Source organism: Helianthus annuus, chromosome 15 (genome assembly GCF_002127325.2).
Source record: "Helianthus annuus cultivar XRQ/B chromosome 15, HanXRQr2.0-SUNRISE, whole genome shotgun sequence".
Taxonomy (NCBI): domain Eukaryota; kingdom Viridiplantae; phylum Streptophyta; class Magnoliopsida; order Asterales; family Asteraceae; genus Helianthus; species Helianthus annuus.
The window spans coordinates 136,464,618-136,608,796 of record NC_035447.2 but is presented as its reverse complement, the minus strand read 5'-3'; the positions used below and the strand labels follow the sequence as shown (position 1 = coordinate 136,608,796).

General features: G+C 39.4%; 3 protein-coding genes and 2 long non-coding RNA genes across 5 annotated transcripts; 2 read left to right on the top strand and 3 right to left on the bottom strand.

The window, feature by feature from the left end:
- Window positions 1-16,914: 16,914 nt before the first annotated feature.
- Window positions 16,915-17,841, bottom strand: LOC110914308. Its single transcript, XM_022159110.1, has one exon. It carries the CDS (start codon window positions 17,839-17,841, stop codon window positions 16,915-16,917), a length of 927 nt encoding a protein of 308 aa, XP_022014802.1.
- Window positions 17,842-24,295: 6,454 nt separating this feature from the next.
- On the bottom strand, window positions 24,296-25,374 carry LOC110910542. The gene is made up of 2 exons (XR_002576246.2): window positions 24,960-25,374; window positions 24,296-24,849 (listed from the first exon to the last, which is right to left on the bottom strand). It is a non-coding gene; the product is annotated as an uncharacterized LOC110910542 (long non-coding RNA).
- A 29,545-nt stretch (window positions 25,375-54,919) lies between these two features.
- On the top strand, window positions 54,920-56,170 carry LOC110912617 (transcription factor MYB44). Its single transcript, XM_022157385.2, has one exon. It carries the CDS (start codon window positions 54,963-54,965, stop codon window positions 55,794-55,796), a length of 834 nt encoding a protein of 277 aa, XP_022013077.1. The 5' UTR covers window positions 54,920-54,962; the 3' UTR covers window positions 55,797-56,170.
- A 3,034-nt stretch (window positions 56,171-59,204) lies between these two features.
- On the bottom strand, window positions 59,205-92,337 carry LOC118487535 (photosystem I P700 chlorophyll a apoprotein A1-like). The gene is made up of 3 exons (XM_035984471.1): window positions 92,214-92,337; window positions 61,944-62,739; window positions 59,205-59,262 (listed from the first exon to the last, which is right to left on the bottom strand). Exons 1-3 carry the CDS (start codon window positions 92,335-92,337, stop codon window positions 59,205-59,207), a joined length of 978 nt encoding a protein of 325 aa, XP_035840364.1.
- Window positions 92,338-113,072: 20,735 nt separating this feature from the next.
- On the top strand, window positions 113,073-114,559 carry LOC110910541. Its single transcript, XR_002576245.2, has 2 exons — window positions 113,073-114,029; window positions 114,117-114,559. It is a non-coding gene; the product is annotated as an uncharacterized LOC110910541 (long non-coding RNA).
- Window positions 114,560-144,179: the final 29,620 nt, after the last annotated feature.

Genomic DNA, 144,179 nt, shown 5'->3' with positions numbered 1-144,179 from the left:
ATAGTTTTTACTTTTCTGAGCTAGTTAGGGTACCTGAACACCCTAACACCCTTTATATTAAATAACACACTTAAGCTACTAACTAGAACCTTTAGATTTCAACCAAATCACTAACCATAACATTACACCCCAACCCTTACCCCCCCCCCTCTAGTTGACGGTCACCCCAAGGGGTGACCCACACCCATTTTTCTTGATTGATTTATTGCTAATGTTGGGAATCTAGTAAGCACATTACTTGTTGGATAAAGCTTGAATTGGTTTATAAAAATGCACCTAAGATAATCATTCTCTTTCATTCAACATCAACCAACAACTCATTTTCTCTCCATAACCACCACCTCATGGCCGCCCCCTCTCCACCACACCACCACCACTTCCAAACCTTGTTCACTCATTTCTTACATACTCAAAGGTGCAAGGAGCTTCACAAGCAAGCCCGGTGATCTCGAAAGTGCAAGAACCGCTCTAGATTCCTTTTATCCACCACATTTACATCTTGATTCTTCCCTAGCCTTGAGCTAGTAGTAAGTGTCTCTAATCATCATCTTGATCTTGTTTATGATGGTTAATAGGTGATTTAATGGTTAAAAATTAAGAACACTCAAGAACATAACATAAAGTCTTGAACATAAGATGAACAAGATGGATAAAGAGAAGTTATGTGTGTAAATCTTGTAGATCTTGTATGATTGTAATTATTTGATGTTGTTTGTTAGTAAAAGTGGGATGGATCATCATCTAGAACTAATAGATCATGTTCAAGAACATGAACTAGTAGTATGTTAGTGCTAAAAATGTAAAAGATGATGAAATCATCCACCATGAACTTGAAGCTTGAATAAACATAATTTTTCTTGTAAAATGAAGTTGTAAACTTGTGGATCTAAAGATCTACAAGTGGTTTTCGGAAGAACCAAGCGGAAAATACTAGTTTTGTTAAAACCCGGATATTTTATGAACTAGAAGCAAACTTGGTAAATAAACAAGCGTATGAACACTTGTGTAATAAGAAATTTAACAAAGAAGCGTTTTTGTAAACCTTGACTAGAAGTTGTTAAACTTCAAATTCTTTAAAAATGAAGTTTACAAGAAACTAAACTTGTTTTTAGAAATAACCAAACCTACTAAATGTATTGGTAATTTACTACATATTTATACAACACCTTCAAGTTCATGAGTTTATGATTTATTCATATTTTGTCTAGTTTGATGAATAAATATTGTATATTGTTGATTGGTAAATTGGTTGATTGATTTTACAAAAAGAAAATGATATGCTAAAAGCATGGACACCTCCATTTACAGAGGAAACTCTGTCGACATTTTTTTAGAAATATAACACTCAGAAAATATTTTTCTAGTAAGTGTTTACATATATATTTTTAACTTGTTTTTCAAATAAAAACTTCGCCATGATTTTTATTACAAAAACAACCCAGTACTTGTTAAATATATATTTAGAATATATATTTTATAATAAGTCGCTTGTGTGATTTTGTGATTATTTTGTGAACTAGATATATTATTTTTATGGTTAAAAATAATATTACATGAAATATCATGAAGATACGACTTCCAAAATAATACCAACGCTCTCACAAAATAAATATTTAAGTTACACAAGTATCGTTGCTTTACGACACGCTAAAACGTAACTCATGTATGTTTCGGAAGATACTCTCATACGTATATTTTGATAAAGTATTATTTTGGGAAAATGTACGAGGTAAAATATAATATCTTTGGGAAAAATATATATTTTGGAATTAAAATGTTTTAGACAAGTGATTAAAATATATTTACTAAGTGGGACTTAAATATATATATATTTCGAAATATACCATTACGCGATATTTTTGGAAAATATTATCTTGGAAATAAGAGAAGTGAAAATATGATTTCGTAAATATTACTAAGTGTAACATATTTTTGACAACGAGAAAATGTATTATTTTTTAGAGATAAAAATATATTTTCCTAGTATATGTAGAAAATATATAGTCTTTGAGAAAATATATATTTTCTGGGACAATACATGATTAAACAAAATAAGGTTTGTTTATATATATTTAAGTGAGACTTGAAATATATGGTTTTAGGAATATATTAACATATTTTATTTGAAACAATACACCGAAATACGACGCCATTACTTGGCAAGATATACAAATACACATACGAAAATACATATAAGGAATACCCCATCCTTGGGAAGGAAATACGAATACTTGAGGAGTATTAATACAGAGACACTTCAAAAACAATTATTCCAAAACTAAAAATAATTATTATAACTTGGAATAATGCCAGGTATGTAACCCAAAAACACAAATACTAAACAAAGGCACGGCCCGTTCGTCTAATAGACGTTAGTACACTGTAGGTAGTCGTGTTGACTGAGGAGACTTGGGTTACGCATACTGAAGACGCAATACTGTGAGTTCATGTCCCCCTTTTTCTCTTTACTGTTTTCAGTTTTATAACTTCGGGGGTGAAATACATGTTACAATTATTACAGACACTTTTATACATGGTATGATTAGCTAAGGAATTTACTGCTAGATCACGTGAATGGATAGGCTATTATCGTAAGACCATTAATCCTTGTATAAGGACCGAGAGGCATGAGTGATAGATCTATCGGGTGTTGCGAGCCCCACACATGGGCCAGCGTGTGGCTGCATGGGGTGACTATGTCGTTCCGCCGGAAGGACCGGTATGAAATCCGCGTTACAGGTTTGAGTGCTTCCTAGGCCATGTCACTTATTAATGTATTAGCTACACATTAATCGATCTCTTTTTCCTTATTTGCTACATACCAATAACATACATTTATACAGGCACGTTTTAACGATTTATACAGACTCACATACACATGAACTCGCTCAACTTTTGTTGATGTTTTTTAAACTACATGTATTTCAGGAAATTAAGTATGGATCTGGCGGACGTTGGAGTTTCAAGTCATGATGCCATCCATGGTCTTTGGGTTTGGTCAGCGTGTCTTAATCCTGGACGAGACATGTCTTCCAAACTTTGGTTACAACTAATATCTTTTGACGAGTCCTTAGCGAACTTTTACACAATTCATATGATTTGTAAAACTTAAATTTGAAGTCTACGTTTTAGTCAACATTGTTATGTTTTAAACTCATTTTATAGATGACAAATCTTTATTTATTCATATAGTTGTTTGATATGGTTGAATGCAATGATAACAAGTGAGTCACACCATAATCACGCTTCCGCAAAAGTCAGGGTCTGACAGCTAAACCTCAAAACGTGGACCAGAGTTCACATAGGAACGTAAGCATTTGTTAAATCTTTAATATCCTAATTTGTTCAAGTGGTTGAACCAACTTTTGTTATCATTGGCGAATTTCGGGACGAAATTCCTTTTCAAGTTGGGATGATGTGGCATCTGGGAAAAATCCACAGTCATCCTGGCCTAACATTGTGTCACTTTTGGTTTACTGTGTCACTTTAGCAGTACTTATCAAATTTCGGGACGAAATTTCTTTCAAGTTGGGGATGATGTGACAACCTGAACTTTCAAGGTCTTTCCTTGACACGTTACTTGTTTCACACCAGTGTCTTCATAATTGCATTGTAAAAATTGTGCACGTTTGATATATGATTCATATACGGTGTTACTATGTTATTTGGTACTGTGTTACTGTGTTATTTGGTACTGTGTTATTTGGTACTGTGTTACTGTGTTATTTGGTACTGTGTTATTGTGTTATGGTGTTAATGATTGATATATGTTTGGTGTCTTGTATGATTGCTTGGATAATTGGATCGTTAATTGTATGGTTGTTTGGATAATTGGATAATTAATAAAAGCTTATGAACATTAGACTTTCGCTATCATCCCTCTTCGACGAAACAAGTGACTTTCGTCACTCCCTTCAGTCGACGAAACACTAGAGTTGCGTCCAGTGGGGTGTTTCGTCGGGAACGGGCTTCGGCCCAATCTGATTCACGGCCCAACATTTGTTTAACCCTATATAACCGTTAGAACGATTAGAAGGAAAACCCTAAAGTCCTCTCCCCACTTTGTGTGCGACGGCAGTTAGAGAATTCCAAAGCATCGTCATTCCGATTCATCTAAACACTTTAGAATCACGGTTAGTGTTCTCTCTTTAATGGTGTGTTATGATTCTGAAGTTGTTTTGCTAGGAGATTATGTGATTATGGTCTGTTATTGATATCGCTATGCTAGGGATGCATGATGATAGAAATAATATTATGATGTTCTATGTTTATGTGTGGTTGGATTGACTTGATGCTAGGAATTCACAGGAAGTAAGGTTTAATGGATGGATTGTGTTGAGGGTTGCGAACAGGTTATGAACTACATAAATCATATGGAATTAGAACTAGGGTCGTATGTGTGTTAATGGTCATTGAGTGATGATAGCTTCATGGATGTGAATTGAAAACTGTTATGATTGTATAGTCAATGGTTAATCATATTAGGGTGGATTAAATTGAGCACAATAATCGCCGTAGATCCATCGCTTAGAATTGTAAATGTGTTAACTGATGTTTGACCAACATGGTGATGTTTCGTCAACTCCTGCACCGGCGAAACATGGGAGTTTCGCCTAATCTCATAACGACGAAACATATGTATGTTTCGTCACATGCTAGTCCGACGAAAGGTAGTCTTTCGCCGCTAGGGAGTTTCGCCGAAGGGATTGACAGGTGAAACAGTAGACAGATTGATAGTATGTAATGATTGGCATCCTGTTCATGAAATGCAGTAGTTACATGATAACCTTACTGTTCAACATTAAGTGATATGTGCATGGAATGTGGACTAATTCAATATTCCGGTATGTGATCTTATTGCTAGATGCAACTGTGTAACCATACGTGACTTACTGTGTGCAAAGCATGTGATTTGAATGACTATTGAATGTTATGAGTTATTGTTATCACATGCATGTTCATTTGAATGGGGGTTGAGCTATTAATGTGTCTTATTGTGATATATGAACTTGTAATGTGAAGATACATATGGCCCGAATACTTGTTACAACTTGTGTGATAATATGTGCCATACTTGCTTACCACTTGTGGATTATATATATAAAGAATATGTGATTTCTATGTAAACGAAACTGACTGTCATTGGAACCATATTAGGGTTTGGGGTATCCAACGATAAACAAGTAATTAATCTTATCGAGCAAACCAAGGTGAGTTCACTTCTCTCAAAACAAGCATGCGTCCGGTGGGGACAATCAAACTGGTAAAACTTGTAAACAGATTTTCGTAAACCCATATCCTTGTAGGGGATATGAGGTGGTTTTCAAATACCCACATCCTTGTAGGGGATGTGAGGCGGATTTCACAACGCTATCCTTGCAGGGGATATGCATCGGTTTTCAGTAAACGTTATGGTTGGATAATACACTCACTTTCTATCACTTAAGTCCCATCCTACCATTGATAAGTTGCTTGTAGGGCAACGGGTTATTAGTTGATAGCGCTATTAGGTTTGGCACTCTCACGACGTACCTGGATAGGACGGGCGTGAACTAATAACTTAAAACTAACCAATGTTGATAGAGCATTGGAGAAGAGCAAAACGGGCCGTCTGCGGTATCGAGTTATTATCAACATAACACAGCATAAAATAACATGAATCAGTAATCGGTAATGAACGGTTTAACAAATCAGTAATCGGTAATGCGGTAATGAACTGATACACGTTTCTGTGCATGCTTGCAGGCCTTTAGGTACATGTTGCTGGAACTTGCTGTCTGGGATGCTGGAGTGGTCATGGGTCAAGTTGGAAGGAAACACAAGACAAGTCTGATGGTTTTTATACACCTGCTTTATGAAACTCATAACGAAATGTAATATGCTTCCGCTGGGTAATAGATCTTGTATTGTAATACTTATTTTAATAAATAAAAGTTTTATTTGAAATATCTTTATAAGTTCAATGTGATTGGTGGCTAGATCCTGTTACGTCACACGTCTCGCGGGGGTTTCCGCATGTGGTATTTTGGGGGTGTGACAGACCTAATTAGAACACTTTTAAAACTTGGTTACTATTCTGTGAAATTTTCCATAATAAAAATTATAAATATAAATAGAAACCCGGTTACATAAACTAATTCTAATATATAGGAACCGTAATTCTATTATGTGGAAATAATAATAATAATAATAATAATAATAATAATAATAATAATAATAATAATAATAATAATAATAATAATAATAATAATAATAATTTATCACCACGCTTCACGAAGTTGTAGTAAATCACGGTTAATATTATACAACTAGAGGTATAAAATAAGAGGTATAAAATAAAGAGTAAATTACAAGTTTTGTCCTTTATTTATGTACCAAATTGTACGCGGTGTCTTTACCTTTAAAATTGACGAATTTTGTAGTTAATGTTTCAAAATCTTGTACGTTACGTCCTTTGACCCAAACTAGGTTAATTTTTCTTGTTAAATCTGGTCACTCAAGGGTATTTTAGTCTTTTTACATATTTATTATTTCATATATAAGTTTGCATCTTTTTTGTGCATTATAACTTGTAAATTTTGCTTTGGTTGCTTTTCAAAAAAAAGTTGATTTTTCCTTTTTAACCCAAAGAATTTTACTTTTTACAATTTTAACCCTACATAATTTGTTTTTTTAACTTTAAACTAAAACTTTTCATTATTTGCAATTTAACTTACAACTTTTGTCATTTATACTTTTCATCTTTCACAAATTTTCGTTTTACGTATAGTTCTAAATTTTTCAAGTTAATACGACGCAACGTATATGTGTGGTTCAATGTTTTTACCTCTATTTTTCCATGTTTGACAATTTCGTCGCAACACGCATATCCTAGGTCGAGTCAGTGTTGGTGGTCGATGACGGTTGTGTGACATTAGTATTATTTGACACCGTTTTACGCCCTGCAACGCGTGGCGTGCTTTGCGGGTTTTCAAAGAAAAATGGTTATGCATATGGTTGTCGTAACGTCGGCTTTGGGGGTTTTCCAAAAAAAATTGATTTTTTTTACTTTTCACCCAAAAGTATTTCATAAATTACTTTTAACTCAAAACTCTTTGTTTTTTTACTTTTAACCCAAAACTTTTTATCTGTTGCAATCTATCCTCATAACTTTTTTTACTTTCAACTTTGGTCCTTTATAATTTTCATTTTCCGCAAATTTTTCGCTTTATGCTTGGTTCTAAATTTTGTGACTTAACACATCGCAACGTGCGTCTTTGGTTTAACGTTTTCACGTTTCGTTCTAAATTTTGCGAGTTAACACGACGCAACGTGCGTGTGTGGGTGAACGTTTTTACATCGTTTATTTTTTCCCCGTTTGACAGGTTTAACATAACGTGCAGCTTCTAGATTGACTTAGTTATAACTAAAGAATCCCCGCCGCATTGCGGCGGGTCGCAATCCTAGTTTAATATTATTTAATAAAAAACAATATATATAGGTTAGTTCTCCCCCTCTCTACCCAGCCACCACCTGTGCCACCGGTCACCACCGTCTCCACCCCACCTGCCACCACCATCTACACCCACCACATCCACCAACGTAACATCCCCACCATTGAAACCCAAAAGCACCACCATCCTCAAGCACCACCACCCACAAGCCCCACCGTCCACCACTTGCCACCACCACCTACTACCACCACCCACAAGCAGAGCAGTGCCACAACCCGCCAACAATCACTACCGCCACAAATCTGCTGGTTGAAATCGAGTCAGATCTGTCGTTGAAATCCAGTCGGATCGAGTCTCCGCCACCAGCGCACATCACCACCATCTACCGGAAATTGAAGTTTTTGAAGAAATTGCTAGCAGACCCGTTGAAGTTTTCTGTTAAAGTTGAAACCCACACCACAACTACCTTCCAAGTCTTCAACAAATACTACCAATTTCTTCAAAGATGGTCAGATTCGTTCTTCAAAGATGCTCAGAATCGTTGCAATTTAATAAGAAAAAGAATGAAAAGTAAATATTTTGATTTTTTACTTTCTAATGTTTGCTGTGTAGGAGTATTAATATTTGTGTGTTCATGAGGATTGAGGAATGGCTGGCAGGTAAAGAATTGGGTGAGGGTTGTGAGACATTTGTTTTATATGTGTGTGAAATGACTAACTTGCCCTCATGTGATTTGCATGTGACATATCTTAACAATAAAAATTAATTGAGTTAGACTCAAAGGACATAACATGTAAGATTTTGAAACATTAAGTACAAAACTCATCAATTTTAAAGATAAAGGACATCGCCTGTAATTTGATATATAGATAAAGGACAAAACTTGTAATTTACTCTAAAATAAACATCAGAAAGAAAACATAAACCTAAAAATATGCTGAAAAGAAAAAAATAACAAAAAGAAAATGAAAGAAAGAAAGAGAGTTGAAGGAAAAGAACTATATAATTAATTAATTATTAAATTAAATTAATATTAGATATTAGATAATGGGAAAAGATCAAATAGGAAGTTAATTTTCGCTAGGAAGGATAGGAAGCCATAGGATTATAACATGTGGCAAATTTTAAAATAAAGAGAAATGGTATTTTAGTCAATCCAACTCCTTCTTCTTCCTTTTTCAAAACCCAGTAACTTCAAAACCCACCATTTTCAAAACCCACCATTTTCAAAACCCACCATCTTCAACTATTTCTTCACTTTCTATCTCAATAATCACTACATTATAGTGCGATTTTCATCACCAATCAATGATTCAAAACCCGATCAACGTGTTCTTCAGCTTTTTTTTTAAGAAAACCCAGTTTAATTTCATAAAAAAATCTCGTTTTTCCGGTGATTTTGGAGATAATCACTCGATTCGTTCGATTCGAGCGTTGATAAGTGTTTCTATCATTCAATTTTCGTCAATTGATGAAGAAATCGGCTTCGATCCATGTAAGAAATTCTTTAATTTCATTTTCACGATCTGGGTTTTTGATTTAGTCATTGCGTTTTACGATCTTTGCGGGGGTCCGGGGGCGGCAGCCCCTGGTAGCGGGGTCCCAGGGGCGGCGTCCAAGGGGCAGAGCCCCTAGCTGGGGTTGAGTTGCACTAAAAATGCTGTACTAAAAAATGCATCAGAAAAATTAATTTACCAGAAATTGGCTCATTTCGAAGACAGTAATTCGTAGACAATTCAGACAGTTCACAGTGACAGACAGTTTTATGTGTCCATTGCGTTTTAGAAATAAGAGAGTTTTATGTGGTTTCTGGCTATTGTGTTTTAGAAAAAAAAACACATTTTTAAGTGTTTTTAGTCATTGCGTTTTAGGTAAAACACATTTTTTAGGTATTTTCAGTCCATTGCGTTTTAGAATGAGTCATTTTTAAGTGTTTTCTGGCCATTGCGTTTTACAAATAAGACATTTCTTTGTGTTTTTGGTGCATTGCGTTTTACGTAAAACATCTTTTTATGTGTTTTTGGTGCATTGCGTTTTAGGTAAAACACATTTTTATGTGTTTTCTGGCCATTGCGTTTTACAAATAAGGCATTTCTTTGTGTTTTTTGTGCATTGCGTTTTAGGTAAAACATCTTTTTATGTGTTTTTGGTGCATTGCGTTTTAGGTAAAACACATTTTTATGTGTTTTCTGGCCATTGTGTTTTACAAATAAGTCATTTCTTTGTGTTTTTGGTGCATTGCGTTTTAGAAAAATGTACTTTTTTAGGTTTTTTTTTTCATTGCGTTTTACGTAACTGGTGGTTTTTCTATTGCGTTTTACGCAACTGGGTTTAAATTTTTTTTTTTTAAATATAGCAATAGTATACTTGTTTTAAAGATAAAAAAACACTCGTTTTTTTAGTGCAATTTTTATAAAAAAAAAATGTCGTATGAAAGAGTTATTAACGTTTAAAAAATAGGGGAAATTGGAGGAGAGAGAAACTATTGGCTTGGATTGACTAGAATGCCCTTAAACAAACTCACGCGCCTCATTTCTTTCTTTCAATTTCCCTGATTTAATCTTAGCCTTTGATTAACTTAATGGATAGTCAAGATCACTTACTAGCCTTTCTAGCCAAATAAACTTCCTATTGTATCTCCACCATTAGATAATAATGAAAACAATGAAAATATGGTCCACTAGAGAATTAAGACTGTTCATAATTCTCTTTGTTATTATAGAATAAATAAATAAATAAATAAATAAATAATAATAATAATAAGAAAACGAAGAGTGCCCACTTATTTGATATGGCCATATGGAACTGAGCCTATTACCTTATCAAGCATGAAGTAAAGCAAGGTTATGGTTAAGAGCGTTTGGTTTGCTTGAATTGAATTCAGTGGAATTGGAATTTGAATTTCAAGCTTTTAGGCTAGAGGGTGTGGCTAGGGGCTTTATCACGCTATCTCAGCGTCACCTTACCGTCACGTCACACAAGGGCTTTAAAGCCCCCTCCTTTAACTTATAGGGTGTGGTATAAAGCTCTCTTACCACTATAGCGCCCCCCTTTAAAGCCAATCAACTTCGATAATCTCCAACTTTGCTCGTTAACATGCTGGCGGAAGGATGACATATTTTTTGTTAGACTAGAATCTCAATTCTAATCTTCTCGCGTTTGGTTGGCAAAGGAATTGGACATGAATTCCTTCAAATTCCTTTAACTAAATGAATTCAAATTCTTTCCTACATATGAAGGAATTCAAGTAAATTCATTGGAAATTTCGACCAGTTGACGTCATCGCATCCATCATACCCAGCCACCCGGTCACCGTCTTGACCCGACCCGCCGAGGACTTGCACCATTTCGACCGGACCTATTTGACCGGAACCGTTTCGACCCGAAGCGTTTCGACAAGCACCAATTTGACCCGCATTGTTTTGGCCCGCACTGATTCAAGCCGAACCATTTGACCCGCACCGTTTCGACCCATACAATATCAACCTGAACCTTTGTGACCCATACCGCTTTAACCCGCACCGTTTCGACCCGTACAATATCAACCTGAACCTTTGTGACCCATACCGCTTTAACCCGCACCGTTTCGACCCAAACCGTTTTGAACCACATCGTTTCGAACCAAACAGTTGCGACCTGTACCGTGTCGCAAACCATTTCGACCCGAACCATTTCGAACCGCATCGTTGCAACCCGAATCGTATTGACCCATGCCGTTTCGACCTGCAACGTTTCGACCGGTACCGGTTGGACCCACACCATTTTAAGTCGGTCCGTTTCGACTGGAACTGGGGTGGTGGGGGCAGGTGATAAATTTAAATTCATTTGACCACTAAACACATCAAACATGGAATTGAGATTCCAATTCCTATTGAAATGTTTAAATTCTAAATACAATTCATTCAAATTTTAATTCTTATATAAATTTCGATCCCAATTCCAATTATGTGGACCCAATACACCTTGGTGTCGCTCACTCTCTCCGGAATTTAGTCTGAATATTCTTTTGGGTTACATCAGCTAATTTAATCGGGTTATATTAACTCAGAGTAAACTTTGGTGACATGAAATGATATATTAAAATTTATAACCGAATAAAAGTAAATCCTATATCTAAGTCGATGACTATCTTTGGCTTAAACAGCGTTCTAGTCTTAAAAATATTGAGTGGTAAGAGTGGGTAAAGTTCTCTTTGTATATATTGTAAGATTGTTTTAACGGTCCTTTATTTGAGGGCTTGATCGTTTAATGAAGTTTTCTGTTAAAAAAAAAGTAAAACAACATATTATAAAAGCATAAAACATGATAAAGTTTCACTGATAAACGATCGTAGCTGCCGGCTAGTCATTGTTGACCACCATCTGCATTCTAAAATATAAAATTATTTCTTTTGGGCAATTATTTGTTTTTAGTGGTTACTTTAGTCAAATGAAAATGAAAATGAAAAATAATTACTAATAATTAGTGATTGTGTATGCCGTTCAAAAAAATAATTAGTGATTATGTATGTATCGTGGACCACACCATCGGTCCATCAACCTCCTAGATCTTTATTGTTTAGACATGTAAACATATACATAAGTAGTTAAGTTTGTTTTTCCCCAGATGTATATGTAATTTCATTTTTTAATACAAAATAGAAATGTAATTGAAGTTTGTTAAATATAGGTTTTATGCCTTAGTCGAATGTTCTTAGATCATTCATTGTGATTTAACTAAAAAGTTCCTAACTTCCCGTCATGACACTGTCACATAGAGAATGGGCTTTAAGTAACTCACTCTTTAACTATTATATTGTTGTGGTTAAATATATATATAAAAAAACGTAATTGGTTGAAATGGGGTCGACCGCACCTCAAAATCCTTTCAAGGAAGTTAAGGGGGTAATGCCCCCGCAGATGGCGTTCCTTTCACTGGTGCGTTTCGGTGTTTAACGTCACATTTGATGATGTGGCGTTGACGCCCCCTTTCCTTACTCCACAAAGATATGTCTTATATATTACAAAGGAAGTGGACTTATGCTCATTGAATTGGTTCGATTCACTTGCAATAATCTAAATTTAATGAGTTTCGATATTGTAAAGAAATTATATGGTTAAATAACTATCAAAGGGTTCACCGTTCACTTGAGGTAATTCTTGGATAATGAGTCCGTGGAATTTATTAATACTATAAATACCAGGAATAGTGCAAGATACCAGTCACTCCTCTATTGGTCCAGAAAATATACGATTTTACCCCTAATTAAAAACTACGATTTTGTCCCAGTTCAAAATTTCAGTCTTATAATCGTTTTAACTTTTGACAAATAACGATTTTGTCCCCACATCAAAATTACAATTTCGCCCCCGCATGGCACTTCGCCATTGGTTAAGAAAAAAAAACGATTTTACCCCCAGTTAAAAAATACGATTTTGCCCCTATTCAAAATTACGATTTTGTTCCATGTTCAAAATTACAGATTTGCCCCTGTTGCCTGGCACTTCTCCATTCGCCCAACCAAATTACGATTTTGCCCCTTTAAAATTTATAGTTTTCACATTAGTTTTGTTTTTTTTCCTCCAAGCCAAATTACGATTTTGCCCTCAGTTCAAATTTACGGTTTTTTATTTTTTTTTCCTGTCAAATTATAATTTCCCCCCTGGTGTAAGATTATAGTCATCCCATGTTTTTTTTTTTTTTTTGACAAAACTATGTTAGTGTTTTGTTTTAATTGTTTGATTCGGTGCAACTTTTATTTGTGACAGACGGCTGTCTGGCACACGCTCATTTATCCTAAAAAAATATAATTATGCTCCCATTTTAAAATTACAGTCTTTCTATCGTTTTAGTTTTTTTAGCAAAAGTATGGTAGTGTTTTGTTTTAATTGTTTGACTCGATTTGATTTTTTTAGATAGTGTTTTGAGTAGTATGTATAAGTAACTGAAACACAGATATACATGTTATGAGAGAGAAATATTCGGTTTAGTGTCCCACACCGCGGGCGGAGTAAAAACTATTACTAAATACATCTCATAGATGCTGATGACGGGTGTTCGAATCTTAATGCTTGAATCTAGGCCCATATGAGGTCCGGCCCATTGTTTCCTCAATCTATATAAACAAGGCCCAAATGAGGTTGTTAAAAGGTTTTTAAACATCCATTTTAAAAAGACGTTAGTAGTGTGATTTGATACTTTACCAACATCCAGACCTATAAAAGGTTTTTTAACATCCATTTTGAAAAGACGTTTAATAATTTGATTAGACACTTTACCAACATCTAGACTAGTAAAGGAATGAACCGATTTGTGTTCATTTATTTAACTCTAAACAAATACAAACACGAACATATAATCCAATAAATTTTTTTGTTCGTGTTCGTTCATTAAGAAAATTAGTATGTTCGTGTTCATTTAAAACCTAAATGAGCAGTTTACGAACGTAAGCGAAAATAAACGAACAAACTTAAATAAACATAACCACATAAACATAAACAAACATTAATGAACATGACCACAATTCAAAAAAACATAATTTAACATTCGAACAAATCTAATACATTATAATTTATCAAAAAACATATCTAAATTAGGGTTCATACATACTTACAATAAATAGTTTTTATATAAATAATAAATAAGTGATCAATTACGTTAAGCTCAATTGGAAACCCATTTTAATACTTCTAATCCAGTTACTTTTTTTTTTGAAGGATAACTTTCATTGAAAACACAAAGGCACCCTATTCCAAGAAGGAATAGGAACCCGAAAACGAGTACATTTACATTACATTACAATTACACCATTTCTCCCAATCTAGATTTCCCTGACGCGCCCTGTATTTATACCAAAGAAAACCCAAAGCTTTGACGTCGGATATAATATCCGTCACTTTGACATCTTTATTTGAAAAAATCTTCTCGTTTCGTGCTTTCCATAGTCTCCAGCTCGTGATAATGATAATGCCTTGTAAAACGATCTTCTTTTCACCACTAATACCATAAAGCTCAAATGCCCGAACAATGTCTTTAACAGAAAACGCAAACATCGTAGGAACACGGCACCACAAAGAAATACCATGCCACACCCCCGCCTCGATAGCACATCCCGTTAGAATATGATCCATAGACTCTATACCATCATCACACAAGACGCACATATCATCATGAACCATAATGTTCCTCTTTTGCAACGCAATCTTAGTAGGAAGACGATCTAGAAAAGCTCGCCACATAAAAATATTGCATTTAGCCGGGACCCATTTACACCACTTAAAACCGAATCTCTCTTCATTACCTTTACCGCAAAGCCACCTTTTTGCCGAAGCAACCGAAAATTGATCAGATTTACTATCGTTCCAGCACCATTCATCCTTCCGCTCTGAAAAAGAAGTCTCGGCCAATCGGTTTTCCAGGTCCTGTCGAAGATCCACCTCCTCCAAAGAGTCAAGAGCCCTTTTCCAGCGCCACTTAATCACAATGCCTTGATCTGTACGTTCACACCGGTTGAAAATGAAGCACTTCTTGTCTGTCTCCAATGCAAACAAACTCGGATAACAATCTTTTAAATGAGCTTGGCAAAGCCAAGGATCAAGCCAGAACCGAAGATCATTACCATCTCCCAGCCGGCCCTTTAACATGCTTAAAGCTCCCACCCCATCAACTTTGATCTTGCTACAATACGATACGATGTTCTTCCATACCCCGGATACACTATTTTTAACCGGAAGAAAACCCCACTTTCGATCCGATCTGTGAATAGATTCCACCACCTTGCGCCATAAAGCTTTAGTCTCAGTAACATACCTCCAACACCACTTCAACAAAAGCGCCTTGTTACATTCATCAAGTCTAGCTAAACCTAAGCCGCCTTCTTCTCTATGAAGCGTAACTTTATCCCAAGCAACCCAAGCCATTTTTCTCACCTCTTCAGACCCACCCCACAGAAAACTTCTCATGAATTGTTCAAGTTTATTAATGATACTAACCGGGGCCTTAAACAAGGATAAGTAATACGAAGGAAGACTATCCAGAACCGACTTTATCAAGGTGACCCGTCCACCAATAGAAATGCTATTCACCTTCCATTTGGATAAACGCTTTCTAAACGAATTCACCACTGGATCCCAATGACCAATTCTGTTCATGTTAGCGCCCACCATAATACCCAAGTACGAGAACGGTAGTGCACCGAAATTACACCCCAGTCTAGTTGCCATGTTCTCAACATCCCCCTGTCGTCTCCCCACTCCGAATAAAACTGACTTATGGATATTTATTTTAAGGCCAGAACATAAATAAAATAACCGCAAAATCCTTTTCATATTAGAAAAATTGAACACCGACCACTCACCCATTAGCATACAGTCGTCTGCATAAAGGAGATGAGAAATAATCGCCCCCCCCCCCCTGGAAGGCGAATACCGTCAAAAAAACCGCTCGAACAGGCTTTTCTAACCATCTCCGAAAAAGCTTCCATAACAAGAACAAATAAAAACGGGGATAAAGGATCACCTTGGCGTATGCCCTTCTGACAAGAAAACTGAAATGTAGGCGAACCATTAATCAAGATAGACGCTTTAGCAGCGGAGACAATCCCTTTTATCCATTTGCACCAACTAGGAGAAAACCCCATCTGATCGAGTAATGACAGCAAAAAACCCCAGTTTACGTTATCGTAAGCCTTTTCGAAGTCAACTTTGAACATAAATAATTCTCGGTCTGTTTTCTTTGCCCAAGAAATAATTTCATTCGTGATCAACGGGCCATCCAATATATATCTACCAGAAAGAAACGCAGACTGGGACTCTGATACAACCAAGTCCATAACCCATTTAATGCGATTAGCTAACACTTTGGAAACCACCTTAGTAATGCAACCAATTAAACTAATCGGCCGAAAATCTCCAAACTCGGTCGGTTCCACCTTCTTCGGTATCAAAGTAATAAATGATGAACCCGTTCCCGGGCTGAACTGACCAGAATCATAAAACTGCCTCAAAATGTCAACAAAGTCGGCCTCTAAAAGACTCCAAAACTTTTTAATGAATCGGAAATTAAACCCGTATAGCCCTGGAGCTTTATCGTCTCCACAATTCCACACCGCCTCTTTAATCTCCTCAACCGTAAATGGAACAGAAATCTTCTCGGCAACATCACTAGGCAAACGTTTAAAACTGTCACAGGAAAACCGAGGACGCGTGTTCAGATTTTCAATGAACTTCTTTCTGAAAAAGCGCAAGGCCTCTCTTTTAACTATGTTCGGAGAAGTCACCCACTCGCCATATACCATCAAACCCGGAATACTATTCGCAACCCTCCTCTTATTAATTGCCCCGTGAAAGAACCTAGTGTTATCATCCCCGTCCGTCGCCCACTTACATCTCGCTTTTTGGCGAATATCCTTGTTTCTCAATCTTTCTAACTCGAACAGACGTCTCTTAATCTCTTGAAGTGACCATAACTCCTCTTCACTTAATTCTTTAACCTCCATAGTTGCCTATAGCCGATTTAACTCTTGATCCAGCGTTCTCTTTTCCTCCAACTCACGGCTCAAACAGGCATCCTTCCAAGTATTAATACCTTGGCGTAAGAGTCTAAATTTTTTCATCAACCGCTCATCCGGAGCTCCATCTACCCTTGCTTCATTTAAAATACCCGCAACCACCTCATAAAAATCATTTCTATCTAGCCAAGAATTAAAAAAGCGGAACGGTTTCGGACCAAAGTTTCTTGATACAATCTTCAAAATAAGCGGCGAATGATCTGATTTATCTCTACACAAAGCTCTGTATTCTGCGAATGGCCACTCCATAAAAAATTCCCAATTAACTAGAATACGATCAATCCGACTTAACTTGTTCCCTGCGGCAAAAGTGAACTTCCTTCCACGTAACCCGTATTCATGGAGATTCGCCCTATCAATGAAGTCATTAAACTCTTGAGTAGAAGACACATGAAACTTAGAATTTTTCCTTTCCGAACTATCCCTCACAGAATTAAAAGCTCCCGCAACCACCCAATACCCCTCTGCAGTACTCATGCTTTGCTCAATATCATTCCAAACTACCCGCTTAGCTACCGATTGTTGAGGCGCATACACATTCATCAAACATGTCAACACCCCACTCCCCCTAATCGTACCAATAATAAGAAGAGTATTCTGCGACTTCTTAACATCCATGACTGTAAAGAAACCCGGATCGCACATGGTAATCAGACCACCCGAACGACCATTAGCCTCTACACAATCAGATTGAAAATTACCTCTACCCCAAAAGTCCTCAAGATCAAAACCAGAAACATCGCTACATTGCGTTTCTTGTAAAAAGACACAATTCGCCTCGTTTTGAATCCGTAAATTCCTAACCCATGAAGCTTTACCTTGAACTCCCAAACCCCGAATGTTAAGGGACAACACATTCATGGTTCACCAATTTGAAATCCATCATTATCGATTTGTTCCCTAACATGCGGACCAAAATCACACAAGTTATCCACCCCCAAAGCTCTACCTAGCTCACCCGTAGCTGCCTCCTCGTTATCAACTTGAATCTGCTTTTGAATCTGGGCCAAAACCTGATCGGAAACACTCTCTTCTACCTCCTCCTCGCGATCTAAATTCTGGCTCTTAGACGAAACCGAAATTTCGCAACTCTTATTCAGGTCAGGAGTACAATAAGCGCCCGAAACCGCATCCACATCACCTTGCACGTCAACATTAGTGTTACTATTTAGAATACCAATCAACCTATCAAGTCTAAAATAATCTGAATCCTCCCGCGCACGCTTCTTCGGACGGTCGTTATCACTCGGAGAAACCACTCTACTCCTAAGAGAATTTTTCTTTCTAAACTTCTTTCTCAGAGAATTAGACTTGTCTTTGGCAATCATACTTGGAGTTACACTAGCCGAATTATCAACCGAATTAACAGCCTCACAGTTAACATCATTTTCTTGGCCATCGTTTTCCTGATCATCTCTACCAACCTCTCCCATTTCAACCTCAAACCCGTCTCCACTAACACAATCATTCCCATCCGATTTGGATTCAGAAGGATCCTCCATCTCACAATCTTCGATCACCTCAATGCAATCCGGAGACCATTCCCCGACGTCCTCATCCACCCAAACCTTGAAAATTTTACCCCTCCAAGATAAAGAAAACCTATCATCAACTCTCGAATCTCGACCACATAGAACCCCAATATAAGCATAAGAAAAATCCTTTTCATCACTCGAATAACATGCCGGTTGAACCACCATACCATAACGTTTACCGACAGCCTCAAAAACCTGATCCACAACAAGACTAATAGGGACCCCATGAACTCTCAACCAAGCTATTCTTTCGTACTTTAGAACTTGCCCTGGCCATCTCTCCGCAGATTCGAACCATTCAGCCCACACATCCTTATTGTCCAGAAACGACGTACATTCCTGATCATCGTTAAAGATCAACATCACATTGAACCCACCCCCATACTTTATTTCAGCCGAACACCCTCCACTAGTCTTCAATAGTTCATCAAGAGAACTGAGTACCTTATAGTTCTTAACTCTAGCACAAACAGAGAGTTTATGCCAGTCACGATAACCTTCCGCACTATCATCAATCTTCAACACCGAATCTAGATTAACTACCACATTCTTGTTGAGAAACGTATCACGATAAGACCTACTACTCTCACCCACACGTGAAGCCACTCCACCCTGATTAGGGTTTCAATGGCCTTCATGTGATGCCTCTTTTTCAGCCATAAACTCGTTCGTCCGATCCAAATTCTTATCTTTATTCCCATCCGAACCCCCTACCACCCGTTCACCATCCACAAACCTAGCCCTAGCAACGAACAACTTATACGAACCCATCCAAACATCAACCAAATCCGCTTCCATACGCTTAACATCTTTAACATTACGAAACGATAAAAACCCAAACTTCTTACCCAACCTGTCAGACTTCCGAGCAATATACGACCCCACATAATCACCAAAACCCTTGAACACATTCAGCAAATCCACCGAAGAACACTTTGGAGGCAGATTCTAAACGAAAAACTTAGTAATTATATTTACATAAGTAGTTGGAAAGCTCCTTTTATGTTTATATTTATATGAAAATAACTACTTATCTATTTATTGAAATTTAAACGAACAAACGTAAATCAACAAACATAAAAATGAATTAACATAAATGAAAGAACACAACGTGTGTTCGTGTTCATTCATTTAATTAAATATTTAATTACATGAACAAAAGTTTTTGTTCATGTTCATTTGTTTTTAAATAAACGAACTTCTCGACAAACAAGTTCACCAACAGTTCATGAACGTTCGGTTCATTTACAGGACTATCAACATCCACTACAAGAAATCGGACCTTTAGCGACGACCTAAAAAAGACTTTTCGTGACGAAAAAACTCGTACCATAAAAACTCGTACCATCATAGCGATTAAACGATTAAGCGGCCATAAAAACTCGTACCATAAAAACTCGTACCATCATAGCGAACTCACTAATTTACGCAAATTACAACAGAAACTTCTTAATGACATTTTAAAGGAGAAAATCGTTCATGTTCAAAGTGTTAAACATGGGCAAAATTTGTTGGGGACAAAGCTATGTGGTTTAAAGGTTATAATCATTTTGGATTATGTAAATCATGTTGACCACTTGACCTATTTAGCTAGTGGAAGTGAATGGTTTGGATCTGGCACCAAAATCCTAGTAACAAGTGCCTTTAATGTTCAAACTAAAACACTTTTATGATCTTGAAATAGGTTCTAGCCAACTTAAATCATTTTGGACTAACCACTTGGTAATAATTGTCTGTATACCACATTAATAGTTTTTTAGTCATGATTTGCAAGGACCTCAACTACAACACAAGCTTGGTTTAAAAAAGCGTGAAGCGCACAAAAGCGACAAGTTCTAAAATTAAAGCGTGAAGCGTAAATCGCAAAAGCGGTCAGCTTTTCGTAGGTGAGGCACAAGGTGCTTATATATTTTTTTATATATATCCTATAGTCTTTTAGCATCCCTTGCCCAAAATATAGTGACAAATAAGGTTTATATATGATTTAATGTATAAATCATATAATGTACAACCATTTTAGCTGCATGTATAACACTTTAAAGCACAAAAACACCTTTTGTACAAAAAGCGCGTGCCTCAGTGGGATTTTTTTTCCAAAAAAGCTCGCTTTTTGTGCGCTTTTTGTACATAGCTCGCTTTATGTCACACAAGGCGCAACTCTTTGCGCCTAGAGTCGCTTTGCGTTTAAGCACGCTTAAGGCGCACTTTTTTAAACCAAGAACACAAGCTGCCTAATTAGAGGTCTATTAACCTCAGTTTCTTAAAATGAAGTTAAACTTTCAAACAAACAAAAAAAACTCAGTTTCTCAAAGGACTTGACTAGCATTCTGTCACACCCCGATTTCCACACGTTTCACCGGTGGGCCCGGTGGGGGATTACCGTGACGTAGTTGGCAACAATATAGTCAAACCACACAATATTTAAATGCACAGCGGAAGCATAAAGATAGATATATTTCAACCATTCAATGTAATATCCAAGTATCACAAATAGTCGAAATAATCCACAGGGGATCAAAATAAAAATAGAAATATTGTTCAACAGATAATGGCATCCCAAGCTTGCGAGACTCTAACGATGCTAAGGAGTGGCCAGCCTATTTCAAGCAGAACCTGCATTTAATGTTTTTGGGGAAAATACGTCAGTTTACACTAGTAAATATATTCAACCGACACTTTGGTAAAAGGTTTATTAAAATTGATTTGAATGCACAAGGCACAAACTCTTTATAACTTGGGATAATTTATAAATTAAATCTTGTAAAAGAATTACATGTTCACTATGCGTTCGGCCGCCCGGGTCGTGCCGGGTTTAAGGTTAATAGACACACCACAAAGCATAAAGCCGTGGCGGGAAAACCAACGGTTATACCTTTATAATTATAGACACATTGTCGGGTGTACGCCTACACCCGCGTGTCGAGGTCGTGGCCATTTCGTAAAATGATGCCAAGGATATCCGGGACATGGTCATTAAGCTCCCAAAGGCGTAAAGCCAACAAAACCAATTTTTAAACGGGTCACATTGATAATACCCAACTTCTAATGAGTTAGGGTCAATTGCCCGACCAAGCGGTATTTTATATACCGTAACCCAAGCCCGTATAACGGAAAATAAGTTAAAAGTATTTACCTGAGCAAGTAGTAACCTCAATAAACAATGCAAGTATCTTTTACAGGTCTCCTATTCTGGAACGAAGGTTTATAACAACCTATTAGAATCCTAATGGGTCTTTAATTTAGCCTTAGCTTAGACCGGTCAGTTTCAAAGGATAATTACGGTTTAATCGCGTGAAAGGCGAAAACCGGGAATGGAATGTGGTTTGGACCCAACAAGTTTGAAGACTTGTTTTATATGGGTAATATAACCACACTTTGGATTTTGAAGTAAAAACAATAAGGTTTGACCCGTTTCGGCTAGTTCATGTAAACTAGTTACATAAACCGAACCGTACGCGTAAAAGGCGTAACGGGTAACCGTAAGAGTCCTACACAGGTTTCCTAAGTTAATATGCTCTAAAGAGGTTGTGGTATCAGTAGGACACCTTCCATTACGCCCATAACAAGTTTAATCCCAATATACGCCCCGTAGGGGTATTTCGGTCATTTTAAAGATTATAAAAGAGTTTTCCGAGTTCTACAGGAAATCTGAGTTTTCCGAACAGTTTATAAAGTCCAAAATAATCTATTTATTATTTAAAATTAGTAGCAACTGGATTCGGGTCAAAATACCTTGTAGAACTCATTTTATGTTCGAAAAGGGTATATTCGGTATTTACCGAATCAATGCCATAACCGTAGGTTATGAGCAGGTTAAAAATAATTAAAAATCTTTAAAAATCCCAAAATATTATTTTACATCAGTGTGTAAAAGGTTTGGTGTCGAAATTTGGGTTTAGATAGGCTTTATGCTAATTGCGCCGATTAATTACTAAAGTTTCCGTAATTGCGCTATTTAGCATAACTCCTATTCTAGACCTCGGATTGACGTGAAATTTTAGGGACATGCTTAGAAATCAGTAACTAAGGTTATTGTCCTTTCACATGTCCAAAATTCTCGTTTTAAAGTGAAAAGGGCGTTATGGTCAACTTTTAAGCATTTAACAGAAATGTGCAAAAGACTCGGACAGACAACGAACCGGTCACAGAGGGTTATACCATCATGTAACCTGGTCCTAAGAGAGTCCTAAGGCATATCTAAATCATACCATAATAGGTCAGAACTGAAGTCAAAGCAAAAGTCAAAGTTTTGCGACTTTCGGTTCCGAACCGGGTCAAAACAGTAAATGGTCGGATCATACAAGCTTAGACCACTTGTAATACTTATTATCAAGTTGTAAGAGTGTTAAAACATGTTACACGCCATCTACATTACTGATTATGCATTAAATCGAAAATTAGCAATCTGTTGACTTTTTCTAAGCAAGTTTGACTCGACCTTTGGACTAGTTAGAGTGGGAATCAGAGGGTGCCCTTTTAGGGGTTTAAAGCCCACATGATTACCAACATATAACTACCTTTGATTCGGCTAATCACTGGACCATTTGTGATTAACCGCTAAGTCAATCGTTAATTACGACGGATTGACTTTTAAGCTATAACTAAGCAAAACTTAACCAAGAAAGGGTGGAGCACACTTACAAGAGTCCTATGCACGACCAGGGATGAGTAGTGAGAGTTCTTGAGCTCCAGAAGTGATCAAGAAGCAGATTGAAGGTGTGAAGAACTTGTTGTTACAAAGTGGCCTTTTATAGTGTTCATTAGCCCTTAGATCTTTGACAACAAGTGCTACAAGTGTTCTTAGATCATCAACATGTGTCCCTGAGTGCTAGGGGACGTTTAGGGGGCGCCCATGCTCTCATTATTTCTCAATAAGTCGGTTAAAACAGCAAACAGTGCTTCTGTTTGACTTTTCTGCATCTGGGAGGCTGACGCGGCCCGCGTCCAAGACCATGCTACCTTTACGCGGCCCGTTTCAATCTCACTGTCAGAGCCCATATCTTCTACTGTCAAAGCGGCCCGCGTAAAGCCCTTTGATACTTTCACGCGGCCCGCCTGAGACCAAAAAGTAAGATTTTTCAAATCTTTTCAATTATTACTGCTGGCCTTTGGCGATTCGAAGGGGTAACTTTGCGTTTTGGGCCTCGATAATTTACGTATAAGGGCCTCGCGACTTTTACCCTCGCCGTTAAATCCTCGGTTAACTTATTATTACCCGAAAAGTCCTAACTTTCAAAGCTGACGTTTTTAACCCCTCACATACGAATTCGATCATAACTTTCTCGTTTTAAAACGGAACCTTGCGAAATTTATATCGCATATTCTAGTGAGCGTAATTTACTGTTACAAAGTCTCGGGTTCGTTAAAGGGTCACTCAGAGGTATAACTTAAACATGTTGACACATTTAACCCCTGTAGTTTGTAATCTCTCACTTTCTTCCGCATTTCTTCCCGTACGATCCATGATTCATTCGTTTGAAGGTACGAGCATCATTTAGGGTTACTGTACAGTATATTTATCCCTTGTTGACACTTTGAACCCTCGGATTCACATACTTTCAATGCTTGTCAACTTTAGTCCTTCTTTTAGCATTTATTACCACGTGTAAACTTATGACACGTGTCACTACATTATTGGACGCAAAAATTTTGAGGTGTTACACATTCCAAACTTGACATCAACATTAAATCTTGTGAAACTAATTTTCATTAAGTAGTTTTGATATATTAATAATCCAATTCAATAGTTGGACTCTTGTTCCTAATGCACCGAAACTGGGTTTATTTAACAAACACTTTTATTTACAAATCAAAATTTAATGTTAGAACACTTTTATTCACAAATCACAATGGAGTTGAACTATTAACAAAAAAAAAAAAAAAGACATGAACCAGACTTGAACTCATGATCTTATAATTCTACTACTAAACTCAACGGCTAAACCCACTGGAACACGGACTTACAATGTTACATATGTTCGCTTCAAATTTATTTATGGGTTTACTCAAGGCTAAACCCGCTGGACCCGTTTGACCCATGACCCGACCAACCGTTTGCCAGGTCTATTCATTAGTCAATCGCCTACAGTATCTGATTGATAGTGTTCATCACATAATGACCCCAAAAACTCACCTAGGGCATAGATGAAAAAACCCTATCTAAAATTCTACTAATAAACAAAATAGGACTATAAATCACATATACATCTAGAAGGAAGCTTCGTGTCTACTTTACAATCAAATCCAAGCATGGTGCAAATGAAGAAAAGATTAAATTGGTGAAACAGAGCAAATCTGAACTCAGCTTGAAGAAGTGAAACAATGAACCTTCGAACTGTACATTCCAGACGATCGAAAACCACAGGTAATCGCCAGAAACATGTAAATAAAGATAAAATTAAACCCTAAATGAACAAAAAAGAAGATAAAGAGGATGGAACTTACCAGCGGCCAGTGACGGCGGTGGTTTCTTGCCCAAAATCGCCGGAAAAAACTTGATTCTCTGGAGGGAAGTGGGTTCTGCTGGAGGGTTTTAGGGAAAATTGAGGGATGTGGTTTTAGGGGAAAAAGAGGATGTCTTTTATATGAAACAATGTTCAGGGCTATTGCATACGAGGTTTAGTCGCTGTAGGTTAATAAAAATGATTTTTTGTTTTTTGTTTTTTCGTTTTTATTTACACTTAGGTTAAAAAAAATAAAATTAAAACTTTATTTTTCTATTGGGACGAAATTTGGTTGGTATAAATATTTTCACAAAGCGGGATAATTTCCCTCCACCCCGCCAAGTTTATAGAGGCCAATTTTCGTCCCTATAGGGTTTAAAAAATGAAATTTCTTGGAAAAGCTATAGCAACTAAACTTCGTTGTTATACCTGATCTATGGCGACGAAAAATTTCGTCGCTAAAGGGTTAGTGGCTAAATGCCTTATTTATTGTAGTGATCAGAGGCGGAGTGAAAGGGTACAGGTTAATTGACTCCGTAAAATTTCGTTTATATAGCACCTGTGTAACGGAAACTCGAGTGATCTAGTAGGTTTTTTTACAGCGACCCTATAAACAATTTGCTTAATAAAATGAGAGAATGGAATTAGGTAGCAAGCATGACTATTAACTGTGTTTGTTAAAAAAATAGAAAGATATATTAGATGATATGGTAAAACGTAGAAAGAGAGATAGAATCATCATACAAAACAAATCAAACAAGACATGTAAATCATATGACCCAAAAAAAACATTTGTTTTGTTCTTGTTTGCAGATTAGTTGCTATCCAACTTCGCCTCTCTTGCTTTTTTACTGCCAGAAAACATTTCAGTGAGACTCAACATCGTTGTGCCAATATGATTAAGATTCAACGCAACGACTTCTTTGACATCTCATTTGTAGGTTGTTGCTAAATGACCGTATTATAGAGTAAAGTTCTATTTTGCTTCTTGTGGTTTGGTATAAGGGGGGTGGGGGTGGTCACTAGTGATAGAATTCCATCACTCACAAGCACTCAATCAAGTTCCGCCATGTCATCAACCATTTTTTCATCACTCACAACCTTTTTTAGTGGCATTGCCTGTCACTCACAACACCCAAAAATAACCCCCATGTTCCCTCACAACACCCATTTTCCACGGCGTGATAAAATCCACGCGTGGAATATTGCACGCGTTATAACTATGGTGGCGGTGGTGTATCACTCGTGGAAAAAGGCCATCACGGAAGTTCAACGCTCCACCCTCAGTGGCCTAAATATCCATTTTTCTCCAATAGTTTTAATGTAACTTTTTTTGCTTTTTATGGTTACTCAATTGATTCAATCTCTTTCATAGCTTACACGCACACCCTTAAAATTGATTTTTTATAAGGGCAAACAAGTCTTTTTGCTTAGGGGCGGTTTTGTCTTTTGTCTTTCAAGTTCATAAACCCCCAAAACCATTCAAATTCCATATCAATCAAACCATCAGGTGACTTTCACGCTATGGAGATTTTTTGGGTTCCTCAGAATTGAAGTATAGATTTTCAGCGTTCGTGATATTCGAGCAAATTGAAGTATTGATATAATTGAAGCATGGTCGAACAATTATTTTTGATTTTCTACAACAGGTTCGGATTCTTTCTATTTTCTTCTCGTTCAATTTTTTCTATGTTCTTTCTCGATCCATATCATAGTTAGTTTGATCGTGTTTTGACTTATATACGTTCAGAGTTGTCAAAATCACATGTATGCTTTGATTTTGTATAGGGTATGGAGATTTGAAACTTCATGTCAAAATCTGATTGCTTTAACCATAACTTTGTATATGAATAAATAAAATCATATACACAAAAAACATATTAGTCATCATTGTATGTTAATATCTAATATTAACTGTATTTGTTATTAAATTTTATAATGTGAAAAAACAATTTTCTTGAGTACATATCATCTTTCAATTAGTACCAACCACACATTGTCATAGTTTTGTGTGCAATGTAAAAATATTTAAATTTTCATATGTTAAAAGTAAATTAGATAAAGGAAAATGGGTAATCATTTACCATAAAAATTTAATTAATAGGATACTTTGCACTAAATGTGCATATTTTAAAAGGAAATTAGATTAACGAAAATGGGTATATCCCCTTTTTATGTATACAAATTGTATATGTAATTACAGTTTATGAAAAAATAACTAATATAATTAAGTAATTTAAACCTACAACATACACCCTACACCCTACACAAAAAGACTTGTTTGTCCTTATAAAAAATCAGTTTATGAAAAAATAACTAATATAATTAAGTAATTTAAACCTACAACATACACCCTACACCCTACACAAAAAGACTTGTTTGTCCTTATAAAAAATCAATTTTAAAGGTGTGAGTGTAAGCTAGGAAAGAGATTGAACCAATTGAGTAACCATAAGGAATAGGAAAAATTACACGTTTTGTCCTTTATCTTAACACCATTTTGCAGGCGGTGTCCTTTTCAACGAATTTTGACAGGTTTTGTCCTTTACAAAGAATTTTGTTGCACGTCTTGTCCTTTAGCCCTAACCTAGTTAGGTTTTTTTGTTAAGTCTGATCAAACAGGGGTAGTTTAGTCTTTCTACCCATTTATTTATAAATCTTTTTAATAAAATAAAACAAAAAGAATTTAAAAAACTAATATCTTTTTTAAAAATTAAAACCTATCTATCTCTCCCTCTCTCTACAGTCTCCTACTCACCTTCACCACACATCTACCGCCGCCCACACATCAACCACCATCATCATCTCCCACCTCCAAACACCACCACAACCACACCATCCGTCGTCGCCGCCCCACCCCAGCCCTAACCAAACACCTAGCTACTGTCAATGGACCTCGACGGAACAAAAGTGAATATGGCCAGAACAAATCGACAACTGTGGTGATCTTACAAATTCAGAACATGAAGATTCAATCACCATCGTTATCTAGATCCAGCGAAGTTACGAGTACCGGTGTACTTACCGGTTTGCACTGTCATTCCTCCGCCGGTTTGATCTTTTCGTACTTATCGGAGTTTACCCTCATCAAAATTAACATCATCAACCGGTGCAAGATTCAAATTAGAGTGTGTAGAGATTACCTTGTTTGGATCTATATGCGGTTTCGATTGTGCAGGGGAATGAACGGGTTGACTTGAAGGTATGGTGTGTGATTTTGAATATTTTTGATGATGGTGGTGAACGTGAGTAGGAGATTGTATATTATCTTCATCGTCGATACAACTACATCATCATCATAACCGCCTCCTTCCGATTCCACCGGAGATTCGACCTCACAGCAGATCGTCGGCCACCCAGCTGCCCAACATCATCTTCATCGTCGATACAACTACATCGCCAATACAACTACATTGTCGGAGATTCGATTTCTTTCTGTATATAGAGAGAGAGAGAGGATTTGATTTTTTTCTGCAGATCGTAGAGAGAGAGAAGAAAGAGAGAGGGAATAGACTTTTTAGAGATTTATTTTTTTATTTATATATTTTATTTACAAAATAGTCCCTCAATATAAGTTATTTACACAATAGTCCTTGGGATGGTGAAATGACAAAAATGCCCTCATGTGCAAGGCACATGACCATATTTAACAAAAAAACCTAACTGGGTTAGGGCTAAAGGACAAGACGTGCAACAAAATTCCTTGTAAAGGATAAAACCTGTCAAAATTCATTGAAAAGGACATCGCCTGCAAAATGGTGTTAAGATGTCACACCCCCAAAATTCACACGCGGAGTACCACCGCTTCGAAGCGTGACATGACCAGGATCAAGCCACCAATCATATTGAACATAGCATTTAAATATTAAAAGTAATCAAAACAACCCAACACAATATAATTGGTGCTTAACACAACGTAATTTGAGTAGCGGAAGCATAAGTATGTAAATCCAACGTGAATCATAAGTTCAATGTTTAAATGTTAACATGGCATCCACGATCCATGTCCCACAACGACCTGCTCCTCCCTGTGCAAGCTCCATATGTACCTAAGGTCCTGCAAGGCGTGCAGCAGAGAGTCAACAACTAGTTGAGCGAGTTCACAGAAAGTAAGTACGTAATGATAATTCGTAAGTTCATTAATGGGGGCTTCCCATGTATGTATGTACTATTAGTGGGGGGTTTCCCATGGTTATATTTGTTACTAATGGGGGCTTCCCATGTTTATCCTTACTAATGGGGGCTTCCCATGTTGTTACTTACTAGACTATTTGCAACCATAAGTGTTCTTCTTAACCGAGAACAGGGATACGTACAAGGTCACGTAGGTTTTACGTGAGTGCCCATCCCCGAGGACAGTGGTACGCGTGGGGTTTACGTAGGTTTTACGTAAGTGTCCTTCCGACGTGGAAGACAGTAGTAGGTATGAATTTACGTAGGTTTTACGTAAGTGTCCTCCCGACCCGGGAGACAGTGGTAAATACTAATTTACGTAGGTTTTACGTAAGTGTCCTGACTAACCTGAGGACGATGGTCTATAGTCTAGCAATAGCGTAAGTACGAGTAATTAACCAATTCAAATCTTCCAACCCAATTCCCAACCCGGGAATCCCATGCCTTGGCTTTGTGAACTCACCTTGGTTTGCTCGGCAGGTACACAAAAGGTTTCTTGAACTAAGAGTGGTCAACCACGTCCTAACAGGGTTACCATACAAGTCAGGTTTTGACTCAAGCATAGCACATAGGTTTACACATAACTAACAGGTTTCAAGCACGTATGGATCATGGCAAACACATAACAAACAAGTGCATAACATATCCGACTTGTGCGATATAAATAAGCCCAATAGAAACCGGCCCAACATGTTGTGTGATCCACAACATGTTGTGCGATCCAACATAACCCGACCCAATTAGTTAAGTAGTCCAACAGCCTGTTCAGCCCAAATAAAAACATCTAAGTGACTTGTGCGATCCGGGTAATCTTGTACGATCCGGATGGGTTGTGCGATGATGGTTTGGGCTTGTGCGGCCCAACAGTTTAACAACACTCAACATACGTGTGGCCCAACATCTTGTGCGGCTGGACCATTCTTGTGCGACTGAGGACCGCTTGTGCGATCAGGTCCTCTTGTGCGAATGGACTCCTTGTGCGAGTGGACCTCTTGTGCGATCAAGGGGTCTTGTGCGACCAGTTTAAACATTCCGGATAACATGCAATCGGTTACAAACATCTAACAATTTCCAATTTTACAACAATCAATCAACAGTTTCCAAACCCATCCATATTCGATCAAAACAAGAAAACAGTTGTTAATTCATATGAACCCTAATACAATCATAACATGAACAATAATCATAATACTTGAACATATTAACATAGCAATCACAACACTCATCCGACTGATAGTACATCCCAGCCGATTATCATGCATTCGGCTTCTTAACATCATATAGTTATCAATCCTATCTAAATACATATGAATCGAGACTTTCATGAATATCACACCACATAACTTATTTCAACATAATCCACGCATACAAACCCTAACTCAGCATGAAACACGTATGAATCATATCACCAATCAATCAAGAAATCACAATAGATCACTAACCGATTAGTAGGTGAAACAAGGGAGGCAATCCGAATCAAAAGGTCTTCGAGGAGCTAAGTGTTGTTGCCGTCGAGTTCTAGAGAGAAGGGAGAGCAAGTAGGGTTTTGTGTGTGAGGGTGTTTAGCAAAGTATGAGAAGGTTCCTAACACTCTAAGTGTTAATCGTTCTAAAAGGGGTTGGGCCGAACCCACACTTGGGCTGCCCTATAGGTCCGAGTGCAAGTGTAAAGCCCGAATGGGCTTGTGCGATCGGGTCTATGTTGTGCGATCCGGTTCATGTAACACATATACATTCACATAACATATCATGTATTCATTCATTAAAACACATATCATATAATATCATTCAATAAATCAAGATTCACATAATCACAACACGTTCACATACGTTACATACATCACAAAGATAGGTTCGAAATACGAGTTGTCACATAAGATAAAGGACAAAACGTGTAATTTTTCCTAAGGAATAAAAAACTTAAATTGAAACTATTGGAGTAAAGTAGATATTTGGACCAAAACAAGGGGCAAAATAGAACATTACTCATTATTAATTATTATATATGACTAAAAACCCATTTAAGGGACATATGTAAAAGAAATTACATAGACTGACTGAAGAGGTATGGTCCCAATTCTTTGCCTACATGGCAAGGACCACACCATTTTTCCATCCAACATGGTGCTTACATCAGCAAGAGCATCCAGAAGCTTCCAGAAGCTTTTGGAAGACGTCAAGGTGGCACCAAAAGATGCTCCTCCCGACAGGAAGGACAACACGTGTTACCAGTCACCAAGCGCCATGTGGACCTGCAGCAAATCTAAGGAGCAGACCGACAACAACAGTACGACGTCTCCAGCATGGGCGAATATAGGCGGGCCACGTGTACCACCACCCTGACCACAGCAGAGGAGACCAAGAGGATATTCCCCTTGGTCGGACAGCTGGCGCCCTATAGCAGCTGGCAAGGTTGCTCCTCCCTCTTTCACCCTCCGGCTATAAATAGGACCCTTCATCACCAGGTTAATTCCATTCTATTCTCCACACTCTCACACTCACCACACACTGTTTTATTCCTCAGAACAGTACTTATTCTCACGCCGGAGCCTGGTTAAGAGGGAAACCCTCATATTCCCCTCTTAATGAGCTAACGGTGTTGCTGTTTTGCAGGACCATAGCCATTTGACGAGCAGAGAAGGATATTGAACCCTCAGAAGAGACAATCCAGCGAGTTAACCTTGGTGTTAACTTGTGTTTCATCATTAGCGCCATCCGCATTTTTTGCAAACCATCTTCATCTCCTTTTTCTTCGAAAAACTCTTTGAAATGGCTGAACCAAGCCCTTCTCCTCAAATGGACGGAGAAATCTCTTCCTTTGGACTCATTTCGGACAACGTCCACGTCCAGAGAGTCCAAGGGAACGAGACCATCCAAGAAGGGCAAACGAACAACGAGTTCCCTGACATCTTTGAGAGCGCATCCAGAGTGGTTAGCCAAACCACAAACGGAGCCACTTTCCAACCACCTCCCAGAATCATCAACCAAACCACAAATGGAGCCACCTTCCAACCCCCACCCAGGGTAGTTAATCAAACACCTCCGGAAGTTCCCACACCAAACCATGAGGCCAGCCCATCAGCCCCATCAGTCCAAACACAATTGAACTTCTCAACACTTTTAGGGCTACCCGAAGGAAAAACTCTGGCTTCCTGGTATGCTGAACAAATGGCGTCCCTAAATCTCGTCTACACACAACTCAGCGCGCAACAAGCATTGCTCCAAACACAAGCTAACCAATGTGTCTTTGTTACTCCACCGCAAAGGTCTCTGAGCACCCACACAACTCAGCAGGCCAATGCGTGGAACTTGCGTCCAGCAAAAGGACCTATGCCAAACATCAAAAAACCAAGCGCGCATGACACGCGCGATACTTATGGAGAAACAGAAAGCAATTATGTGCAGAACTCCCATCCACAGAGAAAGCCAATACAAAGCCGTTTAGGCGCGCGCAACATGAACGCCGAATGGGATAGCTATAATGAGGAAGAAGATCCGATGTATAAAGGAGAAAGCACGGTATTCAGCAGATTACCACCAGAACATGAGTCATACAAACCCCACAAGCGCACGAGGTACAATCCAAAAGCAGAACATGACTACTCTTTGAGCTATCGCCCAGACAGCATGGCTGAAAACTCCAAGTTCATCAAAGAGATTGCAACAGCCGATATTGACAAAACAAAACTGCCACACAACGTGGGCAAATACAATGGCTTAACAGATCCTGATGACCACCTCCAAGTTTTCAATGGCGCAGGAGTAACAGGAGGCTGGAACTTACCAACTTGGTGTCATCTTTTTGCACAAACCTTTGTCGGCGCGGCGCGCGTCTGGTTTGATAGCCTACCAGCAGGGAGAATCAAGTCATGGATCGATTTTCAGGACAAGTTCCTCGCTCACTTCTCTCAACAGCGCAGGCACACTAGAGATCCAGTTGACTGTCTGAATATATGGAGGAAAGATCACGAAAGTGTAGAAGATTTGATCACCAGATATAACAAAGAATGTCTGGAAATTGGAGATGTAGGCGAAAAGATGATGCGCGCACACTTCATGAGGGCAGTAAAGTGTGACGACTTGATCAAACGATTGAAGGGAAGGGATGGAGGCCCCAAAGATTGGGAAACCTTTATTGAGGCAGCAAAAACAATTGTGCGCACTGACAAGCAATTGACTGGTGATGACAACCATCAATATGCTTACAACCACAATGATCGGCGCAACAAGAAAGGCAAAGGCCAACCATGGAAAACGTCTGGTTCAAGGGAAAGAAGCCCAGTAAGGGAAGATGCGCACAACACGATCAACCAGATCACTCACCGAAAAGAGGTAAAAAGAGAGAACAGAGAAAAACAGTGGACACCCCTAACAAAGACCCCTTCTGAGGTCCTGTCAACTGAGAACCACCAGTTCAAACCACCTCTACAAATGCGCAACAAAAGAGGCCAAGACCCGAATCTTTTCTGTAAATTCCACAAAGACACTGGTCACTTAACCGATGACTGCTTTAGCCTAAAGCAGGAGATAGAAAGAGCCCTAAGGGATGGAAGGCTCACACATCTGGTGAAAGGCGGAAAACGCGATAACCGTCAAATCCATAGAAGAGAAGAAGGGCCAGACAACAAAAAACTTCAAAAGTTAGAAACCCACATGGTTCAAGGGGGTCCACGAAGGCCACGAAAGAATTATAACAAGCGCACACAAGATGACTCATGGCGCGAAAAACAAGTTGCCTTCCCCATAGTAAGAGGAGGTCCAAGAGAGAGAAGGCCTGTAGTCATATTTGGGGTAATCGGTCACTACCAAACCGACTACATTTTCATTGATCTAGGAAGCACCGCATATATCATCTACGAACAATGCTTCAATCAATTCGACCAGGAGGACAAAGCGCGCTTAGAACCAGTAGATTACCCGCTAACTGGTTTCTGCAACGAAGCCGTTTTTCCTCTCGGCTAGATATCATTCCTGGTGCTACTCTCAGATGGAAGAAATTCAAGAACAGAAGAAGTTACGTTCATGGTGATGCCTGCACATTCAAGACATGATATCCTTCTGGGAAGAGAATCCCAGGGAGATTTTAGTGTGATTTGCTCTGGACCACATTCAGCTGTCGGTTTCCCAACAGAGACAGGGGTAGCAATAATTTACGCAAGCAAAGAAGTCTTGGCAACAGATGAATCAGGCCAGCAAAAGCAAGCAAAGGCACACCGCACGCAGAAGCTGAAAAATGGGTGCTGAACAGCAAATATCCAGAACAAACGGTCACCTTGGGCCCTGCAATGTCTGATCTCACGCGCGCGGCGCTAAAAAAGTTGTTGTCTGAAAACATGGATGTGTTTGCCTGGACACCAACTGACATGGTGGGTGTTCCACGGCACATAGCAGAACACAGATTAAACGTCTCAGAGAGTGCAAAACCTGTGGTACATGCCAAACGTCACCTGGGAGACATAAAGCACGATGCTATGCAAGAGCAAGTTACGAAGCTGCTGAACGCATGTATCATCAGAAAAGTCCGATATCAAACTTGGGTGGCGAGCCCTGTAATGGTCCAAAAAGGAAATGGCAGTTGGAGAATGTGTGTGGATTACAAAGATCTAAACAAAGCATGCCCGCGCGACTGTTATGCTTTACCAGACATTGATGAGAAGATCGATTCGCTAGCAACATTCAGATGGAAATGTTTCCTTGACTGTTACAATTGATACCATCAGGTCCAGATGGCCATCCAAGACGAAGACAAGACTGCATTTCGCACACCAACAGGGCTATACTGCTACACCAAAATGCCCTTTGGTTTAAAGAATGCAGGTGCAACTTATCAGAGACTGATGAATGAAACGTTCAGCGACGCTATCGGCAAATACATTGAAGTGTACATGGATGATCTGGTCATCATGAGCAAAGAAGAAAGTATGATGCTGGTAAATATTCAAAAAACATTCGACACCCTGCGCGGAGTGAGTATCAAGCTAAACCCAGCGAAATGTTCCTTTGGCATGGAGGAAGGAAAGTTCCTGGGTTTTATCGTAACAAAAGATGGGTTTAAAGTCAATCCTGATAAGGTACAAGCGATCGAGCGGATGCCTTCACCATCAACAATCAAGGAAATGCAAAAATTGGCTGGACGGCTAGCAGCACTCAACCGTTTCCTAGCCAATCACGCAGCAAAGTCATTTCTGTTTATCAAAACACTCCGCAGTTGCATGAACAAAAGTCAATTCCAGTGGACTCCGGAAGCCGAGAGCGCATTCCGAGAGATGAAGGATTGTCTCATAAGACTGCCAACATTGACGGCGCCAGTGAAAGGAGAACCCCTAGTAATGTATCTGTCAGCGTTTGACAAAGCAGTTGGAGCAGTTCTGCTCGTAGACCGCCAAGGCATTCAGACACCAGTTTATTATGTGTCTCGCACCCTGAACGATCCAAAAACGAGGTATGCTATAATGGAAAAACTGGTACTGGCACTAATTCATGCATCAAGGCGGTTGCGCAGGTATTTCGCCAATCACATCATTCATGTGTTAACAAATTACAACATCGGCAATATCCTCGCAAGGCTCGAGATATCCGGAAGATTAGCGAAGTGGGCAATAGAACTGGGAGGTCACAATGTGGTTTTCAGACCAAGGCCAGCAATTAAGGGCCAGGTGTTGGTCGATTTCATGACAGAAGTACCGGACGATAAAGACATGGAATGCAAGGCGATGGAGAGAGCTGAAAGGCAACATTTGGAAGAACCATGGCTACTGTATACAGACGGCGCATCCAATGAAGATGGCGCAGGCGCAGGACTTAGGCTGGTAAGTCCAGAAAAACATGAATTCACGTATGCCATCAGGCTAGACTTCAAAAGCACGAATAATGAAGCCGAATACGAAGCCTTTCTTGCTGGTCTGAGGTTGGCAATCAAGATGGAAGTCAAACACATTGAGGCGCATGTGGACTCCATGTTAGTAGCCGGGCAAATCAATGGCCAGTACGACGCCAAAGGAGATGTGATGGCGCTCTACTTGGACCAAGCAAAAACATTGCTGTAAAACTTCCATTCCTACAAGGTGCACCATATCAACCGGAGCGAGAATAAACCAGCAGACGCATTAAGTAAACTCGCATCCACAAGTTTCCAGCACCTAGCCAAGGATGTGTGCATTGAAGTTTTAAACAACCCATCGGTACCACTAAGGCAAGTGAGCGTTATTCAATTGGGAGCAACGTTGTGGATGACTCCGATAATTATGTATCTCAAGTCCGGAATACTACCAGAAAACAAAGCTGAAGCAAGGAAAGTGCAGTACAAGTCCGAACACTATCAAATGGTTGTTGGTATTCTGTACCGAAAGTCTTACTTAGGACCGCTATTGAGATGTGTCGATCCAGAAGATGCAAACTACCTGATCCGCGAAATACATGAGGGCATTTGCGGCATTCACACCGGCCCAAGAATGGTAGTAGCCAAAGTCATGAACGCCGGATATTACTGGCTGGGAATGCATCTAGATGCGGTGAAAGTTCTACGAAAATGTAGCGGTTGTCAGTGACATGCCCCGAAGACATTGCGCCCCAAAAATGAACTAGTCCCAGTAACAACGGCATGGCAGTTTCAACAATGGGGGATAGATATGGTTGGCCCTTTTCCAGAAGCCCCGGGCGCAGTGAAATGCATAATAGTCGCAGTCGACTATTTCACAAAATGGGTAGAAGCAAAGGCACTCGCATCAACCACATCTACCGTCGTGCGAAGGTTCATCTGGGAGCAGATCATCTGCCGTTTCGGGTTGCCCCTAAGAATCATCACTGACAACGGAACAAATTTTGCTGCCGACGATCTCCAACGCTGGTTCAAAGAGCTGCACATAGAGCATGCCTTTTCCTCGGTTGCGCCCGCAAGGAAACGGTCAAGTTGAAGCTGTTAACAAGTGTGTAGTGGACGGTATCAAGGCCCGACTGGGAACACAACGAAGAGGTTGGGTTGATGAACTACCAAGCATACTGTGGGCCCATAGGACGATGCCAAAGACGAGTAACGGAGAAACACCGTTCAGCTTAGTCTATGGGTCAGAAGTTGTGATACCAGCAGAGATTGGCCTACCATCCCCAAGAATGCTCTCCATGAACATGATTAACAACGAAGAAGAAAGAAGGTTGGATCTAGAACTTCTAGAAGAGAGAAGGGAGATGGCGGCAATCAACGAGGCGAAATACAAGACCAAGTTGGAAAAGTATTACAACAGCAAGGTCCATATTTGCACGTTCAACCCCGGCGATTACGTCCTAAGGGACAATGAGGCGTCTAACGCCGAAAAATCGGGCAAATTAGCCCCCAAGTGGGAGTGACCTTATGTAATAGATGAAGTTCTTGGAAAAGGAGCGTACAAGCTACGCACACTGGAGAACAAAGAAGTCCCAAGAACCTGGAATGCTCAGCAGTTAAGGAGGTGCTACATGCAAACGGTCGAAGTTTTCTTTTACGTATTTGTAACGGCCGCGCGCCAACACATTTGACACTAATACAAGAAGTGTTTGGCTATCTTATCTCATGCGAATTTTTCTCACAACTGCATATATTACTTTGGGCATACACGAAAACATTAATGGCTCAACACTAGGAAACGTTGTAGACCTCCAAGCTTGTCACAACCAAGTGCACAGTCGGGTCAAAAACACAACCAAAGCCTAAAACACGCCAAATAAATACTCCGTGCCCACAAAAACACGAAAGCATCGATAACACGGTAAGCAAACATTGTAAGACCCCCAAAGCTGAACACAGCTGGGCCAACACAATAACCTGTCAATTGATCACCTCGTATACATGAATCAAACCACGCGCATAAACGACAGAACAAACGTTGTAATTAACACAGCATAACCTGTCAGCGCCATCATTCATTCGCGATACCTAACCAAAGTAATTACACATGCACATATTGTAACGATAGCAAAATTCACAACAAACAAGGGAGCAAAGCTAAATATTAACATAAAATACGTCAAACGTAACAAAATGTTAACACACGACAACTATAAGCAAATTGTTCACAAAGCATAAAGTTAAATTGTTTACGAAATTGTCAGCTGGTTACAAGGCTATCAAAGCCCATACACGGCGTGCAAGCCGGAATCCTTCATTCTTGACGGCTGGCACCAACGCCCCCGGTTTCATGATCTTCATCATCAAGGGCCTTCTTCAACAGGGCAACACCGTTAGGCTTCCGGGATAACTTCCCAGCAGCTTTAACAATGGCAAACTCGAGAGACTCGAATTCTTGACGCTTTTCAGCATAACGGCCCACACAATCAGTTTTATACAATTCAAAGTTTTTCAAAGGCTCCTTTGATTCGGCAGCGGCCCGCCCCTCAGCATAACCTTCCTTGCGGCCAAGCGAACGAGCGGCCTCACCAAGTTCATACATGTACTTGGCCAGCTCTTCCGATCCCGCAATACGTTCAGAAATCTGCAAAGATAATATATATGAGGGAAACGGCAATAAACAGCAAAACCAAACATGAGCAAAACAACAATTACCAGAGGCACTGCGCGTGCAAGTAACCATTTGTAATCAGCAGAAACCTCCCCAACAAGGAGTTCAGAATCCTTGCACGCAGTAACCTTCTCCTCAGCAAATTTTTCCAACTTAGCTATGCGTTGGAGATACTATCCTTCCCTCTTCTGAGACGCAGCACGCTCGTGCTCAGCCTCCTCTTTAATTTTCTTTTTCTCTCCAGACAATCTGACAATAGCATCGCGCTGGGATTGCAGCTCTGTATTAGTCCTTTCACAAGCAGTCTCCCATTCCTTCTGTTTGTTGGTATTAAACTGCTTTCCTGCGCAAGCTTCCCTTTCGCATCAGAAACCCTCCATAACAAACCCTTCCTCTCAGCATTGAACTTCTCCCTCTCCTCAGCAAATTCTTTCTTCTCATTTTCAAATTCAAGAGTCTCCTCCCCCATCAACTTCCACTCTCGAACAATCTCCTAGGAGGTAGCAAAAAAATTGACCCCGGCATGAATATGATCATCCAAGAGATCAAAATGGTTGTGCCTTTTCTGGAATAACCTCTCAGCAGGGGGGAGGGATAAGTTGAAGAACTCTTGGCAGTTAGCATGATCATTCATCTGGGAAGCCTGAATTAAATTCCACCGAGGAGCATGCGGTAGATCGTCACATGCTGGGTTGTGAGTATCCCAGGATCCAGCTTGGATATTTTCAAACTCATGACTCTGAGGTACCTTTGAAGTAGCACCACCTCCAGCACCTGGGGGACGCCTGGTATAGATGGTATGGCGAGGGGTAGCCTTACTAGATTCCGCCTCAGTCTCAACACCTTTACCTCGACCATCACCACCAGCACCACTAGCACCACCTGCACCATCATCACCACCTTCTCCGACTTATTCAGCTCCCACATGAATTTGTTTCTCTCTCTCACCCAGATCTTCAGGAGGGAAGGACAGACCTAAAGTCCTAGAAGGTGGAGAAGTAGGAGGAGTAATCTCCGAAATATCAATCTTACGGGAAGTTTTCCCCGACTTCACACCTGTCACCAAACAACCATGATAGTCAAAACAAGAGCGAAAGCGAAATGGTAAGACTGACAAGCGCAAAGCCTTTGCCTTGAGGAACATAAGCAACGTATATCTTTTCTAAAAGATTACCACGCTTCGCGCTAAAAACACCCATGTCAATCTCAGACTCCGAGGGTGCAGGAGGAGTTTCCTTCTGAAGTTTAGCTTTCTTGGCAGCAAGGGCAGCAGCAGCTTGTTCGTCAAGCTCTCTCTTCTTGTCTTCAAGGGTTTTTCTTTTCTTCATAATCTCAGTCAAAGTCTCATCATCTTCAGGGTCACGTTCGGTACGTTTGCTCCCTGCGCCTAAACCAGATAGCGTATCAGAAACGACAACATAATCCAGGAAAGGAAGGGTAGAGGTTTGCTTACGAGGAGTTTCAGTGGTTTTTTCCTCAGCCCTCTTTTCCTTCCCCTCCGACTTGTCTAACCCCTTCTTTCTTCGAATTTCCAACTGCTCAGCAGTATCAACCGGAACATCAACATCAACAGGCTCATTAACAGGCTCGTTCACAGCCCCTTGCACCGGACCTGCACGCGCGGAATGAGGGGTTAGGCCTTCAAGAGATCTGTCAGAACCCTCACTCGAAAGGACAATAACTTGCTCTCAAGTGGGGTCAATGGTATCATCAAAACCATCTCCGTTATCTTCACCTAAGGCAGTATTGGCATAAGTGGCAAAACTCTCGCTAGTAGGGTGCAAGAAGCGGTTGCGAATCTAGTCCAACCACGTCGGTTTCCCCTCTGCTTGAATAGCTTCAACCATGGCACCACCGGCCCTCGGGTCAAGAACGTTCAACAAACTGTACCCAACTGTGAAATGCAAAGACACGAGTAAGAACACAACAAAATCATAGGAAAATACAAACAAACAAACAACACTACATACATTTGCCTTGATAACCATAAACGGGGACACCCAAAGGGTTCTTCGGGACCCACAGCATTCTCATACCAGCACCCACCAACGCCATCTCCTCAAGTTGAGAAATAGAAGTGGCCTTGTGTGTCACCTTCTTGTACCACTCTTGTTGAGCAAAATCTACAGTCACACCCACCTTAGGGATCCCTTCACCTTCCGCCCGATAATGCATGTCTACCGGGATAACACCACGGCGGATGTAAAAGAATTTCTGTTTCCAATCATGAAGGCTTTTTAGGGGATTGGAACTACAAGGGACAACACCACTGGTCCGGGAGTTAAAGGAGTGAAAACCACCAGTGTAGGTCACCATGTAAAAAACATTGAACATCTCAAAGGTCGGTTCAACACGATTAGCCCTGCAGATAAACTCGAAATGGGTAACACGAGTAAGTCCCAAAGCGTTGATTTGAGAAAAGTGAAGCCTGTAATTCGTCAAAACCTCGGCAGTAAACTTCGTCATAGGGAGACGAAAGTTACCCTCCCAGAAGAAGGCTGCGTACAGTGATATGTAACCAGGAGGTGCATCTATGGCGGTGGAGTTTGGGGTTGGAAACTGGGCACCCCACTCGGGAAGGAAACCCATATCTCTCACCAAGTTCTGGAACTCCTCTTCTTTCCAGTTTATCGCCGCTCGATCTGGGCCTGGAGGATTCCTACCCTTATATTTCCTCTTCTTCACCATAGGATTGGCCCCAGACATATTGCAAAAGGATGAAAAGAGATAATATGAATGAACTTAGAAGGAGAGTAGTAGAGAAGTATGAGAGAAAACTGGAGTAAAAATTTTGAAAAGTAAAGGAGAAGGAGAAAACAGCCATGTATTTATACCCATCGCATTTGATGCGATGGGTAGTGGGTCGTCAGGAATCAGGAACGACAACCAACAAGAGAAAGACACCTCAGCAGAGAGAGAAATCGTCACCTTGTTCTTCGGGAGTGTGGGCGGCACACACCTGACACCAAGACGAAAAGTAACTGACACCACTGAAAAAGTGCCTGTTCATCTCCGACAAGACAGGGACACCAGACAGTCACATCAGTTGTCTTCATTCCAAGAAAGGAAACCTTTTTCAGAAGGAACCACAACACGCCATGAGCCATGCGTCCAGTTGGCTCAACTTTGTAAAGTCCCCAACAAGCCATGAGCCATGCGTCCAGTTGGCTCAACTCTACCAAGTTACCAACACACCATGAGCCATGCGTCCAGTTGGCTCAACTTTGTAAAATCACCAACAAGCCATGCGCCATGCGTCCAGTTGGCTCAACTATGCCAGGTTACCAACACACCATGTGCCATGCGTCCAGTTGGCTCAACTTTGCAAAGTCACCAACACGCCATGCGCCACGCATCCACTTGGCTCAAATTTGCAAAGTCACCAACACGCCATGCGCCACGCATCCACTTGGCTCAACAGCGCAAGGTAAACAACATGCATTAAATAACAACCACTATCCTTAAAAGACCAGAATCCCTCCCAGACGATCAACTCAACTAGAAGGCACACTGGATTGGGGGGACTTGAAGAGGTATGGCCCCAATTCTTTGCCTAAATGGCAAGGACCACAACACTTTTCCGTCCAACATGGCACTTACATCAGCAAGAGCATCCAGAAGCTTCCAGAAGCTCCTGGAAGACGTCAAGGTGGCACCAAAAGATGCTCCTCCAGACAGAAAGGACAACACGTGTCACCAGTCACCAAGCGCAATGTGGACCTGCAGCAAATCTAAGGAGCAGACCGACAGCAGCAGTACGACGTCTCCAGCATGGGCGAATATAGGCACGCCACGTGTACCACCACCCTAACCACAGCAGAGGAGACCAAGAGGATATTCCTCTTGGTCGGACAGCTGGTGCCCTATAGCAGCTGGCAAGGTTGCTCCTCCCTCTTTCACCATCCAGCTATAAATAGGACCCTTCATCATTCAGGTTAATTCCATTCTATTCTCCATACTCTCACACTCACCACACACTGTTTTATTCCTTAGAACAGTACTTATTCTCACGCCGGAGCCTGGTTAAGAGGGAAACCCCATATTCCCCTCTTGTTGGTGCACTACGTCTGTCGACTACGTCTTGTATCGAGTCTAGTAGGGTATAGGTTAGAACATGGCACGAAATCCAAGAAACATATGTTAGACTAGGTTTCGCTTATGTGTCAGTCATGAGGTTTCGCTCATGTGTCAAGTGCTAGTTTCGCTTATTTGGTCATGGTGAGGTTTCGCTCATATGGCATGTATGTAAGAGCGAAACTTGCTCACCTATAAATAGGTTGTATGAGCGAAACCCCAAAAGTAGTTATATAGGTGTTCTCTTCCGGTAAGCCACGAAGTGCTGCCGAAGTGTTGTCAGAGCTTGTAATTGCTTCTGTGATCAATACAACAACATTTAAAAGTGAATCCAGCTGAAATTGCACCAATACATTAGTTTCTGCCTCTTGTTTTGGATAGGAATTCTTCTGATCGACTCAATTAGGGCCGAATATGATCCTACAAGTGGTATCAGAGCTCAGGAGGAAGAGTTCTTGCCATTTCAGCTGCATTTATTCTGATTTTCTACACTTTCTTCAAAATTTTAAAAATTTTTCACGGTAAAACCAGCTCAAATTCACACACAGCACTCGTAATCATGTATTAATAAACCCTTGAAAGTTTCAAAACTAGAATCGTCCTAAAACTTGGTATTTTTGGGGTTTCCTCGTATGAACTCGTGCAAAAAGTGACATCATCAGCCTGATTTCGCTCATCTGATCAAGTTGGTTTCGCTCAGTTGTACAAGCATATTTCGCTCATAGTGACACTTAGGTTTCGCTTTTGTGACAACTAAGGGTTTCGCTCCAAGGAACACTTGAGATTTCGCTTTTGTGACCATCAAGACTGGTTTTGCTTATTGTGACACTTAAGGTTTCGCTCCAGTGACAATTTGGAGATTTCGCTCTTGTGACCCTTGAGATTTTGCTCGTGTGACAACTAAGGGTTTCGCTTCAAGGATCAATTTTGCCTAAGCTTGGAAATTTGTGAACTTTGGACAATTGAACAATGGACAACGAATTTTATAACGCCTTTGCTAGTCCGATCACAATTACGCAGAACGCTTTGCTTGAGAACGAAACCGGGACATCTCAGAAACCACCTAAACTCATGGATATTGATGATTACAATGCATGGTCCAAACGGTTTGGAAATTGGGTTGAGGCGTATCATTTGGATGCGTGGGAACACACTAAGGAACCATATACCCACAACAAATGGTGTGCAGTTAACAATTCGAGAAATGAGTACGGAAGATAAAAAGAAATATTGAGATGAGAAATTGATGGTGAGTCTGCTTCAGCAAGCAATAAAAGAAGATATCTTGATACTGCTTCAACATGATGGAACTGCTTATTCAATTTGGACAGAATTGGAAGCAAAATTTGTTGGAAGTGATGATATGCTCAAAAACAAAATGTCTCTCATGAAGAAAGAATTCGATTTATTCCGTGGTTTGAAATCTGAAAACACCAAGCAAATAAATGATAGATATTGTAACTTGGTGAGAAATATGACAAAACTTGGAATTAAAAAGGATACTAATGAATTGATTGAAAAACTTGCAGATGCGCTACCACATGAAACATGGGGAACATTTTTGATGATGCTGAGATCGAACAGAAAAGATTATAAAAATATGACACTGGGAGATTTCATCAAACACCTGGAAGCTCAAGAGATGGAGCAAAGAAAGATAGCCAGGATGAAGAACTATGATGGAGAACAGGACATCAGCTTGTATTACAAAAGTGGTGTTACTGGAACTACAAATCATTCTCCAAAAATTGAAACTGCTTTCAGTGTGAAAGATTCTTCTGAAAAGAAATCATCTCAGGGATCAAGCAGCACAAGATTTTCATCATTTGATCCAAACATTTCAGTAACAAAGAATGGAAGAAAACTTCAGTGCAATATTGTTCTAAGTCTTGAAAATGATCAAGATTATACTGAAGAGGTTGCTGAAAATCAAATGTCTTTGTTGGGAATGATTTTAGAGTCTTATAGTAGTTTTGTGGCCGGAAAGATCGGTAATCCAATGCTCACAAAAGAAGATTACGACCAAATCGATGCTGAGGAAATGGAATTGATGGACATTAAATGGTGCATGGCGAGTGTGTTGAGACGAGCTGAAAAGTTTAAACAAATTACGGGAAGAGATGATTTCCGTGATGCAAATGTTTCAACTTTAGGCTTTGATAAATCTAAAGTTACATGTTTTCGTTGCAGGGAAAAGGGGAATTTCAAGAGGGAGTGCAAAAATCGTGAAGCTAGTGGAGCCTAGAATCCTTTTGGAAACAACGATTATCACAAAAAGGCGATTTATCATCAAGTCACACCACCAGCACCGCATCAGGCACAAACTGCTCACGGGAGAGATGTGATTGAAGGATCAAAAAGAGCATGCCTAATTAATCAGGGAAAATATGATAATTTTACCTGGGATAAATATCTTCCAACAAACAGCAAAGTGTGTTTGGCAGAACAAGATGATGAGAAGTTAGCTGAAGGTTTCTGTTGGGACAATTTTTGTCCAGATCAAGAACTTATGGCCAAAGAGATGTCCAAAAACACTTCAAATGTTAATGCTTTCATTGCAAATGCCTATGATTTGAAATGTGCCGAAAAGTGCAGAAAAGTAATGGAAGCTGCTGAAGCAAGACGAAGAAAGCTCGAAGAAGAAGAGGAAGAGAGGTTAAAAGCTGAAGCTGAAGCTAAGAAAAAAAGAAGAGCTGAATTTTTACGATCAAACAGAACAATCAAAGAGGTTCCTGAATTTGAAGTCAAAATTGATGCAGAACCTGTCAAAGTTCCTGAAAAGTGCATGAACTGTGATTCTTTAATCAAGCAGAATAATGAGTTGCTGCATAACATAAACAGATTGAAAGAATCCTATGATACAATGAACAGAGAAATTAACAAGTATACTGATTCAAACGGTGAACAAGTTGTGGCAATGAATACACTGAAGAGAGCTTACTTAAGACAAGTTGATGATGTCAACTTTCACATAAAGAAATGTGCTGAGCTGGAATTAAAGCTGGAAACACAAAGAATCGAAACTGAAAGAGTTAACAAGTTATTAGAAAGTTACTCATGTTCTACTTTTGTTGTTGACAGAATCTATCCGGTTGTGGAGAATTTGAAGACTTTTGAAGAAGTAAAGATTTCAGAAGAGAAGAAATCTGTGACAAAAGACGAAGATAAAGTGAAGAATTCTGGTAAGAAACCAAGTGTGGTCTACAATAGATGTCCACCCCCGGTTGAAAATGGATATTCACCTCGAAATCCAAATTCCGAAAGAGTCGAAAAGGCATTAAACTTACAATGGGAGTCTGGGCCATCGGATAACTTGCCAGAAAATATTGATGTTACATACACTTCATCCGACACTGATCATGAGTCAAAGTTGATAAAAAGTGTGGTCGATCAGGTGTCAGATAAAGATGACATTGAGGAGTCAAAACCGGAGTCCAAATCCAAGTCAAAGTCTGAGTCCGATGCGTCAAAGTCAACAGTCAAAAAGGACAAACGGGTTTATGATAAAGAGTTTTTACTATCAAAATCTAATTTGAATAATGAATCATTCAAAGTGGCATATACTTTGAAAGATTCTGACAAATTATATTCTGATGAAGCTTTTCCAATAAGAAGTGTCAGACTTGAAATGATTCAAAAGATTTTCAAAATTATAGAAATTAATATTTCTGAAATAAAAGATTTAAATCTTAATGAAAAACCTAAACATTACACTTCAAGAGATCAACAAAGAATCAACAAGAAAATGGGTTACAATTGTGGTTACAGTTTCCAAAAGAAACCAAACCATAATCGTAATTTTAAAAAGAAAGGTCTTGGTTTTGTTACACCGAAAAACTATAAAAATGAAAAAATGTATAAACCAAAAACTATGTTTGTTTCAGGGAAAACAACAGAGACTGAGAAAGAACAAATGTTCAGAAAGCAGACGAATCAGGAATTCCTTGCCAAGAAGCAAGAAGAACTGAAAAAGAATGTTGTTCCAAAGAAGATTGAAAAGAGATCATGTTTTCAGTGTAAAACTGTTGGTCATGTTGCTAAGGATTGTCCGAAGACATTCAAACCAAAGCAGGAAGTCTCTGGTAATCTGAAAGAAAAAGTGGTCAAGAAAACTGAACTTTCAACCCGAAAGTTTACAGGCTTTGAAAATTCAACCTTTGAGAAGGGAGAATGTTCAAAGAATGATTTGAAAGGAAAAGAAAATGTAAAAAATCAAAAATGGGTTGTGAAAGGTTCAGGTAACAGTTCTGGTGATGAATCTGATTCCACAAAATCAGAGGAGCCACGTGTTGAGAAAAAGGTTGAAAAATCAGTTCCAACTAGAACGATGAAAATTTTCCACCGTTGCATGCTGAAAATTTTGTGAAGAAAGTTGGAAAAGTTGAAATTTCAAATCAATTTTATTCTGACAAGAAGAAATTTGATGTTGAAAAGACTTTCAACGGAAATGTGAAACGTATCTTTGGACAAATGGTCAATGGTAAGGCCAAAAGTGTCAAAGACTTTTATGCTTCTAAAAGACGTGTTCACAAGTCTGTTGAAAGAAAAGATAGACAAGAAGATGTTTTTACACCCAAGGAAGGTCAGGCTTGGGTGGATATATTTTTCAAAGAGTAAAAACCTGACTTGCCGGAGATCCCAAGTTGGTAATCGTGGATCATGAATCGGCATCATTCTTTAAGATCTTTCTTAATCTGTGTTTGAGAAGTTTTGCAGGACTTGCCGGAACTCCCAGGTTTGTAAGCGAGGAGTAGGAATCGGCACCTTGAGAATTCAACCAACAGATGGTAATTGATTGAAAAACAGGTTTGAAATGCTAAATTGTTAATCTACAAGTGGTTGTTTGTTTGTGATTTTTACAAGTGGTTCAGATTGATCCTACAAGTGGTTAAATCAAGGTCATTGAATTGAACTTGAATTAACTATCATTCAGAAAATTGGCAAACAATGTGATGATTTGATCCCCAATTTTACAAGTGGTAAAATCAACAAAACTTATTTTCCGGAAAAACCATTCTGATTAAAACAAACTTGAGTGTTTTGAAATCATTATGGGAAAATAGTTTGTTGTGAGGGGGAGTTCTGATTGTTTATGCCAAGCGGATGGAGAATTGAGGCGATTCGATATCAGTTGTCATGTTCTGTATAGTTTGTTTTCAATTTCTTTAAATGTTTTTGAATTTTAGGGGGAGTAAGAAATTTTAGAAAATCCAAAAACATCAGAAAATTTGAAAAGCCAAAAACATGATAAAATTCAAAATGAGTTTTGGTTGCATAAAAGAGGAAATGATAGTACATCAGTGGACTATCACAACACGCTAAAGAAATGTAAGTAAAAATGTGATAAACAATCTTACTGTGGATGTGTCAGTAGGTTTTTACACATTTAGTAAACTGTAACGAGATATAAACATAAATTTCTAACTTGCTTATTCTGTGGGTTAACAACTTCTTGGATATATAGGTAACCCCTGAAATCTTGTTTGAAAGGTCCCGTATTCTGAGATACTAGGTCTTTATGCTCAGTGATATCTAGGGTATTATCCCGGGACTTCTGCTGTATCGAAGTACTGACCTAGTCCCCGGATAATGCTTTCTGCAAATGCTTGAAACACAGCATCGCCCTCAGCAAGCTGATGAAACAATAAAATTGATAGTCGTTGCTGTTGTAATCAAAAGATCCTCTAAAGGGGACCCACCAAAAGTCGAAGCCGTCATCTCTCTGCGTATACGGAAGTATCGACCTGAGCTCTCACGGCCCTCGCACATAACCCCTTTACAGATATCATCTGTGGTATACTCACCTGTAAGACTGAATATTGGGATCTGGATACTGGAGTATATTCAAGTAGTGGGACACTCGAATAAGTTTAAGTAATTAAGACACTAATTGCGTATCTCGAAACAGTTGAACTTTGTGTGAAAATTTAAGTGGACAAGCATACTAACAATCTAAGTGAATTGTTTAGAACTTAAAATGTAATCAAGCTTAACGGTGTTGGTGATATGTCTCAAAATTGATATGATCCTCTTGCACGAACTCATAAAAATATTGATTGTAAATATTTCATTTCTGCATTTTTTCTTGATTCTTTAAGTGGTGTCATTTACTTTCTTTCAGAAAATCCAAAAAGATTTTAGTGTGTTTTAGTATAAATTTTGTAAGATTCAAAAATATTTTCGACGACTGATGTTGAGAAGCTGATTTTTGAAGTTCCAAGTGCTAAACATGAAGAACAGGTTTGGGAGAGAGTATGTGAAGTTGTTAAAGTTTGATTGATAAGAGCTAGGGAAAGATTCTGAATGTAAAATCATTTCTGTAGTTTCTTGCAAAAGTTTCTAAAAGTTTGAAAGTTTAATCTTTAAAAGAAACTTATGTGTGGGTAGAGATTGTGCAGGTAAAATTGAGTCAGGTGACGATCCTGAACCAGATTAGAGCCTGATCACGATCTAAGAATGAAGATGTGAATTCCAGACTACGATCCCAGCAGATTGAGAGAGGGAGTCTGAAGACACCGTGTCAACAATCCAAGAGAGAGGAGTTTGTTGATGATGAAGATAGAGATTGAGGATTCTTGCAATGAAAAATACTTCAGAGGAAGTTCGAAAACTGATAAAGACTGTAGGATGACAATCGAAGACTCGACACTGAAGACTCCGTCAACATCCGAGGGGGAGTTTGTTGGTGCACTACGTCAGTCGACTACGTCTTGTATCGAGTCTAGTAGGGTATAGGTTAGAACATGGCACGAAATCCAAGAAACATATGTTAGACTAGGTTTCGCTTATGTGTCAGTCATGAGGTTTCGCTCATGTGTCACGTGCTAGTTTCGCTTATTTGGTCATGGTGAGGTTTCGCTCATATGGCATGTATGTAAGAGCGAAACCTGCTCACCTATAAATAGGTTGTATGAGCAAAACCACAAAAGTAGTTATATAGGTGTTCTCTTCCGGTAAGCCACGAAGTGCTGCCGAAGTGTTGTCCGAGCTTGTAATTGCTTCTGTGATCAATACAACAACATTTAAAAGTGAATCCGGCTGAAATTGCACCAATACATTAGTTTCCGCCTCTTGTTTTGGATAGGAATTCTTCTGATCGACTCAATTAGGGCCGAATACGATCCTACACCTCTTAACGAGCTAACGATGTTGCTGTTTTGCAGGACCATAGCCATTTGATGAGCAGAGAAGGAGATTGAACCCTGCGAAGAGACAATCCAGCGAGTTAACCTTGGTGTTAACTTGTGTTTCATCATTGACATAGCTATTGATGTAAGTATTTGTATTGTTTAGCATGTAATTACGGTTAAGTGGATAGATAAGTTTGTATAATTGGTTTTGGGGTTTAATACATTAGATTAAAGTTTGTGTTTATAACATGACAATCGAACTATACTACTTATTGCTGCAAATCAATTGTCAGGGTCACTCCCAAAAATGATAAAAAAGAAAATATTGGGGCATCGTACGAGACCAAAAAAAAAAATTGGGCCCCAACCCAACAATATGGATTAACTAAATGACGATTTGGAGCCTTCGGCTTTGGTATCAATCAATGTTGCAGAAATCGCGCCTAGGTGCCGCCTAGGCGGCGATTAAACGCTCATCGGAAGGCTGCCGCCTGGATTTTGGCAAATCGGTCAACCTAGGTGGCAATGGTCAAAATCGGTCAAAAATCAGACCTTAGCGGTCAAAATGGAACAAATCGATCTAGTGGAATGAGTTCTTACCTTGTTAGGAACCAAAATTGAACCAAAATTGGGGCTAGGGTTTCTTTCTTATGCGCCATGTCTGATGAGGAGGGAAGAGCGGCGTCTGATGAGAGTGAAGAACGGCGTATAATGAAAGAGAAGGTGGATTAGGTTTAATTAAGTTTAGGTATTTTAACAATTAACCCCTTCTATCTTTCACAACTTTACATATGGCTCCCAAACTTGTAAATTTGTATATAAAAAGTATAAAGTTAACTATATATTCATATAATTTTTAAAAATATACATAAAAAGTCCATTCCGATTAATCCCGATTAATCCCTAAGCGATACCTCACCGCCCGACTAGCGCCTAGCGCCTTCTACAACATTGGTATCAATACATAGATTTTCTTGGTAAATCAATTCACAAGATACATTTTTGTATCAACATTACATTTTGAGGTGATATTAAGTTACCGATTTATCAGGATTTTTAAAGAAAGGAAAATCATGTCCTTACCCTAACTTGATTTTTTTAGGAAATATGGTATGTAAAAGAAAATGAAAAAAAAAGTTTTTGGGTTTCGTATAGGACAAAAGAAATTGGGCCCAACCCAACAATATGGATTATCTATATGACTATATGGGGAATTGAGGCCCAAATCTGATTTTTGCAATTACATGGTTTTCTTTTAATCTTTCAAGTAAAAGGTTTAAAAGTTGAGCTTTTTTGTGCTTAATATGTTTTTTCTTATGGTTGGTGGTGATCCTAAAAGACGAGCATCTTATTTGAGAAACTTGAGAAACATTCTTAACCATACATTTTCTCCAAGCCAATTTTTTTTTTACTTCTAATCGCACGTTTTTAAGAATTTTTTTTTTGCATATATACGTATATGTATATTGTTAATTTTTGAATTATACACATATGTATATAACTAATTTTTAAACTACATATATGTGTATATTATGAAAAATATACATCCTTAGCCTAAGAAGTATAGGAAATCGGGTCAAACAAACGACGATTGAGCTCATTCCAGCGGCATTGGGACCGGCTCGTCGAACAATAACCAAAAACTCTAAACCCTAAACTATAGGGCTAAACCCTATGCTAAAACCTAAAAACTAAACCCTAAAATTAAACCCCAATACTAAACCCTAAACCATAATACTAAACCCTAAAGCTAAACCATACTTTATATTTATCTTATGTTTGGAATATTGTTTATACACATTCATACTAAACACATGCCTTAGAATGCGCTAAAAACACTTAAAACATCAAAGTTATTGCATAAATGGGTAAATAACCAAACAAGGGCTAAAATGCATTTTTTGAACTTTGACATGCCTTACGGACCGCAAGGCATAGGCTTACGGTCCGCAAGCCATGTCTGACGGGCAGAATTGTGTTTTGCTCTCGGATTGGACCAGCTTTCCACCTCTTTTCACCCTCAATCACCATCCAACCTTCTTAAACCCCAAACCCTAATCCCCTACTGCAAAACTAAGCCTCCCACACCTCATTTTTACTCTCCACACTCTAATCCACTCTCAAAACACTCTAAATCTTCAAGAACTTTGCAAGTTTTGGGCAGAAAGTTTTAAGCACATAAGTGAGATTTCAACTCACTTTCTCCATCCCTACTTCTTGTTTTCTTGCTTCATACCACTTGGATAACCTCTAGGTATGTTTCCTCAAGTTTACCATGGTAAACTAAGTTGGGACATCACCACATTTGAGGTCCAAAGTTAGTTTAAATTCTGTTTTTAACAAACTCTTTCAAACATTGTTCATCCTCTTTCATTTCTTGAACATCTTCAAGTTGCCATAAATCCCCTTGTTGGGATATGTTGGATAGAAGATTATTACAGAAATGATAGGTGTTTTAACTCACTTTCTAAGTCACCAAACGACTTCCAAGTAACAAAGTGAACAAGACTACACCAAGTCTCCAAACACTATCCATGTTTGGAATGCACTCCTCTATTTGACAAACACAAATGAGAACAAACTACTATTCATAAATACAAATGGATATAAATGAACACAAACAATCATTCATGAACAGAATATATAATACGACACTTATTAGATATTTAATTTGTGGGAATTTTGAAGTATTTAAATAAATATAAAAACTAAAAACACTAATGAACTATCGAACACAAACAAACACGTTACCGAACGTTCACGAACATAAACGAATGAACACGACCTATGTTCATGTTAGTTCATTTAACTAAACGAACGAAATTTCTTGTTCGTGTTCGTTTGTTTAATAAAGAACGAACATAAACAAACTTCCCGCCGAACGGTTCACGAACTGTTCGCCGAACATTTGGTTTGTTTGCAACCTTATCTATCACAATAATCCTACAATAAGTATTATATGAATAAGAAAACTACCAAAACGAGTATCGCAATGCGATATGTCGTTCCCGTCGTATCGCGTGGGCATCCTTCTAGTATAAGTAAAATTTATGAAGTTGAAAGAGAGAATGCCATTGGCATTATTTGGAGTCTTTTATTGGATTAGAATCAAATACAAAGGATAACATAACTAAGAAGGGCAAGAAGGATTCTAGTCCATTGATCTTAGATTTGGAGGGTTGAGATTAATTTAAGGGAAAAGAAAATAATGGAAGAGCATGAAGGGAATCTCACATTTATTGACTTTTTTGTTCTCCACATGCAAGACACATGCCAATTCCCCATCAATTCAAAACGTCCATAACTTTTTCATATGACATTTTTTTTAACAAAATTTCAGCATAATAACAAGCGTTTTTTATCTTTAATTTGAGTATGATATTATTATATAAAAATAAAATAAAAAAATCATTTTTACTGGGTTTTCTTTGTATTGTGTTAAAGGTTTTGGTCATTGTGTCTTTCAACTGGGTTTTGGTCCTTACATTTTTTTACTAAGGTTTCTATAAATTATGTTATTATCAAAACTTATAACACACTGTTAATTTGGGTTATGTCCATTGTGTTTTTATCAGAATCTATAACACAATGTATGACACAATGAAGATAGTGTTATATTATGTTATAGGTTCTAGACATTGTGTTTATTATGTTATCGATTACGTTTTAATCTGTTGTCCATTGTGTTTTTGTTTTATTGTGCATTGTGTTTTAATCCATTGATCATTATGTTTTAGTCTGTTGTCCATTGTGTTTTAGTCTTCTGTTCATTGTGTATTTTATCTGTTGTCATCTATTGTGTTTTTAGTTTGATACTCACTGTGTTTAGTCTACTGTCCATTGTGTCTTTTATCTGTTGTCAATTGTGTTTTTAGTTTGATATTCATTGTGTTTTACATTATGTGCATTGTGTAATACGCAACTAGGTTTTCTCATTGTGTTTTTATGTTATGTCCATTGTGTAATACGCAATTGGGTTTTCGATTTTTTTAAATGTAACAATAGGGTACTCATATTAAAGATAAAAAATGCTCGATTTTATGATATAGTTTGTTTAGAGTAAACCGCCAAAATGGTCCCTAAGGTTTGGTCACTTTTACCACTTTAGTCTAAAAGTCAAACATTTTGAATCTGGGTCAATGTGGTTTCAATTTTGTTGCCATTTTCATCCAAATGCAAAATCTGTTCAGATTTTCAGTTAACATCCAACCTTTTTATCTTTTTCCTCCCTTTTAATGAAGGGCAAAATGGTCAGATTTTTTTAATTTGTTTTAATAAAACATTAAAAGAAAATTTTGCCCTTCATTAAAAAGGGAGGAAAATGATAGAAAAGTTGGTTGTTAACTGAAAAACCTTACCAGATTTTGATTTTGGATGAAAAATAGCGACAAAATTGAAATCACAGGGACACAGATTCAAAAGGTTTGAGTTTTGGACTAAGTGGCAAAAATGACCAAACCTCAGGGACTATTTTGGCAGTTTACTCTTTTTTTTTTAAACAAATGACGTATAAAAAAGTTACGAACGTTTAAAAAATGAGGGGGAAATAGGCAAATAACATGTGACTTGCATGTGCATAATCTTTATGTTCTCTTTGACAAAATTATCCTTCTCACTTGAATTTTTTTGAACACTTGTCAGTCTATAATAGCTTCTTACACTTCTTAATTTTAAAGTCTTTTGTATTATAACTTAACCCGTGTTTTATTATAAGTTAGATTTTATCATTAATTTTGGTTTAAAGTTATAACTCATGTAACGTTTTAAACAACTTTAATAAAATTTAAATATCATGAACTAACACAATAAACGTAAGGTTTTAAACAACTTTAATAATTTTTACCTTTTTATTCAAGAAAAAAAAACACAACGTTGAAAATCTATCATATTTTTTTCCATAAACCAGAATAAGATTCTATTAGGGTTTTTTTTTTTAAACAAAACTATGAAAATGAGAGTAGTATATATGTGTAACCGGTCTGAATACGACGTTATGACGCGTGGTCGTCATCCAGCTGGATCCCAAACACAACCTCTTGCTAATCTCACAGCCTGTTCCCTCACCGTAACGACCCTATATAAAACCACATTTCCACCACCCATACACAAAACGCCACAAATAATAATAACAACAACAATGGATAGGATCAAAGGCCCATGGAGCCCCGAAGAAGATCAAATGCTCCAACAACTTGTTGAACAACACGGCCCAAGAAACTGGTCTCTTGTTAGCAAATCCATCCCAGGTCGGTCCGGAAAATCGTGCCGGTTGCGCTGGTGCAACCAGCTCTCGCCCCAGGTGGAGCACCGGGCGTTTACGCCCGAAGAGGATGAAACCATCCTTCGGGCGCACGTCCGGTTTGGGAATAAATGGGCTACTATTGCCCGTTTGTTGTCGGGCAGGACCGATAACGCGGTTAAAAACCATTGGAATTCTACTTTGAAGAGGAAGTGTTCGTCTATGACGAATGAAGAATTTAATCAATTTTCGGTTCAACAACCTTTGTTAAAAAGGTCGGTGAGTGCCGGGTCGGGTGTACCCGTTTCGGGTTTTTATTTAAACCCGGGTAGTCCGTCTGGATCTGACGTCAGCGATTCGAGCGTGCGCCGACCGCCACCGGTGACCGCCGTTGACGAACCTTCGACGTCGTTGACCTTGTCGCTTCCCGGAGCCGACTCGTGTGAAGCGTCGTCGGTTCCACATCCGCCGCCGGTTCAGAAGCCGGCGGCGACGATTTCGTCAGCGATGCAGCGACTTCAGGTATCACGGCCGCCTTTGGCGGCGGCGGTGGGTGCAACGGAAAATAAATTTCCGGCGGCGGAGTTTTTGTCGGTAATGCAAGAGATGATTAGGATGGAAGTGAGGAATTACATTACCGGCGTAGACGGTGGTAGTGATGGGTTTAGGGCGGCGACAGCGGCAGTGGAGACCGCGGTGGCAAATAGGTTTGGGATTAACAAGATTCATTAACAATGTTTTCATAACCGGACCGGACAGCAAACTGGATCTTTAGCAATGTTTTTATAACCGGGTCGGACAACAAACGCAAACTGGATCTTTAGCAGTGTTTCCATAACCGGATCGAAGAGTAAACCGGTTCCGTTATCGAATAGCAACCATTAGTACTAAAGCACAGAAATTAATTAATTAATTTTGTTGGTGGCTGATGGTCAAAGGGGGGAGGTTGACCAAAAAAAGTGAAATAAGTTTGTACAGTGAACGGATTAATGTCATGTTTATTTTGTTATAATAGAGTTTAGTTTAAAGCATGTTGAAAATATTGGATGTCAATGATTTATTAGGGAGATATGTTGATGAAGTGACATGTGGTTGAAATTGGTTTAGAAGGAACGTGTTAACTGAATTTGGATGATACTTGAGAAAGTGAGGTACGACGTACAGCTTGCAGATTTGAATGTGATCTTGCAACACGCTTTTGACACCTAACATATATTCTCATCTGTCCTTTTCTTTTCATTTTTTAACTATTTCTTTTAGTTTTCCTTCATCGGTTTGAAACTTAGGCAGGGGAGGACCTAGGTTTCCTTTAGTGGTGGGTTGGGTGAGTAGAAGCACCATGTGTATTTTGTAGAGTAAAATCCTAATTGTATTTTTTAAAAATTTAGTTAAATCTCATGTTCATGTCTCAGGAAATATTTCTAGGTCTCTCCCTGAACTCAGGTGGCATTATATATATATATATATAAAGAGAAATAGAGAGAAGGGGCGTGTGGGAGGGCAATCAAGCCCAAACTTTATGGGTAAACCTAAAATACGGCATGTTTGGGATAGATTGGTGGTCGAGTAATCGGGTATGAGACTAGGTTAGGAATTTGTTTGTTTTTTTTTCTTTTTTTTTTTTGTGGATTTAAGATTTAACATATACGGGGTGTGCATGGGTCGGTTTGGGTCGGTTTTGACCAAAAACCATAACCATAACCGTGATGTCGGTTATTGGATAACCATAACCATAACCGATCGGTTATCGTGGTTATCGTTATTCGGTTTTGATGGTTATAGCGGGTCGGTTACGGTTGGTTAACCGTGTATTTAGCTTAGCTAAAAATAACTTAATTTTTTTTAACATGGAATAAATTGTTATTGCATATTTGTATATATTAATATATATTACATAGTATTAAAAATACATATAATCTATAATATTAATATCAATTTATCGAATATTCAAATAAAGTGAATGTGATACATTCCATAAATTCAAATACATTCAACCAAAACCACAAAATGATATGAAAAACAAAAAGTACTAAAAATCTATAGTGAAAAACATCAAATATTAAAATATGGTGAACATTCCTAAATCCTACAAAGATTATTACATGTCGGTTCGGTTCGGTTATAGTGGGTATGGAAAAAATGATAACCATAACCGACCCGCTACTTTCGGTTTAAAAAAAAACATTAACCGACCTACCGGTTTTTTATTTGGTTCGGTTTTATTCGGTTCGGTTTTGTCGGTTGATTCGGTTATGGTTTGGTTAATTCGGTTTTTTGCATACCTAATGTGACACCCCAGGAAAACCAGGAAACCAACGCAATACAACTAGCTTCCTCAGTAACCACGAGCTAAATTTCGGGACGAAATTTTCTTAACAGGGGGAGAATGTGACAACCCTCAAAATTCCATATATTCCGTACAATTTATTAATGATAATTAAAGTGCTTGACGACTGTGTAGAATTACTTAACTGCTCTCTGATTACTGTGTTATACTTACATGTACTTGTTAACGATTTTTACAAAAAGAAAATGATATGCTAAAAGTATGGACACCTTGTCACACCCCCAAAATCCCACACGCGGAGTACCACCGCTTGGAGGCGTGACGTGACCAGGATCCAGCCATCAATCATATCAAACATAGCATTTAATAATAAAAGTAGATAAGGTAATTCATCACGACATGATTGATGTTTAAAAAAAACCAAACTTTGTTTAAGTAGCGGAAGCATAATAATGAAAACCCAAATAAGTTATAGGTTCAAATATCGTTCACGATCCGTATCCCACAACGACCTGCTCCTCCCTGTGCAAGCTCCATAATGTACCTAAGGTCCTGCAAGGCATGCAGCAGATAATCAACAACTAGTTGAGCGAGTTCATAGTTAACAGTTCAGCAATAGTATAGTGTGAGTAGCGTTTTGTTCGTTCGTTAAGTCGTATATCGTTTAGTTCGTATCGCGGCCTCCCAGGCAGGTGTGCGAAGATATTAGGGGATGTTCCTCCCGAGTATTCTAGACTAGGTTTTGATTGTATCGCGGCCTACCAGGCAGGTGTGCGAAGATTAGTAGATTACAGTTCGCGGCCTTCCAAAGGCAGGTGTGCGAAGTCAGTCATAATATCGCGGCCAACCCTTGGCAGGTGTGCGAAGATCGTTCAATAAGTGTTACTAGTCTAGGAGTAGGTTCTACCATCTATGTATGTACAGTAAATCATCAAATCCCCATTCCCACCCTGGGAACCCATGCCTTGGCTTGTGTGAACTCACCTTGGGTTGCTCGGCAGATACACAGAAAGTACAGGTAAGCTAGTAAGTGATCAACCACGTCCTATCATGGTTATTATACAAGTCAGGTTTGGTTCGAGTAATGCAATCATGAATCATAGCAAACACGTATAGCAGGCAAACAATCAAAGTATAGCAATTCACCACGTGTGCGATTCGGATGTCTAAGCCCAAACTATACCCGGCCCAGCTAACATAGACGGTCCAAATTGTAGTCAAGTACGTAAGTCCAATTACTTGGCCCAATCGGTTGGGCCCGTGACAGTGTAAGTCCAAAACAGTGTGCATGTATAACTGGTCTCGAGTCGCAACCAGCGATCTCGAGTCGCAACAGGAGTGTCTCGAGTCGCAAGAGCTGGTCTCGACTCGTCATGGTCCGGTCTCGAGTCGCAACGGGACTCGCAACCGTGGTCTCGGCTTGTCATGGTCCGGTTTCGAGTCGCAACGGGACTCGCAACCGTGGTCTCGAGTTGTGCTGTGGTGTGCCGGTGTGAGGTCTCGAGTCGCAACGATTACAGGGTCTCGACTCGCAACCATGTGGCTATCAAATAGTAACAGATTTCCATAATTCATGCAACAATTATTCCGTGATTCTAGCAAACATCTTTGGCAGTTTCACAATTTGGATCAAATCACAGTTTATTCAGAAATCAAACATGTTTATCTACATTCATAACATCTCAAGAACATCTATATGCCAACATGCAGAACCTATAATCGGATTCATGTGATTGATAGAATTATCAACTATCATGCAACCTAAATCATAACCCCTTATCATAATATCACAACCGGTTAATTAACATATATTCGAACAAGAACAATAACAGTAGCAATAGCCTTCAATCCGGTTATCGTGCATTCAAAATATCATACAACCTATGAACCGAGTTACTAGCATGCATAACCCTACAGTAATCATATAAAACCAAAACAAATATAACATCAACATCACCAAGCATGGAATCGGTGAACATGTACTAACCGGGTGAAAGTAAGGGGATCGATTCGGTTCACGAGCTTCGAATGGTGTTTGCCGTCGGGTTCCAAAAGTCACGAGAGAGAGAGAGAGAGAGAGCTTCTAGGGTTTGTGTGTGTTAATGTGTTTTTGCAAAACAATGAAAATCAAACCCCTACATTTGGTATTGTGTTTGTGAGTGGGGAGTGGGCCGAGCCCAACTCGGCTGCCTAATGGTGTCCGACTACAAGGAGTGGCCCAAATGGGCTTGTGTGACCGGTTAGCCTTGTGCAATCGGTTATGATGTGCGGTTTGGGCTCGTGTAACATTCACATAACATACATACACACATAATGCACATAATAACATAACATTCATTAGATCGAAGTATCACATAGGCACGTAACGTTACACAAGATAAGTCTAGAGTACGAGTTGTCACACACCTCCAGTTACAGGAACTCTGGCAAAATTTTTCTAGAAATACGACACTTAGAAATATCTTTCTAACAAATGTTTACAAATATATTTTTAAACATTATTTTTCTAAATAAACTTCGCCATGATTTTTATTACAAAACACCAAGTGCCGGAGGTTGATTTTCGTAAATAAAATTGGGTAAATATATATTTAGAATATATATCTTATACTAGGACACTTATGTGGATATTTGTTTATATTATATTGAATAAAATAATATAACTTGATAATATATATTGACATTTAAATAGTGTGGTTTGTGGTAGAAAGTAATGAGTAAATAAACAATACGTAGGATACGTGTTATGCATGAGAAACGGATTGTTATGTGTACCTCATTAGGACGTGCTTGATTTCCTGATTTACTTGAGTAATTAATCTAACCGAGCAAACTAAGGTGAGTTCACACACTTTCTAAGGCATGGGATTCCCGGTGGTTGGGAATGGGTTAAAGAATTTAAATCGGGATCTACATATCCTCCTTGGGTAGGATATGTACGGCCATCCTCCTTGGGTAGGATGCCAATATTATTCCTGCGTATTCTCCTTGGGTAGAACTACGTGCGTTCGTCCTCCTTGGGTAGGACAACAACCTTAAAACTTACTAGACAAAACTCTATCATTAAGTCCCTCATTTTATATCGACTTAATCGCCGAGGCCAATGGCGAGCGGGTCATTAGTTAATAGCGCTATTAGGTTTAACAAACCTCACACCGTGCCAGTCGGACGGGCGTGTACTAATGGACTATGGCAAACCATCAGTGATGATAGACACTGATGTAGGGCACAACTTACTTCGTAGTAGTCGATATCATGCGGTCTAGTAGTTCACATGGGGAAGCCCCCACTAATCATGGATATGGTTTGGGTAATAAAGAATAAACTGGTTAACCTTACTTTCAACTACGGGGTAACCCCCACGACAATTACGCCAACGAAAGACAAACCACGTTTTCAGAAACAACTTAAAACTAAACAACCAATCGTGAACTCACTCAACTTTGTTGTTGACTCGTCGTTACATGCCTTACAGGTCGCTAAATGCTTGGAGCTTGCACGAGGAAGGAGTCGTTGTGGTGTACGGACTGTTATGTTCCGTGCTTAATATTTAATTCCTTATGAACTTATTAAATCGCGTTTTGACTTTAACTTATAAACCATGGACTTATGTTTTTGGATTTACGTTTATGCTTTCGCTGTTTAAACTAAACTTAGCTAACTAGCTTTTGTCATCAATCGTATTGTAGTTGATTTCATTTACTTAATTACAATGTTCAATATGATTGGTGGTGTGACAACTGTGTTCCGTAGTCGTGGTGCGATGTAAAACAATGTTGGTTATCAACAAAACAATGTGCCTTGGTGTTATTATATGTGTTTTTGTGTTATTATGTGTGTGATTGTGTTTGGTAAGTTTTCAATTCGATTCGATTCCGATTTCAAGCTCTAAATCGCTTTCTGGAAGGTTATAAGCGCACGGATGCGTAAATATAACCAGTTTAATGCAACAAACACTCCGGAATAGTGAAATAGGCTTAACATGCCTTAAATAACCTCCACATAACTTAGAAATAAGTTTTGGATGGTTTGGTGTGTTGAAATCAAGTTTGTTCGATTGCAGGGACTATTTGTGTCAAACTACGAAACTATACCGATTCGTATAGTAACGAACATTCTGGAACTTGATCATAAGTTAAACATACCCTAAATAACCTTTACATAGCTTAGAAATAGGCTTTGAGGTGTTCGTTATGCTAAAATAAACTTTATTGATCAATAGGGACTAAAAGCGTCAAAAAGTGCACAAGTTTGCATTTTCGCGCATATCTTTCGTTCTGAATATATTCGGACCTCCAAAAATTTATGTAAGCATTAAAATATTTTATTTTAGTGTTTGGCATGATAAAATTACATTCGTCGCTTAATTTGGATCGTTTTTGCGTTCGTTACGACTCCCGTCGTAATTAGGCGAATAACGCAACCGTACGACCAAACGAACCGACATCCGAAATATTTTTGAGCATGTTTCGAGTTCCCCATACTTTAACTTCATTTTAGAGCCTTGAAATGAGGTTAACGGGGCTTAAACGTGTCAAAAATGAGCCGAAATGCAAGTTTCTAATGTGCAGGGACCTGTTTTGACAATCTGCCAAAGTTGGCCAGGCGGCCCGTTGTATCGAGTAGTTGGATCGTAGTCTCTTACCATAAAAATGGCTGCATGCGCAGCAGCACCAACTATGAGAAATCCACCAATCCACATATGATGTGTGAACAATGATAGTTGTGTACCATAGTCAGTAGCTAGATATGGATAAGGTGGCATGGCATACATATGGTGAGCTACAACAATGGTTAAAGAGCCTAACATAGCTAGGTTAAGAGATAATTGAGCATGCCATGACGTTGTTAGGATCTCATATAGGCCTTTATGGCCCTGGCCCGTAAATGGACCTTTATGAGCTTCTAAAATATCTTTTAGACCATGACCAATGCCCCAGTTGGTCCTATACATGTGACCCGCTATAAGAAAAAGAATTGCAATAGCTAAATGATGGTGTGTAGTATCGGTTAGCCATAGACCTCCAGTTACGGGGTCTAATCCTCCACGAAAAGTAAGAAAGTCAGCATATTTTGACCAATTCAAGGTGAAAAACGGGGTTGCTCCCTCGGCAAAACTGGGATAAAGTTGAGCCAAAAGATCCCGATTCAAGATAAATTCATGAGGAAGTGGTATTTCTTTAGGATCTACTCCAGCGTTTAGAAATTGGTTAATAGGTAAAGATACATGTACTTGATGCCCCGCCCAAGAGAGAGACCCAAGTCCTAGTAGCCCCGCTAAATGGTGATTCAACATAGATTCTACATCTTGAAACCAAGCCAATTTTGGAGCAGCTTTATGATAATGAAACCAACCAGCAAAAAGCATTAACGCTGCAAAGATCAATGCTTATTACGCGGGGCGCGAGAGCCTGTCAGAAAGAAAGTTCAGAAACAGCAATCTGGGCTGAATTCAGGGGTTTTAATGTAATATTTGCAATACCTGGAGCTGGTTTTCGACTCCCATTGTATTCTAATACCATTAACCCACATGTATGGCCAAGATTACTCCCTCAAACCACTTGGAATCATCCTATTGATCCTAACTTCCTATAAATAGCAAGCTTCCTCATTTGGGTTTTTCAAAACTTGATTCAATCTCTGCTCTAAGTTGAGGTTTTAACACCTCATACCTGAGTAATTTTGAATCAAAACACCCTCTTGGACCCTTTGTAAGTCCTCTTCTTGCTTGTTCTTGTATTTCAAGCATGAAGGTCAAACAAGTTTGACTTTCATCTTTGACCAAGTCAATGGTCAACACAAATTTCCGTTGAACTTTGCAACGTGAGCGTAATCACGATGGTTATAGTCCCTTGTGACTATACCTACTGATTACCACGTTGACTAGGTGTAGTGACGAGTCGTAGTTTCGGCCAAAATGCGTGTTTATGCGTATTTTGTAACCAAACTACTCTAGGGTATCAAAACCGTTTGTTTTGATATCAAAACCTGTTTTCTAACTTAACTAAACATGTTCTAGCATGTTTAGCTCGTCACTCTTAGTTTGGTGCTTGTGTAGAGTCGTAAGTCAAGCGGACTAAACCCCCGCTTAGACTTTCGAACACGACCCGTTTGGTCGATCATTAGGATCCGACCAAACATGTTTAGTGACCATAGTAGCATAGGGAATAACCTTTCGAGGTTATACCTTATGGTCGCTTAGGCTTAATTAGTCGCATGATAAGTAGTTTATATGCCTTTGGTAAATTACCAAAATGCCCTTTTCATACATAATTGGTAATTAAGCATATGTAACCTAAACTTTTGTCACGTAACTGATTATGTAACATAACTAAACATGTTTTGGCATATAATACTTGTCATAGGACTAGTTAGACGTCTCGAACGTGCTTTTGCGCGCACGACGCGTTAAAGTAGCGTAAGCTACCTTAATGGGTCGCGATGGGTCGAAAGCACATAGGTTAGGTTTCAATTTAGAATGTAGGATTTGTTAAATCATATCACATGAGTTCCAACACTCATTTGGTTTACAAGACCTCATTCTATCCGATCTTCCGATTTAGGCGTCTATTGTTTGACTAGTGATTCGATTACTAGGTGCTGTTTGATTGCTCTGGTTTGCTTGAGTTTGCTTGAGTTCTATTGATTGAAGATACTTTGCACTCCATGTGAGTACATAGTTCCCCTATTTTACTGTTTTTTAAATGTTTTGGGGGTGATTCATATGTACGAAATGTTTTCAAGGTTTAAACGTTGATTTCAAAAACGATTAAAACGATTTTTACTAAACTAATAACGATTTCAATAATGTGAACGAAACTTGATGGTTGTAGTTACATAACAAATGACATTCATTAGCATTGATCAAGCCGACCAGTATTAGTTTATGGTACCATAGGATCTGACAAATCCCGTTATTGCACTGCACCCATGGTTATGTGTGGGAGTTGTGGATAGCGACTGAATCTGATGTTTGTTAACTTACCCTTTGGTGGTTTGTTAATTCGAAAAGCGAGAAGCGAGGTGATCGAGTCACGAAGGTTTGAATGTTGTTAGCGAGACGACCATAAATAAGTTTTCACAATTAAAACGAGGATGATTTTTAACGATTTAAACGAGTTAACGATTTGGAAACGATTTGAACAAGTTATACGAATTGGATAAACGATTGGTTTTTGGTTAGTGTATAGATAACGGGACGGGTGTAATATGGTGAAAGCATGGTAGATACGCCGCTGGTACTTCTTATATATAAGTGTTTTCAATATATTACATACCGTGGCGTTATTTAGTTCACTTGGGTAAACGATTTTGAAACGATGTCACACAAACGATGTTTTCTAAAGGTTATAAACCATACGAGTTTTTAACGAATTTTTACAAGATGTTTTACAAGTTGGTTTTCTAAAACAAATGTTTTTGGGTTAAGAAGCATGGCTATGGGATTTTACAAACTATAACCCACTTGATTTGAGTTGGTTAACTATGTTGCAATACACTTTTCAAAACAAGGTTTGTATTTTGACTCTTGTAGTCTAATAAAGTACTGCAACATATAAACGAGCCATGATTCAGATACTCTTATAAAACCTATGTACTCGCCAGCATTTCTTTGTTGACTAAGTTTTTACATATGTTTCAGGTGTTGATGCTTGATTGATTTCTAGGATGCATGCATCACATAGGATCTGGACAAGGCCTTAGTGACATAACAACTATGATAGACGATATAAAACTAGTTTGTTCTATGTGTTAAGACAATGAAATGATTAATTTTATCAATAAAACAAAACTATTTTGTATCCATGGTTGTGAAACAATAGCTTCTGTTGCAACACTCCCCGACGTTTCCGCCACGGTTTGTTGTCCTACGTGGTCGGGGTGTGACAGGTGGCTCGATCCTGGTCACGTCACGCCTCCAAGCGGTGGTACTCCGCATGGTGGATTTTGGGGGTGTGACAGATTGGTATCAGAGCCATTGGTTATAGTGAACTTGGTTTTAAAAGGGGAAAAGCTTTTTTGATAAAACCAGACTATAACCGGTACAGTGCTCAACGATCCACAACGATGCTTCGCTCCACGTGCAAGACTCGACACAATAGGTGGTATGACTTACGTTTATATTGTCGGTTAGATAGTTCACACTGTGCATTAGATAATGTGATAATTGCTATTTGAACCTTGTGTGCTTACTCTCTCCTGTCGTCCCACACTTACGCACTTTCGCGACACTTTCCTCACGTTGCTTCGTTGTGAAGATCATGAACGGACGCAGAGGACGTATCAACCTAACTCAAGCCCAGCTGACGGCTTTGATCAACGAACGAGTTGCTGAGGCACTCGCAGCTGTTCCCGCAGGAGGTATAACCTGCCATACCAACCCATCTTAGGACGTTTAGATCCTACCTTCGCAAACCAACCCTCGTGCTTAACCTTGTCTTTTATTCTCGCGAAACAGGTCAACATGCTCAGCCTCCTGTGTGCACGTTTAAAACATTCATGGATTGCCGACCTAGTACTTTCAGCGGCACAGAGGGAGCTGTAGGTCTTCTTCACTGGTTCGAGAAGCTCGAGTCTGTTTTCGAAATGTGTGAATGCCCTGAAGATCGTAGGGTGAAGTATGCAACTGGAACGCTCGAGGGTGATGCGTTAACCTGGTGGAAGGCACAGGTTCAACTGCTTGGGTTGGCAGTTGCTAATGCCACCCCATGGAATGGATTCAAAGAACTGATCAAAGAGGAGTACTGCAGTCGTGACGACATCCACAAGCTGGAGGTGGAATTTTTCAACTTGAAGATGACGGGGTATGAGATCGAGGCATACACGAAGAGGTCAAATGAGCTAGCCATCTTGTGCCCTACTATGGTGGATCCTCCTGTCAAGCGTATCGAACTGTACCTTAAGGGATTGGTGCCAGAAATTCAAAGCCACGTAACCTCAGCTAATCTTGGCACCATTCAGCAAGTCGTCAAGTTGGCTCATCATCTCACTGATCAGGCAGTTGAGCAGAACAGGCTGCCTAAGCGTATTAGCGCTACTACTTCTGATGCCCCCAACGATAATAAGCGCAAGTGGGATGGAAATTTGGGCAAGGGTTCTGCTTCAGCTCAATCCCAGCAGCGAAAGACAAACGAGTACAGGAGCCCCGGTCAGCAGTCTTCTGGGAATCAAGGTCAGGGTGGGTACAAGGGAAGTCACCCTAAATGCAATCGATGTAATCTGCACCACAGCGGCCAGTGCAACAAGGGTCGTTGTCAGAGATGTCACAAGCTGGGTCACGAAGCCAAAGATTGCAGGAGCCCACGTCCTGTGAATCAGAATCGCCAACAACAACAATAAGCTCCACCGAACCACCAGCAGCAGTATCAGCATGGAAATAAAGGATGCCTTCAGTGTGGCGCTGAAGGCCACTTTAAGAGGAACTGCCCCCAGCTGAACCAAAATCAGAACAACAACCAAAGAAACGGGAACCACAATGGAAATAACAACGGAGGCAACAACAGAGGTAACAATAATGGCAATGGTGCCCAAGGTCGGATGTTCGTGATTGGTCAGGGTGAAGCAAGGAACGATCCCAACGTTGTGATGGGTAAGTTTCTTCTGGATGATTTCTTTGTTACTGTTTTATTTGATTCAGGTGCCGATACTAGCTACGTGTCCTTAAAAGTTAGTCAGATGCTTAAGTGTACTCCAACACTTTTGAACACCAAGCACATCGTAGAGTTAGCAAATAGTAAAAGTTTAGAGGCTACGCATGTAGTTAAGGGTTGCAAGCTTGTCCTTGCCGATCAGACCTTTTCTATCGACCTCATTCCTATTGTTCTGGGTAGTTTTGACGTCGTCATTGGAATGGATTGGTTATCTCAACACCAAGCGGAGATTATTTGCAAGGAGAAAATCGTCCGTATCCCTCGTTCTGGTAAAGAACCCCTCGTGATTCGTGGCGACAAGAGTGGTGCTGTTGTAGGCATCATCTCTTTCCTTAAAGCCCAGAAGTGTTTGCGAAAGGGCCACACCGCTATTCTAGCCCTCGTTACTGATGCATCCTCGGAAGAAAAGAAGATAGAAGACATTCCTATTGTGTGCAACTTTCCTGAGGTATTTCCTGAGGAATTATCTAGTCTTCCGCCCCATCGACAAGTCGAGTTTCAGATTGAGCTAGCTCCCGGAGCAGCGCCCATAGCTCGAGCACCTTATCGTCTAGCTCCATCAGAGCTTGAAGAACTGTCTACGCAACTACAAGAACTCTTGGAAAAGGGTTTCATACGTCCTAGCTCTTCGCCATGGGGAGCTCCAGTATTATTTGTGAAAAAGAAAGACGGTACCTTCAGAATGTGTATTGACTACCGCGAACTCAACAAGGTGACCGTGAAGAATCGTTATCCTCTTCCACGCATTGATGACTTATTCGACCAGTTGCAAGGGTCGAGTTTCTACTCTAAGATTGATTTGAGATCGGGCTACCATCAGCTGAGAGTCCGAGAGGAGGACGTCTCCAAAACAGCATTCAGAACTCGTTACGGCCATTATGAGTTCCTGGTTATGCCTTTTGGATTAACGAATGCACCTGCGGTCTTCATGGATCTCATGAACCGAGTGTGCAAGCCTTACCTGGATAAGTTTGTCATAGTGTTCATTGACGACATCCTGATCTATTCTAAGAGTCAGGAAGAACACGAGCAACATCTGAGGCTTATTCTGGAACTTCTTCGAAAAGAGCAGTTGTATGCCAAGTTTTTGAAATGTGACTTCTGGCTTCGCGAAGTCCACTTTCTAGGCCACGTAGTAAACAAAGATGGGATTCATGTAGATCCATCCAAGGTTGACTCGATCAAGAACTGGCCTGCACCCCGTACACTAACAGAAATCCGCCAATTCTTGGGTTTGGCCGGATATTACAGAAGATTCATCAAGGATTTCTCCAAGATTGCGCAACCTCTCACTTCACTGACTCAGAAGGGTGTCACCTATCGTTGGGATGATGCACAGGAGTCCGCATTTCAGCACTTGAAGGATAGACTTTGTAGCGCGCCTATCCTCTCATTGCCTGAAGGCACAAATGATTTTGTGGTTTACTGCGACGCTTCCATCCAAGGACTTGGTTGCGTGTTGATGCAACGTGACAAGGTCATTGCCTACGCATCGCGCCAACTTAAAGTTCACGAAAGGAACTACACTACGCACGACTTGGAATTGGGAGCAGTTGTTTTCGCGCTTAAGATATGGAGACATTACCTGTACGGTACCAAGTGCACCATTTACACCGATCACAGGAGTCTCGAGCATATCTTCAAGCAAAAAGAGTTAAATATGCGACGACGCCGATGGATCGAGCTCTTGAATGATTATGAATGCGCTATCAAATACCACCCGGGCAAGGCCAATGTTGTGGCCGACGCCCTCAGCCGAAAGGATGCTATACCCAGGCGTGTACGTGCTTTACAGCTTACCATCCAATCTAACCTTCCCGCTCAGATTCACGATGGTCAAATTGAAGCATTGAAGGCAGAGAACATCAGGGTTGAGTCCTTACGAGGATCGAGGCAACGACTTGAACAAAAGGAAAACGGCGCCTACTATGTTAACAAACGCATTTGGGTTCCAATGTACGGAGACTTACGCGAGCTTGTGATGGATGAAGCACATAAGTCTCGTTATTCAGTACATCCCGGTTCGGATAAGATGTACCATGATCTCAAGACTACATACTGGTGGCCTGGTATGAAAGCCAGCATAGCGACCTACGTCAGCAAATGTTTGACTTGTGCGAGGGTCAAGGTCGAATACCAGAAACCATCAGGACCACTTCAACAACCAGAGATCCCGAAATGGAAATGGGAGCAAATTTCCATGGATTTCGTTACTGGCCTGCCCAGATCTCAACGCGGAAATGATACCATTTGGGTGATCGTGGATCGACTGACTAAGTCTGCACATTTTCTGCCTATCAAGGAAACGGATAAGTTTTCTACCCTAGCAGACATCTACCTAAAGGAAGTGGTATCAAGGCACGGAGTGCCAACCTCCATCATTTCTTATCGTAACGCGCGTTTTACTTCTGAACTGTGGCAAGCCATGCACAAGTCTTTTGGCTCACGTTTAGACATGAGCACCGCTTATCACCCACAGACGGATGGGCAATCTGAACGCACCATCTAGACCCTTGAAGACATGCTTAGGGCATGTGTAATCGATTTTGGTAACGGCTGGGAAAAGCACCTCCCGTTAGTGGAGTTTTCATATAATAACAGTTACCACACCAGCATCCAGGCCGCTCCATTCGAGGCATTGTATGGATGGAAGTGTCGATCACCTCTTTGCTGGGCAGAAGTTGGTGACAGTTAAATCACTGGCCCAGAGCTCGTAGTTGATACAACCGAGAAGATTGTGTAGGATCGTTCTCGGCCCTGTTTGAGTCGTTCAGAGAAGTTCGTATCCGAATTAAGAGGCGGAAACTAATAATTCGGTGCTATTGAAGCTGTATTCACTTTAAACTTGCTGTTGTATTGATTTTGAACTTAGTTACAAGATTTGACAGCACTTCGGCAGCATACCGGAACAAACACCTTCAACTATGTGTTTTTGATCGCTCCTACGGACCTATTTATAGACATGCTGGTCCGCTTATACGTACATGTACGTATAAGCGGTCCTACAACGTGACACAAGAGCGGTTCTAGCGATGTACACATGAGCAATCCTGACCAAACTGACACATAAGCGGACCTAGCTGTGTACATATAAGCGATCCTATACAAAACTACTATTTCTAGGTTTCCGTGCCATGTTTGATCTGTTCAACTTCAAGACTCGATGGAAGACGTAGTCAGCAGACGTAAGTGCACAACAGACTCCCCCTCGGATGTTGACGGAGTCTTCAAAGAGTCTTCGCACATGTCTATCTACAATCTTCATCAGTTGACAATCTGCCTCTGAAATATCTGTCGTTTCAAGAATCCTCGTTTTCTTTCTTCATTATCATCAAACTCCTCTCTCTCAGCTGTTGACATGGTGTCTTCAAACTCCCCCTCTCACACAGCTGGGATCGTAGTTTGGAATCTACATTCTTTAAGATGATTAACAAGCTCCCATCATGTTTCAGACCGATACCTGGCTTCATTCTTTCTCAGGATCAATATCTGGCTTAAGTCCTACACAATCTCTACCCAACTATAAGTTTCTACAAATATTAAAACTTTTCAACAATTTAGAAACTATGTTGAACCAAAACAATAATGATTTTGCATTCAAGAATTTATTACCGGTTCTTATCAAAACAATTTTACCATCTACACACAAACACTCCCCAAACCAGTTCTTCAAGTTTAGCACTTTGAATTTTGAAAATCAGCATCTCAACACCAGTTGTCGAAAATCTTTTTGATTTTTCAAAAATTATGCTAAAACACACTAAAAATCTTTTTGGATTTTCTGAATGTAATAAAATACAGAAAATGAAATATTTACAGACAATATTTTTGTGAGTTCGTGCAAGAGGATCATATCAGTATTTGAGACGTATCACCAACACCATTAAGCTTGATTACATTTTAAGTTTTAAACAATTTACCTAGATTGTCAGTATATTTGTCCACTTAAATTTTCACACAGATTTCAATTGATTCGAGATACGATATTAATGTTTTAGAGACTTAAACTTAATTGTGTATCACTCCACTTGAATATACTCCTGTATCCAGATCCCAAATATTCAGTCTTACAGGTGAGTATACCACAGATGATATCTTGTAAGGGGTAGATGCGAAACCGTGAGAGCTCAGGTCAGAACTTCCGTTCAGCAGAGAGATAACGGCTCGACTTTTGGTGGGTCCCCTTTAGAGGATCTTTTTTACAACAACAATGACTATCAATTTTATTGTTTAATCAGATTGCTGAGGGCGGCGCTTTTTCAAGCTTATGCAGAAAGTATTATCCGAGGACTAGGTCAGAACTTCCATTCAGCAGAAGTCCCGAGATAATACCCCAGATATCACTGAGTATAAAGACCTAGTATCTCAGAATACGGGACCTTTTAAACAAGATTTCGGGGGTTACCCATATATTCAAGAATAGTTACCCACGAATCAAGCAAGTTTGATTTAGGTTTATATCTCGTTTCAATTTACTAAATGTGCGAAAATCTACTGACACATCCGCAGTAAGATTGTTTATCACATTTTGACTTTACAATTCTTTAGCATGCTGTGATAGTCCACCGATGTACTATCATTTCCTCTTTTTCGCAACAAAAACTCATTTTTCAATTTTATCATGTTTTTGTCTTTTCAAATTTTCTGATGTTTTTGGATTTTCTAAAAATTCTTACTCCCCCTAAAATTCAAATACATCAAAAAAATTTAAAACAAACTATACAAAACTTGACAGTTGATCTCTAAACACTTCAATTCTCCATCCGTTTGGCTTAATCGATCAGAACTCCCCCTCACAACAAAACTATTTTCCCATAATGATTTCAAAACACTTAAGTTTGTTTTAATCAGAATGGTTTTTCCGAAAAATAAGTTTAGTTGCTTTTACTTTTTGTAAAAATGGGGTTCAAATCATCATGTTGTTTATCAATTTCATGAATGATAGTTAACTCAAGTTCAATTTAATGACCTTGGTTTAACCACTTGTAGTATCAACTATTAAGCTTTTCAAACCTGTTTTTCAACCAATTACCATCTTTTGGTTGAATTCTCAAGGTGCCGATTCCTACTCCTCGCTTACGAACCTGGGAGTTCCGGCAAGTCCTGCAAAAAACCTCACAAACAGATTTAGAAAGATGCCGATTCATGATCCACAATACCATCTTGGGATCTCCGGCAAGTCAGAATTTTATTCTTGAAAAAATATATCCACCCAAGCCTGACCTTTCTTGGGTGTAACCTCATCGTTTTCATCGTTCCTTTCAACCGACTTGGAAACCCATCCTTTGGAAGCATAAAAATCCTTAATGCTTTGGGCCTTACCACTGACCATTTTTCCAAAGATGCGTTTTACATTTCCGTTGAAAGTTTTTTCAACATCAATTTTCTTCTTGTCAGAATAAATATGATTTAAATTTCAACTTTTCCAATTTTAGATTTGTAATTTTTAGCATTTAGTGGCGGAAAATTCTCATCGTCCACTTTTGGAACTTTCTTTTCAATCTTTTTCTCAACAAGTGGCTCCTCTGATTTTATGGAATTAGATTCATCACCAGACTTTTTACCTGAACCTTTTACAACCCATTTCTGATTTGTAGCATTGTCTATTCTTTTGGAAGCACTCTTTGAACATTCTCCTTTTTCATAAGTTGAATTCTCAAAACCTGTGAACTTCCGGGTTGACAGTTCAGTCTTCTCAACAATTTTTTCTTTCATTTTTCTCGAGACTTCTTGTTTTGGTCGAAATGTCTTTGGACAATCTTTAGCAACATGACCCACAACTTTACACTGAAAACAAGATCTCTTTTCAACCTTCTTTGGATCTTCCTTCTTCTTCATGTCCTCCTGCTTTTTAGCAAGGAATTCTTGATTCGTCTGATTTCTGAATGATTTTTCTTTTTCAGCTTCTGTAGTTTTTCCTGCAACAAACATTGTTTTTGGTTTATAAACTTTTTCATTTTTATAGTTTTTCTGTGGAACAAAACCAAGACCTTTCTTTTTGTAATTACGATTATGGTTTGGTTTCTTTCGGAAACTATAACCACAATTGTAACCCATTTTCTTGTTGATTCTCTGTTGATCTCTTGAAGTGTATTGTTTGGATTTTCCATGAAGATTTAAATCTTTTATTTCAGAAATATTAATTTCTGTTATTTTGAAAACCTTTTAAATCATTTCAAGTCTGACACTTCTTATTGGAAAACTCTCGTCAGAATATAATTTGTCAGAACCTTTCAAAGTATATGCCACTTTGAATGGTTCATCATTCAAATTAGACTTTGAAATTAAAAATTCTTTATCATAAACCCGTTTGTCCTTTTTGACTGTTGGCTTTGACGCACTGGACCCAGACTTTGACTCGGGTTTTGACTTCGGTTTTGACACTTCATTGTCATCGCTGTCTAACACCTGATCGACCATACTTTTTATCAACTTTGACTCATGATCAGTGTCTGATGACGTATAGGTGACATCAATACTTTCTGGTAAATTGTCCGACGACCCAGACTCCCATTTCAAATTGATCGCTTTATTGACTCTTTCAGAATTTGGATTTCGAGGTGAATATCCATTTTCGACCGGGGGCGGACATCTATTGTAGGATACACTCGGTTTCTTACCAAAAGCTTTCCATTTTTCTTCAACATTTGTCACACACTTTTCTTCATCCGATGTCTGCTCTTCTTTGAACGTCTTCAAATCTTTCACCACCGGATAAATCCTGTCAACCACAAAAGTATAACATGAGTAACTATCTAATAATTTCTTAATTTTCTCAGTTTCTATCTTTTGTGTTGCCAATTCCAGCTCGAGATCTGCACATTTCTTTATGTTATAGTTTGTCGTATCAAGCTGTCTCAGATAAGCTATCTTCAAAGTATTCATAGCTTCAGCTTGTTCACCATCAGAATCTGTATATTTGTTGATTTCTCTGTTCATAGTATCATACGATTCTTTCAACTTATGAATATTGTGCAGCAGCTCATTGTTCTGCTTAATCAGCGAATCACAGTTTAAGCACTTTTCAGTAACTTCAACTTGTTCTGCATCAATCTTTACTTCATATTTTGGAACTTCTTTGATATTTCTGCTCGGTTGTAAAAACTCAGCTCTTCTTCTTTTCTCAGCTTTCGCTTCTTCCTTTAATCTCTCTTCCTCTTCTGCCTCTTCTCTGATCCTTCTTCGTTTTTCTTCAGCAGCTTCCATGACCTTTCTGCACCTTTCTGCATATTTCAAATCATAAGCATTAGCAAAGAAAGCATGAGAAGTGTTTTTAGACATCTCTTTGGCCATAAGATTTTGATCTGGACAAAAATCATCCCAAGTAAAACCTTCAGCCAACTTCTCATCATCTTGTTCAGCCAAACACACTTTGCTGTCTTTCGGAAGATACTTTTCCCAGGTAAAATTATCATATTTTCCCTGACTAACAACACATGCTCTTTTTGAATTATCCATCACATCTCTCCCATGAGCTGTTTGTGCCTGCTGCTGTGCTGGTGGTGTGATTTGATGATAAATGGCCTTCTTGTGATAGTCGTTGTTTCCGAAAGGATTCTGGGCTCCGGTAGCTTCACGGTTTTTGCACTCCCTCTTGAAATGCCCCTTCTCCCTACAACGAAGACACGTAACTTTAGATTTATCAAAACCTAAAGCTGAAACGTTTGCATCACGAAAATCATCACGGCCAGTAATTTGTTTAAACTTTTCAGCACGTCTCATCACACTCGCCATACACCATTTTATATCCATCAATTCCATTTCCTCAGCATCAATTTGATCGTAATCCTCTTTCGTGAGCATTGGATTTCCGATCTTTCCTGCAACAAAACAACTATAAGACTCTAAAATCATCCCTAACAAAGACATTTGATTTTTAGCAATCTCTTCAGTGTAGTCTTGATCATTTTCAAGGCTTAACACAATGTTACACTGAAGTTTTCTACCATTCTTTGTTACAGAGATGTTAGGATCGAAAGATGAAAATCTTGTGCTGTTGCTTGATCCTTGAGATATCGTCTTCTCAGAAGAATCTTTAACACTGTAAGCAGTTTCGATCATAGGAGAATACTTTGTTGAATCAGTAACACCATGCTTGTAGTACAGACAGATATCCTGTTCTCCATCGTAGTTCTTCATCCTAGCGATCTTCCTCTGCTCCATCTCTTGAGCTTCCAGATGCTTTATGAAGTCTCCTAGTGTCATCTTTCTATATTCTGCTTTGTTGGACCTCAGCATCATCAAAAATGTTCCCCATGTTTCATATGGAAGTGCATCTGCAAGTTTTTCAATTAATTCATCAGTATCTTTCTTAACACCAAGTTTTGTCATATTTCTAACCAAGTTACAATATCTATCAATAATTTGCTTGGTGTTTTCATTTTTCAATCCCCGAAACAAATCAAATTCTTTCTTCATGAGAGACATTTTGTTCTTTAACATATCATCACTTCCTGTAAACTTTGCTTCCAATTCTGTCCACATTGAATATGCAGTTCCGTCATGTTGAAGCAGTATCAAGATATCTTCTTTTATAGCTTGCTGAAGCAGACTCACCATAAGCTTTTCATCGCGATATTTCTTTTTATCTGCTGTACTCATTTCTCTAAGTGTTAACGGAGTACCATTTACAACATCATTCTTTGTGGGTTTGACATATGGCTCTTCAGTGTGTTCCCATGCATCTAGATGATAAGCTTCAACCCAATTTCCAAACCGTTCCGACCACACGTTATAATCATCAATATCCATGAGTTTAGGTGGTCTTTGAGACGTTCCGGTTTCATTATTGATTAAAGCACTTTGAGTAATCGAGGTTGGAGTAGCAAAAGCGTTATAAAATTCAGTATCCATCGTTCACAAATTCACAACAATTTCCTAACTTTGACAAACTGTTCAAATAAGCGAACTGTTCCAAACGCGAACCAAACAGTGTCTTAAAAGCGGATCAGATGAAATGTCCAGATAAGCGAACCAGAAGACTTGACCAGATAAGCGGACCAAACAAATAACCCTTCGAGCGAACTGTCTTTCGAGCGAACCGATGAACTGACTAAAGAGCGGACCAGTCAGATTGTACAAATGAGCGAACTAGAAGCTGTCACTAAAAGCGATCCAAGCTGAATTTTCGAGCGAACCTAACCCAAAAATGTTCCTTGGAGCGAACCAGACAGGTAATTTGGAGCGGTCCTGATTGATGACGTCACTTTTTGTGCGAGTACGTAAAAGCGAACCTCCTAAAAAACAGCTTTCTAGGTCAATTTTAGTTCTGAAAACTTCAAGGATTTGTTAGTTCATGATTCCGAGTGCACTGTGTGATTTTGAGCTTGTTTTACCGTAAAAAATTTTGAAAAAGTGAAGAAAGTGTAGAAAATCAGAAGAAATGCAGCTAAAATGGCAAGAACTCCTCCTCCTGAGCTCTGATACCAATTGTAGGATCGTTCTCGGCCCTGTTTGAGTCGTTCAGAGAAGTTCGTATCCGAATTAAGAGGCGGAAATTAATAATTCGGTGCTATTGAAGCTGTATTCACTTTAAACTTGCTGTTGTATTGATTTTGAACTCAGTTACAAGATTTGACAGCACTTCGGCAGCATACCGGAACAAACACCTTCAACTATGTGTTTCTGATCGCTCCTACGGACCTATTTATAGACATGCTGGTCCGCTTATACGTACATGTAGGTATAAGCGGTCCTACAACGTGACACAAGAGCGGTTCTAGCGATGTACACATGAGCGATCCTGACCAAACTGACACATAAGCGGACCTAGCTGTGTACATATAAGCGATCCTATACAAAACTACTATTTCTAGGTTTCCGTGCCATGTTTGATCTGTTCAACTTCAAGACTCGATGTAAGACGTAGTCAGCAGACGTAAGTGCACCAACAGATTGCTCAGATACGGCAACGAATGGCGGCAGCTCGTGACCGTCAGAAAAGCTATGCCGATAAGCGAAGAAAGCCACTCGAGTTCTAGGTTGGGGATCGAGTGCTGCTCAAAGTCTCACCTTGGAAAGGTGTAGTTCATTTTGGCAAGCGAGGCAAACTAAATCCGCGTTATGTCGGACCATTCGAAATCATCGAGAAAATCGGCAAGGTAGCCTACAGGTTGAATCTACCTGAAGAACTCAGCGGAGTTCACAACGTATTCCACGTGTCAAATCTGAAGAAGTGTCTGTCAGACGAGACCCTCATAGTTCCCTTAAAGGAGCTCACTATCGACGACCAGCTTCGATTTGTCGAAGAACCAGTAGAGATTACGGATCGAGACGTTAAGGTTCTCAAGCGTACCAGGATACCTCTTGTCCGAGTTCGTTGGAATTCCCGTCGTGGCCCAGAGTATACCTGGGAACGAGAAGACCAAATGAAACTCAAGTATCCCCAGCTGTTTAAGAAGAATGCAACCACTACTGAGGCTGAAGCTACTGCAGAATTTCGGGACGAAATTCCAAATCAACGGGGGGATGATGTGACACCCCAGGAAAACCAGGAAACCAACGCAACACAACTAGCTTCCTCAGTAACCACGAGCTAAATTTCGGGATGAAATTTTCTTAACAGGGGGAGAATGTGACAACCCTCAAAATTCCATGTATTCCGTACAATTTATTAATGATAATTAAAGTGCTTGACAACTGTGTGGAATTACTTAACTGCTCTCTGATTACTGTGTTATACTTACATGTACTTGTTAACATACTAGTCGTGTGCAGAAAAGTCATTAAATAGTCCGTTATGATTTCCTAAGTGTTAGAAATTAAAAGTGTTACAAAAATATATATAAAAGACACCTTACGGATTAATTAAGCACTTTAACGGAACTGTGTCAAACCGAACAACCGGACTTTACCCGGAACATAAAAATATTGCCAAAGACATTGTTTTTACTTTTCTGAGCTAGTTAGGGTCCCTGAACACCCTAACACCCTTTATATTAAATAACACACTCAAGCTACTAACTAAACCTTTACAATCCAACTAAATTGTAAGTTAACCATTACACCACCCAACCCTTACCCCCCCCCCCCCCTCTTTGTGATGGTCACAAGGGTGGGACACACCCTTGTGCTTTCTTGATTATTTTATTAGTTGTTGTTGAATATCTAGGATGCATATTACATAATGGTTATTGTTAGAACATGGTTTATAAATAGATTCAATAGTTAACACTTCTTTGTCATAAACACATCAACAACCAACTCAAACTCTCTCCCTCTACACCCCATCTTGGCCGCCCCTTCTCCACCACACCACCACCACTTCCAATCTTTGTTCAACCATTTCTTACATACTCAAAGGTGCAAGGTGACATACAAACAAGCCCGGTGCTTTCGAAAGTGCAAGAACCACTCTCATTTCCTTTTATCCACCACATTTACATCTTGATTCTTCCCTAGCCTTGAGCTAGTAGTAAGTGTTTCTAATCATCATCTTGATCTTGATTAAGATGGTTAATAGGTGATTTAATGGTTAAAAGTTAAGAACACTAAAGAACATAACTTAAAGTCTTGATCATAAGATGAATAAGTTGGATAAAGAGAAGCTAGTTGAGTAAATCATGTAAATCTTGTTTAGCTGTGAATATTTGATGTTGTTTGTTACTAAAAGTGGGATGGATCATCATCTAACCGTACTAGATCATGTTCAAGAACATGAACTAGTAGTATGTTAGTGTTAGAATTATGAAAAGATGATGAAACCATACACCATGAACTTGAAACTTGAATAAACATAATTTTTCTTGTATAATGAAGTTGTAAACTTGTGGATCTAAAGATCTACAAGTGGTTTTTCGGAAGAACCAAGCGGAAAATACTAGTTTTGTTAAAACCCGGATATTTTATGAACAAAAAGCATTTATAGCAACTAAACAAGTGTGTAAACACTTGTGTAACAAGAAATTTAACAAAGAAGCATTTTTGTAAACCTTGACTAGAAGTTGTTAAACTTTAAGTTCTTTAAAAATAAAGTTTACAAGAAACTAAACATGTTTTTAAAGGTTACAGGACCCACTAAAAATGATGGTAATTTACTACATATTCTTACAAAACCTTCGAGTTCATGAGTTTGCGATTTATTCTTATTTTGTCAAGTTTGATGAATAAATATTGTATATTGTTGATCGGTAAATTGTTTGGTGATTTTTACAAAAAGAAAATGATATGCTAAAAGCATGGACACCTCCAGTTACAAGGGAAACTCTGGCGAAATTTTTCTAGAAATACGACACTTAGAAATATCTTTCGAACAAATGTTTACAAATATATTTTTAAACATTATTATTCTAAATAAACTTCGCCATGATTTTTATTACAAAACACCAAGTGCCGGAGGTTGATTTTCGTAAATAAAATTGGGTAAATATATATTTAGAATATATATCTTATACTAGGACACTTATGTGGATATTTGTTTATTTGTAGGATAGTTATATTATATTGAATAAAATAATATAACTTGATAATATATATTGACATTTAAATAGTGTGGTTTGTGGTAGAAAGTAATGAGTAAATAAACAATACGTAGGATACATGTTATGCATGAGAAACTGATTGTTATCTGTACCTCATTAGGACGTGCTTGATTTCCTGATTTACTTGAGTAATTAATCTAACTGAGCAAACCAAGGTGAGTTCACACAATTTCTAAGGCATGGGATTCCCGGTGGTTGGGAATGGGTTAAAGAATTTAAATCGGGATCTACATATCCTCCTTCGGTAGGATATGTAAGGCCATCCTCCTTGGGTAGGATGCCAATATTATTCCTGCGTATTCTCCTTGGGTAGAACTACGTACGTTCGTCCTCCTTGGGTAGGACAACAACCTTAAAACTTACTAGACAAAACTCTATCATTAAGTCCCTCATTTTATATCGACTTAATCGCCGAGGCCAATGGCGAGCGGGTCATTAGTTAATAACGCTATTAGGTTTAACAAACCTCACACCGTGCCAGTCGGACGGGCGTGTACTAATGGACTATGGCAAACCATCAACGATGATAGACACTGATGTAGGGCACAACTTACTTGCGTAGTAGTCGATATCATGCGGTCTAGTAGTTCACATGGGGAAGCCCCCACTAATCATGGATATGGTTTGGGTAATAAAGAATAAACTGGTTAACCTTACTTTCAACTACGGGGTAACCCCCACGACAATTACGCCAACGAAAGACAAACCACGTTTTCGGAAACAACTTAAAACTAAACAACTAATCGTGAACTCACTCAACTTTGTTGTTGACTCGTTGTTACATGCCTTACAGGTCGCTAAATGCTTGGAGCTTGCACGAGGAAGGAGTCGCTGTGGTGTACGGACTGTTATGTTCCGTGCTTAATATTTAATTCCTTATGAACTTATTAAACTCGCGTTTTGACTTTAACTTATAAACCATGGACTTATGTTTTTGGATTTACGTTTATGCTTCCGCTGTTTAAACTAAACTTAGCTAACTAGCTTTGGTCATCAATCGTATTGTAGTTGATTTCATTTACTTAATTACATTGTTCAATATGATTGGTGGCTCGATCCTGGTCACGTCACGCCTCCAAGCGGTGGTACTCCGCATGGTGGATTTTGGGGGTGTGACACCTAATATGGTTACCTTTATCTAATCCGATTACCCGATAAAGTGTAACCTGTTTACTTAATTGAATACCTAATACGATTTCTTTATTTTTTAAATATATATTAATTATTACTATACACTATCTTTATCATCTATGTGTCTTAAGAGTTTTTTTATATACGTTTTGATATTTTATTTATATACATTAGTACGGAATTCACGCATTGTGGCGGAGTCGACAAAATACGTGGCGGAAACGTGATACACATCAGGCAATCATGTGGTCATTCATGAACATACCCAGATTCAGTTGGATTATCATAAAGTAATCGACGCAAAAAAAGGGAAATGTTAAAACAATATACTGACAATTTTAGTTGGTTACAAATTAGTTAAGAACTAGTATTAAACACCCCGCGCTTTGCGGCGGGGGCGAGCACTAATGCCAAACTACTATCAGCGACCATCGACACTGAAGTTGCGGTGTTAAGGCGAAGAAATTAAATCGAAACGTAAAACATAGAATAAAATAACTAAGTTCATTTAGGACTCACGCGTTACGATGAACCCGCGTCTATTTTTTCCCGTTTGACAGGTTCATCGTAATCTATATATAATATATATATCATTACCACTATACAAACCATAATGCATACATTACAACAACAATTGCATCAATATGTTGCAAATTATATTTATACATGATTTTGGCTAAATTAGTTAGATTATTACAAATAATAGTAATTTACAAATAAAACAACCCAACTTTGAATGAATCAAACCAATTGAACATGGTAAGATAATGAAACCATTATTTGATTAGGGTACAACCACTTAAGCACAATTTACAACCATACATGCATACAAAACATTGAATTTGGTAAGGTAATGAAACCATTATTATTTGATTAAGGTACAACCAATTAAACACAACTTATATGTAACACCCCGTGTTTTCAAAAGTCAAAGTCAAGATTGAAGTCAAAGGAAGAAAAGATCGCTAATTGCGATCTATCGCTCCTTGGTCAACTACTATTTTGACTTTTGACTGTAGTTAGTCTATTTTATGTTTACGTTGGTTGTATTTTGTGGAGTATTTGGCTAAAATCGAAGTAATCGAATTATTTATCGCTGCGAAACGCTTTACGACTGTGAATGATAGGAAGTAACAATACGATAAAGTTACCTAATCGATAATCGAACTAATCTAATCATCATCGAACTCGAAACTCGAATTATGCAACTTTGGTGTTATTATACGTGTGTGTGTGCCTTATGTGTTACTTGTGCATGTTTACTTTATGTTATGTGGTAATCAATCGAAACTCGAAACTCAATCGAAACCGAATTACAAAAATTGGTGGAGAAGAGATAGTGCGAGATATAGATGCTTGTATGTTGATATAGTAGTTGGGATTAAAAGTAATTTGAATAGGAAACTCTGTCGTACTTGCATCGTCCTCAATCGAAATCGAAATATCAAAAATCGTCGCACCGAACACTCGAATCAGGTAGCTAAACGATCAGGCTACCAGCCGATCAGACTGCTGTCTGATCGGACAGGCTGTCCGATCGTGCTGCCTGACCGATCGGCCAGCCCTTACCTCTTTTGGCATCCTATAAATACCCCTTGTCACTCTCAAACTTTCTACTTTTGGAAACCTCTGTGTGACCAGCTCGTGCTCCCCTCTTTTTCTCAGATTTCTCTCGATTCCGGTAAGATCTCATCCTAAATCTTGTACTTTCTTGATCTACATGCACTCCTACACCTTTCTATCTTTTATATCTTAACTTTTAACCGTGAAATTATCAAGATTCAAGTGTTCTAGAATGATGTCATCATGGTGTTCTTCAAGAACTTCATGTTTTCGCCTCAATCCACCAAGGACAACTTGGATCTAACCGATTTCCATATAAACACACAAAGATCTTTTATAGATCTAAACATATACACGGTGAAAAGGATTGAAAGATGGTTTTTCCAACTTTCTTTCAACTCTTTTACACTCAATGCCTACAAAACCGATGGAAACGGAGCTTGTGCCGACTTGCTAATCAATCCGGTGGTTGCATGGCTCAAGATCCGGATTCTATCCACGAGGTTCACCGATTTCGGGTTAGACGTTAAACAACCGTCCCGAACAGTTCACGGACCGGGTTTGGGTGATTCCTGTCCGATCAGGAGAACCAAGTAAAGACGAGTTTTCTGTTGTTCAACTCGTTCTCAAAATACCTCGATAAAACAACAAACAATCAAACAACCAAGTGTTAGACGAATAGGCTGATCAGGTCAGAGTGTTGTCCAAACGGACAGCCAGCCGATCGGACAGTCAGCCGATTGACTGGCCAGCCGATCGGCTAACACATGGTCCCACACTTAAACAATTCATTGAAGCTTGAGTATTGAACGAACTGCTGTTCGATCGGACTGCCGACCGATTGAATTACTCTTCGGATCATGAGATACTTGACTTCAGCACTTAATCGACTTTCAACATGTTCAATGCACTAGGATTGCCACCCGATCGAACTGTTGTCTGACCGAGTGACCTTTTGCTGAGGACATGTCCTCCTTGAAGTGCTAGCCGATCGGGTTACCGGCCGATCGAACGACCGTCCGATCGACCGACCTGAAAGGTAAAGACACTTCAGTGTTTTCAAATACTAGAACAAAAACTTCAAAAGTCAAACCATCATACACAAACACATCTTACTCAAAGGAAGAAACAATCCACTCGAACAGCCATCCGATCGGTCTACCGACCGACCGGACAGCTGTCCGAACGGACTGTCAACCGCACGGTCAGCCATCTGATCGGACTACCGTCCGATCGACCAGCTGTCCGAACCTCCAACACTTGTTTCCGTTTTACGCGTTTCTTATCATTATGCTATCGAACTATTCAGGCTAACCCTACTCCCAAGTGCTCCCTTCAGTCCATCAATCGCTGTGAGTATACTCGAACCCTTTCTGCTTTAGCACTTTTGGGTGTTACATACGTTACTTATTCTAAATCACAATCGAACACAATACGCAATTACTTTAAACGCTAACCGTTACCGCATGTATTACGTGATTAATGAATGCTTGTTGTTATGTTTACACATGGAATGTTGTCTACCTGCCTTAACGACAATAGTACTATAGTTTGGACTCAGCACCCGTTCACACGGGGGTTGTTAAGGACAATTACTTGCATGGATTACGGTGGTAATCATGTATTGCGAACTGCCTCGGGCAGTCAACCCGCAGTCATTGGTATCGGTGGATCCATGCCGATAATTAACATGCTTCGTTTTTCTCTGTGTACGTGTTGGTTATGCGTAAACTATTTCGAACTCTATATGCTATTACCAAAGTTGTATGCTCACCTTTACATTTTATGTATTGACCTTATTTTAACATATGTGACAGGTGTTTAAGATGCTTACCTGCTAGGAAAGCGAGGCTAGAATAAAGCTCTAGAGCCCAACAAATAGTTGTCTGTAGTGGTCAAATTATGGGTCTCTAGAAGCAGATAAACAATTGTTGTAATTAAAAAAATCTGAGTTGTCGGAATAGAAATATTTGCCTGGATTTTATCTGTAATAATTTGTTTGCTGTTTGAGATACGGTGTGGGACGTATTATTTAAATTGAATAGTAATGATAATTGTTATGGAAACTTCTGGACAATCTGTTTCGCTCAGTGCCATGCCCCGATGATTCCGCCATCGGTTGGGGTGTGACAGATTGGTATCAGAGCCATAACTATAGGGAATTAGGCTAGACACGACCTAGTCCGGGTCGATGTCTTAGAGACCTAGACTATAGTTAGGAACCAACAGACCAAGTTTATGTGCTATATCCAGCTATTTCTCGCTTACACTACACTACAAGTGATTTAGTCAAGACTAGGTGTGAAAGCCGCAAATTCTCGACTAAATTGCTTGATTAACCCGTGCTTCCACAATTTACCTTGCTCATATCATTGCTGTTTTTCAATAACGAACGCTTGTTTAACAAGGGGAATTATACCAGATCAGGAGTGAAATCCATATTTTGATGAATAATCTCCCCTATTTTACTAAAAACAAGCCAGAAGTTGCTAAGCCAGGGATGAAACCCTAACCTTGACAACTTGTTCCGACTTTTAATTAATCTCACCAAAGCCTCGACGGACTCCAACGACCTGAACTCACAGTAAGACTAGAGGAATGCGTGCCGGATGCCCAAGAATCAAGGCAGAGGTCGATTCTGAAGGTCGGAATGTGATGACAAGTCTTTGAGAATAGTCGAATCGCCTTGGGTAGTCGATGTCTAATAGCCGCAGACAATTTATTTCTCGATTTTTATGTGATTCGATTCTGAGCCCGTAACTGCTAACTCTGATAATTCATTGATTTTATGTGTTTTAAGTGTATTTATCTGTTTATGTGTTTAAATTTTAGAGGATATTTCGATTTTGCCATCACTTTGATTGATACGCACGACTCGCACTGCACTTCCATCTCAATACGCTGACAAGTCGCTACAATAGGAACGACATTAGGCTATGATATACGCTCATGCTATACTACTCGACATGCTATACGGTTATACTATATTACTCGATATGCAATACGCGATCGCTATACTCGAACGACACGCGAACTTTGAATAATAGGTTTCTGTATTCTGACTGCATCTGTGATTAAATGCGTATGTGCTTATGTGCTTCTGTGATTCTGTGCCCTATGTGCTTATGTGCTTCTGTGATTATGTGCATCTGTGATTTCGTGCCTATGTGTTATGTGATTATGCGTGTTACTAAGCTTTAGTTAGAGCTAGACGTGTGAGGTGAGATTCGATTATGGTGTGTCTGAGACCTACGATGATGTCTGTTGCAGACAATGTCGTCATCTGGACACCGAACCCCTCTTACTCGCCAAGAAAAGAGAGACAGACGTCTTGCTGCTATCATCGCCAAACAAGTAGCAAAAGCTGTAAGCGATGTCTATGAGAACGTCAGCAAGTCATCTGAGGAATCTAGGACCGAAGCTCCTAAAGATGCTACCAAGTCTGTTTTCAGCTTCAAACAGTTCAAGGCATGCGGGCCAAAGGAATTACCGGAGACGATGGCCCCACAGCTATGTTTCAATGGTTCGATTCCGTCGAAGTCACTCTGCGCCAAAGCGGATGTCCATAAAATCTTTGTACCCTAAACGCAAGCGGCGTCTTCCAGTCCCGAGCTCTAGACTGGTGGACGGCCGAACGAAACAAACGCGGGAATGATGCAGCTTATGAGCTAACTTGGGAAAAGCTGAAAGCCATTATGATGGACGAATTCTGCCCTCCCCATGAACGCCAAAAGCTGGAGGACGAGTTTTGGAACATTAAGCAGAAGGATGGAGACAACGCTGCCCTGACTGCTCGCTTTAAGCAGCTCAGCATTATCTGTCCCGATCAATTCAAGACGCCAGACATGGCAATCAAGAAGTACATTCGAGCTCTACCCGACTGTGTTGCCGATTTTGTTCATGCCGCGAAAACCTCATCACTTGAAGAGACTTACTTGCTTGCCGCCGAGATCAACGACAAGCGAGTAAAAGCTGGTTTCTGGGATAAGCCCTCCAAGTCTCTACATCAAGCTACCAATGCACCGACCGCCGACACCGCCACTACTCAACCATCCAAGTCATCACGCCGCAAGAAGAAGCACAACAATAGCAGCTCCAGCAACAAGAACTGTGCTGTCACTACCACTGCTGCTCCTCTGCAAGCCGTACCGGCTCAGCAGCAGTCTCATCATCGACCAGCACCAGTGACATATGCACCGCCAGTAAAGCGTGCATACACAGGTCCCCACACGCTTTGCCCGACATGCTCATATCATCATCCGGTGGGTCTTGCCTGTCGTTTCTGCGCTCATTGCAATTTGTACGGTCATTTCACTGCCAACTGTCGCTATGGTCCCCGTAACACCGTAGCTCCTGCCACTGCTCATCAAGCTCTATTCCCAGCCCCGCAAGCCAACAAGCGGCTCAGGCACCTGCGATCAATGCTTGAGTCTGCTTTGAATGTGGTGATCCTAACCACTTTGGAAACATGTGCCCAAACAGGATTGTGAAGCAAGAGCCCCAACAGCAACACCAGCAGTAGCAGCAAGCAGCAATCGCCAGAACCTTCAACATCAATGCTCGTCAAGCCCAGGCTAACAACAACGTGGTTAATGGTACGTTCCTTGTGAATGGTATTTATGCATCATGCTTGTTTGATACTGGAGCCGATAACTGCTTTATGTCATTTGAATTCGAGAAGCTCCTTAGTCGTAAGCGCTCTTATCTCCCATCGTCATTCGAAGTTGAAGTCGCTACTGGAAGAACTGTCGCCGTTAATTCCATTCTTCGTCATTGTACCCTCGAGCTCAACAATCACATATTTCCAATCGACCTCATTCCGATGCAACTCGGAAGTTTTGACGTCATAGTAGGCATGGACTTTCTTCGCGAAAACCATGCTGAAGTTGTGTGTTTCGATAAAATGATTCGATTCTCGCTCGCGAATGGTGATTTGTTATGTGTGTACGGTGAAACTACTTCGAAAGGTCTCAAGCTCATGTCGTGTGTCCAAGCTAGCAAGTATCTCCGCAAGGAATACAGAGCTTTCTTGGCTAACATTGTTGGTGCATCCGTCTGTCGTCTTTGTCTTATATCGAGTCTTGTATAGAATGTTTTAGATCAGGGCACGAAAAACGAGATAGTGGGATATTAGGGTGATTCCGCTTGAAATGTCACCTGGAAAGTTTCGAGCGAAATCACATGGTCCTGATTCCGCTCGAGATGTAATGTGATGATTTCACTTGAATTGTTAAAGTTGTAATTCCGCTTGAACCGAACATGTATATTCAAGCGGAATCAAACCCCTATAAATACGGGTGTCCAAGCGAAATTAAGTAACTGTTCATTCCGGTTTGCAACAAAGTGCTGCCGAAGTGTCGACTCGTTGTAAACGTCATTATTATCAATCAAACGACGGTTTAAAGTGTATTGCTTGCTGAATTGACCTCAGTTTCTTAGTTTCCGCCTCTGAAACTGAGATAAACTCTTCTGATCGACTCGTTCGGTTCTGAAAACGATCCTACAAGTGGTATCAGAGCTCAGGAAGAAGAGTTCTATCCAATTCAGCTGTGAATTCTGTTTCTACGCCTTTCTTCTTCTAAAATCAAATTTTTCATGGATAAAATCGGCTGATTTTCACGTGTTGTGTTCGCAAACATGTTTTAAAGAATCCTTGAAAGTTTCAGCTTAAAATTCAATCTAAAACAGGTTCAATTCGTTATTCCGCTTCAAATACAGCGAGTAAAAAATGACGTCAGCAGCATTTCGAGTTGATTTCGCTTGAAATTGTGATATTCCGCTTGAGATTTTGTCTTGATTCCGCTCAAAACGGGTATTCCGATTGAAAGTTCTAGTTAATCCTGCTTGGATTTGAGGTTCCGCTTGAAAGTTCGGGTTGATTTCGCCCGAACTGGATTCTGCTCGAAAGTTTGTTGTGATTCCGCTCGAACGCATTATTCCGCTTGAACAAGTGCTGACTGATTCCGCTTGAATCAGAGACTGTACCTCAAATCTGTGATTTCGCTTGAACAGTTATTGTTTGAACTTGGCATTTCGCTTGAACAGGCAGTTTTTGAGAACTTTGAAAAACCGAATCATGGACGAGGATTTTTATAACGCATTCGCTACCCCGGTTACCCCGATCACTATTGCACAGAACACGATGTTGGAAAACGAAACAGGAACTATGAAAAAACCGCCTAAGCTCATGAATATTGAGTATTACAAGGGTTGGGAAGGTCGTTTTGAGAACTGGGTACAAGCAAATTATCTAGATGCTTGGGAATGTGTTGAGACAAAGTATGTGAGACCGATGAATGATGATGAAGAGGTTATTGCTATTAAGGACATGAGCGCAGATGATAAAAAGAAATACAAAAATGAGAAAATGATGCTAAGTGTGCTACAACAAGCTATGAAAGAAGACATCATGGTCTTATTGTGTAACACCTCGAAATGTTGTGTCCAATAATGTATTGACACGTGTCTTGAGTTTACACGTGGCATTTAATATTAAATAAAGGACTAAAGTTGACAAGCCTTGAAAGTATGTAAATTCGATGGTTATAAATGTCAAACAAGGGTAAGTATACTGTATAGTAACCCTAAACGATGCTCGTACCTTCAAACGAATAAATCATGGATCGTACGGAAGCGAAACGCGGAAGAAAGTGAGAGATTACAAGCTGCAGGGGTTAACTGTGTCAACATGTTTAATTATACCTCTGAGTGACCCTTTGACGTACCCGAGGCTTTGTAACAGTAAAATACGCTCACTAGAATGTACTATATAAATTCTGCGAAGTTCTGTTTTAAAACGAGAAAGTTATGATCAAATTCGTATGAGAAGGGTTAAAAGCGTCAACAATGAAGGTTACGGCTTTCCGGATAACTAACAAACTAACCGGGGACTTAACAATGCGGGTAAATAACACGAGGCCCTTAGTTGTAAATAATCAAGGGCCAAATCGCAAAGTTACCCCTTCAAAACCGAAAGGTCAGGTTATTAATTACCAAAGATTTCGTTATTAATTACAAAGATTTAGTCAATGATTACAAAAGATTCAAAATCCAGAAAATTAGACCTAACGCGGGCCGCGTAAAGGTCTTGGGTAAGTTGATGCGGGCCGCGAGCCTCCTGCAGTTACGCGTTCTGATATGAAAACTCAGGCGGCCCGCGTACAAGATGCATGAACTTTCATGCGGGCCGCGTGAACCACACAGATGCAGAAAGCATGGGCAGATTCAATGATTTCGCTTGTAAACGAAATTGTGAGCAATCAATGAAGCATGGGCGCCCTCTACTTGACCCCTAGCACCTTAGGACACCTGCTGATCATCCATGAGCAATGTAGGATGTGTTGTGATGATCTTGTGCACCAAACTTTGCTATAAAAGGCCATGCTTAGTTCACAATTGAAACACACCTCAAAACACATCTTCTGATCATTCCTGAAGCTCTCAAGTGTTCTTCTATAATCCTAAGTCGTGCACTAAGCCTCTGTAAGTATGCCAAACCTTCTATGGCTTTGTTTTTGCTTAGTTTAGCTTAAAACTCAATCCGTCGTAACCAACGATTGACTTTGCGATAAATCACGAATGGTCCAGTGAATTGTCGAATCAAAAGTAGTTATGTGTTGGTATTTATGTGGGTAATAAACCCCTAAAAGGGTTCCCTCTGATCACCACTCTAGCTAGTTCAAATAACGAGTCAAACATGCTTAGAAAAAGTCAACAGAAAGCTATTTTGCGATTTTACATATAATCTGTAATGTATATGGTATGCAACTTGTTTGAACACTCATAAAACATGATAATAAGTGTATTAACACGTCTAAGCTTGTTTGATCCGGCCATTTGCTATATTGACCCGGTTCGGAGCCGAATGTCGCAAAAGTTTAACTTTTGCTTTGACTTCAGTTCTGACCCATTTTAGTGCAATGTAGATATGCCTTAGGACTCTCTTAGGACCAGGTCATGTGATGGTATCACCCTCTGTGACCGGTTCGTTGTTTGTCCGAGTCTTTTACGCATTTCCGTTAATTGCTTAAAAGTTGACCGTAACGCCCTTTTCAAAATAAAACGAGTATTTCGGACACATGAATGGACCATAACCTTGCTTACTAAATTCTAAGCATGTCCCTAAACTTTCACGCCAATCCGAGGTCTAGAATAGGAGTTATGCTAAATAGCGCAATTAAAGGAAACTTTTGTAATAAACGGCGCGATTAGCATAATGCCTACCTAAACCAAGATTTCGACACCAAACCTTTTACTCACTGTTGTAAAACAATATTTTGGGATTTTTAAAAATTTTTAATTAATTTTAACCTGCTCATAACCTACGGTTATGGCTACGGTTCGGTAAATACCGAATATGCCCTTTTCGGCCAAAACTTGAGTTCTACAAGGTCTTTTGACCCGATTCCAGTTGCTACTGATTTTAAATAATAAATAAAGTATTTTGGACTTTATAAACTGAACGGGAAACTCAGATTTTCTGTAGAACTCAGAAGGCCCTTTAAAAGTCCTTAAAATGACCGGAAAACCCCTACGGGGCGTATAATAAATTAAACTCGTTACGGGCATTATGGAAGGTATCCCACTGATACCACAACCTCTTTAAAGCATATTGACTTACGAAAACAAGTGTAGGACTCTTACGGTTACCCGTTGCGCCTATTGCGCGCACGGTTCGGCTTATGTAACTAGTTTACATAAATTAGCCGATACGTGTCAAACCATATTATTTTGACCCCTAAATCCAGAGTGTGAATATTAAACCCATATAAAACAAGCCTTCAAACTTGTTGGGTCAGAATCACATTCCATTCCCGGTTTTCGCCTTTCACGCGATTAAACCGTATCTATCCTTTGAAACTGACCGGTCTAGGCTACGGCTAATATAAAGACCCGTTAGGATTCTAATAGGTTATTTTAAAACCTTCGTTCTAGAATAGGAGCCCAGTAAAATATATATGTGATTTAATCAGTTAAGGACTGTACTTGCAAAGGTAAATACTTTTAACTTATTTTCCGTATTACGGGCTTGGGTTACGGTATCTAAAATACCGCTTGGTCGGGCAATTGACCCCAACTCATTTGTAGTTGGGTATTATCAATGTGACCCGTTTAAAAACTTGTTTTGTTGGCTTAACGCCTTTGGGGGCTTAATGACCATGTCCCGGATATCCTTGGCATCATTTTACGAAATGGCCACGACCTCGACATCCGGGTGTAGGCGTACACCCGGCATTATGTCTACGACTATAAAAGTATAGCCGTTGGTTACCCGCCACGGTGTTATATGCTATGTGGTGTGTCTATTAAACTTTAACCTGGCACGACCCGGGCGACCGAACGCATAGCAAACATGTAATTCTTTACAAGATTTAATTATAAATTATCCCAAGTTATAAAAGAGTTTATGCCTTGTGCATTCAAATCAATTTTAATAAACATTTTACAAAAGTGTCGGTTGAATGTATTTACCAGTGTAAACTGACGTATTTTCCCAAAAAGATTAAGTGCAGGTACTAAACGAAATCGGCTGGCTATAGCTCCTTAGCATCCTAAAGAGTCTCGCAAGCTTTTGATGCCTTGTCTGTTGAACAATACTTTTCATTATTTTGATCACCTGTGGATACCATTCGACTAATTGTGATACATTCGATATTACAATCAATGGTTGAATTATATTTATCTTTATGCTTCCGCTGTGCATTCATATAATTGCGTGGTTTAACTATATTGTTGCCAACTACGTCACAGTAATCCCCCACTGGGCCCACCGGTGAGACACGTGGAAATCGGGATGTGACAGGTTGGTATCAGAGCCAACGCTGAGTGAATTAAACACTAACCTTTGTGTTTAATCTCAGTGACACAATTGCACATACTTGAGTCTAGACAAGAACCTAGGACAAATTCGAATTGTTATTCGGAGTTTGTCTTTTTATTGTTATTGTTATTTAAAGTTTTGAAAGCAGGAAATATGCCACCTGTAATATTCCGAGTAAGAGGAAGAGGAAGAAGAGACAGAGGAACGGACATTACTCACAATGATCACGAAGCTGGACCCTCGAATACTCGAGCTCCTTCGACCACGAGGAGTAAAGAACCACAAAGACGGAGAAACCTTTTCGAACCTGCGAGACATTCCACCTCGCACAGCTCAACACCATCGTACCGTCACTCGTTTGGGCCAGATTTCGAAAATGATCCCAATAACCCTCAACCCTCCTACATACCTCTGCAGCGTTCGGTATCGCACCGTGCTTTTGACGATCCCACTCCTTACTTCAGAAGCCAGTTTAACCCAGCAGATTACATTCAGGAACCTGCAGGCTTTGTCCCGTTAGGACCACAGGATCACTTCTCAGAAGACCATATGGATGAGGACACTGATCCAATAGAACCTGCTCGTGGTACGCCCACGCATCCTATCGAGATCTCAGATGGATCTTCTTTTCATGGGACACCTTACCAGGGCCCAGATAGCTTCCAGGCGTTGTTCAACCAACATGAGTGGTACTATACACCATCTCATCAGACACAACAGCAAGAACAGCAAGATCCCTCCGAGGATCCGCGCTTCGTGGCAGTTACGCCACCACCTCCGCCACCGGTTCAACCAGTAATGCCTGATCCGCCGAGGCGTAGAAGATCGGGTGCTCGTATGTCCACCCGAGGAGGGGAATTCCACTTCAGCACCCCTCGACACTCTAGTAGTAGCCACTACCCGCCACTACAAGAAGAAGGACCTTCAAGTCCAGTACAGGAGGCGAACTCCGCACAAGTTGCGCCATCTTCGCCACCATTTGGGTATGACCACCCAATACCTGCATACACGGGTCCAACGGCATACAACCCGTTCGAACCGTCGTCGCACGCACATTACAACTACAACTATGAGCGCGACCCATATGTGGTAGCGGCTAGGTATAATGCCCGCTATCCCGACGGAGCTTTTGGAAACATGGGTATACCGGACTACTCAGCTCATGGGTATCCAGCACCTCCTAGACCTCCAGTTCCGCAACCGGCGCCACAACCATGTTTTTCTCCGCCCGAACAAGAAGAAATCCTCCACCGCTTAACTCGTGTGGAACGGGATTTCGAGGAAGAACGAAAGAACAACAGGGGATTCCTTAAGGGCCTAGCGAACCTGTTGAAGGGCAAGAAGAAGAAACGTGACCATTAGTCCTTATATATGTTCTAATGTAATGTCTATTTTAAATAAGTCCCTGCGTGGACGTTTATCGTATTTCGGTCCCTACGTGGACTTATCTTTTAGTCCCTGCGCGGACATCTATCTTGTATTAGTCCCTGCGTGGACTTGTCTCTTTATTAACCTCTATATAGGTATGTACTTGTTTAAAAGTCCCGTTTAGGGCAGCGTGTAATCGTATTTGAAGTTATGGAATGTTATGTTATGAATTTCATTTTTGTTATTACTATATATGAAATAAATCAAAATCATTCCTTTTAATTTGATCTGCCTAAATAAAGAATCTTAAGAGTGAAACCTAGCCAGGTGTCTTTTAAGATCCGGCCAAGATGGTAAGACCTAATTAAAAGATTCAGATTCCCTGTTAACCTCTGTGAACATGTTAACGTCCATGGCAAATGCGATTCGTTAAAATCGCACACGTCATTCTTATACAAGAATCCTTTAAGGGATTCCGGAGCCCAAATTAATGATTTGTAAATCATGGGTTAAATCATCAATAAAGGTGATCACTTGTTAAACATCCATTAGCGAAGTAGTGCCTACGGCTAACCATATTAAACATCCATTAGAGATGTAATGCCTATGGGCCATAATTATTGTCATATAAGACAAAAGACAGTGGTGGTCTACGACTCCCTGTCAGAAAGGGGTAAAAGAACTACGGTTCAAACCCTCATACCTTGATTCCCTGTAATCTCGGCTAATATTATAATAACTTCCTCGTGACTAGGCTTTTATGCCACTAGCAATTATTATTTGTAATTAGGATAAGTATGTTCAAATCCTAAATAAAAAGTGAGTAACAAATTAACCAGATATGGTCTTCGTTACCATGGTTAATGAATTGCCATAAAAGACAATTCTATAATAAACTCCTAAATAAAATTTTCATTATCTTCTGCAGCGAATACAAGTTACCATGGCTGATCCTAATGGAGAAAATAGTCATACGAGTGAAGATGACTGTGATAACGCCCAAGTACATTTAACGGGCGCTCAATTAAAAGCTCTCGTCGACAACGCTGTTCAGGCAGCTCTAGATCGACAATATACCGAATCTCGAAGCAGAACCGTATCCAAACCACTCTCCAAGCCGAAAACACACTCAAAATCCCACAGCAAACCACTGTCCAAGCCCAAGAAGGACGACGATAACCACTCGTCCAATGAAAACATTGTTCGTCGTGAAAGGGAGTATACTGATGCATCCCGTGCTAGGGGCTGCACCTACAAGTACTTTGTGTCGTGTAAACCCCGAGACTTCACGGGGGAGAAGGGTGCCGTCGATTGTATGACGTGGCTGGATGAGATGGACACCGTGGTGGACATCAGTGGCTGTGCGGAAAGGGATGTGGTAAAGTTTGTGTCACAATCGTTTAAGGGCGAGGCCCTGGCTTGGTGGAGGGCGTTGGTTTAGGCCTAGGGAAAGACTATGCTATACAGCATGACATGGGAGGAATTCATTTCTCTCATCAAAGAAAATTACTGCCCTCAACATGAGGTGGAAAAGATAGAGTCCGATTTTGTATCATTAGTGATGACAAACCTGGACTGCCAAGCCTACTTAACAAGCTTCAACATGATGTCTCGGTTGGTTCCATATCTGGTAACCCCGGAGCCAAGGAGAATCGCTCGTTTTATCGGGGGGTTAGAACCCGCAATAAAGGCAAGTGTGAAGGCCTCTCGGCCAACGACCTTCAGGTCTGTAACTGACCTCTCTTTGTCCGTCACAATGGACGTGGTCCGACTGAGATCGCTGAGGAATAAAGAGGCCGAGAAGAGGAAGCGTGAGGATGATACCTCACGAAGGTCGGGCAAGAAACACCGTGGGAACGGTGATAACAAGAGAGGGTCAGAGTCGGAGAAAGATGGGCAACAATCTGGGGAGAAGCCCAAGTGCAAAAACTGTCAGAAGTATCACTTTGGGAAGTGTAGGCTTGGGTCAAACTCACAGTCCCAGTCAAGGTCGTATACTTGTGGACTGTGCAAGTCCAAGGACCACAAGACTGTGGACTGCAAGAAGATTAAAGATGCGACCTGCTATAACTGCAATGAGAAGGGGCACATTAAAAGCAACCGCCCCAAGTTCGCCAAGAAGACTGAAGAAACCAAGAAGAATAACGCTAGAGTCTTCAAGATGGATGTGAAGGAAGCTTTGCAAGACGACAACGTAATCACAGGTACTTTTCTCGTAAATAATATCTTTGCAAGAGTACTTTTCGATTCAGGCGCTGATAAATACTTCGTAGACCAAAAATTTTTCAAATTGCTGAACATGCCTGTCAAAACCTTAAACGTGAAATACGAGGTAGAACTAGCAGATGGCACAGTAGAAACCGTCTCCACTATACTAGATGGATGTGTGATATCCATTAAGAACCACTCTTTTCCTCTATCTCTACTTCCCTTTAAACTGGCTGGTTTTGACATAGTTATGGGTATGGACTGGTTATCCCACAACCAGGCCCAGATCGTCTGCAACAGAAAACATGTAGTGCTAAAGACTCCGACTGGTGAATCGCTTACCATTCGAGGAGATACACAGTATGGATTGCCCGAGAACGTAACTATGCTCAAGGCTTCAAGATGTTTAAAAAGAGGCTGTGTCATCTACATGGCACAGGTGATTATTGAAGAGCCCAAACCAAAGATAAAAGACATTCCTGTCATTTCGGAGTATCCAGAAGTTTTCCCCGAAGACCTACCTGGGTTGCCACCAGATAGGCAAGTGGAATTCAGGATAGATATCATCCCTGGAGCGGCTCCTATTGCTAGAGCACCCTACAGGCTAGCACCAACTGAAATGAAGGAATTGAGGACCCAGCTGGATGAACTGTTAGCGAAAGGTTTCATCAAGCCTAGTTCATCTCCCTGGGGAGCACCTGTCCTGTTTGTTAAGAAGAAGGACGGATCGATGCGTCTGTGCATCGATTATCGTGAACTTAATAAAGTCACGATAAAGAATAGATATCCCTTGCCAAGAATCGACGATTTGTTTGATCAATTACAAGGGGCTAGCTATTTCTCGAAGATCGACTTGAGGTCGGGCTACCATCAGCTGAAAGTCAGAGATGAAGACGTACATAAAACAGCATTTAGGACACGTTACGGGCACTACGAGTTCCTAGTGATGCCTTTTGGGCTCACAAATGCACCGGCTGCGTTCATGGATCTCATGAATCGCGTCTGCAAGCCGTACTTAGACAAATTCGTCATCGTATTCATCGACGACATTCTTATCTACTCAAAGAACAAAGCTGACCATGAGAAACACCTTCGTTGTATTCTCAAACTACTGCATCGCGAGAAACTATATGCCAAATTCCCTAAATGCGAATTCTGGCTTCGAGAAGTCCAATTTCTTGGACATGTCGTAAGCGAGCGTGGTATCCAGGTGGATCCCGCTAAGGTAGAGGCGGTCATGAATTGGCAAGAGCCAAAGACGCCTACAGAGATCCGTAGTTTCCTGGGGTTAGCAGGACACTACAGAAGATTCATTGAAAATTTCTCAAGGATTGTTGCGCCCTTAACTTCTCTAACCAAGAAGAAGATAAAATTTGCTTGGGGCCCTAAGCAGCAAGAATCCTTTGATATTCTGAAGCAAAGGCTGAGCAACGCTCCTGTGCTGACACTACCGGAAGGTACCGAGGAGTTCGTAGTTTACTGCGACGCATCACACACTGGCATGGGGTGTGTGCTCATGCAGAAAGGCAAGGTGATTGCCTATGCTTCGAGACAGTTAAAGGTGCACGAAAAGAATTACACCACCCATGACTTGGAGTTGGGTGCCGTTGTGTTCGCACTAAAACTGTGGAGGCATTATCTATACGGAATCAAGTTTGTGATCTATTCAGATCACAAGAGCCTTCAACATCTGTTTAATCAGAAGGAGCTAAACATGAGGCAACGCCGTTGGATGGAGACTTTAAATGATTATGATTGTGAGATCAGATACCATCCCGGCAAGGCGAATGTAGTCGCTGATGCCCTGAGCCGGAAAGAAAGGGTGAAACCCATCCGAATCAATGCTAAGAGCATTGAAGTAAAGAATAATCTGATTGAAAGGGTGTTAGCTGCACAGAGAGAAGCTGTGTTGGAAGCTAACTATCCTAAGGAGAAACTGGGAGTGACTGAGGAGCAGTTAACTCTTAGCAAGGATGGAATTTTGCGATTAAATGGGCGAATATGGGTTCCTATTTATGGAGGACTACGAAATGTTATCCTCCAGGAAGCCCATAGTTCCAAATATTCTGTCCATCCTGGAGCAGATAAAATGTATCAGGATCTAAAGGCAAATTATTGGTGGATAGGCTTGAAAAAGTCTGTAGCCGCTTATGTAGCCAAATGCTTAACTTGTGCGCAAGTCAAGGCCGAGCATCAAAAGCCGTCTGGCTTGCTACAACAGCCTGAACTTCCTGAATGGAAGTGGGAGTGTGTAACTATGGACTTTATCACCAAGTTACCAAGACGAGCAAAGGAAATGACACAATATGGGTTATAGTCGATAGACTGACTAAGTCAGCTCATTTCTTACCCATCAAGGAGACTTATAGCTCCGACACTTTAGCCCAGTAATACGTTGACAAGATTGTCACCTTGCATGGCATACCTGTGTCTATTATCTCCGATCGAGATACTAGGTACACGTCTCATTTCTGGAAAAGCTTCCAGCAATCTTTGGGCACACGCTTGAATTTTAGTACGGCTTACTATCCTCAGACAGACGGTCAGAGTGAGCGTACTATTCAAACGTTAGAAGACATGCTGCGTGCATGTGCTATCGATTTAGGTGGTAGTTGGGATAAGAACCTACCGCTAATCGAATTCTCCTACAACAATAGCTACCATACCAGCATAAAGGCTGCGCCCTTCGAGGCATTATACGGTAGAAAGTGTAGATCGCCAGTTTGTTGGGCGGAAGTTGGAGAGGTCCAACTATCAGGACCAGAGATAGTCTTCGAAACAACGGACAAGATTGTCCAGATTCGAGAGCGTCTCAAGGCTGCCCGAGATAGGCAGAAAAGTTACGCTGATCCAAAGCGTAAGGATTTTCACTTCGAGGTAGGTGAAAAAGTGTTACTAAAAGTATCACCCTGGAAGGGGGTGATGCGCTTCGGTAAGAAGGGCAAACTGAGCCCGAGATACATAGGACCTTTCGAGGTTATCGAACGTGTCGGGTCAGTTGCCTATAAGTTGAACTTACCAGAAGAGCTCAATGGAATTCACAATGTGTTCCACATCTGCAATCTAAAGAAGTGCTTCGCTGATGAATCATTGGTGATCCCACACACAGATGTGCATATAGATGAGAGCTTGAAGTTTGTGGAGAAGCCTTTGTCGATTGAAGACCGACAGGTGAAAAAGCTTCGAAGAAAGCATGTACCGATAGTAAAGGTCAAGTGGGATGCCCGGAGAGGTCCCGAATTCACATGGGAAGTTGAATCCACGATGAAAGAGAAATACCCTTATTTGTTTGAGTAAATCTCGGGTCGAGATTTATTTTAAGGGGGTGAGGATGTAACACCTCGAAATTTTGTGTCCAATAATGTATTGACACGTGTCTTGAGTTTACACGTGGCATTTAATATTAAATAAAGGACTAAAGTTGACAAGCCTTGAAAGTATGTAAATTCGAGGGTTATAAATGTCAAACAAGGGTAAGTATACTGTATAGTAACCCTAAACGATGCTCGTACCTTCAAACGAATAAATCATGGATCGTACAGAAGCGAAACGCGGAAGAAAGTGAGAGATTACAAGCTGCAGGGGTTAACTGTGTCAACATGTTTAATTATACCTCTGATGGACCCTTTGACGTACCCGAGGCTTTGTAACAGTAAAATACGCTCACTAGAATGTACTATATAAATTCCGCGAAGTTCCGTTTTAAAACGAGAAAGTTATGATCAAATTCGTATGAGAAGGGTTAAAAGCGTCAACAATGAAGGTTACGGCTTTCCGGATAACTAACAAACTAACTGGGGACTTAACAATGTGGGTAAATAACACGAGGCCCTTAGTTGTAAATAATCAAGGGCCAAATCGCAAAGTTACCCCTTCAAAACCGAAAGGTCAGGTTATTAATTACCAAAGATTTCGTTATTAATTACAAAGATTTAGTCAATGATTACAAAAGATTCAAAATCCAGAAAATTAGACCTAACGCGGGCCGCGTAAAGGTCTTGGGTAAGTTGATGCGGGCCGCGAGCCTCCTGCAGTTACGCGTTCTGATATGAAAACTCAGGCGGCCCGCGTACAAGATGCATGAACTTTCATGCGGGCCGCGTGAACCACACAGATGCAGAAAGCATGGGCAGATTCAATGATTTGGCTTGTAAACGAAATTGTGAGCAATCAATGAAGCATGGGCGCCCTCTACTTGATCCCTAGCACCTTAGGACACCTGCTGATCATCCATGAGCAATGTAGGATGTGTTGTGATGATCTTGTGCACCAAACTTTGCTATAAATGGCCATGCTTAGTTCACAATTGAAACACACCTCAAAACACATCTTCTGATCATTCCTGAAGCTCTCAAGTGTTCTTCTATAATCCTAAGTCGTGCACTAAGCCTCTGTAAGTATGTCAAACCTTCTATGGCTTTGTTTTTGCTTAGTTTAGCTTAAAAGTCAATCCGTCGTAACCAACGATTGACTTTGCGATAAATCACGAATGGTCCAGCGAATTGTCGAATCAAAAGTAGTTATGTGTTGGTATTTATGTGGGTAATAAACCCCTAAAAGGGTTCCCTCTGATCACCACTCTAGCTAGTTCAAATAACGAGTCAACCATGCTTAGAGAAAGTCAACAGAAAGCTATTTTGCGATTTTACATATAATCTGTAATGTAGATGGTATGCAACTTGTTTGAACACTCATAAAACATGATAATAAGTGTATTAACACGTCTAAGCTTGTTTGATCCGGCCATTTGCTATATTGACCCGGTTCGGAGCCGAATGTCGCAAAAGTTTGACTTTTGCTTTGACTTCAGTTCTGACCCGTTTTAGTGCAATGTAGATATGCCTTAGGACTCTCTTAGGACCAGGTCACGTGATGGTATCACCCTCTGTGACCGGTTCGTTGTTTGTCCGAGTCTTTTACGCATTTCCGTTAATTGCTTAAAAGTTGACCGTAACGCCCTTTTCAAAATAAAACGAGTATTTCGGACACGTGAAGGGACCATAACCTTGCTTACTAAATTCTAAGCATGTCCTAAAGTTTCACGCCAATCCGAGGTCTAGAATAGGAGTTATGCTAAATAGCGCAATTAAAGGAAACTTTTGTAATAAACGGCGCGATTAGCATAACACCTACCTAAAGCAAGATTTCGACACCAAACCTTTTTCTCACTGTTATAAAATAATATTTTGGGATTTTTAAAAATTTTTAATTAATTTTAACCTGCTCATAACCTACGGTTATGGCTACGGTTCGGTAAATACCGAATATGCCCTTTTCGGCCAAAACTTGAGTTCTACAAGGTCTTTTGACCCGATTCCAGTTGCTACTGATTTTAAATAATAAAAAAGTATTTTGGACTTTATAAACTGAAAGGGAAACTCAGATTTTCTGTAGAACTCAGAGGGCCCTTTAAAAGTCCTTAAAATGACCGGAAAACCCCTACGGGGCGTATAATAAACTTAAACTCGTTACGGGCATTATGGAAGGTATCCAACTGATACCACAACCTCTTTAAAGCATATTGACTTAGGAAAACAAGTGTAGGACTCTTACGGTTACCCATTGCGCCTATTGTGCGCACGGTTCGGCTTATGTAACTAGTTTACATAAATTAGCCGATACGTGTCAAACCATATTATTTTGACCCCTAAATCCAGAGTGTGAATATTAAACCCATATAAAACAAGCCTTCAAACTTGTTGGGTCAGAATCACATTCCATTCCCGGTTTTCGCCTTTCACGCGATTAAACCGTATCTATCCTTTGAAACTGACCGGTCTAGGCTACGGCTAATATAAAGACCCGTTAGGATTCTAATAGGTTATTTTAAAACCTTCATTCTAGAATAGGAGCCCAGTAAAAGATATCTGTGATTTAATCAATTAAGGACTGTACTTGCAAAGGTAAATACTTTTAACTTATTTTCCGTATTACGGGCTTGGGTTACGGTATCTAAAATACCGCTTGGTCGGGCAATTGACCCCAACTCATTTGTAGTTGGGTATTATCAATGTGACCCGTTTAAAAACTTGTTTTGTTGGCTTAACGCCTTTGGGGGCTTAATGACCATGTCCCGGATATCCTTGGCATCATTTTACGAAATGGCCACGACCTCGACATCCGGGTGTAGGCGTACACCCGGCATTATGTCTACGACTATAAAAGTATAGGCGTTGGTTACCCGCCACGGTGTTATATGCTATGTGGTGTGTCTATTAAACTTTAACCCGGCACGACCCGGGCGACCGAACGCATAGCAAACATGTAATTCTTTACAAGATTTAATTATAAATTATCCCAAGTTATAAAAGAGTTTGTGCCTTGTGCATTCAAATCAATTTTAATAAACATTTTACAAAAGTGTCGGTTGAATGTATTTACCAGTGTAAACTGACGTATTTTCCCAAAAAGATTAAGTGCAGGTACTAAACGAAATCGGCTGGCTATAGCTCCTTAGCATCCTAAAGAGTCTCGCAAGCTTTTGATGCCTTGTCTGTTGAACAATACTTTTTATTATTTTGATCACCTGTGGATACCATTCGACTAATTGCCAACTACGTCACAGTAATCCCCCACCGGGCCCACCGGTGAGACACGTGGAAATCGGGGTGTGACATATTGCAACATAACGGATGTTCTTATTCAATCTGGAAAGCATTAAGATCAAAGTTTGTTGGTAGTCAGGAGATGGCCAAGAACAAAAAATTGCTTTTAAAGAAAGAGTTTGATTTGTTTCGTAAGTTGAAAAATGAAGGCACAAAGCAGATCATTGAAAGATACTGCAATCTTTAAGCCAACATGAGAAGGTTAAGCATCGAAAAAGATAATGATGAGTTAATTGAAAAACTTGCTGATGCATTGCCACATGAAACTTGGGGCACATATCTCATGATGTTAAGGAACAAAAAAGGATTCAGCAATCTGACACTTGGCAAATTCATTGAAAAGTTGGAAGCTCAAGAAATGGAACAAAGAAAGATCTCTAGGATGAAAGACTTTGATGGTGAACAAGACATCAGTTTGTACTACAAAGCAAGGTTGAATGATAAAACAACCAACTTGTCACTAAAAGTTGAAACTGCATTCAACGCAAAAAATTCATCTGGTAGTTCATCAAAAGGATCAAATAACAACACAAGTTTCTCATCATTTCCATCATATGATCCAAATGTTTCAACAACAAGAAATGGCAAAAAGCTTCAATGAAACATTGTATTGAACATTGAAAATGATCAGGAATATTCTGAGGAGTTAGCTAAAAGTCACATGTCTTTATTGGGAACTGTTTTAGAATCTTATGGTAGTTTTGTTGCAGGTCGAATCGGGAATCCAATGCTTACTAAGGAGGATTACGACCAGATCGATGCTGAAGAAATGGAGCTGATAGACATAAAATGGTGTTTGGCGAGCGTGTTAAGGAGAGCTGAGAAATTCAAGCAGATCACAGGAAGCGATGATCTCCGTGAGGCTAATGTTTCTACTTTGGGTTTTGACAAATCTAAAGTCACTTGTTTTCGTTGCAGGGAAAAAGGACACTTCAAAAGAGAATGCAAGAATCGCGAAGCAAGTGGAGCTCAAAATCCATTCAACAACAACAATGATTATTACAGAAAAGCCATTTACCATTAAGTTGCTCAACAACCAACTCAGCATCAGGCACAAACTGCACATGGAAGAAATGTGATTGAAGATTCTTCAAAGAGAGCTTGTGTGGTTAATCAAGAAGAGAAGAAGTCATCAACAGGGTTCAATTGGGATAAATATATTCCATCTGATGCTAAAGCATGTGTGATTGATCAAGATGACGAAAAGTTACCTGAAGGGTTTAGCTGGGAGAATTTTACTTGGGATGATTATATTCCTGACCAAGCTCCTATTCACACAGCTTTTGTTTCCCGAGTTGAAGAAGATAGTGATGATGATGGTGCTGAATACTATGCAAAAAGAATGGCAGAACATCCGAAGATGATGGCAGAAAGCGATAGTGAAGATGAAAAAGCTAAGCAGAAGAAAAAGAAAAAGATCAAGACACCAGTAAGCAGTGATGATGAAGCTCCAATGATTCGAAGGAAAGTGAAAGAAGTTCCAAAGTTCAAGATTAATGAAGATGTTATTGCAAAAGAAATTCCTGTGAATTGTGAAACCTGTGTGATCATGAAAAAGAAAAACAGTGAATTGCTTAACAACATGAACAGGTTAAAGGAATCTTATGATGTGCTCAACAAAGCTATGAACATATACAATGATTCCAATGAAGAGCAAGCAACAGCAATGAAGACACTTCAGGGAGAGTTCATGATCAAGCAGAAAGTTGTGAACAACTACATCGACAAGTGTGCTGCTCTTGAAAATAAGTTGGAGTTTCAAAGAATTGAGACTGAGAGAGTAAACCGTTTGTTGAAAAGTTACTCGTGTACTTCTTATGACATTGACAGGATTTATCCAACTATTGAAGGCATGAAGGCATTTGAAGATGATGAAGTAACTGAAGAAAAGAATGCTGAAAAGGTTTCTGAAGGAAAGACTCTAGAGAAAAAGACTGAGAAGAAGAAAGACACTAAGAAAAAGGCTGACAAGAAAAATTCTGGTAAGAAACAAGGTGTCAGTTACAACAAGTGTCCACCCCCGATGGAAAATGTATATTTGCCCAGAAATCCAAATGATGAAAGAGTCAAAAAGGCTACAAACTTACAGTGGGAGTCGTGAGTCCTCAGTCAATTTGCCAGAAAATATTGATGTCACGTTTACATCGTCTGACACTGATCAACAATCTCAATTGATGAAGAAAGTGGTGGATCATGTGTTAGATAATGATGAAACTGAGGAGTCAAAGTCGGAGTCAAAGTCGGAGTCTATGTCGGAGTCCAAGTCTGAGTCCAGCACTCCGGGTCAAAATGAAAAACAGGACAAAATAGTTTATGATAAAGAATTCCTGTTATCAAAATCTAATTTGAATGATGAAGCATTTAAAGTGGCATACACTTTGAATGATTCGGACAAATTATATTCTGATGAGGAATTTCCAATAAGAGGTGTCAAAACTAAGATGATAAAAAAGGTTTTCAAACTTATAGAAATTAACATTTCTGAAATAAAAGATTTAAATCTTACCGATAAACCTAAAAAATACACCTCAAGAGTTAAGCAAAGAGAAAACAAGAAAAAAGGTTATGGTTCTGGTTCTGGTTTTCAAAAGAAACCTAACCATGGTAATTTCAAAAAGAAAGGTCTTGGTTTTACTCCAACAGAAAAACAGAAAAATGAAAAATATGTTCGTGATTTTAAATCAAAAATGACATTTGTTTTTAGGAACATCATCAGAAGAAGAAGAAAAGAAAGCATTTTGGAGATAGTCAAACAGAGAGTTCCTTGCAAAGAAGCAAGAAGAAATGAAGAATGCTAATCAGAGAAAGAAAACTCGAACCTGTTTCAAATGTGGTAGAATTGGACATCTTGCGGTGAACTGTTCGCAAGCAATTCAAACCAAACAAGGAGTTTCTAAACTCAAAGAGAAAGTGATTGAGTTTGAACCACCAATTGACATAACAAAATTATTCAAAAATTCAAAGTTTGAAATTGGTGAATGTTCAAACAGATTTTACAAGAAGAGAACTAAATCTGACAACCAGAAATGGGTTGTTAAAAGGTCTGTTGATAGTTCTAGCAATGATTCTGATAGGTCAAAATCAGAGGAGCTATCGTCTGGCTATGAATCTGATTCCACAAAGTCAGATGAGCCACAGGTTGTTTCAAAAAGTGAAGGATCAGTTTCGACTGTGGATGATGAGAATTTTCCACCACTTCGGGCTGAAAATTTTAAGAAGAAAATTGGTAAAGTGGAAATTTCAAACCAATTTTATGATGATAAAAAGGTTTTTGATGTTGAAAAGGCCTTTAACCCTACTGTAAAACATATTTTTGGAAAAATGATTGACAAAAAGGTCAAAGGGGTTAAAGAGTTCTATGAGAAGAAGAGGAAAGGTAAGAAACCGAGTGTTGATGACTCGGTAACACCCAAGGCTGGTCAGGCTTGGGTGGATATATTCTTTGAATAGAAAAACCTGACTTGCCGGAGATCCCAAGTTTGTAATCGCGGATCAGGAATCGGCATCTTTCATAAAATATTTTTGAAAAAGTTAAAATTTTGGCAAGTCATACTGCTGGAATTGCCGGAGATCCCAAGTTTGTAATCGCGGATCAGGAATCGGCATCTTTCATAAAATATTTTTGAAAAAGTTAAAATTTTGGCAAGTCATACTGCTGGAATTGCCGGAGATCCCAAGTTTGTAATCGCGGATCAGGAATCGGCATCTTTCATAAAATATTTTTGAAAAAGTTAAAATTTTGGCAAGTCATACTGCTGGAATTGCCGGAGATCCCAAGTTTGTAATCGCGGATCAGGAATCGACATCTTTCATAAAATATTTTTGAAAAAGTTAAAATTTTGGCAAGTCATACTGCTGGAATTGCCGAAGTTCCCAGGTTGGTAAGAGTGGAACATGAATCAGCATCATTCTTTATTTTTGATTGTGTTTTACGTACAAGTGGTAAATCAGGGACATTAATTTGTGCTTGATTTTCTACAAGTGGTTGAAGACAATATGATGAGCCACATCCCCGTCCCTACAATTGGTAAAATCAACTAAACTTGTTTTCCGGAAAAACCATTTTGATTAAAACAAACTTAAGTGTTTTGAAATCATAGTGGGAAAATAGTTTGTTGAAAGGGGGAGTTCTGATTGTTTATGCCAAGTGGATGGCGATTTGAGGTGATGTGATATCAGTTGTCAATTTTCTGTATAGTTTATTTTCATATTTCTTTAAATATGTTTGCATTTTAGGGGGAGTAAAAATTTCAGAAAATCCAAAAACATTAGAAAATTTGAAAAAGTCAAAAACATGATAAAATCAAAATGAGTTTTGTTGTAAAAAAGAGGAAATGATAGTACATCAGTAGACTATCACAACATGCAAAAGAAATGTAAAGTCAAAAATGTGATAAACAATCTTACTGTGGATGTGCCAGTAGGTTTTTGCACATTTAGTAAATTATGACGAGATATAAACCTAAAATTCAAAATTGCTTAATTTGTGGGTAATATTTCTTGGATATATGGGTAACCCCCGAAATCTTGTTTGAAAGATCCCTCTTTCTGAGATAGTAGGTCTTTATACTCAGTGATATCTGGGGTATTAGTCCGGGACTTCTGCTGAATGGAAATTCTGACCTAGTCCCCGTATAATACTTTCTGCAAATGCTTGAAATACAGCGTCACCCTCAGCAAAATGATGAAACAATAAAATTGATAGTCATTGCTGTTGAAGAAAAGATCCTTTAAAGGGGACACACCAAAAGTCGAACCGTCATCTCTCTGCTGAACGGAAGTTCTGACCTGAGCTCTCACGGTTTCGCATCTAACCCCTTTACAGATATCATCTGTGGTATACTCACCTGTAAGACTGAATATTGGGATCTGGATACGCGAGTATATTCAAGTAGTGGGACACGCGAATAAGTTTAAGTGCTTAAGACATTAATATCGTATCTCGAAGCAGTTGAACTTTGTGTGAAAATTTAAAATGGACCAGTATACTGACAATCTAGGTGAATTGTTTAGAACTTAAAATGAAATGAAGCTTAACGGTGTTGGTGATTCGTCTCAAAAACTGATATGATCCTCTTACACAAACTCACAAAAATATTGTTTGTAAATATTTCTTTACTGCATTTCATTGTGTTCAAAAATCTCAAAAAGATTTTAGTGTGTTTTAGCATAAATTTTGAAAAATTCAAAAAGATTTTGGCAACTGGTGTTGAAGAGCTGATTTTCAAAATTCCAAGTGCTAAACATGATGACAGTTGGTTTGGGAGAATGTATTTAAGAGTTTAAATCTTTCAAGTGTTCATCAGAAATTTTTGTAGAGAAAATATTTTTGCAAGTGGTAAAAACTATATTCCTACATGTGGTTCATCAGAGACTAAATGTTAGATCATATTATGATTTCTTCAAATGGTGTCTGAGTGAGTTAAAGGTTTATATTAGAAAATTTATGTTTGAGGTAGAGATTGTGCAGATAACCTGAGCTGGAGGAGAGCCAGGTCACGATCTTGGAATGGAGTCTGAACCTGTGAAAGCCAGACTGCGGTCCCAACTGATTGAGAGGGGGAGTCTGAACGGCAAATAGCCAGGTTCTGATCCTAAGATTGTTGCTGCATATGAAATTAAAGATTCAACACTCGAGGGGGAGTGTATGTTGGTGCTGATGAATAGAGAAGACGTTAACATCCGAGGGAAGATTGAAAGAGAAGAGAAGATAGAGATTGAGGATGCTTACAGAGTCAGATACTTCAAAGAGAAGCCCAAAGACTGATAAAGACTGAAGATGCAAAGACTCGACACTGAAGACTCCGTCAACATCCGAGGGGGAGTTTGTTGGTGCATCCGTCTGTCGTCTTCGTCTTGTATCGAGTTTTGTATAGAATGTATTAGATCAGGGCACGAAAAACAAGATAGTGGGATATTAGGGTGATTCCGCTTGAAATGTCACTTGGACAGTTTCGAGCGAAATCACATGGTCCTGATTCCGCTCGAGATGTAATGTGATGATTTCGCTTGAATTGTTAAAGTTGTAATTCCGCTTGAACCGAACATGCATATTCAAGCGGAATCAAACCCCTATAAATAGGGGTGTCCAAGCGAAATCAAGTAACTGTTCATTCCGGTTTGTAACGAAGTGCTGCCGAAGTGTCGACTTGATGTAAACGTCATTATTATCAATCAAACGACAGTTTAAAGTGTATTGCTTGCTGAATTGACCTCAGTTTCTTAGTTTCCACCTCTGAAACTGAGATAAACTCTTCTGATCGACTCGTTCGGGTCTGAAAACGATCCTACAAACATCGTAGTAGCGGAGAAGGAAAAGAAAAGGAAGACCGAAGTTAAAGATGTTCCTGTAGTCCGTGAATTTCCTCAGGTGTTCCCTGATGATCTTCCTGGACTTCCGCCAAGTCGTGATATCGACTTTCGTATCGACCTCATTCCTGGAGCTAACCCTGTTGCCAAAGCTCCTTATCGACTCGCGCCGTCCGAAATGCGTGAACTCTCGAACCAACTCCAGGAATTACTTGAAAAAGGCTTTATTCGCCTGAGCATCTCTCCTTGGGGTGCGCCAGTCCTCTTCGTTAAAAAGAAGGATGGGTCGTTCAGGATGTGCATCGACTATCGGGAGTTGAATAAGTTAACCATCAAGAACCGTTATCCCCTGCCTCGTATCGATGATTTGTTTGATCAACTGCAAGGTGCTACGTGTTTCTCGAAGATCGATCTACGCTCAGGCTATCATCAACTACGCATTCAGGAAGAAGATATACCTAGAACAGCCTTTCGCACTCGATACGGCAACTATGAGTTCGTTGTTATGCCATTTGGTTTAACCAACGCACCCGCGGTTTTCATGGATCTGATGAATCGCGTGTGTAAGCCATTTCTAGACCGTTTCGTCATCGTGTTCATCGATGATGTCCTGATCTATTCCAATTCGAAAGCCGAACACGCACAACATCTACGTTTGGTTCTCGAGTTACTCAAGGGGAATCAACTCTATGCCAAGTTCTCCAAGTGCGAATTCTAGTTAGAGGAGGTTTAGTTTCTAGGTCATATCGTTAATAGTCAAGGTATTCATGTCGATCCCGCGAAGATTGAAGCAGTTAAAAGTTGGATTACGCCTAAGAACCCGTCTGAAGTCCGTTCTTTTCTCGGATTAGCAGGCTATTATCGACGATTTATCGAAGGATTCTCTAAAATCGCTGTGCCGCTTACCGCTCTTACTCATAAAGACAAGCCTTTTGTTTGGGGAACCGAACAAGAGACTGCCTTTCAAGCCCTCAAGCACATGCTTTGCAATGCTCCTGTTCTCACATTGCCTGACGGAAACAACGATTTCATTGTCTATTGTGATGCTTCCAACCTTGGTCTTGGTTGTGTTCTTATGCAGCGAGACAAGGTTATAGCTTACGCATCTCGTCAGCTCAAGATTCACGAGAAGAACTATACAACCCATGATCTCGAGCTAGGCGCGGTTGTTTTTGCGTTAAAGATATGGCGACACTGCCTGTATGGTACCAAGTGTACGATCTTCACCGATCAGAGGAGTTTACAACACATCTTTGATCAAAAAGAACTTAATATGCGTCAACGCCGATGGGTAGAACTTCTCAACGATTACGACTGTGAGATTCGTTATCACCCAGGCAAAGCAAATGTTGTTGCCGACGCGCTCAGCAGACGGAGTTACTTGCTCAGTATTCGCAAAACCCAAGCCCAACACGATCTCGAAACCCTCATCCGCGAAGCCCAGCATACGTGTTTCAATGAACGCACTTTGAAGAAGGAGAGAATCTATCACGATGGAGCTCAGCTTGTAAGCAAATCGAATGGAATCTTCTATTATCTGGACCGAATTTGGATCCCTAAGCGGACCGAATTGCGAAAGATTTTAATGGACGAAACCCACAAATCTCGATATTCTATTCATCTCGGTGCCAAAACAATGTACCAGGATCTTCGCTACAAGTACTGGTGGCCGGGCATGAAAAGGGATATCGCTCTCTACGTCGGAAGATGCCTGACTTGTGCAAGAGTAAAGGCTGAACATCAAAGACCCTCTGGCTTACTCGAACAACCGCCAATCCCTATATGGAAGTGGGAGAGTATAGCTATGGACTTCATAACAAAGCTTCCGCCCACATCATCAGGTCACGACAGCAAATCAGCCCACTTTTTGCCAATACGAGAAGACTACAAGGTAGAACGATTAGCCCGAATCTACACCGACAAGATCATTTGTAATCATGGTACGCCTCAAGAAATCATTTCTGACCGTGATGCTCGGTTTACCTCGCGATTGTGGGAAACGTTTCAAGCAGCTCTTGGTACGTCGCTTAACTTAAGTACCACATTCCATCCTCAAACCGACGGACAGACAGAAAGAACGATCCGTACTCTTGAAGACATGCTCCGTGCGTGTGTCATAGACTTCGGTGGTAATTGGAATAAATACCTGCCGTTAGTCGAATTCTCGTATAACAACAGTTATCATACCAGCATACAAATGGCACCATTCGAGGCTCTATATGGAAGAAGATGTCGATCGCCTATTGTGTGGCACGAGATCGGTCACTCGCAACTAACCGGTCCTGAGCTATAACAAGAAACGACTGACAAAGTCCTCCAAATTCGAGACAACCTGTTGAAAGCTCGAAGTAGACCGAAAAGTTACGCCGATAGAAGACGCAAACCCCTAGAATTTGACGTTGGCGACTACGTACTCCTAAAGGTATCACCTTGGAAGGGTGTGGTCAGATTCGGCAAGAAAGGGAAACTAGCGCCTCGATATGTTGGACCTTTTAAGATTCTGGAAAGGATCGGAAAATTCGCCTACAGACTCGAACTACCGGAGGAACTTAGTAACGTCCACCCGACTTTCCATGTGTCAAACCTCCGAAAGTGCCTGGCTGAGCATGATCTAAATATACCTCTCGACGACATTTAAATAAACGAAACGCTACACTTCGTGGAGAAGCCTGTCGAAATCATGGATCACCAAACCAAGCAACTCAGACGCTCGCGCATCCCTGTCGTGAAGGTCCGAAGGGAAGGCAAACGAGGGGCAGAGTTCCCTTGGGAACTCGAAAGCGACATAAAGGCGAAGTACCCGCAGTTGTTTAAGTGAAAGTCTAGAGAGAGAAAGTCTCAAAAGTGATTCACGGTGTTGTGCGGCTTCAGCCTAATTTCGGGACGAAATTCCCTAAACAAGGGGAGGCTGTAACACCCCGTGTTTTCAAAAGTCAAAGTCAAAGTCAAGATTGAAGTCAAAGGAAGAAAAGATCACTAACTGTGATCTATCGCTCCTTGGTCAACTACTGTTTTGACTTTTGACTGTAGTTAGTCTATTTTATGTTTATGTTGGTTGTATTTTGTGGAGTATTTGGCTAAAATCGAAGTAATCGAATTATTTATCGCTGCGAAACGCTTTATGACTGTGAATGATAGGAAGTAACAATACGATAAAGTTACCTAATCGATAATCGAACTAATCTAATCATCATAGAACTCGAAACTCAAATTATGCAACTTTGGTGTTATTATACGTGTGTGTGTGCCTCATGTGTTACTTGTGCATGTTTACTTTATGTTATGCGGTAATCAATCGAAACTCGAAACTCAATCGAACTCAATCGAAACCGAATTACGAAAATTGGTGGAGAAGAGATAGTGCGAGATATAGATGCTTGTATGTTGATATAGTAGTTGGGATTAAAAGTAATTTGAATAGGAAACTCTGTCGTACTTGCATCATCCTCAATCGAAATCGAAATATCAAAAATCGTCGCACCGAACACTCGAATCAGGCAGCTGAACGATCAGGCTACCAGCCGATCGAACCGCCAGCCGATCGGACTGCTGTCCGATCGGACAGGCTGTCCGATCGTGCTGCCTGACCGATCGGCCAGCCCTTACCTCTTTTGGCATCCTATAAATACCCCTTGTCACTCTCAAACTTTCTACTTTTGGAAACCTCTGTCCGACCAGCTCGTGCTCCCCTCTTTTTCTCAGATTTCTCTCAAACTGGTAAGATCTCCTCCTAAATCTTGTACTTTCTTGATCTACACGCACTCCTACACCTTTCTATCTTTTAAATCTTAACTTTTAACCGTGAAATTGTGACAACCGGTAATTTTTGGCTCTTAATTACGTGATTAACAGATGATTGACGTGATAATAAATAGTGTTTACAGCGCAAATTAACTTAATTAGGCCTCTAGAGTGCCTAGGAACGTCTATCCGACTTTACAGTGCGCGAACGGTGGTTTACAAAGAAACCTGTGAAACGTTAAAAGGCTACAGATTGAAACCGAACAGAATACTGACAACGCCGACAAGTACGAATCTTATACGAGTATTTTGTGTTTGTAAATTTAGTTTTACAAATTTATCGTGCTTCCGAACGACACAAAACGCAGACATGAACAAAAAACGCGGAAACGGTAACACACCGACAATCAACGACGGAACTGACGCACCGGACTCGAATTTCGTCTCGATATTAATGTATTATGATATATTTGGTTTCGTTTTCGAATTTTAATACCGGTATTTGAAACTGGATTGAGAAACGGTTAAAACTACAAATGACGCAATATGAGAATTTTACCATTATCGACGAACGAACGCGTCGACCGCGACAACCAACGCTATTTTACGTCCTAGAATTTTAAATTAATAATTTGCGATAATTTTTAGAAAAACGGGTGCGTTAACGGGTTCGTAGGAATTACGGGCCGCTTAAACTTGGGGATTGAGCTTGTGGGCCCTGGGCCCAAGCCCAAAACCCACAAGCCTCAACCTAAACATAATATATTAGATCTAAAAATCCTACCAAAATTTTACCAAATCTCTACAAAAGATTTTTATGCAAATCTTATCAAATCTTAGCAAAATCTCATCAAGATCTCAAGATCTCTTCAAGAATCTTTTATATCTCTATAAAAAAAACCCTATTAGGTTCACCATCTTCTCAAACATTTCACTCACACAAACCCAACACTCACATATACTCTCCCTCTCTCGATTTCATTACACAAACACAAAGGAAATTTTATTCTCAAACACACATGGGAAACTAACCCTCTCATTCATCATCTTCCTCAGACACACACATATATAAAACCCCTCTATCATCTTCATCAGGTTCCTAATCTAAATCACAACACTGAACTTACATCATTACTCTCATCTTTCTCTCGATCTATGCAGCAAACACCCACACGACTACAATCAGACTCCACTCCCTCGTTCCTCCCTCATGAGCAGCCGACAACCCCACCCCCCTCTCCTGATGCTTCGCGACAGACAAGTTGGAGTTGGTCTCTGGCAGATTTCCGACCGTCGCACCCCACCCCCTTTTCGATGTGTGTAACCGACCGACCACCACCACCACCGTTTGGTGGTGGTGCGATGACGAAACGAGGAAAGATAGGGATAGACTGAGAAGAGAGAGAGAGAGCCGAGATGAAAGAAGGAGCTGAGAAGAGGAGAGAGAGAGCCGTCAACGGTGTTGGCCGAAGGCTACCAGAGCCGCGTCGGAAGTTTTACGGCGGTGGTGATGGCGATTATTGTCAGCAGATTTGGGTTACGGTTCATCAGGTTCGGGTGACGATGTTGCAGACTTCGGGCTCGGGTCGGATCAGTTTTGGTTCAGGTTTGGCTCTGATTGGGTTTGGGTCAGGTCAGTAACGTTGCAGCTCTGGAAATCTTTGGGAGCTCCTGTCGGGTCGAACAACAGTGGTGCTAGGTGGCTTTGAGTTCAGATTTGGTGGACTTTGAATTTCAGATGACTGTTGATGTTGTGAGTTAGTAATTTGCTCAAAGAGTTTATGTTCTAGTTCTTTCTCTTAAGGTAAATCCCGTATAAATTTCAGATTTCAAAATATATTAATTACATGTATTCTTTTTGGTTAAGAATTAACTGTTCAATACGGGTCAGATCTCGGGTTCTCGGTTTGGTTCGGTCAATAGAAGTCAACGCAGTCAAGGGTGTAGTTCGGGTCTTATTTCGGGTGTTTTGGGTTCGGTCAAAGCTGGTCAAACACTCAGTTCCGGTTCGGTCCCGCCAAAGAGGGTCAACATCAGATCTATGCGGTTCGGGTGCACGTCAGTTGTGGTTCGGGTTCGTGAAGCGAGTCAACTCGGTCCAACCTGGTCAACTCAGTGAGTCGACCTGGTCAACTCAGTTGACCCGGTCAACACAGTCAAACGTCTCGACGTGAAAGATTTGGTAAAGAATTTAGCGTCGCAATTAATATTTACATTGTTTTTACATAGGTTTTGTTTATTTCGTGAAAACGAGCTCGAACCGAACGATGAGAATATAGTTTACATTTCGATATATTTGACAAATTACATATATTATGATTGAATATTGTTGAATCTTGAGATTTGACGATAACTTGCGTTGTCGGGGGCGTCCATAAACAGAGGTGTAAGACCCTAATACGTATTTGACTAAAAGTCGCAGCGGAAGTTCAAGCCATAAACTTTCTTTCATTATAAACACCTTAACTTATTTAAAAATTAACTTTAACATAACTCTTTCATATAAATCCATCAATCGACTTATTTACTAAGTAAAAACATAGCTTATGTTTACTACATTATATACATCAACGTTCCCGTACAATCTCACTAGTGACTCGATCCTCGATCTCTGTTCCTTGATGATCCGCGTGACTCGTACTACCTGCGCTCACCACATTAAATTCATAACATTAGTACGCATTATAAACATACAAGATTTATTCACGTTTACTTTTTGTTCCGTTAACTCTTTACATCCCAGCTTTCCATCTGATCGTACATTCCGTGGTGAGACTTTCTCATTGTACCTGCGTTACACTTCGTTCACAAGGCTCACTATTATTATCGTCAATACTCAATTTCATTGAATACATGCGTATATACTTTCATACATACTTACATATGTGCATCCGTTCACACATAACTACTTACAAATCTACGTACCTACATTCATACGTACGTTCCTACATACGTGCATACCTATATACATACACGCATACATGTCTACATACATACCTATTACATGCCTTCTCACAACCCTACATACGTGCACACACTTTCGTACATACTCACTTGGATATATATATACACCTGCACATACTACCTACATACACACCTACATACATACATACATACATTCATTCATACATACCACTTATATTCACACATACATACATACATACCTTCATACGTATCTACTTAAGGAAATTCTTAACTTAGAATCCCACATTTAGGTACCATATTACTACATATTCTTTAGGATCCCACGTTTAGGTACCATATTACTACATATTCTTTAGGATCCCACATTTAGGTACCATATTACTACATATTCTTTAGGATCCCACATTTAGGTACCATATTACTACATATTCTTTAGGATCCCACATTTAGGTACCATATTACTACATACTCTTTAGGATCCCACCTTTAGGTACCATATTACTACATATTCTTTAGGATCCCACATTTAGGTACCATATTACTACATATTCTTTAGGATCCCACCTTTAGGCCCCCTACCCGTCGGCGACGCCCTCTAGTTTCTTTTTTTGCAGTTTTCTGCAGGTTCGTATCGTCGTCCGTACGCACTAAAACGCACGTAACTTTCGAACCGTTTACCCGTTTAACCTCCCGTTTCTTCCTACATGCTTGTAAATTCACATCCTATCAAATGAACTTAAAATCCCATAACCGCCTTAAGGAAAATCTTAACTTACACGCTATCGGCTTATTACCCTCTTACCCACAATTCGACCCGTTCATGCATTCATCAACGTAACTTGTTTGTTTTACCATAAACTCTTATAAACCTAATAATATCAGTGACATCTATCATAAAATAATAAGTTCTTAGACATTTTGCATCCTCTTAACACATTATCGTTCATATACTTAGTTTTGACCCGTTAAGGGTATTTGCGCGTTAAATGGTTTATGACATACCAAGACCATACTCTTCGCTTCCATACTTGTCCCATACATTACACTAATCAATAACTTGCTTCTAAACTACTTATTAAGATCGTTTGCCCAAAATACCCATCAAGGGCATCTTGGTCAACTTTAATCCCATCATTTACGACGAAAGACTTTCCTACATATTTAACCTCAAACATCATGTTTAATTAATTTCAACACTTTATTACTTACTTGAACTAAGAAGTGATTACGGAAATCACTTACCTTGAGCGTCCAAGTTCAAGCATAGGTTCCATGCTTTCTTTTGACCCATTAGCCTCCGTGCTTGAGCCCGTAGACATGCTATCTATCCTTACATGACCATACATTGATACCCTTGTTAGTAAACAAGGCCACACAAAGCATCAATCACAATAAATCTATGCTCAACAATTGACTTTCATTAATGTATTTCTTGCAACTCATAGCATAGATTAACAATGAGATCCTTTCTACTCGCATAATATAAACACGCCATTACATATCTTGCTATAAATATTTCGTGCATCACTTTGACTTCCTAAACCGTACGTTTATGATAAGAGATCTACCTCACAACATTCCTACCATTGTTGACTTTCCAGAAAGTCAACTATCAAGCATTTCAACTTCCAACTTGGACACACATTCATTCACAAATTAACATGTTAGAATATAGTCATTATGCCATCTATGCTTCATACTCATTTTGTAGGACATATTTGGCCGCATAATCAAATAGTTACATATACACATATACATACGATTCCATTCATATCAACATCTTTATAGTTAACGCCAATATCAATTAAGTTTACTCTTTTCTAGGATTCTCATTCGTTCCATAACCATTCTTAAGTTGAAACTAATACGATCAAACATTCCATATATATTCATCACATCATTCAAGCTTATGGTACGAATTTCACATATTATTGTCATTTAGGCATTTCATCAAACACGTTGTGTGCGTACTACCATCTAAGCTTAATGTACAACTAATTCATGCATATCCTTCTAACCTCATACATAATTCACCAAAATTCTTCCTTCTAATCATCATGAATCATTTCTACATAATCATTAAACATACTAGAATCACATTTCTTTCAATTCCTCTAACAAGAATCTACCATGCATGCCAAAATACATCAATATTAAGCAAGAATTGGACATGGGTGATCATTCAAGTTGTTATCATCACCATAACCAAATAGGTTTCACATATAAACATCAAATTAACCCAAATCTTACATAACCCATGTTCTATATGATGTTTCTAACCCTTATACATAATCAATTTCATATTATCTCACGGATTAGAGCATAACCCACTTCACCCATGATCACCAATCTTAAATTTAAAACATACCTTATGATCTCCTCATGTTGGTGATCATTAATCCATGCTCGGTTATAGATTTAAGCATCATTTAGCCTTTCAATTTGGATGATCTTTCATGTTTAGGGTTTGGAGTTCTTGAGAGCTCCTGAAGCTTCACGAACACACACGTATGTGTGTTTGTGTGTGTGTGTTGATCTTTTAATTAGTAAACAACTTTCATTTGTTTCCACTTTAGCCCCTCGGGTTTTCCTTTAAAACATAAATGACACTACCTTTCATTACTTAATACTTTTGACCATACCCTTAACTATGTTAAATAGCCTAGTTATTTATTTCATGACGTGTCATAAAGGAACATCCGACAAATATTAACATTCAGATTTTGGGGCGTTACAAGTCTACCACCCTTAATTGAGGTTTCGTCCCCGAAACCTTTCTTACCTTTATTTAACACTAATTATTCCTTCTCTACATACACTCGACACAACCACGAGCTCATCACAATGACTGTCATTCAATTTTCAAAAACATTCATATTAATGTTTCTTTCATGTTTATTTCATTATTCATATCATTGACTTCTCCCTAACAATTCCATACCTTCCTTATCATAATTTCGCATATCATTTTCATTTCCTTGGTCTGACAACCACGGTTCAATATACATACTTCTTTGACTTGTAATCACACACACCTATGTACTTAACTCTAACATGATCATCCTTCTACGTTTTCTACAATTACTTGTACCATGCATACCTTTACGTTACTTTCTAACCATCTTTTTCATTTCACTTTACAATTATTCTCACTTCGTGCATTATTTAGTTTACATACGTATGTGTATCATGTAGTTCATCTTACGAGAATTTAACCATTACCCGAAATCTATACATACTCATATATGCTTAACTTTAACGTTAACCTTATTCTACCTTTTCTACATTTACGTATACCTTGCATACCTTTATAGTATCTTTAAATCATTCCGTTCATTTCACATTACTATCGCTTTCACTTCATGCATTACTTAATTCACGTGTATAGACAGTTCATATCCCTCCAATCATGAGTTAGACATTTTACTAACCTCTTTTTCATTTCCCAACCACGATCCGCAACCCTGATCGATCATCTTCTCCTCGTGCACTAGCCGTACAGGCCAAGTTTCATTCCTTCGTGTTGTGAGCTTCCGCTCGTGCACGTCCTTTCACCAATACGATTGGTTTCATCGCATCAATAGTTCTAACATTATCATCAACAACATCGGCGGTTAGCATATGTCATTCAAACATTCATAACACTAGGTGATTACACACCTATAATTCTGTTACATATTTCCTGCGTACATGCTATAACATATCTTACATTCCATTTCTTACACGCAATTCTTTCATTTTAGTTACTTATTTCGTCAACCTTTGCAGTTTGACCTTTTAAGGTTAAACCGAATTTTCTTACTTATCATAGATGCATTGAAGTACACATTCGTGCTTCCTTCCATTCATGCTTACTTACAAAGACATTCATTACATCGTTTTAGTATTCTTAACAAACTTACCCTTTTTGTTCATACTTAAACCATTGTCTGGGTCATAGCCCGTCATTCATTCTGACTACTAAGAGTCGATTTCTAACACATTTAACACATACCTTGTTCAAAACTTCCTTCTTTCGTTTTATAACTTAGGTCTGCATGCTCATTACGATCATTCTTTTGTTTCTTTACTTTACATTTGCCCATATGACTCATTTAACACAATCACGGTCAGACTATCGACACTTCTTATGTAGACTAGTTTCGTCTTTTATACCTTAAATATGTTTCGCGGATTCGAATGGATTATTCATACCTTTCGTACCTTCTATGTTTTGAATCCGTCTTGCGGATTCAAACATTGCATTCGCATCTTTCATTCTTTGAATCCGTCTCGCGGATTCAAACATTTCATTCATACATTGCTGACCCGTACTGTCTTACGGATTCAACATTCTTCATTCTTATCACTCATACTTTTCACTCTTACATAGTACTCTCAATTTCCCGAGAGCCTTACTACCCACTTCACCCGCACGCCCACCTGCTACCCAATTCTAACGGACATACCTGCGATAATTACCACGGTCTCACGAACGTCATATGCTTCTTGCGTACTGGCCAGGTGCGCAATTCACATACTAATTTCGTGCCTTTAGGTAATCATCGCCTTATGTCCGCATTAGTGGGTCTCAGTTCGTGCTACATTTTTACAATTTTACCAAGACAATATCGTTGTCTTCCGTTTAGTACTTACCCTCCCAAGGAGACTTCTTCCTTTTTCTTTTAACAACGGTACCCATACATATCAACATTGTGTACCTGGGGTCCGTCTGTCCATTCGCATCCTTGACTGCCTTAGCATCCACCTTAGACTGCATTCACGGATCATCCTCTCCAAACTTTTAAGCTTACCTTGCACATAGCAAACCGTTAGCTTCTTCATATGAATACATACATATACGTTTTCATACCATTTCTACCTTTAGATCTTGATCGAGTCATGGATTGTACAGGTTCCTTATCACAAGAGCACATAGGTTTGAGTTCAAGTACCTACCTTCTCGTACTTGATTCCCTCAAACCAGGGCTCTGATACCAACTTGTAAAACCCTAATACGTATTTGACTAAAAGTCGCAGCGGAAGTTCAAGCCATAAACTTTCTTTCATTATAAACACCTTAACTTATTTAAAAATTAACTTTAACATAACTCTTTCACATAAATCCATCAATCGACTTATTTACTAAGTAAAAACATAGCTTATGTTTACTACATTATATACATCAACGTTCCCGTACAATCTCACTAGTGACTCGATCCTCGATCTCTGTTCCTTGATGATCCGCGTGACTCGTACTACCTGCGCTCACCACATTAAATTCATAACATTAGTACGCATTATAAACATACAAGATTTATTCACATTTACTTTTTGTTCCGTTAACTCTTTACATCCCAGCTTTCCATCTGATCGTACATTCCGTGGTGAGACTTTCTCATTGTACCTGCGTTACACTTCGTTCACAAGGCACACTATTATTATCGTCAATACTCAATTTCATTGAATACATGCGTATATACTTTCATACATACTTACATATGTGCATCCGTTCACACATAACTACTTACAAATCTACGTACCTACATTCATACGTACGTTCCTACATACGTGCATACCTATATACATACACGCATACATGTCTACATACATACCTATTACATGCCTTCTCACAACCCTACATACGTGCACACACTTTCGTACATACTCACTTGGATATATATATACACCTGCACATACTACCTACATACACACCTACATACATACATACATACATACATTCATTCATACATACCACTTATATTCACACATACATACATACATACCTTCATACATATCTACTTAAGGAAATTCTTAACTTAGAATCCCACATTTAGGTACCATATTACTACATATTCTTTAGGATCCCACGTTTAGGTACCATATTACTACATATTCTTTAGGATCCCACATTTAGGTACCATATTACTACATATTCTTTAGGATCCCACATTTAGGTACCATATTACTACATATTCTTTAGGATCCCACATTTAGGTACCATATTACTACATACTCTTTAGGATCCCACCTTTAGGTACCATATTACTACATATTCTTTAGGATCTCACATTTAGGTACCATATTACTACATATTCTTTAGGATCCCACCTTTAGGCCCCCTACCCGTCGGCGACGCCCTCTAGTTTCTTTTTTTGCAGTTTTCTGCAGGTTCGTATCGTCGTCCGTACGCACTAAAACGCACGTAACTTTCGAACCGTTTACCCGTTTAACCTCCCGTTTCTTCCTACATGCTTGTAAATTCACATCCTATCAAATGAACTTAAAATCCCATAACCGCCTTAAGGAAAATCTTAACTTACACGCTATCGGCTTATTACCCTCTTACCCACAATTCGACCCGTTCATGCATTCATCAACGTAACTTGTTTGTTTTACCATAAACTCTTATAAACCTAATAATATCAGTGACATCTATCATAAAATATTAAGTTCTTAGACATTTTGCATCCTCTTAACACATTATCGTTCATATACTTAGTTTTGACCCGTTAAGGGTATTTGCGCGTTAAATGGTTTATGACATACCAAGACCATACTCTTCGCTTCCATACTTGTCCCATACATTACACTAATCAATAACTTGCTTCTAAACTACTTATTAAGATCGTTTGCCCAAAATACCCATCAAGGGCATCTTGGTCAACTTTAATCCCATCATTTACGACGAAAGACTTTCCTACATATTTAACCTCAAACATCATGTTTAATTAATTTCAACACTTTATTACTTACTTGAACTAAGAAGTGATTACGGAAATCACTTACCTTGAGCGTCCAAGTTCAAGCATAGGTTCCATGCTTTCTTTTGACCCATTAGCCTCCGTGCTTGAGCCCGTAGACATGCTATCTATCCTTACATGACCATACATTGATACCCTTGTTAGTAAACAAGGCCACACAAAGCATCAATCACAATAAATCTATGCTCAACAATTGACTTTCATTAATGTATTTCTTGCAACTCATAGCATAGATTAACAATGAGATCCTTTCTACTCGCATAATATAAACACGCCATTACATATCTTGCTATAAATATTTCGTGCATCACTTTGACTTCCTAAACCGTACGTTTATGATAAGAGATCTACCTCACAACATTCCTACCATTGTTGACTTTCCAGAAAGTCAACTATCAAGCATTTCAACTTCCAACTTGGACACACATTCATTCACAAATTAACATGTTAGAATATAGTCATTATGCCATCTATGCTTCATACTCATTTTGTAGGACATATTTGGCCGCATAATCAAATAGTTACATATACACATATACATACGATTCCGTTCATATCAACATCTTTATAGTTAACGCCAATATCAATTAAGTTTACTCTTTTCTAGGATTCTCATTCGTTCCATAACCATTCTTAAGTTGAAACTAATACGATCAAACATTCCATATATATTCATCACATCATTCAAGCGTATGGTACGAATTTCACATATTATTGTCATTTAGGCATTTCATCAAACACCTTGTGTGCGTACTACCATCTAAGCTTAATGTACAACTAATTCATGAATATCCTTCTAACCTCATACATAATTCACCAAAATTCTTCCTTCTAATCATCATGAATCATTTCTACATAATCATTAAACATACTAGAATCACATTTCTTTCAATTCCTCTAACAAGAATCTACCATGCATGCCAAAATACATCAATATTAAGCAAGAATTGGACATGGGTGATCATTCAAGTTGTTATCATCACCATAACCAACTGGGTTTCACATATAAACATCAAATTAACCCAAATCTTACATAACCCATGTTCTATATGATGTTTCTAACCCTTATACATAATCAATTTCATATTATCTCACGGATTAGAGCATAACCCACTTCACCCATGATCACCAATCTTAAATTTAAAACATACCTTATGATCTCCTCATGTTGGTGATCATTAATCCATGCTCGGTTATAGATTTAAGCATCATTTAGCCTTTCAATTTGGATGATCTTTCATGTTTAGGGTTTGGAGTTCTTGAGAGCTCCTGAAGCTTCACGAACACACACGTATGTGTGTTTGTGTGTGTGTGTTGATCTTTTAATTAGTAAACAACTTTCATTTGTTTCCACTTTAGCCCCTCGGGTTTTCCTTTTAAACATAAATGACACTACCTTTCATTACTTAATACTTTTGACCATACCCTTAACTATGTTAAATAGCCTAGTTATTTATTTCATGACGTGTCATAAAGGAACATCCGACAAATATTAACATTCAGATTTTGGGGCGTTACAAGAGGAAACTCTGCCTGTTTTTCGAGAAAATCCGTAAAATAAAGGGCGTTTATTTATAAAACAAAACATGTTTTATTGAGAAACGACGACTAGTGATATCAGGTGTCTGTTATGAAAACTAACAAAAATATATAATTACTTTCAACGACATTTTTTTTGCACGACCTATTTTATTATATTTTATAAAATGAATATAATAACTTCTATATCTAATTTCAAACGACGATATCACAAATGTGATTTCACATATTACTTCCAACATCAAACAAACCGACTTCGTTTTATAAAATGAATATCTCTTGTATATTTATTTCAAATGTCAAACAACATGACTTCATTTTATAAAATAAATATAGTATATATATATTTATTTTGATTATCAAACAACGCAATTCCGATTTAATATCAAACGACGCGGGTTCGTTTAATAAAATAAATATAGTTTACATATTTATTTCAAACATCGTACAACATGAATTCTTTTAATAAAATAAATATAGTTATGCATTTATTTTCAAACACAACGACTCGACGATTCTTTTGTAAAATAAATATAACTTTTTATATTTATTTCAAACGCCTCAACGGCATATATACACATATGTTGATAATCATCTTATAAGACGCGATATTTGATACGAGTTTTTTTATAACTTTCGTATGAATTTGTATACATTATACTTATGTAAATATACTTTACATACACGTACGACTTCTCGAGGCGACTAACGCGGAACTAAGTCCTACAAGACTTATTAATTATTACCGACGAATAAACAAACTAAACAAAGTATAACTTTATATTTTTCATCAAGTTAACAACAAACCGTCGAATCGTTCGGCTAACGATTCGGTAGAGCTCGGTGACACGTAGACTAGTTACCGCTTTTATTTAGAAACTTATAAGATATTCCGTGTTAGGAATATTGTAGAATGCACACTAGCAAGCCACGTCTTGGAAACGACATCACGAAGTCGTAATTAGCTAGCTTCGCACAAGGCAATTCAGGTGAGTTCATAACCCCACCTTTTTACGATTTTACATTTTTATGAATGTTTTCGGGGTGGAAAGACATGCACATTTTTCAGAAACATACAAAGTTTTCGATAAACAAAGACTGCATATTTTTAGACAAAGCACGTTGTGCAAGAGCATACAAAGCTTTTGAACGAACGAAAACTCATATTTCTAAATCATATTACGAATGGATTATACTAAATATACCGGTTTTTACAAAACAAAAGCGTATTATCGAAATGTGAGTGATTTTCATGACTAGGGATGGATCGTCGGGTGATAATATAGAAATTGGGGAGTTGGCCTTAGAGGCTGGGGAGGTTCAGCCTTAGAGGCTTGGGAGGTTCAGCCTTAGAGGCTGGGGTAAATACATGTTACAATTATTTCAGACATTTTATACATGGTATGATTAGCTTAAGGAGGGTTTACTACAAGATTATGTGAGTGGTGGGCACAACACAACACTTAAGGCGATTAATCCTCAGCGTAGGGTCAAGGGACATGAGTGATAGATCTATTTGGGTGTAGCGAGCCCCACCCATGAGTCCGCGGGATGGACCATGAGGTGACTATGTCTTCCAGCCAGAAGCCCGGTACAAATTTGCTAGGTTTGAGTACTTCCTGCACCATTTCACACATACCAGTGGCTTTGCAACCCATTGGTGATCTCTTTTTCCTTATTGCTACATACCAGGGACATACATACATACTTACAGAAATACTTGATTTATACAAATTAAATACCATGTTTTATACAAATTCAAAGCATAGGAGTAAGCGGACATGGAGTCAAAGTCAGGGTGGGCAATGACGATTATACAAACTTTACATATACGAGAGTTTACAAATACATGGTTTTACGAATGCATTACAAATAAAAAGTTTCCATATAACTTAGCAAGAAAATGATTTCTAAATTCGTTTTCTGAATATTATTTCATAAACCGGCTATTCAAAAGATTTATTTCAAATCTTTTACAAACTATGAACTCGCTCAACTTTATGTTGATTTTTCGCATGTTTCTTTCTCAGGTTACCTTTCAGAAACTATGGCACGGTTGGAATAGGAGATCCATGTGGAGTCGAGTACTTAGTGGGCGTTCGTTTTCTAAAAGACTTAACTTATTTGCTTCCGCTGTGCAATGAAGATACCAGTCTAGTCACGCCAGCTCTGATAAATTCAGGGTATGACAGAAATCATCAAGATTCAAGTGTTCTAGGATGATGTCATCATGGTGTTCTTCAAGAACTTCATGTTTTGGCCTCAATCCACCAAGGACAACTTGGATCTAGCCGATTTCCACATAAACAAACAAAGATCTTTTATAGATCTAAACATATACACGGTGAAAAGGATTGAAAGATGGTTTTTCCAACTTTCTTTCAACTCTTTTACACTCAATGCCTACAAAACCGATGGAAACGGAGCTTGTGCTGACTTGCTAATCAATCCGGTGGTTACATGGCTCAAGATCCGGATTCTATCCACGAGGTTCACCGATTTCGGGTTAGACGTTAAACAACCGTCTCGAACAGTTCACTGACCGGGTTTGGGTGATTCCTGTCCGATCAGGAGAACCAAGTAAAGACGAGTTTTCTGTTGTTCAACTCGTTCTCAAAATACCTCGATAAAACGATAAACAATCAAACAACCAAGTGTTAGACGAATAGGCTGATCAGGTCAGAGTGCTGTCCGAACGGACAGCCAGCCGATCGGACAGTCAGTCGATCGACTGGCCAGCCGATCGGCTAACACATGGTCCCACACTTAAACAATTCATTGAAGCTTGAGTATTGAACGAACTGTTGTTCGATCGGACTGCCGACCTATTGAATTACTCTTCGGATCATGAGATACTTGACTTCAACACTTAATCGACTTTCAACATGTTCAATGCACTAGGATTGCCACCCGATCAAACTGCTGTCCGACCGAGTGACCTTTTGCTGAGGACATGTCCTCCTTGAAGTGCTAGCCGATCGGGTTGCCGGCCGATCGAACGACCGTCCGATCGACCGACCTGAAAGGTAAAGACACTTGCATGTTTTCAAATACTACAACGAAAACTTCAAAAGTCAAACCATCATACACAAACACATCTTACTCAAAGGAAGAAACAATCCACTCGAACAGCCATCCGATCGGTCTACCGACCGACCGGACAGCTGTCCGAACGGACTGTCAACCGCACGGTCAGCCGTCCGATCGACCAACTGTCCGAACCTCCAACACTTGTTTCCGTTTTACGCGTTGCTTATCATTATGCTATCGAACTATTCAGGCTAACCCTACTCCCAAGCGCTCCCTTCAATCCATCAATCGCTGTGAGTATACTCGAACCCTTTTTTACTTTAGCACTTTTGGGTGTTACATACGTTACTTATTCTAAATCACAATCGAACACACTACGGAATTACTTTAAACCATGGTTGTAAAATAAGGTTTCCAAGGCCGAGTATTCCCCGAGTAGTCGCTACAAGGTAGGGTGCCGAGGCGACTTTCTTCAGCTCCGCCTAATTACTCGGAATCGATGAAACGCGGTTAACCTCGGCCAAAATCGAATCTAGTAGGTCAACTCGGGTCGAGTTTGACTTAAAAAATAATAAAAGATAATTTCTATGCCTATCATATTAAAGAATAAATATCATTTTCATGTATTTTGTTATAAATATAAGTAAATTTATGTTATTTGGCATATATTTAATTTCCGAAAACAAATTTCTCCATAATTTAACATGTCTGAGTACTCCCCGAGTACTCTCCGCCTAGGCCGAATACTCTCAACTCCCCGGTCGACCGACTAGGGAGCGCCTAGCGACTTTTGCAACCATGCTTTAAACGTAACCGTTACCGCATGTATTACGTGACTAAATGAATGCTTGTTGTTATGTTTACACGTGGAATGATGTCTACCTGCCTTAACGACGATAGTACTATAGTTTGGACTCAGCACCCGTTCACACGGGGGGTTGTTAAGGACAATTACTTGCATGGATTACGGTGGTAATCATGTATTGCGAACTGCCTCGGACAGTCAACTCGCAGTCATTGGTATCGATGGATCCATGTCGATAATTAACATGCTTCGTTTTTCTCTGTGTACGTGCTGGTTATGTGTAAACTATTTCGAACTCTATATGCTATTACCAAACTTGTATGCTCACCTTTACATTTTATGTATTGACCTTATTTTAACGTATGTGACAGGTGTTTAAAATGCTTACCTGCTAGGAAAGCGAGGCTAGAATAAAGCTCTAGAGCCCAACAAATAGTTGTCTGTAGTGGTCAAATTATGGGTCTCTAGAAGCAGATAAACAATTGTTGTACTTAAAAAAATCTGAGTTGTCGGAACAGAAATATTTGCCTGGATTTTATGTGTAATAATTTGTTTGCTGTTTGAGATACGGTATGGGACGTATTATTTAAATTGAATAGTAATGATAATTGTTATGGAAACTTCTGGACAATCTGTTTCGCTCAGTGCCATGCCCCGATGATTCCGCCATCGGTTGGGGTGTGACATTACAACCTATATTTGACTAAGGTACAACAACTTAAGCACATGTTACAACCAATCCAATGATGTTGTGATTAAGTTGTAAAATTATTAAAGTATTAGGGTTAAAAGTAAAATAATAATTAAAGACAAAATAAAAATTAAAGACAAAAAAAAATCAAGTGGGTACAACCATTTTTGCTAAAATTACAACTAATAATGCAAAAAAAAATCAAGTGGGTACAACCATTTTTGCTAAAAGTACAACTAATAATGCAACAAAATGTTATAAATTAATATATAGTTAACAACCAATGATGTTGTGATTAAGTTGTAAAATTATTAAAGTATTTGGCTTAAAAGTAAAATAATAATTAAAGACAAAAAAAATCAAGTTGGTACAACCATTTTTGCTAAAATTACAACTAATAATGCAACAAAAAAAAATCAAGTGGGTACAACCATTTTTGCTAAAAGTACAACTAATAATTCAACAAAATGTTATAAATTAATATATAGATTATAACAAAAGGTAGTTATCCTCTTTCCCTAATTTTACTTATAAAAATAGAGTAAACTGCAATTTGTGTCTCAAAAGAAAGAGCCCGATGTCAAGTTGCGTCCCCGAATTTAAAATTTTACTTGTTGAGTCCCTTATCTTGTAGAAGCGCTACACATTGCGTCCCCCAACCTAACTTTTGTTAGTTTGACCGTTTGTTTTGTGTGAAATGTCCAATTTGCCCTTGTTTAAAAACCTTGTTTCATTTTACAAGCCCTTGTTTATCAATCAGTTTGATGCTTCTCTTCTGGTTCTTCTGCCATGTGAACAACTTAGAAAACCCTAAATCCTCAAATTGATCTCCGTTGCAACAATGTCACAAAAATAAGACGCCACATCATCGAAAAAACCAATTCGTAGGACCGAGTCATCCGACATCATCTGCTCATGTGGTGCTTCTACTTGCTACAAGTAGGGGTGCAAACGAGCCGAGCTACTCGAGCTCGGCTCGAAAAAAAGCTCGAACGAGCCGAGCTTAAACGAGCTTGAGCTCGAGCCCGAGCCTAAAAACAAGCTTGTTTAGTAAACAAGCCCGAGCCCGAGCCTGAGCTTCCCTTTTGTTGGTGCATATTTGTGACAACAGCTTAGATTTGGTCTTTGGATATCTTGTAATTAGTTAAACGATGAACAGTTAGCGGGTTTAGCTTTGTAATAGTTAGTTGTAATGTTTGGGCTTACTAAACCCAAGGAATTGGGTGATGGGGGCGAATTGGGCCTGTCCAATTCGCAGCCCAGGAGTGTAAACCTAGCCCACTTGTAAACCTTGTGTTATATAAACAAGGTTAGACATTAGGGTTTAGGTTAATCAGCCAAAACAGAGTTTGAGAGAGACATAATTTCGTGAGAGCTTGCTTGGACGAAATTAGGGTTTGTGTTTAGGGTTTGATTGATTGTAATCAATCTTGATAGATAATCAATAAAACCCGATTTGATTGGAATTGCTGTTTCTGTGTTCTACACGTTTTCTGCTACAATCTGATCTAGAGGATTCCGCACTCTAGGTTATATAGACGATTCTGTGAAGATCCATACGACTCAAGGGGACCTACAATTGGTATCAAAGCATTAGGCTCTTGATTGCTCGGTTCAGAATTGTTTGCTGCAGAAACAAGGAAGAATTTTCGAAAATTGAAACCTGAAAAATTAGGGTTTTGAGATTTTCGAAATTTTTGTGTGTTTTGATTCTGATTTTTGATTTTTGTTGGCTGTTTTGATCTTCTGGTTTGTTTGTTTGGTGGTTTGCAGGGTTTTCTGGAAAGATTTGGTTGATTCTGGAAAAGTTTGTGGCTGATAGACTTGAAGATTCGAAGACTGTTCTTCGTGTTCTTGAGTTTATTCAATCTGTTCTTGATAAATTTTCAAAATTTTTGCTGATTTGCTGCTTTGATTTTGCAGGAAGTTGTTGGAAAATCTGAAAAATCTTCAAAATTTTCGAACAGATCAAGTTTCCAGATTTAACTGGCGATTTTGATTAATTTTGCTGACTGACCAGCGAAATTGACAGACACAGCGAATTTAAAAGTTCCAGCATATTTGTCGGCGAAGTAAATCCAAAGGCGACTTTGGTGATCGTATAACTTTCCACAGCGAAGTTATTACGATTCTCGGCGAATTTACTGTTCGTCGTATTCGCGAAATAGAGTAGCGAAAATAACCAGCGAACCTTATCAGCGAAATTGACTGTTGGACCTTATCAGCGAGATTGACTGTTGAGTCTTACCAGCGAACCTTATCAGCGAATTTAACTGATTACCTAGCGAATTTAAGCATAACCAGCGAAATTAAGAAAGAAGTTTAAGGGGTGGAATTTAAGTTGGCAAGCGTCGGAAAATTTTCAGTGTTTCGCAAATAGAAATTGATCCGTAGCTCGTTAGACAGAACCGTTTGCGCCGTTAGATTCCTTGGATTTTTAGGACAAAAAAAAAAGTCTGGAAAATCCCGAATTCGGTTTTTGACATTATATATCATTGGATTCGTCTTTTCGAGACGATTCTAACGGTGTAATTTGGTAACCACTGTTTTCGGACGACTTTTGTACGGTTTTCTCAGTCTGTTAACGTTAAAATGTCAAACATGTCTACTTTGAACGAGCTGTTGAAGATGGAGCATGAGGTTGGTACTACCAACAAACCACCTAAGATGATGAAGGTGGAAAACTATCTGACATGGAAGGATCGTTTTCAGTCCTTCATTGAATATCAGGATACGCGCATGTGGATATGCATCGAAGATGGTTACGTGAATCCTACACACGACTTTGAGGGCAGACCACGTCGAACAGAATATGTGAACATGCAAGATAATGATAAAAAGATGTATGAGGCTGAAAAGAGAGCCTTGGCTGCAATCAAAATGTCGTTACCTGATAGCATCAAACATACCTTCAAAAAGTACACTAACTCAAAGGATATGTGGGATGCTTTGGAGAAAAGATACGCTGGTAATGCTGACGTCAAGAAGAACAAGATTGATCTACTAAAGAAGCAGTTTGCTGTTTTCAAGTACATGAAGCATGAGTCACTTGAAGACGTCATTACTCGTTACTACCATCTGATGTCAGAAATGGACAATTATGAGATCGATTGCTATTCTAACGTAGAAAAGAATGACAAGCTGCTAGATGCTTTGCCTACTAAGTGGGATATCTATACTTTAATGATCAAGGGTGAAGCAGATTATGAAACAAAAGAGCTTGAAGAGGTTGTAGGAAAGTTGAGAGCTTATTAGCTCAGCATGAAGAAGAAAGATACAGGATATGATCAGGTTCAAGATCCGGCTGTTTACAATGGGCTTACATCTTCTTCATCTCACAATGCTTCTAGCGACTCTGCTACTGCGTTTTTATCATGTGAGAATGAGCAGGTTATGGTGAATCAGGATGGTGATGTGTGTTTTGTTGCTTCTTCAGGAGGATCATCAGGAGTTAAGAAATCGTCAGCTTCTAAGCAGAGTACTACTGCTAAGTCAATGCCAATGAGTGTGAAGTCTGCTGAAGAGCATCTGGCTCTGCTTGCTTCGTTTGTTGCTTCCTATGAAAACTATATTCAGGGAAAGATTTCTGATCCTGCTACTTTAGATGAAGACTACGATCAGATTGACCCTGATGATCTTGAAGAGATGGATTTGCAATGGCAAATGGCCATGATTTCTAGGCGAGTGAAAAGGTTCATGAACAGAACAGGAAGAAAGTTTGTGGGAAGGTCTGTTGGTTTCGACAAGGCCAAAGTGAGGTGCTTTAACTGTCAAAGTTATGGGCATTTTGCTAGGGAGTGTCAGAAACAAAAACAAGACAACTCGAGTCAGAGTTCAAACAACAGGAATGCATCAAGCAACTCTAGCTCAAAGGCGTTGATCTCTACTGCAAGAGAGGGTTCATACGATTGGAGCATTCACTTAGAAAATGATGGGAGTGTCACTCAAGCATTCATGGCAGAGATTACTCCAGTCGATGATGGTGAAGCTAAAGTAGATGATGCTGAAGTGAAAGAGGATGCTGAGGTGAAGGTAGAGAATAGAGCTGAAGAAAAGAAAGTTGATCAGACAACAGGTGCTGAAGATGAAAAACAAAAGTCCGAATATGAAAGAGAAGCTGAGGAAAAGGATGCTAAGTATAAACAATTGGAAGCTCAGCTTGCTGCTCTAATGGCCAACCTTGACAAACAAATAGGAGAGGTAAAATCTAATTCTGTGTGTTTAAAATGTCGTGAACTACAGGGTGAGGTTGACAGGTTGTCTGCACAAAACAAAAGTTTGGTAAGTGAGATGTCTAACATTAAAGAATCAAACTTTTTTGCTAAACATACTTGAAGAAAATAAAAGGTTATGAAAGTGAACTTGAAGCCGTAACCTGCAAATTAAATGAAAAACTTCAAGTCATTGACTTAGCTCATGACATGATGGCTGAAAAAACAAAAGAAATTTATGATAAAAACAAAGAGTTGTCAGATGCTCAACTCAGAATTGTTGAACTTGAAAAGAAATTGGGTCAATTCAGGGATTCTGCTTTTGTTATGAAACACATGATGGGTGGGTTAAAGAAGAGTAATGACAAGACTAGTGTGGGATTCCGAGGCTATAATGAAGTCCCACCTCCTCTTAGTCATGATTATTCATTCCTACCTGATGAAGATGAGCTAACAAAGTTTATGTCAACAGCACCAAGTAGTTCCACAGCAAGTCGAGGTGATGAGTCTGAGAGAGGTGATGCTAAGAAGGATAATAACAGCAAACTAGCTTTGAAAAAGAACACTTCACAACCTAAGAATAAAAATTCGACTTTTGCTAAAAAGATAAATTTTGTTCAAGGAAGTGACATGAAAAATGAGACAGCTGTTATTGAAAATGAATCGAATCAACGAAAATTCTGAAATTAAGCAAACTGAACCAGATTCTTCTAAAGCATCATCATCAAAGCCTGAATCTAGTTCAAAGGCTTCAGATAAGAAGTCTTCGAAAAGGATGTCGTGCTTCAAATGTCACACCAAAGGACATGTAGCTAGCTGCTGTCCTAACAAAAATAATGAAGCACAGGTGAATGAGAGGAAAAGAGAGAAGTCACCAGAGAAAAGTGGTGATAAGCAGGAGAGAGAGTCCAACTCTCCAAAGAAATCTGCTCCTAAGCAACCAGAGACAGTTGCTGTTGGTGTGGATAAGGCTGAAAAAGGAACTCCACAAGTTCCTCGTTTTCAAAGAAATCAACCTAGATTTCAGCCTAGATCTCCACCAGGCAGATTTGAGAGACCTAGAAGCAGTTCACCAAGAATGAACAATCAAAATACAAATAATTTCAGAAGTCAAGGTCAATATCAAAATCGATACCAAAATAATGGTAGTCGAAATTTTTATAACAATGGCTTTAGAAATTACAACAATAATGCTTCTTGGAATCAAAATCAAAATTTTCAAAGGTCAAATAGTCCAAACACACATAGGAACCCTCATGACCAAAGACCTAGTGGAAGTCAAAATCAATTTCCCACAGGTCTACGATCCAAGACTCCAGCTAGGAGTAATGGATATTGGATGGATGTTCCGGTGGTTGGTGAATTTGGACGACCCAAGACCATTAAGGCTTGGGTCCCCCAATCTAACTAATCTTTTGGTTGGTGTGTGCAGGAGCTGCTAAGGAGGATTATCAACTTGTGGTATGTTGATAGTGGCTGCTCCAGGCACATGACGGGGGATGCGAGATTGTTGACTGAATTTGAAGATTATGATGGTGGACATGTGAATTTTGCGGGTGCGAAAGGTGGTAGAATTACTGGACGAGGAAAGGTGACCAATGGGAAGATCACACTAGACAAAGTGAACTATGTTGAGCAGCTTAAACACAATCTTATGAGCGTGTCTCAAGTCTGCGACAAGGGTCACTCGGTCCATTTTACCAAGAATGAAGCATTAGTGTTGAAACCAGGTTTGAAGATACCGGACGATTGGATAGTGATGCGAGCGCCAAGGAGAAATGACACTTATGTCATGGACATGGGTGCTAAGGATCCAACTGCAGTGGTGGCGTGTTTACTATCAAAAGCATCTGAAGCTGAATCGATGTTGTGGCACAGACGCATGGCCCATATTCACTATCGCAAAATGAACTATCTTGTTAAAAATGAGCTAGTGAAAGGGGTTCCATTGCGGAGGTTTCAAGTGGAAGACAAATGTCTTCCATGTCAAAAGGGAAAACAACACAAGAAACCTCATAAATCAAAAACAGTAAATTCCATAGATGCCCCTTACGAATTACTTCACATGGATTTATTCGGTCCAGTGAACGTGAGGAGCATAGGTGGAAAGTACTATTGTTTAGTTGTCACTGATGATTACTCACGTTATTCATGGGTTTTCTTTTTAGGTACAAAAGATGAGACAGCAGAAATGTTGATAGATCTTTTTACAAAATTAGAAAACGTCCATGATGCAAAGATCAAGAGGATAAGGAGTGATAATGGCACGGAGTTCAAGAATCGTATTCTGGATCTCTACTGTCTTCGCAAGGGAATTGAACATCAATATTCTGCTCCTTATACGCCTCAACAGAATGGAGTTGCTGAGAGGAAAAACAGGACGTTGATTGAAGCCGCTAGGACAATGCTTTCAGATTCTAAGCTACCAGTTCTTTTCTGGGGAGAAGCTGTGAATACAGCTTGCTATGTCCTAAACAAAGTTTTGACTGTTAAACGTTTTAACAAAACTTGTCATGAATTAATGTTTAACAAGAAACCAAACTTAGAAGGCTTTGAACCATTTGGATTACCCTGCACCATAGTGCGAAATAAAGATAAACAAAAATTCGGTGAGGTGGCTGACGAGGGCTACTTTCTAGGTTACGTACCTGGCGCACCGAATAAAAGGGTTTTTAATCTAAAAACTGGTAAAATTGAGGTTGTGTTTAATGTTGAGATTACTTCATACAAACCTCAACAGTCAACGAGTGGACCAGCTATATTATATGATTATGAAAGTGTCTTTAAATCATTTAATATTCCTGAGTTTTCCAATGCAGATGAGTCTCAGCTGATTCAAACAGTGATTGGTGATGATGAAGGCGAGTTCATGCCTAGATCGAATGTTGATACAACAGATGCTACGGGACCTTCCCAAGATGCTGCTGATACTGATTCAAGTGACGATGAACCCGAACCCAATCAGGGGGAGGATTTCATTAATCCGTTTGCGGATCAGCATATTCAGGGGGAGGTTGGCTCAAACCTGGGTGACAATTTGGAAGTTGATGCTGTTGCTACTACACGAGCAAATAGAGATCATCCAGTTGACATGATTCTTGGAGATCCTGCTGCAGGTGTTCAGACAAGAAGAAGCATAGCAGCGAATACTGGTTTATTTGTGTCGATTGAGAAGACTGGGATTGTGAACGAATGCTTGTATAGTTGCTTTATTTCCCAAGGGGAGCCGAAGAACATTCATATGGCTCTTAAAGACAATTCATGGGTTGAAGCTATGCAAGAGGAATTGGCCCAGTTTGCTAAGTTGAAGGTTTGGGAGTTGGTTGATCTTCCTAAAGGTGAAAGAGAGATTGGCACTAAATGGGTGTTTAGGTGCAAGAAGGATGAAAGAGGTATAGTCACGCGAAACAAGGCTCGATTGGTGGTCAAAGGTTTCAATCAGCAAGAAGGGATTGATTATAATGAGGTGTTTGCACCAGTGGCGAGGTTGGAGGCAATTCGGTTATTTCTGGCTTTTGCAACTTACAAGGGCTTCAAAGTTTACCAACTAGACGTGAAGAGTGCGTTTCTTTACGGGAAAGTCCAAGAAGTGGTGTATGTCTCACAACCAGATGGGTTCGTTGATCCAGATTATCCAGATCGAGTGTACAAACTTGATAAGGCTTTGTATGGGTTACATCAAGCTCCCAGGGCGTGGTACGAGACACTGTCTACACATCTGATAAAAAATGGTTTTGAAAGAGGTCAGATTGACAGTACACTGTTCATCAAGAGGAAGAAGGAAGATTTTCTGCTGGTACAGGTGTACGTGGATGACATCATCTTTGGGTCATCTGATGAAAGCATGTGTAAAGAGTTCGAGCAGGTGATGAAGAGCAAGTTCGAAATGAGTGCTATGGGTGAGCTGTCCTACTTTCTGGGATTACAAGTTGAACAGAAGGCGGATGGGATGTTTATTCATCAAACAAAGTATGTGTATGACATTTTGAGTCGGTTCAAAATGAATGATTGCACTACTTCCAACACACCCATATGTGAAAATCACAATCTTGGCCCAGATCATGAAAGTACTGAAGATGTTGATCCTACTCAATACAGGGCAATGATTGGTTCTCTGATGTACTTGACTGCTTCAAGACCTGACATCATGTTTGCCGTATGCTTGTGTGCCAGATATCAGGCGAATCCTAAAGAGTCACACATGAAAGCAGTGAAGCGAATTATTCGTTACTTAAAGGGGAAACCTAAACTTGGGTTGTGGTATCCAGCTGATAGTGATTTGACGTTTGTTGCTTACACTGACTCAGACTTTGGAGGATGCAAATCGAACAGGAAGTCTACAACAGGTGGTTGTCAGTTCTTAGGAGGCAGGATCGTGTCTTGGCAATGCAAGAAGCAATCCTGTGTGTCTACCTCTACGTGTGAAGCTGAATATATTGCTGCTGGAAGCTGCTGCTCTCAGGTTCTCTGGATTCAACAGCAGATGCGCGATTACGGTTTGGATTTCACTCGTACTCCTATTATGATAGACAATAATGCCACTATTTCAATAACTAATAATCCCGTGAACCACAGTCGCACAAAACATATTGACATACGTCATCATTTTATACGGGATTGTGCTGAAAAGAGACTAATTGAATTACATCGAGTCGACACAGAGGATAACCTGGCAGATCTTTATACTAAAGCATTTGACAGGGCTCGCTTTGAACACTTAGTCGAACTCAACGGGATGAGGAATCCTGAATAACTGGTTTTTCATAAGAATTTTTGTAAATACTTTACTGCTTTTCATAAAAATCAAAAACATAAAAAAAAATTGAAAAATCAAAAACATAAAAAAATAGAAAAATCAAAAATGAGTTATCACTGTGTGAAAAGAAGAAATGATAGTACATCAGCAAGTTAGACTGTCACACTGAACTTGAAATTAAATTGCTTAAGTGTGATAGCAGCTTCATTATATGATGCACCAGTAGGCAAAAGCATGAAATAATCAACTTACCAATGTGATATAAACTTAAATGAACTAAATATGAGTGGGGAACACATCAGTGGTGTATGGTTTAATGACTTTAATTCTTGCGTTGATAGATTGCCAAAATCTGAAGTTGTGGGTCTTTATACTGTTATTTCAACTAGGGATATCTTGGCTGTCTGTCTGTTAGAACTAAAATTGTACATGACCCCAGGAAAGATAGTCACTTGGAATTAGCTCATTTCTATTTGAATGTCTGTATATTTCCCGATACACACAATTTTGATCTGATTCTGAAATCTTCTCTGAAAAAAGTCGTGTACCTCCTCTGCTGCATCCAGATATATGCTGACCTGGAGGTGCTAGGCAACGACAGCTTCTGCTGCATCCAGATACATGCTGACCAAGCTGTACATTGTCGCGCTATAGATCTAATACACCCGAAAGAGGCCCTCAAGTGCCCAAAAGAAACCCAAGAAACTTATATCAAACTGAGAAAATCTCATTTGATCTGTATATTATACCATCTCTACTAAAGATCTATTCTGTTCTCTTCTCAACCTATTCCCAGTTAAGATTTCAGAACTCTGGATTGGACTTGTGAAATACGTGGTAGGGAAGATACTTGCATGATAGAGTGTGCTGTTTTTATTTCCAGGATTTGATTAATATTTATTTGGGTGTTCATAGTTAAGCAATCAAAACATGATAAAACAGATTTTATGCAGATCTAGACACAGTCATGATATCTTGAAGGATGATATCAGTATAGTCACCTACTACGATGAATCTTTGTGCATACCTTGATCGTGGGGGTATATCCTGTTGTGGGACACGCTCGTATTTCAGAAAATAAAATTACCTTAACGTATCATATGGTAATGGTACTTGAAATGTTCATGCATTTTGTTTAAATGGACAAACATACTGGTAATCGTCTTGAACTGCTTTTTACGAAAAATTAAATAAAGAATTATATGATTGTGTGAAACAGTTTGCTTGTGCTGATATGATCTTCTTACCAGTGATTCTCACAAAAATAGAGTGTTTATTGCTTTTGTATTTACTTGCTTTCAGAAAATATAAAAATCCAAAAATAGTGTCTTTTTCTGTTTAAAATTATTAATGTACGGAAAACTGTTATTCTTGGAGGAATTGTTACCGATAGGGGGAGACGGTGTTAGAAAGTGAGTTCAAAATTTTCAATCAGGCAGGTTCTTGTGTGTTGAACAAAAGGTTTTGCGTGTTGGTGATGAATTTGAAAATGCTTAATCTGTGATACAGTTTAACTATCTCTTGAAAAGTAATAATTTATTTAACTTTGTTGAAAAATTCTTATGGTTTCTCGAGATGTTTGTTTTATAGTATACAGATTGAAGCGGTTAGTTGCTGAGAAGTTGCTGTGAAGTGTGAAGATGAGAGTTTGATTGGATGCATGGTAGAACCTCCTTTCTATATTGCAGACAAAGATTGAAGAGTTTGAAGATTGCTGTGTAAATGCTAAACTGGAGTTTACTCAAGTGCTAACGTGTTGAAGATTTGGTGATTGGATGCATCAGCTTAGGGGGAGTCTGTTACTACACAGTCTGTTGCTGACAGAAGCTATTGAAGCTGAAGCTATCCAAAGACCAAAGACAGTGCAAGATTACTTGAAGATTGCAAGAAGACTGAAGACAAAGTTTTGACTCAAGACAAAGTTTTTATGAAGCTATTGTCAAGGGGGAGTTTGTTGGTGCATATTTGTGACAACAGCTTAGATTTGGTCTTTGGATATCTTGTAATTAGTTAAACGATGAACAGTTAGCGGGTTTAGCTTTGTAATAGTTAGTTGTAATGTTTGGGCTTACTAAACCCAAGGAATTGGGTGATGGGGGCGAATTGGGCCTGTCCAATTCGCAGCCCAGGAGTGTAAACCTAGCCCACTTGTAAACCTTGTGTTATATAAACAAGGTTAGACATTAGGGTTTAGGTTAATCAGCCAAAACAGAGTTTGAGAGAGACATAATTTCGTGAGAGCTTGCTTGGACGAAATTAGGGTTTGTGTTTAGGGTTTGATTGATTGTAATCAATCTTGATAGATAATCAATAAAACCCGATTTGATTGGAATTGCTGTTTCTGTGTTCTACACGTTTTCTGCTACAATCTGATCTAGAGGATTCCGCACTCTAGGTTATATAGACGATTCTGTGAAGATCCATACGACTCAAGGGGACCTACACCTTTTCGAGCTCGAGCCGGGTCTCGAGCCTTAACGAGCTTTCTTTTTATATATTTTTTATTAATATATTAAACATTTATTTAAATAATAATATATTAACCATTTATATAAATATAAAAAATAACTAAATTATATGTATAACAATAATTATAATTAACAAAAATTAATTAATAAATACTAAACGAGTCGAGCCCGAGCCGAGCTCGAGCTTGAAAAATTACCTACAGCCGAGCTCGAGCTTTAGAATTAAAGCTCGAATCGAGCCGAGCTCGAGCTTTCATATGTTAAACGAGCTCGAGCTCGGGCTCGGCTCGGCTCGCTTACACCCCTAGCTACAAGTACTCAGGGAGTATAGACAAACCAGATCGTTGCTACTTATGTTGTGTAAGTGTTCCTTTATCTGATTTGGTATTAGGATAATGTTTGATGTTGTTATTTGTAGATGAACAATGTTACTGCTTTAGATTTGCAAAGTGTAAAATTAACTTGTCTAGGTTAATAGTTGGGAGGATGTGGATTCAAATGGTGGGATGATAAAGTCCCTTGTCCTTGGTGTGACAACGTAATCTCCACATTGTTGAGCTTGATCGAAAAGAAAGATTAAATGGCAATCAAGAAAGCTAAGGAGGTGATGGTTTTGAAGATGTTGTTGTTGTTCAGTTGGGTGTTATTTGTTTATTGTATGTTTAGGTAGAGTTATGTAACAGAATGAGGTCTTATCAACTCATATCTACTTATTGTTTCAATCCAAATAAACAAAATCCATATCTTTGAAATAACTATCAACTCAAGTGCATTATTTCATAGTAGTGCAGTACTTCATAGCTTACTACCATGTTAACATAATGAAAAACCAATTCAATAAAATTCAGTCACCATGATTGGTTCTTAGTTGCCGTAAATATAAAACGAATCTAATTTACTATTTCAAAACAAAAATGGGTCGATTTACTAACCTAAATCAGAATTAAGTCGGTGCCGAAATTATAGCACAACTTACAACTAAGAAACTGGTGGTTGTGACAAACCAGAGATGAGTCGAGGTGGCGACGGGGAACTGATGAAAGTGGTGATGGATTGCGGTGGCGGGTCTGGTTCACGGAGGCAAGGTGTGTTGAAAAATAATTTAATCAAACAATTAATTTATTAATTACCGAGTTATCAGCCAAACCAGTTTGTTCCAACTTGAGCAAACTGATTAAAGAAAGGTAGAAGGAGACTGTCCCGTTGTCGGACGAATTAAAAGAACACGTAAATTAAAACCAACCTGGCGAGTGAGAACGAAGATCCTTGAACGGAAGCCTTGAACTGCACGGAAAAAACTCCTGTCCTTAAAGGATTTTACGCGCTCGTATTGCTGTGAGCTGCAGCGTAAACTCCCAGGATTTAATGCAGAACTGATCTGGTATTCCAACAGCAATGGAAACCAGAAAACGCAGAAGCTGGAACGAAAACACGAACACACAGTAGAGAGAGAGAGCTGCGAAAAATATGAGTGAATAAATGGGTAGCAGGAGCCTTTAATTTATAGGTTAGGATTCACCAAAGAATGAGAAAAACGGGGAGAGATATACCAATCCATAACCAATTCAAATTACTGAACACATATCCCATACGAATTCAGTTGCTGGATGGTTATCTCAAACGAGTTCGAATCAGTATGGGATAACCCTCAGCTCCTCGCGACGATGCGTACGTGCGAAGTGCAAAGTGCGCCTCAAACGCGCCCATTCGCGCCTCAAACGCGACCATTCGCGAGCTCGCGGATCGGCTCGGCTCGGCGCGCGTGTGGGCTTCATCCACTTCTCAACCCATTTAACACTTTGGAGGCCCATAAGGGGTAATCCCTTATAACCCACTCAAACTTCAATCACTCCACCAATGTGGGATGGAGGAAACATACCAACTTGTATGTTTACCTCTTTAATATTTCCAACAATCCCCCACAAGTTGGAATGTTTCCTTTCACTTAGACTAATGATGTCACTAGGTGTCACGAAGATTAAACCCAGTTTATGTTGATAAACAAGAAGAGACAGATTAGATGGTGTCCTATGGAATTAAACCATTAACCTAATAGCCCCCTTCGGTTTACCCCCACACATCACCAGCTGACTTTGCGTTCTCACTGAGCGCGAATATGGTCGTGCGCTATAAATCCTTTTCATGACCCTTTAGAAGATAAACCACTAATCTTCACTCGAGGCGGCACCACCCCTAGATCATATAGGCAAAGTTTTACATCATCCACGTTGCTTAGATGCCTCCAAAACTTTGTTAAGAGCATAAGCTCACCCTTGTTCTCGGCAACGACGTACTATCATACCTCACATGGATCTATCAAATTTGATAGTACCTTCTATCGTTAAGTGACTTCGTTGTTACCCATTAAACTTGAGAAATAGGAGCACTAAGTTCAAGTTGGGTTTCCATCACTAACGATTCTATTGTGGTTTTAGACCCATGTCTCTCGCGGTATTCACAACCAAATCTCTCGTCAGAGGTTTAGTAAATGGATCTGCCAAGTTCTTACTTGTCTTGACATAGACAACCTTGATGGTACCACTTTCAAGCAGTTGTCTCACATAATTGTGCCGAAGACCTATGTGTCTTGATCCCCCATTATACACTGCGTTGTACACCTTAGATAGTGTGGCCTCACTATCACAATACATGGGAATAGACGGCATTGGAACATCCCACAGACGGATGTCAGTAAGTAGATCTCTAATCCACTCTGCTTCCTTACCAGCCGCAGCTAGCGCTATGAGCTCGGCTTCCATAGTTGAGTGGGCAATACACGTCTGTTTCTTGCTCGCCCAAGAAACTGCTCCTCCTGCTAGAGTGAAAATCCACCCACTTGTAGATTTTGAATCATTGGTGCGATCAATCCAGCTTGCATCAGAATAACCTTCAAGTATTCTGGAAGAAGACGTGTATGTCAGTTCTAAGTTACTGGTCCTTTTCAGGTATCCAAGTACTCTACCCACTGCCTTCCAGTGTTCTGTCCCTGGATTAATAGTATACTGACTCAGTTTGCTTACAGCAAAAGCAATATCAGGACGAGTGCAATGCGTTGCATACATCATACTTCCAATAGCACTCGCATACTCCAGTTGAGCCACTGCTCTTCCAGAGTTCACATTAAGTTTCACACTTGGATCAAACGGAGTATTAAACTCTTTAATATTTAAGTGTTGAAACTTAGTCAGAATTTTCTCTATGTAATGAGATTGACTAAGAGAAATCTGACTTCCAGTTCTCTTCACCTTGATCCCAAGAATGGTATCAACTTCTCCTAGATCTTTCATCTTAAAGTTCAAGGACAAATATTTCTTAGTTTCAGAAATACCTTCAAGGTGAGTGCTGATGATCAACATATCATCAACATAGAGACAAATCACGACTGTATAACCGGGTTCGCATTTAGTATAAATACATCTGTCAGCACTGTTGTGTCGAAACCCGAAAGCAGTCACAGTGGTGTCAAATCTCTCATGCCACTGTTTAGGAGCTTGCTTCAAACCATACAGAGATTTAATAAGTCTACACACTTTGTTCTCTTGTCCAGGCATCACAAACCCTTCTGGTTGCTCCAAATAAATCTCCTCATTTAGATACCCATTTAGAAATGCTGTCTTTACATCCATTTGATGGATGTAAAGTCCTTTCAAAGCAGACACCGCTATCAGAGTTCTAATAGAACCTATTCTAGCCACAGGTGCATATGTATCAAAATAGTCGATCCCTTCTCTCTGCCTATACCCTTTAGCGACTAATATCGCTTTATAGGCAGAGATGGATCCATCTGGATGATACTTCCTTTTGAAAATCCATTTGGATCCAATAGGTTTCTTTCCCTTGGGTAGATCAGCTAACTCCCAAGTTCCATTTCCCATAATGGAATCCATTTCATCATTGACTGCCTCCTTCCACAAAGGAGCATCTCTTGATGACATTGCCTCGTTGAAAGTTTTAGGATCATCATCCAAATTTACAGCAAAAATGACCTCTCTCGTCACTTTCTTTTGAGTTCCTTCAACCAGGTAAGAAAAGAAATCATCTCCATAATATTTCTCTTTTCTAACTCTAGTACTTTTCCTTGGTTTTTCAACTATTGGTGAGGGTTGAACCCTTTTCTCAGAAGTACTAGAAGTTGTGGTGCCATTTGAGTTTTCATCATCTCTAGAAAACTTGTTCTCAAAGAATTCCACATCTCTGGATTCTACAACTATACCTGATTCGTCATCCAACAATCGGTAAGATTTACTATGCGAAGCATATCCAATGAACACACTCTTGAAAGCTCGTTCTCCCAGTTTGAGTGTCTTTGGATCAGGTACGCGATAGTAAGCAAGACAACCCCAAACCCTCAAATGCTCTAGGTTTGGTTTTCTTCCTTTCCATAACTCATATGGACTCGTAGGTATCACACGACTAGTGATCCTATTATGAACATAACATGCGGTTAACACAGGTTCCCCCCATATATTACGAGGTAGACCCGATTGGTTTAACATACAGTTAGCCATCTCTACCAAGGTTCGGTTCTTTCTCTCAGCCAAACCATTTTGTTGGGGAGTATATGGTGCAGTTCTCTCATGTATGATGCCTTCTTCTTCGCAGAATGCATCAAACTTTCGGTTAAAGTATTCTCCGCCTCTGTCCGAGCGAAGAATTTTAATGCGTTTCTCCTTTTGTTTTTCAACATCAGCCTTATATATTTTGAATGCCTCAAAAGCTTCGTCTTTTGAATGCAACAAATAAACATATAAGTATCGGCTCGAGTCGTCACAGAAAGTGATAAAGT

Excerpts from the sequence above, each read along its gene's own strand:
- LOC110914308 (XM_022159110.1), bottom strand. The coding sequence starts at position 17,841 with ATGAATGTGTTGTCCCTTAACATTCGGGGTTTGGGAGTTCAAGGTAAA.
- LOC110912617 (XM_022157385.2), top strand. The coding sequence starts at position 54,963 with ATGGATAGGATCAAAGGCCCATGGAGCCCCGAAGAAGATCAAATGCTC.
- LOC118487535 (XM_035984471.1), bottom strand. The coding sequence starts at position 92,337 with ATGGTGTTGAGCTGTGCGAGGTGGAATGTCTCGCAGGTTCGAAAAGGT. Across the intron at positions 62,740-92,213 it reads GGTCCAGCTTCGTGATCATT|CATTGATCTTTGCAGCGTTA; the intron begins GTGAGTAATGTC and ends CCGCGTAATAAG. Across the intron at positions 59,263-61,943 it reads GGGCCGCCTGGCCAACTTTG|GGTTATGCATGCTAGTAACT; the intron begins GCAGATTGTCAA and ends TGATTACTGTAG.